General features: G+C 53.9%; 1 protein-coding gene across 1 annotated transcript; it reads left to right on the top strand.

Annotated features, from left to right (window-relative positions):
• Window positions 1-36,806: 36,806 nt before the first annotated feature.
• On the top strand, window positions 36,807-133,583 carry UBASH3B (ubiquitin associated and SH3 domain containing B). Its single transcript, XM_056115103.1, has 14 exons — window positions 36,807-37,116; window positions 106,538-106,591; window positions 107,328-107,514; window positions 108,714-108,912; window positions 111,180-111,349; window positions 114,439-114,647; window positions 116,235-116,367; window positions 117,849-117,969; window positions 119,092-119,214; window positions 120,841-120,933; window positions 122,067-122,211; window positions 128,195-128,301; window positions 130,168-130,277; window positions 131,933-133,583. The coding sequence occupies exons 1-14, from the start codon at window positions 36,989-36,991 to the stop codon at window positions 132,068-132,070; spliced, it is 1,917 nt and encodes a 638-aa protein (XP_055971078.1). The 5' UTR covers window positions 36,807-36,988; the 3' UTR covers window positions 132,071-133,583.
• The last annotated feature ends 8,282 nt before the right edge of the window (window positions 133,584-141,865 follow it).

Genomic DNA, 141,865 nt, shown 5'->3' with positions numbered 1-141,865 from the left:
AGCATTACTCATGAAACGTTTCTTAAAATAACGCAAGAAGTAACTTCTGAAACGCCTGTGAACTCTATTTGCAATCATGACGGTGTGAGGAAGTCGGGGGATTCCTTTAGGGAACAACAAGTACAATATGCTACAAAATCAGCCACTTCGTTTTCCAGAAAATAGCTGAAGGCAGGAACAACTTCAGAAGCGTTGACTCACCGGAACCGTGTCCTTCCCGCCACAGGAAGCAAGAAGAGCTTCCAGTATCCTCTCCTGGGGTCCTGGGAATATGTGAGGTTCCCCAGCACTGTAGGAAGATGGAAATCAAGGTCAGCTCTCTTCACAGCCCAAGTGCTGGAAGCACCAGAAAAGTGCGTCCTGCACTTGGGCCGGAGAGAACGGGACACTTGCTATCTGCCAGGCCATTCCGGATACCTGAATGACCCCACCCCGCAGGAGGGATGGGGGGTGGGGGTGATGAGCAGTCGCAGACCATGGAGGAGAGGCACTGGCGGTTTGAGCCTACTTTGGCAGCTTGGATTACCAATGACAACTCAAACTTAAAATCAACCCTCCTAAGAACTAGAGTCCAAAGGCACGGCTATCCAAAATCTATGATGCACAGCGTCGATATTCCAATAGCAACAAGACAGAGCAGGCAGTCAGCAAACAGGAAAGGAGGCGCCACTCCCGGGAAATAAAATCGCTGGTCAGTGGGCCAGAGAGATAGAGCGGGATTCTAGGCACAGTTTTTCCATGCGCCTGAGTTTGATCCTCAGCACTGCCTGGGCATCCCCAAGAGTGATCCCTGAGCACAGAGCCAGGAGTAGCCCCCAAAACTCTGCCAGGTGTGGCCCAAACCTTCCCCCACCCACCAATAAATCAATGGCCACTAAAAACTAATGATAGAGGAAGATTTAGCAGACAAAGCCCAGGTCGCTGTAAATATTGTTAAAATATGACAGAAAAATGTGCCCAAAGAATTAAAAAAAATGATTCTAAGGCTGAGTGAACAGATAGGAATTTTAAAAGGACCATGTGGAAGCTCTTGTGTTTAAAAAAATTGAAATTTGTGGATCTGACGCCATAGAACAGCAGGGAGGGTATTTGCCTCGCATATGGCCTACCTGGGCTCAATCCTTGGTAACCCCATATGGTCCCCGAGCCTACTAGGAGTGGTCCCTGAGAGCAGAGCCAGGAGTTATTCCTGAGCATCGCCAGGTATGGCCAGACCCCCAAAATGTAGTTTTTTGAGTTGGAAATGAATGATCTCTTGAGAAGATAGAAGATAATAGAATAGAGATCAGTAGCTTGGTACTGGGCCAGAGAACATATGCAGGCCAAAGGGTAGAGAGAAAATTGGCAAGGAATGAGCCGAGTCCTGAATCTTTGAGTCATTGGAATAAATCTCTCTGTGTTTATGGCTGAATTGCCAGCAGAACAAGAAATGGGCAGAAAAATACATGTATGGACGCAATAGTCCAAAACTTCCTGAATCAGATGAAACCTAATGATTAACTTTTCAAATTCAACCAAAATCCAAGCAGGGCTAAAAACAAACCTGAAAGACGGGGTCATCGGAGAAATACTGAAGCTGGGAAGGCGCTAGCCTTGCCTGTGGCCAGTCCAGGTTTGATTCCTGAAACTATATGTTTACCCCCAAGCCCTGCCAAGAGTCACAAACACACACATATACACACACAGAAACACACACACACACACACGCACACACGCACGTCACCTGGAAAAATACAGTAGAATGTTAAAAAAGAATCATAAAATAAAATAAAAGTCATAAAATAAAATGTGGGGCATGATGCTTTTATGTCTCATCTGTGGAACAGCATGGAAACATCTCAGACTTCAGATATTTTTAATGACCCTAATAACTGCGTGAAGTGATTTTAGACCAGTGCTTTTATTAAAAAAAATAAATAAATTTTAAAAAATTGTAAAAGCCTTGCAGACCAATGCAGAACCTTTGTCAATTTCTACATCTTCGTAAACAAGTTACAAACATAAAGAAAATGCTATTTCTATTTTTTTTCTGAGAAAACTTCCTGCTGTTATTCTTTGAAAAAGCGATATGATGGCTCATGTAGGTGCCAAATTTATACCCATAAATATTGCCAGGTAAGAGTCTGGAAGATGGTTCCCAGGCAAGGGCGGAGAAGCTGCCTGCAGGAACCAGGCTTAAACCACCACGTTTGATATATGATATATATCACTGTCACTGTCTCTGTCCTCCCGTTGTTCATCGATTTGCTTGAGCGGGCCCAGTAACGTCTCCATTGTGAGACTTGTTGTTACTGTGTTTGACATATCAAACACGCCACGGGTAGCTTGCCAGGTTTATGCTATGCGGGCGAGATACTCTCGGTAGCTTGCCGGGCTCTCCAAGAGGGGCTTTTGTTCGATTTCCAGGAGAAATCAAACCTGGGCCAACCAGGTCGGCTGCGTGCAAGGCAAACGCCCTACCCGCTGTGCTAGAAAGATAGATAGATAGATAGATAGATAGATAGATAGATAGATAGATAGATAGCAATATAGCACTGTAGCACTGTCCTCCCATTGTTCATAGATTTGCTCGAGTGGGCACCAGTAACATCTCCATTGTGAGACTTGTTATTGTTCTTGGCATACCAAATATGCCATGGGGAGCTTGCCAGACTCTGCCGTGCGGGCAAGATACTTTCAGTAGCTTGCCGGGCTCTCCGAGAAGGATGGAGGAATCCAACCTGGGTCGGCCGCATGCAAGGCAAAAGCCCTACCCACTGTGCTATTGCTCCAGCCCATATATACATGCACATATATACACATATATATACATATATATATATCACTGTCACTGTCCTCCCGTTGTTCATTGATTTGCTGGAGTGGGCCCAGTAAGGTCTCTATCGTGAGACTCGTTGTTACTGTGTTTGGCATATCAAATATGCCACGGGGAGCTTGCCAGGCTTTGCCGTGTGGGCGAGATACTCTCGGTAGCTTGCCGGGCTCTCCGAGAGGGGCGGAGGACTCGAACTCGGGTCGGCCATGTTGGCTGCGTGCAAGGCAGACGCCCTACCCGTTGTGCTATCGCTCCAGCCCATATATATATATATATATATATATATATATATATATATATAGTAAAGGCCCTCCCGTTAATCGTCGATTTGCTCGAGCAGGCCCAGTAACGTCTTCATTGGAGACTTTGTTGTTACTGTGTCTGGCATATCGAATTCGTCACGGGGAGCTTGCCAGGCTCTGCCGTGCGGGCGAGATACTCTCGGCAGCTTGCCGGGCTCTCCGAGAGGGGCGGAGGAATCGAACTCGGGTCGGCCATGTTGGCTGCGTGCAAGGCAAACGCCCTACTGCTGTGCTATCGCTCCAGCCCGTATATATATATATATATATATATATACATATATATATATATATATATATATATATATATAAAGGCCCTCCCGTTGATCGTCGATTTGCTCAAGCGGGCCCAGTAACGTCTCCATTGGAGACTTTGTTGTTACTGTGTCTGGCATATCGAATACTCTCGGTAGCTTGCTGGGCTCTCCGAGAAAAGGTAAAGGTAAAGGCCCTCCCGTTGATCGTCGATTTGCTCGAGCGGGCCCAGTAACGTCTCCATTGGAGACTTTGTTGTTACTGTGTCTGGCATATCGAATACTCTCGGTAGCTTGCCGGGCTCTCCGAGAGGGGCGGAGGAATCGAACTCGGGTCGGCCATGTTGGCCGCTTATAAGGCAAACGCCCTACCGCTGTGCTATCACTCCAGCCCATATATATATATATATATATATATATATATATGTATACACACACACACACACACACACACACACACACACACACACACACATAGGCATACAGGCTCTGGGCCAGAGAACATATGGAGGCCAAAAGGTAGAGAGAAAATTGGCAAAGAATGAGCTGAGTCCTGAATCTGAGTCACTGGAATAAGTATCTCTGTGTTTATGACTGAATATGAACATATGCATATATATACATATATATTACTTGGGAAAACGTGTCGCTGTCAATCTGACATTGGCTTTATTGATTCTGGATTTGGGGGTTTCTTCTATTGCTTTCCTGCCTCACAGTGGTCCCCTGCCCAGTTCACCGCCTGCAACTCCCACTCTGGCCACCAGATGGCAGAGCCGCCCTACGCGTGACTGTAGGATCCTGCCTCCTGCTCCCACCCCGGGTCCCAGACAAAAGCACCCACTGGGCTTTCAAAAGAGACCTTTTTTTTCCTCCTCCTAGGATTTCCCCCTAAGAAATACTGCAAGCAGAAGTAGCTCAGCCTAGAAATGAATTTCCTGTATTTGTTTTGCTTCAATTAAATTTTTTTAATTGTTTCAATTCATTAGAAATTGCTGCTGGTCAGCCAGAGATGTCTCTGAGGAATGGGACAGAGGAGAAGGAAGAAGGAGGGGACAGGGAGCTCCTCTCCCCACCAGGTCCCCTTGCTGCCCGCCACACAGGTGGACGACAGAGGCAGGGGTCAGGAAGCTTCATCCCGGAGACGCATAAAGCAAAACTGGCAGTGAAGGGGACTGTCACTCTGTCCCAGGGGTGCCTCGGGGTCTTCCTTGCTTACGCAGCTGCTGGAGGGACCCAGTCAGGACTGGGTACTGTGCCACCCTGCCCCAGGGCTGAGGGAGGGCCCAGACCAGCAGGTCAGTGGCTCTTAGATGTCACGGGCCCAGTCCTGCAAGCCCTGGACTCACCACTGGCCCCACAGCCTCCTGCTGGCCACACACTTACTCCGCCATCACCTTTCTCTTAAGTCCCCGCAAAACAAGGGTCATAGGAGGCGCCAGTTCGAGCCGCATCTCACAAGGGCCCTGGCACTGCTCAGTGGCTAAAGGAAAGGGGCAGAGCACGTGAGCGGAGCCCAAATCCCCTCCCTCCCGCCTCCCTACCTGTAATCCTCCCCTCCCTTCTTTCCTTCCTTCCTTCCTTCCTTCCTCTCTTCCTTCCCTCCTTCCTTCCCTCCCTCCTTACTCTCCTCCTTCCCTCCTTGCTTCCGACCTTCCTTCCCTCCTTCTTTCTCTCCTTCCTTCCCTCCTTCCCGCCCTCCTTCCTTCCCTCCCTCCTTCCTTCCCTCCTTCCTTCCCTCCTTCCTTCCTTCTCTCCCCCTCCCTTCCTACCTTCCCTCCTCTCTCCCTTCCTTCCCTCCTTCCTTCCTTCCCTCCTTCCTTCCCACCTTCTTTCCATCCCTCCTTCCTCCCCTCCTTCTCCCTTCCTTCCCTCCTTCCCTCCTTCCCTCCTTCCTTCCTTCCCCCTCCCTATCTCTCCCCAAACTTCTCTCTCTCACCCCCTGGACCTTCTTGGCCCTGGAGTTAGTCTCTGTGCCTTCAGTTTCATTTTCTCTAGTCTCGCCTCCCTCAGTCAAATGAGGGACGGGAACAGAAGTGCCCGGGCTATTGAGAGACTCACATAGCCTCACTGTAGGGGAGAATGCCTGGACACACCAGGAATGATGCCTTGGCCAGTCTGGGTGGTTCTGACCAGGAGCGAACTCCGGGGCAACCACAGTCATTAGTCTTCTGTTTTATTTTCCTGTATTTGCAGTGCTGGAGAGAGAGGCCTAGGTCCCTTCCACGCTAGGCACACACTTTCCTGGGACCCCCCCCTCCACAAGCTGGTGGCAGAGGTATCCGGCCACACACCCCAGCCGGTGTGGCCTGCGGCCCTCAGTTTGGTCTCTGCTGGCCACGCCAGCTCTGGGCTAGAATGTGACAGGCCTGTCAGCACGGACTTCGTGGGCTGAGTCACAGGGTGGTCATGCAGAGACAGATCTGCGTGGAAAATTTACAGCTCCCTGGAGTCCTGTAAGCATCCCCATAGGAGCTTCCGGGTGTGACACAGAAGTGTCGGGAAATGTCAGCCTCCTTTGGTGGCAGAGAACAGTGGCCTGAGGAAGAGGAGGCCTGAGGAATGGAAAAGTCTCAGATCAGGTCCCTCAAGCCTGTTCTTCCTTGGACGGTTCTGTCCCGGCATCCTGGGTGGGTCTGGCCTCAGCAGCTGGGAGCGAAGAACAGCCTCTTGGCGTGAATCCTGCAGACCCGCCCAGGACACCTAAGCCACACTCCACCTCACGCACACACGCAGAGCAACATAAATGTCCCGCGGGCTTGGCTCATTCTGCGCCTCCGAGATGTTGGTGCGTTTGGTCTCGGAGTAAGACAGCTCAGAAGCTGGTCCCAGCCTGATCTCTACACGGCTGGTTTGGGATGAGCCGTTCTATTCATCAACCGTGGACACAGGGGTCAGAAGGCAGGAACAGGGACAGGGCTGGACTTGGCAGAAAACTTCAGGAAGGGACAAAAAGCCTTAAAATAAAACAACTGTTTGGAGAGACAAGATACATTCTGAAACTGGATCCAGCTCAGAACTAACAGGGGGCCTCGTTCAGAGAACACTGGAGGGGGGGTGGCCACGATGAAGCCCAGAGAAGACCGAGGGTGCAAAAACACCCTAAGTCTAAAAGCCCCCCTTGAGAACTCCTCGCAGAGACCCTCAAGCCAAACTTAGGCAGCTAAAAAAAAAAAAAAAAAAAAAAACCTCGACAAAATCAGCTTCCCTTAGCGGCTCAGATTCTCCTTCCAGGATTCCAAGTCCCCAGTCTGGGGGAGTCAACTATTCCTCCTTCACTCCACTGTGGGGTCCCCTCCCTGAGGTTCCACGTTCCTTTAATGCAGGGTGGCTCCTCTTCTCTCTGGAATTTCCTCGGCAAAACAATCTGTCAGCTCAGCTCCGGAAATTCTTCGCTGTGAAACACCAGAGCATGAGTCCAGGTGGAAGGGACAGCTTTGACCAGTGTCCACCCACCGTTACCCTAAGGGATCGCCTGAGCTCACGGGAGGAGGTGAAGGGACGCTGCTCCTTCTGCTTCCCCTAGCAACACCCCACCCCCAGGCTTTAAGCTTCAACCCCTGTCCACGATGAATTCAGTCCCAGAGTTTCCACGGCCATTGTCCACCAGGAAGCAGGTTTTCTAGACGGAGACGAGGGGAGGATCCCATGCTGGCCAGGGGCAGAGACATGACTCACAGCTGGGCTGGAAGATTGTGCCAACTCAGGGCCCAGTCTGAGGGAGCCTCCACACCATTAAATCTCAGCCCATGGTGGCCAGAGCAATAGCATAGCGGGGAGGGCGTTTGCCTTGCATGCAGCCAACCTGGCTTTGATTCCTGACATCTCCTAGGGTCCACCAAGCCCCGTCAGGAATGATTCCTGAGTGCCAAGCCAGGAGTAGGGCTTGAGCATCACCGGGTACGATGCAAAAAGCAAAAATATAAAGAAGAAGAAAGAAAATTGTGGCCTCTGAATGCTGGTGGTCATCTTCCTTCATTTCGTGTGCCTTCGTCCTGCCGGGGACGCTGGAAGCCAGACCCCGGGTTGGTGGGGGATGGGCTCCCAGGTGAGGCGGCACGATACCTCCCCAGACCTCTCGCTTGTTGGAAGCACTCCTGAGCCTGACTCAGGAAGCAGTGCTCTGCCTGGGCTCTGGCCCCTCCCGTGGGGTCCCACAGTGCAGACCCTCCGCTGCCCTGAAAGCACTGAGTCGGTCTACACTCACTGTGGCCACACGGATGGAAAAGCTCTTCCTCAAGCCCCCAGCCTGAGGGTCTGCAGGGAACGACCTTAGACGTGCTCCATCCTGCTCACCTACCCCCCTCAATGTGCTGGCCCATCGGGTTCCTTCATCTTGGGTTAAGAAGCACATCTGTGGGTTCAGCCCCTGTGAACAAGTAGACTGTGCAAGGTGCAGGGCGGAAACCGTGCCTGGTGCCTGGCACAGAGCAGCTCTGGAACTTCTCCTTGGTTTAAACCCCCAAGTGCAGAGCAGAGCCCTGCAAAACGGGCACTAAATTCCCCCCGCACGGTTGCTCCCTACCTCTGTCCCCCTGATGATGTGCATTTGCTTCTCATTGGCTCCTGTCCTTGTCTCCATGTCTCTGTCTCTTCCCCAGTGTGCTTCCTGCACACACACACACTAACTGACACACAAACTCACACTTAACACTCACACTCGCATATACACACTCACACATACACTCACACACAAACTCACACACACTCACACACAAACTCACGCACAAACACACACACAGACTCACATACACACTCACACAACACACTCACACACAAACACACACACAAACTCACATACACATTCTCACACACACTCACACATACACTCACGTACAAACTCTCACACTCATACAAATTCACACACAAACACACACACAAACTCACATATACATACACACTCACACACACACAGAAACACACGCTCTCTTACACCCACACACACATGAACGTCGCTTTTCAAAGTTCTGGGAGATTTTTTCTGACTGGGACCCAGGAGAGACCTTGTGCAAGGGCGTTTGCATCCAATGCCCCAGTAACTTCCGTAGGGACTCCTGAGAGAGCTGGCAGCAGACTGGGAAGGGGGCTGGGGCCGCGGGGGGGAGGGAGGCCGGAAGGGCTGGAAGGAGCCTCCCATGCCTCGTGCAGGTGCTCAGCCTGGGAGGGTGCTAATTGGGTGACAGGTGGGGACTCGGCAGGGGGAGCAGCAGAGAGAAGAGGGCAGGAGCTGGCTGGATTGATGCCAAATGGAAATTTCCTTCCTTGGCTCTGGTCTGGGTCCAAAAGCTCAAGGGCGGCGGAGAAGTGTACCCGCACCACGTCATCACCACAAACAGCCCTCGTAACTGCACACTGAGGGCCGGGCCTGGTGCTGGGGCGCTGCTGGCTTCACCCCAAGACTCTGAAGCCACTCTATGGTGAGCGCTGAGCGGGGGGCTCCTGACCCAAGGGCGCTAACGTTACTCCCTCCTAGCCCGGCAGCGGGAAGGGAGCGCCTCACCATTGCCCCAAGGGGTAGGTGTACACCATGGACAAGTCCAGTCCAGAAGCCAACAGTCCAGCTCCGGAAATCCCTGCCCCCCTCCCATCGTGATTGTCCCCCGTAACCACGAGCTGCTTACGCTCCACGGCTGTCAAGCAGCTTGATCGTGAACCGGCTCCCTTGCTCCTGCAACTTGCTTCGTTCATCACAGTCCCTCACCCACAGCCTCCCCGGTCAGACTTGGATGTGGTTTTTCCCATTATAAGCTTGTCCCGGACTGTCCTCGGGGGCCCTGACTTCTTTGGGATGCGAGTCCCTTTGTGACCTGTCATCAAGATTCCTTATTTGGCCCCTCTGAGAGGTGCTCATCCGGGTCTCAGAAATGCCCTTACAACTCTGAGACCAGTTGGAGAAATCTTGATGTTAAGCCAGAAGTCAAAAGCCAGAACTCATAAGAAGAGGAGTCACTGCTCCTAGGCCCAGAACTGGCAGGAGATGGGGCTGGCCACAGCTGTGCATTAACTGGTACTAATCTCCCACTTGCTACTGCTTCCTGGGCCTCGTGGTTGGTCTCAGGCGAGTCCAGACACCATGAGATTCTGGAGGGGTCACTCTCCTCTGGAGGCCAACTCTTCAGACTTGGGGAAAAAAATCAAAAATCCATGAAGAGGGCCAGAGCCATAGTACAGCAGGTAGGGCATTTGCCTTGCACGTGGCCAACCTGGGTTCAATTCCCAGCATCCCATATGGTCCCCTGAGCAATGCCAGGAGTAATTCCTGATTGCAAAGCCAGGAGTAACCCCTGTGCATCACCGGGTGTGACCCAAAAAGCCAAAAAAAAAAAAAAAATCCATGAAGAGGGCAGGAGAGATAGTACAGTGAGTAGGGCGTTTACCTTGCATGCAGCCAACCTGTGTTCGATCCCTGGCATTCCATAGAGTCCCCCAAGCACTGCCAGGAGTAATTCCTGAGTTCAGAGCCAGGAGTAACCCCTGAGCATCTCTGGGTGTGACTCAAAAAGAAAAAAAATCCATGAAGAACCAGTCAGATCAGGAGTCAGCAAACTACCACCCAGATTCTAGCCTGCCCCTATTTTTGTGAATGAAGGTTTTTTTGGGGGGTGGGGGGAGGGACAGATCCAGGAGACCCACCAAGCCATTTCCATCCAGCTGGGCCAGTGATTTTCTTACAGGGTCCTGAAGATGCAGTATTTGTCCAGCCCTTGACATTGCTGGCCTGATTGAAACCATGGGACCCTTTCCTTGAGTTGGCAAAATGGGCCGACACTGTGAAAGATTCCTGAACAAGCCTCAAATCCACAGCCCGGCCCCAGCCAAAGATCAGTCTGGACAAGGCCACTTCTTGAGCAGAGGTATCCTGAGAGGTCAGAGAGCATCAGGAACTGTTAGGCTGTTCAAGGATTCCACCATGTGTAATTTCGGCTTTGGTTTCAAATGGTTGCAAAGTAACAAGGGAACTGGTCCACAGATACTAAGTAACAAGATACTAAGTAACAAGTCATTCCAGGTGAAGGAAAATGAACAACTTAAAGGCAACCACTCCCGGGGCAAATTCATATTCATTGAAAACTTACTACGGACCAGTTACTTTACCAAGCAGTGGAGGAATGTGAAGATAAATGAGAAAAAAAAATCCTTTCAAGAGGCCCCCATCAAATAAAGGGGTACAGAGAAGAAAAAGCAGAAAATGTCTAGACAGAGTGGCTGAGAGCAGCAGTAGAGATGATCCCCTGACGAGGTCATGAGAGGAACCTCAGGTGGACAGCTGTATGGCGATCACTCACACATACAGAGCCACGCACATGGAACGTGTCTGGTTTGGCACTCATCGGTGATACCATCAGCACCGTCAAAGCCAGAAGTGCATGCAACCGTACCCGCAGTTTCCCGGCACCCTCTCATTTTCTTGCAGTTCTCAGTTATCATGAAGACACTCCGATGATCAGATTTTCATGTGCACAATACAACAATACCAACCCCAGACACGCTATTGGACAGCAGGTTGCCTTATTGGACAGCAGGTTGGCTGAAGCTTCGCACTCATTCAACAGCACTTCCCCAAGCTGCCACCACCCCCAGCCCCTGGTGGCTACAGCTGTCGTCTCTGCCTCCGTGAATTTGAGATGATTTCCGACAGTGCCTGGAAGTGAAATCATACGGCAAGTGTCTTCCCAGAACCGATCAATTCTATTTATCACAGTGTCCTTCAATTCCATCCACGTGGCCACAAACAGAATGATTTCCTTCTTCTGTGAAGACTGGATAATATCCCCTCATCTCTACATCGACCACGTAGTCTTGAACCATTGACACTTCTGTTCTGTCTGCGCTTCCGGTGACAGAAGTCCCCTGGGGGTGACTTAAATGCTGCCTCCAGTCACGCTTGGTTTGGGCTCTCCAGAAAACAAAGTTCGGTCCATTTGGTTTTTCTTTTCCCAGTACTTTTATTTATTTATTTATTTATTTTTGCTTTTGGGATTACACCTGGTGATGCACAGGGGTTACTCCTGGCTCACGCACTCAGGAATTACTCCTGTTAGTGCTCGGGGGACCATATGGGATGGTCGCGGGTATGGGAATCGAACCTGAGTCGGCCACTTGCAAGGCAAACGCCCTAACCGCTATGCTATCGCTTTTGAAAACGTTTTCTTTATGTTTGGTTGACAGCCTTAGAATCTAGGGCTTTGGCTTCACTCCTCTGTTTTGTATTATGTTGAGGGGGCCACACCCGGGTGTACTCAGAGATTTTACGCCTGGCTCTGCACTCAGGGATCACTCCTGACTGTGCCAGGGATTAAACCTGGACCTACTGTACTCTCACTTCAGCCCCCTCTGTGAGTGTGTTTAATGCCACACACCCCATCACCAAGGTTCCAGTGCCACCCCACCTCCCCAAAAGACCCCTCTTTTGGAAAGGGTGTTGCCCCATTCGCCCTCTCCTCTCTGGAAAGAAAGATGGCAGCCACATGGGAGCCTTGTGGACAGCAGGTATGAGCCGGGAGTGTGGGGGCGACTAAAACCTCATGGGAAGGGGGGCGTTTCGCTCCGCCCTTCACGCCCTACCGAGGCCACCAGTTGCCCCCCACGAGCGGCTCTCCAGCACGGCCACGACTCCAGAACACAGAAACCAATTTCTTAACTATCTGACTTTCAGTAGAAATACTTCCAGGGTCAATAGGTAAAATAGCAGAAATCCAAAACCAACATTTAATTCTTGAACCCAGCTGTAGAAAGCAAATCACTTCACAATGCTTTTTCAGCATGTCTGATTTGGGGGGGGGGGGGAAACTCTAAATAATAGTGGTGAATCTTTTATTGAAACAATCTAATCAAAGCGGATAGAGTGTTGGCTAGAATTCATCTGCCTCACAGGGACAGGGAGGGGTGGGGGGTGGGGTTTTATTGGGGTTCTTCATGGGAAAAAATAAGTATTGGTAAAGGGAAATGTGTTTGATATTTGCATGACTGAGACATAAACCTGAAAGCTTTGTAACCTTTCCCACAGTGATTCAATAAATAAATAAAAAAAAAAAGACCCCTCTTTTAATTCCTCCCACCTGGACATCCAGCATCATTTTCTCTGCAAATTGAGTCTTGTTGTTCCTTGCAAGTTTGTTCGCTTTAGTGAGTCTTTGTCCCTCTGAGTGAAAACCCCCAGGCGCTGTCTTTCACTTCCTTGCTGATTTTACTTAGCTAAATCACCTCCAGCTCTATCCCTTTCGACCTCAAAGGCACAATCTCCTGCTTCTCTCCAGACTGGGAGAATTCCACAGAGTCAGACTAGCAGAGCATCTACGTGGAGTCCCCTGTGGGCTGGTAGGTGGGTGGGCAGGAGGACCCCGGCTTTAGGTGACAGCCAGTAACCTTTAGAACCCGAGACACAATGTGGGCAGAAGGGAGGCAAGAGCAAATGGAGCTGAGGAGGGATGGAGGCAGCACGTGGTCCTCTGGCTGCAACTCATGACTGCCCTGGGAGGGCACTGCAAGTGTCCATGGCTGTCCTTTTGCAGATGGACACTGAGAGAAGCCTGGACACATGGATGTTCCCCCCACTCCCCTCTCCCCACTTCTTTCCATGGGGAGTTCCTTTCTGATTTTTTTTTTTTTGTAGCTTGGGGGCCACACCCAGTGATGTTCAGGTCTTACTCCTGGCTCTGCACTCGGGGATCACCCCTCATGGAGCTCAGGAAACCATGTGGGATACTGAGGATGGAACCTGGGTCAGCCCTTGCAAAGCAAATGCCCCACCCACTGTCTTATCACTCCCCGACACCTTTAAGGTGCAGTAATGGAACTGAAGTGGCAGTGAAGGGCTCAGAAGAGAAGGCAGGGGGCGTACAGCACACCAGCCAGGCATCACGAAGTGCGCCATTGAGCATTGTTCTCGGAACTGTCTGCTGAGAGATTTATTTTTAAGTTCCAATCTATAACAGGCTCATCTTTTGGTAACATAAAATAAAAATGAATTAGTTGCAAACTAAAACGTCTGAAGAGAGAGAGGGAAAAAAAAAACCCTCACCCAAAGCTACGCGCTGCGTAGTACTGCCACAGAACATATGAGTCACTCTTTGCGGGGGCCAGAGGGAAGTTTTATAACCAAATAAATGTGAAAAACACTCGGCGCAGGCTGCCCCCTGCTCCCTGCAAGGAAGCCGGCTCCCTTGTTCAAGCCTTGCCCAGCAAGAGTCTCTCTGGGCGAAGAAGCTGAGGACGCTCCTGTCTCTGGCGGGTCTAATGTTTGTCTTGGAGGGATGCGACTGGCCAATGATCAATAAGGGAACTGGCTGCAAAGATTCTCACGCTGGGCAGATTGAAAGTGGGCCCGGGCCTGGGCACTCGTGCCAGTCACAGCCCCCAGATCGTCCCACGCTCCGGTTTCCTGTACCGGAGATGAAAAGTTGTCACCGGTCTGGCTGGAGCCCAGGGTGCACTGACACCACAGGCTAAGGACGGAGCCAAAAAGGAGAACAGGTCCCAAAACGGAGAACGGGTCCCAGAATGGAGAACAGGTCCCAAAATGGAGAACGGGTCCCAGAATGGAGAACGGGTCCCAAAATGGACCCTTTTGGGGGAGGGGAGGAGTTTGAGCCTCGCCTGGTGGTGCTCATGGCCTACTCCCACTTCTGTGCTTCAGACTTCCTCCAGTAGTGCTCAGGGGACCATGTAAAGTCGACATCAGAGACCATGGAAGTCGACATCGGATCTGGACCAGCCCCTGAGCTGCCGTCTGTTGGAGTATCTCTCTAACACCAAGTCTGTTAACATCCTCCCACCATGAGGCCCAGAGGAATAGCTGGTAGCCTCCAGCACCCACCTTGCCGCAGTAGATGGTGGGGGATTCCATCCCTGGTGTCCCCACATTCACCTGGCAACCCTGCTCTCTGTCATTCCCAGCAAGGCAGTAATGTCCAGCCACACACAAAATGTCCAGCTAGTAGGGGGTGGGTGTAAACACCGCACCCAAGGGTGACAAGACCCTGGGCCAACACTGATATCAAAATAAGACACGGAAGTCCAGCTGCAGCTAGCAGCAAACACAGGCGAGGCCCCGGGTTTGATCCCCAGCACCGCAAAAAAGAAGGAAAAGAAAAACAGGTGACTTAGAGACTAAAGTTTGTTTGATGAACTGTCAATACCTACTCTTAAAACTCAGTTGAGGGGGGCTGGAGTGATAGCACAGCAGGTAGGGTGTTTGCCTTGCACAAGACCAACCTGGGTTCCATTCCCAGCATCCCATATGATCTACTGAGCACTGCCAGAAGTAATTCCTGAGTGCATGAGCCAGGAGTAACCCCTGTGCATTGCCGAGTATGACCCAAAAAGAAAAAGAAACAAAAACTCAGTCGGGGCCAAAAGGAAAAGTGAGGCCTAATAAAAGTACTTTATTTTTCCTGTAAAAGTACCTTCATAAAAAAATTATCCATCTAGCACGAATATTTATTTAGACAATAAATATTCATGACGGGTTTCATCTAAGAGCTTCCAGTACTACTGAACGTTAGTCGGCCTGAGTTGATATTTACGGCCGACCTCCTCAGGGAGCAGTCCTGGAAGAAGACTCCCTGAAAACATAAGCATCATTCTAGCTTCACACCCTGACCCCAGCCAGGCTGGTCCTAGGTCGCCTTCCACTCACGTACAAAGGAGCTCTCACACCAGAGGTCCGTGGCTGCAAGCTGGCCCTTTCCAGAAGAGCCGCTTCACTGTAACTGGCACCGAGGCTGCTGCTGGGAAGGGAGGCTTGGCAGAGCCTCTGATGTTCCTCTCGGCGCAGCAGTTGTGTGGAGCTGTGTGTTTCTGCACAGACACATTCCCTGGCAAACGGGCTGTTCTTTTCTATTGCTGCTTCCAGCAGACACTGTAGGCACCGCAGGAGAGAGCAGGGGGGGTACAGTGAGGAAGCTGGGGTACAGGAGGGAGTTGGAGTACGGGGAGGGTATTGGGTGCAGAGAGGGAGCTGGGGTACAGGGAGAGAATTGGGGTACAGGAGAGAGCTGGTGTGTCTCCAGAAAACGGAATGGGAAGGGTTCAGGTAACCGCCCCTTAGCCTGCAATGCCCCGGGAAGCCCACCAGGGGTCGTATTTGTGCCCAAATGAAACCCGCTTGTGACAATTGCATGAAGGAGGGAACTGTGGAGAGGTGGGAAAGTGAAAAATATTTATTTGTTTCAAGAGAGCGGGTTGCTCCAGCCACCCACAGCACCTAGATCCTTTGTGACTGCATCACAGACACCAGTGAAGAGCAGTTGCTCCCATGCCCGACAATCTAGCTGTAAGCTTAAAATGCAAATAAGTCTCTCGTCAGAGTCATAGTACAGCGGGGAGGGCATTGGCCTTGCACACGCCAACCCACGTTCGATCCCTGCCTTCCCTTAGGGTCCCGGGAGCACGATCGAGAGTGGCTCCTGAGTACAGAGGCGGGAGTAACTCCCCAGCATCAGCAGGTAATGCTCAAAGACAAACAGGGAAAAAAAAAAAGGTGCATCTTTCACTACAGAAGTGACAGAGAAAAGAAAATGACGGGAGGGGCCAGAGTGATAGTACAGAGGGGAGGGCATTTGATTTGCACACGGTCGACTCGGGTTCGATCCCCGGCATCCCATATGGTCCCCCAAGCACTGCTAGGAGGAAGTCCTCAGTGCAGAGCCAGGAGCAACCCCTGAGCATCACTGGGTGTGAACTCTCCCCCCCCCAAAAAAAATATAAAAAGAACAAAGGAAAAGAAAATGAGTGAATGTAGAAAGGTCAGACTATAGCTGAATCTCACAAAGACAATGTTTATGAGAAACAGCCTTGTTCCTGACATCCCATTCGCTCTCAATGGAACGACCATCTCCGAATGCAACAGCTATGTGTACCTAGGTCGAGAGGTCAACATGACGAATGACCTGGCACCCGAGCTGCGCAGGAGGAAGAGAGCGGCTTGGAACGCCTTCAAGAAAGTCGAAGAAATAGCTAAGAGGACGAAGAACCTCCGGCTCTGGGCACATCTCTTTGATTCCACTGTTCTTCCTGCATTAACATACACCTCAGAGACCTGGGCCCTACGAAAACAGGTTGAGAACGCTATTCGGGTCTCCCAAAGAGGAATCGAAAGAGCTATGCTTGGAGTGTCACGCTTCACTCAAATGAGAGAAAGAATCCAGAGTTCCGACCTCCATCAACGGTCAAGAATCAGGGACGCTGTCTCGTTTGCCAAGGCGTCGAAAATCAGATAGACTGGACATGTAATGAGATTTGGAGATGACCGCTGGACTAGAGCCATTACCGACTGGATTCCACGGGACATCAAAAGAACGTGTGGCTGCCCACCTACAAGATGGCCAGACTTCTTCACCAAGACCCTGAACGATCGGTTTGAGGCTCTTCATGTTCCTAGAACGAGCAGATGCCACTGGGCTACGCTAGCATACGACAGGGACGAATGGAGACGTTACTGGTGCCCGCTTGAGCAAAATGATGAGTAACAGGATGTCAAGTGACCAAGTGAAAATGATGGGAAAGGTAGAAAGTCCCCACCAGAACTTGGATATGTGAACTCCCCCTGATCAGACAGAGCAGGCAGTGTAGATGGCCACATTTTTACCTCTGATATTTGGAGTTCTGATCCCAGCTTGTCCTTCCCTTTCTACAAGCTCGTCCTCAGCAAGGTTCAGTGGGATCTCCTGTGGCTGTAAAACTTACTTTACACATCTAGGAAGGTTGAGAGATGTCTGCAAGGAGCTGACAGGGTAAATTCCCAATAAAAATCATGAACATTTTAATTTTAATTTTCGGTTTGGGGGGCACACCTGGCAGTGCTCAGGGCTTGCTGCTGGTTTTGCATCCAGGAATCACTCCTGGCAGGGCTGGAGGGACCACATACAGTCCGAGGGATTGAACCTGGCTTAGCCATGTTCAAACAAGCGACGTAGACCTGTTATTTCTCTCCCTGGCTCCAAAAATCGTGATTATGTTTAACTAGAGAGAAGCCAGTGAAAACGGAGTGGGAAAGACCTGGGTGACAATTTAAAATTGGGTGATGAACTAAAGAGTTTTCTTTGAGAAAAGAGGTTCTGGGACTTCCAGGTGGAAGGTGGCCTAGACCTAACTTGTATTTCTCCAGTGAATAGGCTTTAGGTTAAAATAAAAGCTAGAAACATACCGTTGATTCTTATAAAGACTTTCTGAAACTGCCACCATGGGCTTCAGTATATCCTTGGATGGTCTTGCGTACACGCATGTGTGCATGCATGTGTGTGCACGTGGGTGTATGTGTGTGCATTGTGTGTGCGCGTGTTTGTGCATGTGTGCATGCATGTGTGTGTTGCATGTGTGTATATGTTTGTGCATGTGTGTACTTGCATGTGTGTGCACACCGTGTGTGTGCATATACTTGTGCATATGTGTGTGTCCACATGTGTGCATATGTGTGAGTGTGTGTGTGTGTGTGTGTGTGTGTGTGTGTGTGTGTGAAGAATTGCCCTGGCAAAGAAGGAGGGACCACAGAGCTCAGCTCTGCCTGAACTGGACCCCTGGAGGCACCTGGGCTGGGAGTAGGAATTCAAGGTCGGCTCTGTTCTATTGCCTTTCGTCAACGTTATCAAATATTTATTGATCAGCATTTGAGCATCATGGTGGGGTGAGAGGAAAGAAGAAGGAGTACAAAGAAGTAGAGACTGAAGTTCCTGTCTTTGAAAGATGTTTGGTGTCCTTAGGCAAGCAAAATACACAGTTCAGCTTAATTTAATAAATATTTCTTAGCGGGGCCTTTGTGGTTTGAGCCTCTGCTGTGTGTGTGTGTGTGTGTGGGGGGAGTTAGTAATTCCAAGAGGAACAAAGAGAGCTCCCAGGCTCCCAGAGACCCTTACACAGACCAGGGGAGAGCAAATGGACACTTCAGCATTAAATACAGGCTAGTGAGTTTTTCCATGAGTTCTGGATGCATTCATAGAAAGAAAAAAAAAACCTCTCTTTGAGCAGGAACATAATTATTTGTAAGTAGTAAGGGCTTAGGGAATACTTGAACACACCACAAATCAGCCTCAGGAAAATGTGTTTGTATTTAGACTTGAGGACTTGCTCCAAGAAGGGCGATGGGACAGAAGGGACATGTGCCAGAAGAGGAGACAGATGCCCAGCTGTCCTGCATGGTGACAGAGAAGCCCAGTAATGAGCCCAGGACCCTCCACTCCAAGACTCTCAGCAGAAATAAGACCATTGATTAATTTTTCATTTGTTTGGTTACCTTGTTATTAAGTAGTAGTGAAAGATTCCTCATCGTTTGCTATCTTCCCAGACCCTCCAGTTCTCCCCAATTTTATTTGAACTCCTTCTCAGTCAAAGAAAGAAAATTTTGGGGACAGAGTGATAATACAGCTGGGAGGGCATTTGCCTTGCACATAGCCCAGGTTTGATCCCCGGCATCCCATAGGGTCCCCCAAGCATCTCCAGGAGAAATTCCTGAGTGCAGAGCCAGGAGTAAACCCTGAGCTTTGGCAAGGATAAGCAAAAAGGAAGGAAGGAAGGAAGGAAGGAAGGAAGGAAGGAAGGAAGGAAGGAAGGAAGGAAGGAAGTAAGTCTTGGGGCCGGAGCAATAGTACAGTGGAAAGAGCATTTACTTTGCATGCAGCTGACCCAGGTTTGATCCCCAGCATCCCATAGGATCCTCCAAGCACTGTGAGGAGTAATTCCTGAGTGCAGAGCCAGGAATAAACCCTGAGCATCGTCGGGTATGACAAAGAAAGAAAGAAAGAAAGAAAGAAAGAAAGAAAGAAAGAAAGAAAGGAAGAAAGAAAGAAAGAGAGAGAGAGAGAGGAAGAAATAGAGAGAAAAAAGGGGAGAGAGAGAGAGAGAGAGCGGGTCGGAGAGATAGTACAGTGGGGAGGGCATTTGCCTTGCACACAGCTGACCTGGGTTTGATCCCCGACATCCCATAGGGTCCCCCAAGTACCACCAAGAGTAATTCCTGAGTGCAGAGCCAGGACTTAACCCCCAGAGTACCATCAGGTGTGACCCAAAGACGGGAAAAAAAAGAGAGAGAAAGAAAGAAAGTCTTGCTTAGATAAAGTTAGACAAAGAGCGTATGATGAGAAAGAAAATCTGGTTTTGAGCCTTGCAGTTAGAAACTCGAACTGTACAACCGAGCTTTCTCTGCTGTATCTTAGCCCAGAAGTTGGGCTAGGGGCTCACGTATACAGTGGTAGGAACTCAGCAGAGAACCTGCAAGAGTGGCCTGTCTGACTCCAGACATGTGGCTTGGGTCTCCCCGCACCGTCTGCAGGCGCACTGCTGTCGAGGGCACGAGGACAAGGACGTGGTGTCAAACACCATCAAACTCAATGGCAGAAGCATCTTGTCTGTTCTTCTGGCTCTAGGAACAGGAGCTAGACAGGGCTCACAGCCAGTTCCAGGGGGACCTGGGACACTACGGCACAGGTAGCCGCTTCAGAAGGAACCTCCTGGCCTGGAGCAATAGTACAGCAGGTACGGCGTTTGCCTTGCACATGGCTGACCCGGGTTCGATCCCCAGCATCCCATATGGTCCCCTGAAGCACCGCCAGGAGCAATTCCTGAGTGCAGAGCCAGGAGTAGCCCCTGAGCATCTCTGGGTGTGACCCAAAAAGCAAAAAAAATAAAAGAAGGAACCTCCTACCCACTCCTAACCAGAACGCTGTCCCGGTCACCCACATCTGCCCCAGCTGAGCCAGCTCAACATTTCATTTGTCGCAGTCACACCCAGCAGTGCCTGGGGACTTGGGGCCATGCCAGGCCCATGCTATGGGCCACTGGTGGTCTGGAGGCCACAGGACCACCCCCCACGTCCTGCCCAGTGTGCTTGGGCCTTACCCCCCAATACTGGGAGACAGATGATGCAGACACTGGCCTCAGGGTGTTGTACCGGCAAGGCATATCCTCGAGCCTTGAAAGAAACTGCCTTCCCAGCACCAGTATTTCACTGGGCGTACGCCCTGGCGGGGCTCAGGGCCTGGGTGGGCTCCCCACACACAGAGCCTCTCTCCGGTCCTCGGCGCCAACTTCTTAGATTGAGTGGATCAAAAAGCCAGCTGATGATCCCTGCAGAAACAAGATGACTCTATTAACAACATATCTGCGAGGCCCTTCCAAAGACTCTGCTGGCAGGGCAATAGCGCAGCTGGAACCGCACTGGCCTGACGTGAAGTCACGCTGGGTTCATTCCCCAGCACCACATGTGGTCCCCCAAATCTGTCCAGGAGTGATCACTGAGCACAGAGCCAAGAGTAAGCCCTGAGCATCACCGAGTGCGGCCCCACCCCCAAAAAAAAAAACCAAACTCTAGCCTTGACTTAACCAGACATGCCTTTTCATTATTGTCTCAATTTTTTTTTCTTCTTCTTTTTGGGCCACACCTGGCGATGCTCAGGGGTTCCTCCTGACTCTGCACTCAGGAATTACTCCTGGCAGTGTTCAGGGGACCCTGCGGGATGCTGGGATTCGAACCCAGGTCGGCCACGTGCAAGGTATACGTCTTACCCGCTATGCTATCTACTCCAACCCCAGTCTCTCTTTAGATTGATGATTTAACATAAAGAAGCATTATTCTAATGGGGGCGGGGAAATGAAGTAAACTACCCAAGTACCCAAGACATGTAATTTGAGTGTCAACAAGGAATCCTTCCTGTTTGCTTGTTGTTGTTGCTGTTGTTGTTGTGGCGGGCGAGGGGGAGGGCTGGGGGCCCTTCCTAGTGACCCTCAGTCTACTGGGCCAGTTGGTTCTATGCTCAGGCTCAGTGGGTCTGGGTCATCAGGGTAGGGTCACAGGTGCAGGGACTGAGCCTGCCACCCCCCTGGATCTGGGCATTCTCCAGACTAGCCCCAGAGACAGACCTACGTGCGAGCAAAGGTCGTCAAATAAGATCACCGTGCTCCCGGCTGAGCTGCGTGTGCTCGGGGCTGGGAGAGAGGGCGGAGAGGAGAAAAGAAATCCAGAGAAGACAAGGGAAGTGCAATGAGAACCAGATGGTCTCCCATTTCCAGAGCGGAAATTGCTTCCTCCTTCGGTTGGTTGTTTACCGTTTGTAATCGGAACCCAAAACAGGAGGCTGATGTGCCTCAGGGAGCCAGCATCCTCCGCCCAGTGCTCTGGAGCAGGGTTTGTGGGTGCAAGGTATGCCTCGCAGCACCGTCTAATTGAGGGCTCAGCACAGCTGGGCTGGAGTCCCACGTCCTACAGAGTTCTCCTTGCTCAGTGCTCCTGATGTGCTTCTCTTATCCAGCTCACCCCACCAGGTGCTGAGTGCAGACACTTCCAGTCCCCCATCTGGTGTTTGTGGGGCTGCAGGTGGGGTGTGAGGCGGCGGGGGAGGGGGGGTGGGTGTCTGACATCCAAGAGGGAGGAATCTCTTCCAAGCTCTATTTCTACCCTTCCAGGCCAGAGGCTGGCCCTGCTTTTCAAATGCATCGTGCCCAGCACTGATTCTGCAAATCTCTCCTTCCCCAGCCCCCAAATGAGCGTCTCTTGTCTGGCACCCGGTTTCCAAGCATCCTACTCAGCTACTCAAGTTGTTTCCAATCCTAAAAACCTTAGGATACATTCACTTCCAGAGCATCTTTGGGGTCTAGCTCTTCCGTTTCAACTGCATTGCCACGGTCAGTGTGAAACAACCTTCTGACCTGGGTTTCTGTAATCAGCCCCTTGGGGCGAGGGGTGACAGCGGGAAAGGAGCTTTTCTTATGCTCTGCCAACCTGCATCCCCCAGTCCCCACCAGGAGGGACCCCTGGGTGCAGAGCCAGGAGTAAAACCTGAGCAATGCCAGGTGTGACCCCCCCCCCCCAAACCAACTTTAAAAACAGACCAGCATCATGTACCTGAAAATAAGATTGACCACAGGTCAGGTGATTCACCAGTGCTGATGTGAGTCATCGTTACAGGCTGTCATTAAATATTAGAAAACTGGGAGGGGCTGAAGTGATAGTACAGCAGGTAGGACGTTTGCTTTGCACGCAGCGGACCCGGGTTCGATTCCCAGCATACTGTATGGTCCCCTGTGCACCGCCAGGAGTAATTCCTGAGTGCAGAGCCAGGAATAACCCCTGTGCATCGCCAGGTATGACCCAAAAAGCAAAAAAATAAATAGATAAAATGAAATAAAATCTAAAAAAATAGATAACTAGGAATGTTTTCGACCTGCAGCTCTTATAGGACAGAACGAACGCATTTTGAATTTTGAACACATTTTGACTTGGAAAACCAATGAAACTCAGATATGTGGCTGGCATATGGTCACTGCAGTGGTCGGGCCTCCCTGGGTGGTGCTCTGGGGACTACCAGGACGTGGTGGCACTGGGTTGGGGGGGGGGTGCTGTGGAGGGCGGGATGTCTAACCTACAGTGCCAAGTTGGAACCCAGGCCCCAACATGCCCGCCAGGCATGTGCTCTAGCGGGAAAGTGACTGATGTTTCCCCGAAACTGGCGTCAGAAAGATGATTTTGTTCATCTCGTGTTTCACCTGCTTTTCATGAGATCATTTCCATTCTGAGCAGGGAGGCCCCCTCGCCCAGTCCCTGTCACATGGTTTGTGGCAGAGAAAGTTCAAACTGCTACAAATGTTACTGAACCTTGAGTTACAGTGTATATTGTGCTGCCCACAACAGCAACAACAGGAATAATGTCCTCACTTGCTAATTTGCAAACTGAGATGTGCATGGTGGGCCAGAGCCATAGGGCAACGGGAAGGGTGTTTTCCTTGCACACTGCCGATCCAAGTTCAATCCTTGGTATTTCTTATGGCCCCCTGAGCACCTCCAGTCGTGATTTCTGAGTACAGAGCCAGAAGTCACCCCTGAGCATCGCTGAGTGTGACCCCCCAAAAATAAAAAGATGTACAAGGTAATTTTGAAGCAGTTCCTTAAGGCCCTGAGAACTTGAGGGAGGCGTGTGGCTTGTTCAACAGGGATTCCAAAGTCCCCTGACACGAAAGACAGCGTCTGGGTCAGGCCAGGCCCTGAGAGATGTAGCACCCTCTTCCCGATATCACACAGGTCGTTCTCGTTTTATTTTTGCCACACCCAACTGTACTCAGGGCTTACTCCAGGCCCTGCGCTCAGGAATCACTCCTGGCAGGGCTCGGGGGACCGTAGGGGGTACTGGGGATTGAGCCAGGGTCAGTCACATACAAGGCAAATACCCCTCCCTGCTGTACTATTGCTCAGCCCCTATGTAGAAAATTCTTTTCCTGTTCTGCAAAGGTGCAAACTGCATCTGACAACTGTCCCCTCCCCCTTACACCAGAAGTTCCCCAAACAGTTGACCGACTTCGCCCTGTTCGGGGGTGGGGTGGGGGAGGAATATCCCTGAGGGCTCCCCCCGGAAATCCATCTTCTAAAAGAGAACAGAAAGCATCCCCCAGTTCCACCAGAGGCCACCACTGCCCTTCCCCCCGGATCATTCCAGACCTCGGGGGCGGCCTTACCTGGGGGTGGGCAGGAAACTGCTGTGTGGATGCCCCACTTCTGTGCTGACTCAGAAGGGGGGGAAAGCGGCATGCCTGGGGGAGCCCCAGTTCTAGAAATTACAGTTTTGGTGCCCTGTGGTGCCCTCCCAGGGAAGCCTGTGTCCCCTGGGTGAGCAATGGAGTGACCTATGGGGTCAGGTGGGGTGACAGGTGTGAAACGGTGCCAAGCTGCACACGTGCCCCAACGCCCCGTATCCTCCGGGCTGCTGAAAGTCCAGGATGGCGCAGAGGAGAGGGAAGGGTATGGGGGGAGGAGGGGCTGGGGGAGCAGGGGAGTGAGAATCGAGGGAAACAGAGGAAACCCCACTGGGGTGAGCACAGAGAAAACAACCTTCCCAGTTTCCTCCCAACCCCCCTTGGCTCCCACTAACTTCCAAGAGACGCCCCATTTTCCTCTCTGTCTGCGCCTCCATCTCGGGGAGGAGAGGAAGGAGAAGCAGCGTGGTCGGGGGAACGGGGAGCATTGACGGAGAGGTTAGCGGAGACCCTGGGCTTGGTCAGGGAGGGGTTCCAGGATGCCCATGGAGCGGGGGGCGCGAGGGCAACTGGTGGCAGAGGGAGCGTCCACACTGGGGTCCATACTGGGGTCGTGTGTGCACCCCAGGGGGCTTGCACCCCAGCCCGGCCTTTGCCGGGACTCCTCCCACCACCAGGGATGTTCCTAAGACACTTGCACGTGTGTGGACATGCGTGGGCACACATGTCTACACGTGTGCGCACCGTTTCCAGCTAGCAGAGAGTTCTGTGGCTGCACCACACGGGAGAACCAGGCCTGAGAGTAAGTAACTGGGGGAGTGGGGAGCACTGCGGGGAGCAGCCATGTGCACTCCCACCTCCGGCCGCTCCCCCCCCCCCCCCCCGGGAATGAACCCAGCCACGCACCAGGAATGGCCAACTCCTGGGTGGGGGGAGCTGGGAGCTGGTGTCACTTAGCCTGGGCCCCCCACTGCCTCTCTCCAGAGGCCCCCTTGCCCGCCCACGCCATCCCTGGGGGACGGTGATTCTTCTGAGACCACAACACACTTCCCCCTTCACATCCTGCCACAGACCTAGAAGGGCCAAGGCCACCACAACAAAAGGCAGCAGTTGAAAGACCGCATTTTGCCTCTCTGCTGGCTCCTCCCCAGACCCTCCTCCTCCTCCCTCTCCTCCCACGCAGCACTCACACGTGGACCGACCACCTCCTCCGCCATCGGCCCTGGGCTTCTGGGTCCAGTTTCCGCCCAGGCTTTCTCTTGAATCTCGTCCTGCAACGTGGACTCCAGCTCTGGTTTGGGGTGGTCGCGGAGGGCTCCGTTCCAAACCCAGACCACCCCCTACCCAGAGGTGCCAGCTTTCCTGCAAGTGTTCCTGAGCCGGAGACACACCCAAAGGCCTTCACTGTTTGAAACACTTTGCAGCAACTTCGAAATTTGGTTTTTTGTTTTTTGAATTGAACTTTTTCAGGTGCTGGGAATGTGGTCCAGCAGGAGGACGCATGCGTGACGGCCAAGGTTGGGTCCCTCAGCACCCTGAATGGCCCACATTTTCACCAGCCTGGAAAGCAGAAGACTTAGCTTAGAGAGCCGCCATTTACCCCATCACCTGGATGCACAGCCTGCTCCAATGCACCACTCCTCACCACACCCACCTCCCTTCACGCTCTGCTTATTTGTGTTTGTCCCTTTAGCTCATTGATGCAAAAGGAGACTTCCCAAATGGAACTCCAATCTGCACCTGAATGACAGGAACCGATGCGCACATAACCACAACACTTCAGAAAGTCAACTTGGCTCCAACTGTACCCAGTACTGAGTCCGTCCTCATTTCATATACTGTCCCACAAATATTTTGTTTTCATATTTTTTGGAAGGAAAAGAACTGGCAAAATGTGCTCTTGGTTTAGTCCCATCCCTGTCCTCCCACTGCCATTGTCTTTATTATATTGATTTTACTGAATCGCCGCGAAGTTGTTCAGTTGGGTTTCAGTCATGTAATGCTCCAACACCCATCCCTTCATGAACAGCATATGTTTCCCACCAGCAATGTCCCCAGTTTCTTCCTGCCACTATTCCACCCCTAGTCTGCCTCTATGGCAGGCACTTTCTCTCTCTCCCTCCCTCTCTGTCTCTGTTTCTGTCTCTCTCACTCGCTCGTTATTGTGGTTTGCAATACAGGTACTGAAAGGTTATCATGTTTGTGTTTTTACCTACTTTCTTGTTGAGTGATCATTTCTAAGGACGCTTTGGGTTCTTGACCTAATCGAGATCTGAGTGCTGCATTTGTCTCTTCTCTCTCTCTGTCTCTCTGTCTCTGTCTCTGTCTCTCTCTGTCTCTCTCTCTCTGTCTCTCTCTCTCTCTCTTTCTCTCTGTTTTGCATACCCCAATGTAGCACACTTCTCCTCAAATGTCTGTGGAGGGACTGCCTCTTTGGATGAATCTAGGCGTGTCCTCCAGAATGTTCCATGGTCAAGATGAACGTCTGCTTCAGGTAATGTCTCTTATAAGAACCCCCTGCAGGCATACGGCCCTTCTTTCTCTTCTCCACTGTCACAAGTCATCCCTCCCCAGTGGCTGGCAGGCTAGGATGGAGCCCTTGATTAAGGTGGAAACCACAGATTCCCCCCGTGCACCTGTACTTTCCCCTCTGCTCTGAGTCAGCAGCCTGCCCACTGGTACTTGGACACAGGGTGAACACCAGCCTTTGCCCAAGACTTTACTGAAGATCCGAGGTGCTTGTTGCCCTCACAAAATGCACAATGGAGGGGCTGGGGTGATAGTACAGCGTGCTATACAGTTTGCCTTGCATGCGGCTGACCCGGGTTCGATTCCCAACATCCCATATGGTCCCCTGAGCACCACCAGGAGTAATTCCTGAGTGCAAACCCAGGAGTAACCTGTGCATTGTTGGATGTGACCCAAAAAGCAAAAAAATAAAAAATAAATAAAAGAACAAAATGCACAATCGACTTTCTAGCATTGTTTCTACAAGTATTGATTATTATTGCTTTATAAAGCAATTGTTATTGCTTTATAAAGAATGCCCCTCCTCTCCATCTTCTACAAATATTGTTATTGCTTTCTAAAGAATGCCCCCTCCTCTTCACCTTCTACAAGTATTGATTGTTATTGCTGTATAAAGAATGCACCCCCCCACCCCCACCCCCCCACCACCTTTCTTGTTTGTTGGCTTTGGCTTCTGGTGTGTCTTCTTCCTCCTTTCCCCTCTCTTTGTTGTTGGCTTATGAAGCTTGGGGCAGTCTGGGTGTGAGGTGTGGACAGTGCTGGGGTGAGATGTAAGAGAGGTGGGTGGGGGAACTTGCCCATGCCCACAAGGCAGGCCTGCTGCACCTGGACCCCCTCTACAGCTCTCAAAATCTGGCAGATCTACAGAATTAATTGTCTCACTCTGTGCACCCAGGGGCCTCATTAGTGGTGATGGAAGAGTGTTCAAATTGGACGTGGTCCTGGGGGCTCCTTCGAGCTCATTCCTGTTTCCTGTACATATAATCCCTTCATCTCAGATAACCGGGACTTGGCAGAGGTGAATCATACCCACTCAAGTAACTGAGAGTTAATTTCCTAAGGCCCCACACCCTGGCCATCTGCTGAACACCATCAAGGTCGTCTCCTGCTGGCCTTTGCTTATGGCCCAGATCTCGCAGGTATGTATTTGTTAGAGAATAAAAAGGAGAAAGGAAGAACTTCAATTGTGTTTCATCACCTTGCAATGATATGAAGACCATGACTGTTCAGCACCCATGACATGGCGAGTTTAGGAACCATAATGCCAGATCCGCTACACCCGTTTTCACTCACCAGTCTTTTTTTTTTCTTTTTTGGGTCACATCAGCTGATGCACAGGGGTTATTCTTGGCTCTGCACTTAGGAATTACTCCTGGAGGTGCTTGGGGGACCATATGGGATGCTGGGAATCGAACTCGGGCCAGCCTCATGCAAGGCAAATGTCCTCCCCGCTGTGCTATTGCTTCAGCCCCTCACTCACCAGTCTCGACCCATGGGTCCAAGCAGTCCTGTGTTTCATTTAATAGCATGACTAAGTAAATCATTTCATGGCTTGCTAAAATATTTTCACTGATGTTTTCATTGACTTTGCTAAGGTTTAATCAGAATGTGCCTGGAAGTTAGATTCAGAAGTCTTAATTTTCAGTGCCCGTTCAGTGCCAGAGCAGCCGTAAACCTGGGCATGGTTCATTTCATGCTCTCTGAACCTCCACAGGTGTGTCAGTCAAGTGTCCTTGTAGATGTCTACCTGACCGTGTTGCGGATGGTAGAAAATCACCATGATGAGACTACGGGCCTCGAGTGCCTTCTCATTGTGTTTGTTTTTGTCCCTCCAGGGACCATGGGGAACAAATTGTTGGATTGGAGGGAGCTATAGACTGGAACAGATAAGTAAATGCCTGCCACATTTCCTTTGATTTTTTAAAATTCTTTTTGTAAATACCTGGAGATGCACAGGGGTTACTCCTGTCTTTACACTCAGGAATTACTCCTGGAGGTGTTCAGGGGACCATACGGGACACTGGGAATCGAACCCGGGTCGGCTGCATGCAAGGCAAACGCCCTACCCACTGTGCTATCGCTCCAGCTCCATTCCCTGCTTTCTAGCTACCTACCCCACCCCCCTCTTCAACTGGTAATGTTCGTCCAGAGACCAAATGGCAGCCAACTGATGAAACAGCAATATCCCCAGAAACAAAGATCTTTCTGCTCTTCTGGTGCAGAAAATAGGATTTATGGCCTATCCCAAGCCTGCACCCTCCCCCCCAGGCGAGATCCCCGTGCTTACCAAGCCCACAAGCCTTTGTTACCTTTCCCACCCAAGACAACTCAAAACCCTCCTTAGTCCCTCTCAGGGCGCGGCTCCAGCCTTGCCAGAGGTTCGTAGGGTCCCCAATAAACTTCTCCTAATTCTTCACTTACCCTGTCTCTGTCCCTATATCTGCACCTGGGAAGAACTGTGACCTTTCATGCCCCTTCTGGAGGCTCTTTGAGATTAGGCTCCCGGTGGGCCACTAACTTCCCTCTCTAGTCAAGTGCGTATGTTCACTACCTTGCTCCTCTAGCCATCCTATCCCAGCCCCCAAGTCCCCTGCCCTGAGGAATAAATCCCTGAGGAGGCATCACCAATGTCTGTCCAGGAATCGGGGCTTTATCCCGGTGGTTTCTGTCCCCAGAACTGAGAGGATGCTCCGTGAACAATTGTGGAATGAATGCAAGTGATACTCAAGGTCACACAGCTAATAAGCAAGAAAGCAGACGGCAGGCGTGGTGCCCTTATTTGCCAACTCTCTGCTACCTTGTCTTGAGGTTGATTAGGCAGGCAGATAGACAGGGAAGGGTCCCAGGGCAAGAAAACTTCTAGGGAAGAAAGCCACCAGAATTTACAATGAAATTCCTGGGAAGTAAAGTCCTAAGATCGAACAAGATCCAAGGTAAGACCTTCAGCAGAAGACCCTGAGATCAGATCCCTCCTCATGAAGGAAATTCCTCAGATACTCTTGGACCCCTCCCTTAATCCAATTAACATTAACGATGCAGCCCAGAGAAGACTTAAAAACATTCCAGACCAAGACATCCCCGGAGAAGATACCTTATAAAAGCCACCTTGAACAAACGAAGGGTGTTTGCATAAGCTGCCCGAGCCCATGTGTTGCTTGTGCCCACGTGGCTGAGAACATGTGTCACCCACATCTCCCTTCTTGAGACGTATACTTTGATGCTTTCCTGTCTAATGCTGGGATGTGTGTTAGAGGCTCTCTTCGTCCGTGGAGAAGCTCAGGTTCTCTCTTGAGTGCGTTACTCTCCACTCTCTCCCGCTTACTCTCCCTTGTTCCCTTCAAAACCTCCAAACAAAATTTGTTTTACTTCACTGCTTGTCTACTCCTGAAATTCGTTTCTGTGAGGGAAGACAAGAACCCAGTAACCCTGGGTCCCAGGTAGTAGAGGTGGATGGGGAGAAAATATCCGTCTTTCTCCTCCCCACTTCACATAAGTCACCAGTGGGGCCCATGGCATCAAAATGACTTGTAGCCCTGTCTGTAGACCATCAAGCAAAAGAGATCTCTCATGTGCTCGTGTTGAAATATTAAGTTGGTGCAACCGCTCTGGAAAACCACCTGTGCTATGTTCTAGATTAAAGATGATCTAGAAGTTCTACATCTAGGGATAGATCCCTGAGAAATTCTCACGTACACAGTTGTAAGAATGCAGAGAATGTTCATAGCAGCAGCTATCTTAAGAGCCAAAACTTAGAAATAACCCACACGTGACTTAATAAGAGGGAGCTCAAACTGAAACCCTCAAACCAATGAATATCCACTGGTCAGCAGTGTAAGTCCTTAATCAGATGCTACCCAAGAGCGCAAATCTCCTGCCCCACCACAAGCTATAAACAGCATTATGCCCTTTTATGTTGTAAAATCCTTGTTTGTTTGTTTGGGGGCCACACCCAGCAGAACTCAGGGCTTACTCCTGGCTCTATGCTCAGGGATCACTCCTGGCGTGCTCAGGAAACTAAATGGATATTGAACTTGGGTTGGCGATGTGCAAGGCAAGTGCCTTCCCCACTGTACTATCCCTCTGGTCCCAAAATCATCTTTAAAAAAGAGTTAAGCAGGGGCCAATAGTACAGTGGGTTGGATGCTTGCCCTGCATGTGGCCAACACCCTACCCACTGTACTATTAGGGTTTGATCCCCACAAACACATAAGGTTCGATCCCCGGCATCCCATATGGTCCCCCAAACACCACCAGGAGTAATTCCTGAGTGCAGAGCCAGGAGTAATCTTTGAAAAACGCTGGGTGTGACCCAAAAAGTCACTCCCACCCCCCAAAACAAAAAGAGTTAAGCAGACTGTTTAGGAGCCCTTGCAAATTCAATGCAACTGCATGGGAGAGAAAACTTAGCTCTGGGAAGGAAGCCTGGGTCAGAGGGCGGGGTGGGGGTGCCTGGGCTATGGGGAGGGGATTCGGCAATTGGCATCATGCAGGGTATTGACAACTTCCTGAGTTTTGATTTAGGGGAAGGGCTGGAAATGTTTATTGTTCCATTAAAGATGAATTGATTAGCTAAAATTGAGCTGCAGATGCACCATGGTTGTGATTCATCTACCTCTAATTTCTAAGGTCTAATTTGACACCAAGAAGCTGCAGCGGTGTCACGAGAACAGGAAGGGGGAGCAGAGAGGAGGGAAAGCAGAAGCCCTCAGCAGGCACGGAGCACTGTGCTTGGTGCTCTTGGTCACGGAATTCCTAGGAGCACACATCACTCTTTTTCCATTTTATTTTTATTTTGTTTGGGGGCCACCCTCAGCAATGTTCAGGGGCTACTCCTGAATCTGCACGCAGGAATCACTCCTGGCAGGCTCAGGGCACCACAGGGGGTGTGATGGATGGAACTTGGATTGATCGTATGCAAAGCAACTTCCCTACCAGCTGTCCTATCGCTCGAACTTGCTCTCTCCAGTGAGGAGATGAGAAATTGTGGTCAGTGCTTTTGTTTATTTTCCTGAACCTGGATTCTAAGCCTTGTGTGCGATGTGTTCTGAAATGTGGCAAAAACACTACTTCTGGGGTTGTGTGTGTGTGTGGTGGGGCCTGAAAGTAGAAGATGAGCTGACCATGATGGCCACTTATTACCTATATTGCAAACCATAACACCCCAAAGGATAGTAAAAGGGAATGTGCCTGCCACAGAGGAGGGGGGTGGGGTGGGGACATGGGGGGGTGGCAGGAGGGATACTGGGAACATTGGTGGTGGAGAATGGGCACTGGTGGAGGCATGGGTATTCGATCATTGTATGACTGAAACGTAATCACAAAAGTCTGTAAGTCTGTAACTGTATCTCACGGTGACTCATTAAAAAAGTATTTAAAAAAATCTTAAGAAAAAAAGATGAATTGATTTGGATGGACTGAAGGCGGTGAAGGGGAGACACTATTGGTGCTTTTAATATTTAAATTTCCAGAATAAAGTTGGGGGAAATACACTGTCCAGCATGTTATTCCTCTCATGGCTGGGCAGGATGGAGTGTTCCCTATATGTATTCTTGTTTCCTTTGTATATGATTCAGGAACTGGGGAGAGAGATCCGACAACCATGGACACTATTCCACACAGTTCACTAAAATGCAGTGTGCAGCATTCTTCTAAAATTTATTTATCTTTCCAGTTTTCCCCTTACACTTCATATAAACACTGTGGTTTACAAAGTTGTTCATGATGATTTGTTACAGGCATTCAATATTTCAACACCAATCCCACCACCATTCCACCTTCCCTCCATCATTGTCTCCAATTTTTCTAACTTCCCATCAAGACTACGCCCATAGCAGGCCCTCAATAATTTATTTAATATTGCTTGTTGTCAATAATTTGCTAACAGAATAATCAACAAATGTTTCCTTAGAAGAAAGTTAGTGAAGATTGTTGCATCTCACCACGGAGCCATTAAGTCCTTGGAGAAGAGATTACTAAACTATTGTCAGAGGTTAAGGTACTGTATTTATATTTTGTTAATCGAGATCGGTTGCCTTCTATTACAACCCCTTCAGTCTGGAATTGTGCCAAATTTCAAAGTCAACTTCACATCGTTTCAAAAATTGCAGCTTGCACCTCTGGCCATAACTCTGAATTTTCAAATGATGAGATTGTCCACAGCCTCTGTCTCCTGAATACTGAATCCGCTTTTTGAAATCAAACCATTTTCTGGTTCACACCTGAGTTTAGACAAGCTTTTCTTCAGCTTCTTAGAAGTCAAGTTTCTCCTCTGGCTGAGTACGTTTCCTCTTGTAGTTACAAAAAGGAAGTTTTGTAAGAAGAGAAGGGGGGTTAAAAAAAAAAAGCTTTGTTTCTTAAGCTGATACTGTTTATTTCACAACACTTCTATTGTTGGGTGGGAAATCAGAAGGTGGACCAGGAGCAGGGACGTGTGGGCTGAGTCCTGAGGAGGAAACACAGACAATGGGGGGCCCCTGGGTGGGAGGGGGGGGCTGTCCCGAGTGGAAGTGCTGGGAGCTTTGTTTGGAGACCAGCATGGGAGACTAGCAACACACAGACGCCTCCCGCTTAATTTCTTCAGTGTGGAGCAGAACTGAAGCTGTTCATTGCTTTGAAGTGATGCTCCAGGCTCTCTTCCCTGGTCTTGGTGTTTTCTCTGTTATGACGCAGCAGGAAACAACCCCTCAGCCGTGGCACAAAAGTCAGTGCAGACTCTCCCTGAGACATCAGCCCTGACAGGGCTTTCTGGGTTCTCCCAGTGAGACGGGCCCCTTTCTCCAGCAAGCTCTCCCCCGTGACGCCCCTAAGTGAGATACGACAGCCTCGCAGAACCGAACTGCACCCGCAAGATCCTCGAATGTGATGTTTTCCCAAATGCTCCCCACAAAAAGCTTCACTTAGATGCAGGAAGCTGAGGAGATGGCCCGGCTCTGAGAAGAAGAGGACGCGTTGTCCCTCACTTCACGGTGGTCCTGAAAGGCCTTTAGCCAAGTGCCTGGGAGTCCCTGTCTCAGCCCCCGTCCCGCTTCCTGGACAGACAGGGAGGCGCAGAGAGGGACAGACTCCTCCAAGGCACAGTCCACTCCTAGGTTACCTCAGGCCCGAGTCTAGAACCTTCCCCTGCTGCTGCTTCTCTTTCCTTATCTCGCTCAAGAGCAGCCCCGCCCAAGCCTAGGGCCTAAAGGCATCCCAGGGGCTTGAAAACATCAAGGGGATGAGAGGGGATCACTGCTGCCCTGCTCAAGCCTCTCCTCGAGGACACGGAGGACAGAGCAAAGGAGAAGCAGGATCCCAGGGCACATCTCAGAACCTCAGAACCTTGAATACACAGTAGAGCCGCTTGTTCTAGAAGGGATCTCATGGGGCTGGGGTCAGAGCGGGCGGAGCCACACACCCTTGGCTCCGTTTGTGGGGGAGGAGGATGCTGATAAGACCGGCAGCTGGAGGTGGTGGGGCGCAGGGGGGTGGAGGGTGGGGATGGCAACTTGCTTTCACTTCCGAGGATCCGCTCACTTCACCTGTACCTAGACGCTGCAGAGGGCCTAGCACAGGCCTTTCTCCAGCCATGGCTATAACACTGTGCACCCTTCCAAAGTATCCCCTGGCTTTTCAAAGTCACAATTCAAGCACCAGGCATCTTTTTTTTTTCTTTTTGGGTCACACCCGGCGATGCTCAGGGGTTACTCCTGGCTCATGCACTCAGGAATTACTCCTGGCGGTGCTCGGGGGACCATATGGGATGCTGGGAATCGAACCAGGGTTGGCCATGTTGGCTGCGTGCAAGGCAAACGCCCTACCCGCTGTGCTATCGCTCCAGCCCCAAGCACCAGGCATCTTAATTGCAATGGCGCCCTCCTCCTTGGCAGGACAGATAACCCAGGTCCTGACTAAGACACAGGTTCGGCCCCCCACCTGAAGGGAGGAAAGAAGCCAGCTGGTGTTTCTGTCCTAATGCCCCAGACCAGCGTTCCCAGAAAGGTGTCTGCTTTCCTGTGGTATTCCTCCCCCAGGTTACCCGAAGCTATTTTTACATCCATCTTTTCCTCTCACAATTGGCCTAGAGGCACGAAGAAAGATAGTCCGATTTTTTTTTTCTGGAGAAACAGGGTTCCAAGAGTTCTGGGTCGGAGTGTGTGATCCAAAAGGTGCCCACAAGTGGTCATAAGCTACAATGTGCATCACTGTGTCCCCAGTTGTGTAAGGAATGAGGGAGAGCACAGACTCTCCGGGGTAGAGCAGAGGAAGTGGCCAGCTGCCCCAAGGGCTGCTTCTCTAGGGCATTAGGTGAGCGAGCAGTGGACAGACCGAGACACTGACCCACTGGGGGAAGGAGGCTGGATCAGACCCAATGCTCTGAGTTTCTTCCAAATGCCTGGGCTGAAAATCGAAAGACATGAAGGCCAGCCAAGAGATGATGGTGTCCGTGAAGCATGTTACAGACCTCAAGCCCTGCACCCGAGCAGAACTCGGCTCATATTGGACACTTAACCAGAAGCACATGATCCAAAAGGTGCCCATGAGAGGGCTGGGGGTTGTGGGAAAGCTTTGTCCTTGGCACCAGCACACAAACAGATACACATGCATACACAGACGCACGCACACAAGCACACACTCATGATCATGATACTTTAACAGTTGACATCTAGACCTTGCCTACTGCTCGGACACTTAACAATGGTAATAAGTAGTTGACCACATATCAAACGTTCAAATCCTGGTTCTACCACCTTCCACCCCTGACACTGGACATGGCCCCAGACAATACAATTGACTTCTCCAACATTACCCTGTGCCACATGGCTCAGGGTCATCTGAGAGTCCCCACTTTCCACTCTTGTCTAGGAGGTAAATGAGTCGGGGAGATAAGAAGCAAACAAGACCCCAACTTCTGGTAAGTATCCAGTGGGAGCCGAGTTCTGCTTGGGTACAGAGCTTGAAGTCCATAATGTGCTTCACAGACGCCATCATCTTTTGGCTGGCCTTCACGTCTTTGGACTTTAAGCATAGGCATTTGGAAGAAACTCAGAACGTTGGGTCTGATCCAGCCTCCTTCTCCAAGTGCCTCCCAAGGAGGCTAGCAGGCCAGTGGCTCGGTTCGTCCACTCGTGCCCTAGAGAAGCAGCCCTCGGGGCAGCAGGCCACTTCCTCTGCTCTGATAGAAGCTCCCACCCGGGAAGTCTGCACTTTCCCTCATCCCTTACACAACGGGGGACACAGCGATGCATGTTGTTGCTTGAGGCCCGGTGGTCCTTATCTGACCAATGCCAGCCTCCACCGGATGGAGTGTCTTTAGAAACCCTGCGGGAAGGGGAATCGAGCTGTGTCATGCCCTGGGAAAGCCTTTAGATGCTTTCTAAAGCCCTCGCAGAAATGTGTTCCATGAGGGTTGGCTATCCACCTGGGCGCAGCCTGGGAGAGGAGCCGGGTCCTGGAGAATTCAGCCAGTCCCTCAAGGCGAGGTGACAAGGATGCAGAGATGAGGTCATGGGCTAAATGGTCCAGGCGCACACAGTGGCGCCTTCCTGATGTCAAACAGGAGCACCAGAGACATCCTGAAGTGTCCTTCTAATGCCTAACCAGCTCTTTCCTTAACTACAGTAGCATGTGGCTGCCAGGCCCACGGCCCCAGCAGTGTTAGGGTTTATCTGTGTGTAGCAGCATCCGCGGAAGAAGGGGGGAAGGGTGTCCGGATGCTGGGCCCTGGTCCCCTCCCCACCTCACACACGCCCTCCTGGGGCTGACAATGGCTCTGTTTCCTGGTGAAAAGGGGTGCAGGTCCAGTGAGGGTGCAGAGCAAGGAGGGGGTGGCTGGGACCCCAGTTCCACATCTCTGAGCACAGCGCGGAGGGAGAGAACCCCTTTGGGACTTAGCACCTAGCATCAGAAGGCTCCAAAGGCGTCCCCTCTCTTCCTTCTCTCCTTTCTCAACAGCCTGAGAACTTAAGGTCCCAGCTTGGCCTTCCAGGTCCCTCTTGAGAACCAGAGAAGTGGTCCCTACCTCCCTATAGCCTCTGAGTAAGCCTCTGGACGTTGCAGTCTTTTTTCCCCTCCCTCTTTTTTTGGGTCCCACCCGGCGATGCTCAGGGGTTACTCTGCACTCAGGAATAACTTCTGGTGGTGCTGGGGGTCGGGTGTGTGTGTGTGTGGGGGGGTTGTACGGGATGCTGGTGATGGAACCTGGGGCAGCTGCGTGCAGGGCAAACGCCCTCCCTGCTGTGCTACGGCTCTGACCCTTGTCTGGGGGCCAATGGGGGGTGGTCTGGTGGCACCCCCGACCATGCACTCGCCCCTAAGGCTCCCTGACACTCGCAACCCGGTTCCCGGAGACCCCGCGGGCCCTTACCAGCCAGGCTGGAGCGCGCCGCTCGCTCGCTCGGGACGCGTCCGGGTTCCAGAAGCCTCCTCCCGCCCCTCCCCGGCGCGCCCGGCCGCTTTAAGAGAGGGGCGGGGCGGCGCGGGGCGGGCGCGGCCGGGCCGGCCCCCCGGGCTGCCTTTTCCTTTTTGATCCATTCAAAAATTACTCATTGCCCGTCCCCGGAGCGCCCGAGCCCGGCCGGCGGGGGCAGCTCGGAGCGCGGCCTCCCCTCCCGGCGGGCCATGGCAGCGCGCTGAGCCCGGCCGCGCCCGCACCCCTGGCCATGGCCGCGCGCGAGGAGCTGTACAGCAGAGTGACCCCGCGGCGGGCCCGCCAGCAGCGCCCCGGCACCCTCCGGCACGGCTCGGCGCTGGACGTGCTGCTGTCCATGGGCTTCCCCCGAGCCCGCGCGTAAGTGGACCCCCGCCCGCCGCGCCCTCGGCTTCGCTCCGGCTCGCCGGGCCCGCGGCGGCGGCGCCCCCCGGGTGCCCCCCTGGGTGCCCACGGGGCGGGCCGGGGCGCGGGGGCGGCGCGCTGCGGGCGGGGGTGCGCGTCCCCGGCTTCCCGCTGTGTCGTCGTCCCCCCCTCCCTCTACCCCCGAGGTCTCCGGGGCCGCTCCGGGCTGCAGGGTGGCAGGGGAGGGGGCTCGGGACCCCGCCGCGCACCGCCCGGCCCGGGGTGGGGGGTGGATCTTCGGGGTGTCCGGGGGCTCCGGGGTGTCGCCCGCGCGCTCCGAGGAGGCGGCGCGGGGGTGTCGCCGCGCGCGCGCTGCTGGGGACGAGGGAAGGAGAAGGAGAAGCGCTTCCTGCCCGGAGGAGGCGGGCGGGCGGCGTCTGCGATGATCCCGCGGCCGCCTCCCCCCACGGGTAGGGGGGTCTTGGGCCGAGAGGCCCGGGCCCCGCGGGGGCGCTGCTCCCGGCCAGCACCTGAGCTTGAGAGTTGGGCAAACTTGAGCAGGAAGAGCCGCCTTCCCCAGGGGGGTTTCCGCCCCCTTTTTTCCGTCCGGAGATCCTGTTTCCCCCCACCCCAACACCCCCTCCATCCCAGTGGGCTCTTTGCTCACCAGCCTGGAAACTCGCGCACACAGAATCTACCCCCTCCCCCGCCCCACCTCCGCGCGGGGGACCCACCGGAGTGGCCTTGGGGGTCCCGGAGAGGGACTGGTTGGTGTTTCTGTCTGGGGGCTGTTCCCGGGAGGAGGTATCCCTTGTCCTCACCCGGAGCCTCAGAGAGGGGCGTGCACACTCAGCGCCGGGCTAGGGGTCCACGGGCCAGCCTGCAGGTTTAGCGCCATGCCCTACTCCTGCTTCTTCTGAGCGTGATCAGCATGGGGATCACGGTTGCTTTCCAGGCAGGTGATGCTTAAGCGAAGGAGAACTCCTACCGGCTCCAAAGGAACTACTTTTCACCTAGAGCAGGTGTCCTTGGGCCGGTGGTAACAGGTGGGGTGGTCTGCTTCCCAATCCAGCACCCCCGCCACATCCCCCCCACCCTGCACTTCCAGTCTATACTGTCCCCAGCACCTTGCCTGCACCGAAGGTCTCATCCTTTTGCAGCCATTGAGAAAGGTTGGCCCTCTTTGACCCAGCTGGAGAAAGGACTGGAGAAGGGGGCATGGCTGGTTGGGGGTCAGTTAGGACAGGAAGTTGAGCCTGTGGGACTCAAACCCTGGACAATGGGTGAGCTCCATGGGCATCGTGCCCGGGCTCTGGGAGTGGGGGGCTCTGTGGACAAAATGCTGGGAGCAACTCTCTGTGGCCTGTTCACAGGCACGGGCGCTGCTCTGGTTCCTTGTTTCTGTTTATTCTGTCCTAATTCTGGGGCCAGGGGTCATATCGGCGTCTCTGGGCTGAAGTCCAGGGGTGGGCAGGGTTAGGTTCCTTAGGAGAGATCCGTTCCTCGCCTCCTGCCTCCTCCTGCTGCACCACCCCGATCTCCATCTCCCTAGCCCCCCGCCACCTTTCCTGGGGTGATGCCCCCTCGGCCTCTCTTCGGGAAGGACACACCTGAGCTTGCCTTCAGGGGCCCAGCAGGTCCCCAAGGGTCCATCTTGGGGGACACATCTGTGCTTGTGTTCAGAGTCTACGCATCCTCCAGATGGTACCCTTGGCGGGTTCCAGAGCTCAGGGCCTGGCCAGATTTGGGCCGATGGCTGGTTCTGACCCGGCATCCTGGGACTTTCCTCCTCCCGCTCTCTCAGTGTCTATCTGATCGGTGGAAACGCAGGCTGTCTCTGATCTGGTCCCCATCTGGCTTCTACTTCTCTCCCTCACCCTGGAGAGGGAGAGGCCACCAGCCTTCCCCTGGGTGGGGCCGGGCAGGTCAGAGGAAGGGAGGCTTGTCTACTGTCCTCTTCATCATGGAGGTTTGACTAGAAAGACCCTGAGGACATTGGGCGTGGTCCTGGGATGTTGCTTCTTCTGGCTGTAAACCTGGAGGGAGATTTTGGAGCAGGTAGGGGTAGTGATGGCTTCTGGGATGGGAGGAGGATTGAGCAGGAAGGATAGCAGCCAGACCTCTGGTTTCTACCCTGCACTGACCTCGGTCTGTTAAGGCACTAGAAGAAGCCTTGGCTGGGCCCCAGGAGCGGTCCCAGCCCGGCCACGCCCTGCCAAGCCTGGGACAAATGGCCATGCCCCCAGGGCTCCCCACCTGCCTTAGGGATGATGCTGCTGTTTGTCAGTGACTGACAGCTGTGCAGCGGGACCTGGGCCTGGGAGGTGAGCTGAGGGTCTGCTTTCTGTCTTGCTGCTTCTAGAACAGTGCTCCGTTTTCCCCTCCTGTTCTGTGAACTGGGGTGCAGCTGAGACCTGCTGGGGTGTGTGTGTGTGTGTGGCCGGGCCTGCCACGCGACAGACTGAGAAGCGGTACCTTTTACAGGCTGTTTGGCTTGAGTCGGTGTGTTGGGAGCTGGAATAAGGGGGTAGGAGGGAGACAACAGGTAGAAAATTTGCAGAAGCTCAAAATTTCCCTCCATCCCCCCCTCCCACCGCTCCCCTGTGCACTGTTTTCTTTGCATATCTACGAGTTCCTTCCTGGCCCCAAAATTCTAAACATAAGAGTCTACCTTCATCCAGACTGGTCGGGAGGTCGGTGGGAAGGGGGAGGGAGAATGTGTGCACGGACCCCTGGAGATGGTGCCGGGCCCGGAGCGAGGCTACAGGATGGCGGCAGAAACAGGCCGAAGCTGTGCTGGGGCCTGGACTCCGACCACCGCCGCCCTCAGTCTCTCCACTGGCCTGTGGTTTCTGGGGCGAGGTGCTTATCTCTGGGTAGCTTCGGGCCAGCTGAACAAATCGAATGTGAGACATCCGTGGCGATACACACCCTGGCCTTCCGCTTTGTTTTGGTGCGTTGGTGGAGGCCACCTGTGGCCAGAACTTTGTCAGCAGCAAAAGACCTCGCAGTATTTCTGAGGCCTGAGAGAGGGGCTGGCTAGGACACTGGGGCAGGCGTAGACGCTCAGCTCCTGACCACAGCAGAACCTACTTAGAGCCTTCCTTCAGCCCCTGCCTCAGTTTCCGTCAGATTTTCAACAGGGCTGCACCTGGCCTGTATGGCCCTGTCCCGCGTGATACCTGTTCTTTATAGCATCTGCCCCTTATCATACCTGAGTGTGAACATACAGGCGTGTAATACCTGCCCCGTGTAATACTTAGGCTTTATAGTATCTCCTGCTATGATACCTGTCCCATGGGATACCTGTGCCTTACAGTATCCCCTGCTGTAATACCTGTCCCATGGAATATTTGTCCTGTATAGTATCTGTCCTCTATAATAACTGTCTCGTGTAATACTTGTCCTTTATAGTATCTGCCCTTTATAATTCTGTCCCATGGTATTCTCGTGCTTTAGAGTATCTGCTCTTTATAATTCTTGCCCCTTGTGAAACCTGTCCTTTATAATACCTACCCCATGTAATATCCGTCCTTTACAATACTTACATGCCCTGTATAATACCTACCCCTGTATTGCACCTGTCCTGTGAAATACCTGTCCCATCATTACCTGTCCTATATAATACCTATCCCAAGTCATCCTTGCCGCATCTGTTGCCTGCCCTGCCTCAGTCTTGCTTCAGCCCTGCCCTCTCTCCCTGGCCCTGGCCTCTCCTCACAGAGCCTTACTGACACTCATGCTTTTCTCTCCCAAACATGAAGGGTGGGGGATTGAAGCCACCCACTTCTAAGACCCCTGTCATTCCTGGAGACTCGGGGTGGGAGGCACAAGTGCCCTTGGCACCAAGACGCTCTCCCTGCTTCCTGAGTGAATTTCCATCCTAGAATACTTGGCTTTTCTTGTATTGTTCTCTCAGAGCTTTATTGTCCAATACCTCTCTACTGCCGTGAGAGAAAACTCTTTGTGACTGTTGGTTTTCTGGAGAGCAAATAAAGGGAATAAATGGAGGCGTCACAGTGTGAGAGACTGAGGGCCAGTGGGATGAGTTTCATTTTCCACTGGGAACCTGATCACCTTTTCTTTTTAAATTTTTTTTTTATTATTGGATCACTGTGAGCTACATAGTTACAAAGCTGTTCATGATGGGGTTTCAGTCATACAGTGTTCCAACAGCTGTCCCTCCACCAGTGGACATTTCCCATCACCAATGTCCCCATTTTCCCTCCTGCCACTCCCCAACCCCAACCTGTCTCTATGGCAGGCACTTTTCTTCTTTCTCTCTTTCTGTCTACTTTTGGGCGTTGTGTTTGCAATACAGACACTGAGAGGCCATTGTGTTGGTTCCTTTAGCCACTTCCAGCATGCTTCTGCCATCCAGAGCCATCCCTCCCAACCGTCATTGTCCTAGAGGTCCCTTTGGGATAGAGAAGGGACCACTGATCACCTCCTTGCATGTTGCAAGCACAGGGCGAATTCAGGAGAGGATCTCCCTGTCTGGAGCAAGGCTGAGACCCTAATCGGGTCTGGCTCCCCTCTCGACAGCCCCCCATTTATTGAGGTAACTATTCCTGGGGAAGCATAAACTTTACTGTAATCAGGACCCAGGACCCCTGGCTATGAACTCTGCCCGGTCGAGGCTCCTGCCGCACACAGGGCTGTGTGGGGGGGGGAGGGGCTTGAGGAAGGGGCAGCAGCTGAAGGACCCACCCCGTTTGGAAATTTCCAGGGAGGCCGGAGCACAAAGGAAGTGATGGCTCAGTTGTCCCTCACCTGATCAGGCTGTCTGATAAAGCATCTCTGTGAATCAGATCAGGTGGCTCTGACCCGTTCAGGAAGATCCATGGTGCTTTCTTTCTCTAAATGTTTATACTTTCATTTGGGGGTTTTTGTTTGTTTGTTTGGGGCCATACCTGGCGATGCTCAGGAATCGTTCCTGAAAGTGCATAGGGGATCCTGTGGAATGCTGGGGGTTGAACCCAGGTCAGCTGCCTGCAAGGCCAGTGCCCTCCCCACTGTACTGTCTCCAGACTCAAAGTTTATACTTTCGTGTTGGGTAGAAGAGCAGAGAAACTTGCTTTTATAAACAGTTCATTTACTTGCACGTGTATGTGCGCACACACACACACACACACACACACACATCCACATGTATAAGCACACGTGCATATTACTATCCACCCAGACACACATCATGAATGTATTCATATTGCCAGTATACACAGACATCCACGCATGTGCCCACCGATGTACATGTTCACACACACATATACACACACGTCCACATGTATACGCACACATGCATATGAATATCTGCCCAGACACGCATCATGAATGTGTTCATGTTGCCAGTATACACAGACATCCACACATGTGCCCACATATATGATGTACATATTCTCTCTCTCTCTCTCTCTCTCTCTCTCTCACACACACACACACACACACACACACGCTGCTGGAGTTCTGAGCTTGTTGGTGTCCGCTGTCTTGTTCTGTCAGCCATTCTCAGATGTTTCTCCTGTGCAGTTTCCTTTTTGACTTCATCAGGTTTTACCTGTGCTGAAAGCTCTCTCAGTCCGAAGACATTTGACTTCCTTGGCTTTGCTTCTCTTCCTGGCTCTCTCCCCTCCCTTTCTTCTCTCTTCTCTCTCTTCTTCCTTAAGCCTTAGGAAACACCATCTTTTGAAGCCAGCAGGGTCATTCCTGCATCCCTCCATGGAATCAGGGTTTCGCTCTGCCATGGGCAACCGTCTTCATTTGAGGGCCTCCTGTAACCTGGTTTGAAAACTCCGGTCCTTGAAGAACATGATAAGGAAAATCCTGCCTTGGGTGACGCCAATTGTAGAAAATGTATTAAACCCTTCCCCAGTTCTTTCCGGGCAACTCTGCGAGTTTATGATAATGGGAGTTGGGAGTACAGTGATAATTAGATTATATCTCCACCCTCGGGGGACCAACTACGGGGTGCGCAAGATGGAAACTCTGATACAGCTTGGTGAATGTTCTGCATGAGTTAGAGGAGTTAGAGGTGGTATCTGTGTGAGAGGACGGGAGGAAATCCTGTGCAGACAGCGCCCCTGATGTGAATCCTCTCCTCAAGGGGAGAGCAGAAGTTCAGATGATGTCTGGTTGCAGCCGTACATTCAGATGACGACAGAGAGGCAGTCTGGCCATTCCGGCCTGAGGTTCTCGAATCATCCTGTTCATCAACCCCACTTCTCACGCCAGCCCCCGCCCCAGCTCCCACCCCAGCTTAACGCCCTATTACTCTCAGCCCCGAGAAAAAGGGGAAAATTCCGGCCACTGAGAGAAGAAGCTGAGCCCGTAGCTGGACCTCACTTCGGAGTGGACATGAGTGTATTCCTTCTTCCACTGGGCATTTCCAAGGAAAGATATAGGGCTGGTGAGAGAGCACAGTGGACTGGGTTCCATCCCTGGCACTGCATGGTCCCCTCGAGCACCACCAGGGGAGATCCCCCTAAGTATGGAGCCAGGATTGGTCCATGCGCACTGCTGGGTGTGGCCCCAAGCTACTCCCTGCCACCACCACAAATAAAGGAAAGACATAAACCATAAGTATGATGGATACACAGAACAGTTATATTAGTAGCATTACTGATGCTCATTAGTACCATAGTAGAGGTTTGGAAAAATAACTCTAGGACCATGGGAGAAAGGATGGTGCCCCTGGAGGGCTGGGCATAGCAGAAGAGGTGGCCAGTGGGCTGGTCTTCAGTGGTGACCAGAGGCTTTGTAGAGCCAGGAGAGGGAAGGGAAGAGCCACAGGGGAGGAGGTTTGGGAGGTGAGAGCAGGGGCCACCTCATGCCCTGGGGGGCTGAAGGACAGCAGGGGGCCGGTGGGGGGACAGAGAATCAGGTGTGGAAGCTACCCAGAGGTGGGCGTCCAGGCATGGACTCAGGAAGAGCCGTCGATGGGATTTATGGGCTGTCCAAGTTATAACTCAAGTCGGGGAGCAGACGGGTGGGCCAGGGGCTCCAGCCTGGAAGGCTCGAGAGCTGAGGACAATACTAACCAAGGAGGGGGGGGGGGCGAGAGGAAGGGGTGATGAGTTTGGTCCGAGACATGTTTTAGGGGTTCCCAAATGGTACAGGTGTCATTCTAGAGCTCGGAGGAGGGTTCGGCTAGAGTGAGAGACTTGGGGATGGATGTGGGCAGAGGCCTGGGAGTGGGGGCCACGTGGAGGAAAGGGAGAGACCCAGCCCCCCCCCCCCCCTGGGAAGAAGCTGGGGAGGTCAGCAGGTCACCAAGGCAAAGAGGTGGCTGAAGGAGACAGATGGCCCAGAAGGAAACTGGGACCAAGGATTCCTACAAACAATTCCAGTCAACCAAGTTTCTCTCCTTTGCAGTTTCAAAGTGGGTAAAATCCTTGAATGTGACCGTTCCCCAAAGGGAAATTCCAGAGCTCTCTGAGGCTTCTGGTAAATCCTCTTTGACTCCCTAGCCCAGGGGACCTCCTGGGGACCTGGACCCCTGATGCTGTTTTGACTGCAGCTTCCGCTGAGGGCTGGAACTGTGGAGCTCCATCCTCACTGGAAACTGCCGAGGTCCCCTGCACCCTGGCTAGAGCTCCTTCCCCGTTTCTCCTGATTCCCCAGATCTTCTCTGCTCGTCACTGCGTGCCACTCAGTGCCGGAAGCTGGGGTCGCCCATCCCCGGGCTGTGCTGTGGCACACAGAACTCCCAGTCTGGCCCTCCCTCTCTCCTTCTCTGTCCACAAGGCCTGGAGAGTCACACAGTGTCCCCCAGCGGGGCCTAGAAGGATTCTCTGTTCCTGAGAAAAGCTTTTCCCCAGGTTTCTAAGTGCCACGGGGGACTTGTACACTGGGGTATGTCACTTCCACGATGACCCCCGAGACCAGTGCAGGTATGGAGGGGAAAGGATGGGGGGGGGGGTTATGGTGCCCCAGAAGAAATAGGGAGGAGGGAATAAGTGGAAGACCTAATCAAGGTATTTGAAATGGTCATCTAGTGAGTGATGGCACTGCCCAGCCCTGCTTGCCAGGGATCAAAGACAGACAATGTCTGCGGGTAAGAGTGCGTCAGAGCCGAAGCACACAGTTAGTTCAGGTGGCTGTAGGCCTTCCGCTGCCACAGACCTGGCCCCGGGGATGATTCATCCCCTGCAAAGTCGCTGATAACCCACCACACCATCGACATCACGTGCCTCTGCTTTGAGAGTCACGCACAAGGCAGGACGGATTTTTATTTTATTTTTTTAAATTTTAGTTTTCATAAAGTAGTTCACAATAACTGATTACATTCAATATTGGACACCAATCCCACAACCATTACAACCTTCCCACCACCATTATTTCAAATTTTCCCACCACCATCAAGCCTACCCCTCAGGCAGATGCTAGATAATTTATTTTGTATTGCCTGTTATGGGGCTAGAGCGATAGCACAGTGGGTAGGGCATTTGCCTTGCACGTGGCCGACCCGGGTTCGATTCCTCCACCCCTCTCAAAGAGCCTGGCAAGTGACCAAGAGTATCCTGTCACCATGGCAAAATCCTGGCAGGCTACCTGTGGTGTATTCGATATGCCAAAAACAGTAACAGCAAGTCTCACAATGGAGATGTTTCTAGTGCCTGCTCTAGCAAATCGATGAACAACAGGAGGACAGTGCTATAGTGCTTATTATGAATAGCATGAGATGTCGCACGGCCGCGTGAAAGTGGCCGTGTGCTTCTGGAATCCTAAAATTTTGAATAATTAGAGTCCGGAGACCTCTCTGCAGCAAAACTGCTCTGTTCTGAGATTCATTTGTTAGTCTCTGGACCCTGGCAGGACGGAGTTTTAGCTTCCTTCTGCTAGCCCTGTTGAAATCAAGTAGTTCGACATGGGGCTGGGAGGGAGCCCCACAGAGCTAGAACCTCAGAAACACTAGAAGAAGACTTGGTCTCGGGACGTGGCTCTCCCCGATGTGAGCAGAGTCACTCCTCTGGGTCGACGGAGCCTCAGACCCGCACTCTGAACTGTCCCCCAGCCCAGACCAGGGCTCTGAGAAGCGGATTGTGTGCCGTCGGGGTGGGGACTGTGGTTGAGGAGCGGCAGAGACCACTCAGCATCTGGACGAGACTCATCCTGCTTCCTCGAACTCAGTGGCAGAGGAGAATCGTGGTCTCCTGGCAGAGGGCCCTGCTGGAGTGGCCACCCCTGAGAATGGACTAGGGTGCAGGGTGGGGGGGGGTGTCATGCTGGGGGGAGGAGCAGGTGTTAAGACGGCCCTAGCATCAGGGTCCCCCCTCACCCACACAGGGGCTGTGCTCTGCCGTGGTGGGGAGGAGACGGCCGTCGGGGTGAGGGGGGGTTCAGGTTCTGGATCTGTGGCTTTCAGAGGATGTGGTTTTCAACACGCCATTTCTAAGGGCTGGATGGATCTAAAGGAGGCCAGCACGTAAGAGTGATGCGAATCACAACGGGCGACACTAGAACTCGGCCGCTCGGGCCTGGTGATACCGGGGCCCAGCGCCTCGGAGGCCCATGGGGCAGCCTGCGAGCTGGTGGTCTGGCGGGGCATCTGGGGGTTAGTGGGGCGCACCCCAGCCGGGTGCCGATCCCACGAGAGCCAGCCATGGAGGAACCGGCCTAGAGGCGGTTCTGTCACAGCGGACACTTCCCCCAGGAAGCTCCCGTTTCCACTTCATCTCCTTGGAGATTCGGGGATGTGAGTCATCCTAAGTGAGCAAGTAGTTTTTGTGAAATACGAGAGGTTTTGTGAAATCCAGCACGTGGCCAGAGAGGCATGCCTAATAGTTCGCTCTGCGCGCCCGAACACACTGGAAAGTTCCGTGGCCGGAATCGGCACATGCCATGTGGCTGTGAAGGTCAGAGGTCGGAAGTGCATCGGGCATTGTTGCTCAGGTCCAGGTGATGTAGTGCCCAGTGCTTCAGGGGGGTGGGGGTGGGGCTGTTTCCTGGCCTCTGGCTCTCCGTAGCCCCCCGTGTCCCGTGGCTAGTTGACCTTCTGCCATCCTGAGGGTGTCGCTCTCCAGCTCCCCTTTCCTAACTCTGTGCCTCAGTTTCTCCATAATAAGGGCCTCCCTCCAGTGCAAGAAAGGTCCGTGGCTCTATCGTATCGGCAAAGAGCCTCTTATTTCACCTGAAAAGTAACATACTCACAGGTTGTGGGGACCAGGATGGTGGTGCTGGTCTTTCTACCCTGGCAGGTGCCTGGATAGGCTCTCCTCTTCCGTTCTGCTTTCTCGCAGAACCAAGGCCCATTATCTTCTCATTTGCCCTTCCTGTTGCTGATTGCCTCGTGTCTCTCCCCCTCACCTTCTTCCTTCCCGTCACTGCCATCCCGGCAGCAAATCTCCCCAGCTAAGCTTCACCCAGTGCTATGGTGCCACATCCCCACTTCACAAACATTTCAGGTGTATCCATTGTTTCATTTATGTTTCACAACAACTCTCTCAGATGGGAGTGCTTATTGCCCCCATTTTACAGATGAGAAAATGGAGTCAATGAGTTTTTTTTCTTGTAAGGAAGAACAGACTTTATTTGGAGTTTTTGAGAAAGGGGAAGGAGGGAGCGAAAAGAGAGTAATGCGTTCAAGAGATAACCCGGTCTTCTCCCAGGATGGAGAAAGCCCCAGTACACATCTCAAGAGGGGAGATGCAGGCAGCACACGAGTTCAGCCATATGAGCACAAGCAGCACTTGGACTTAGGCTGCACATGCGCCGAGACGATGAATTTTTTAATTGGCCCAAGACCACGCAGCTAGTGAGCTGTGGAACTGGAATAGGAACCCCCAGGCTTGCGGGTCTGATCTTGGAACCAGCCCCCACCAAGCCGAGAGGAGGCTGGCACTGAATAAAGTCTAGTGGAGGAAAGCAGGAGGAAAGAAGCTTGAGGCCTCAAGAAAAAAAAAATAATAAAGTGTCATTTCCTGGTCTCATGCTTGGCTTCCGCCATCCGCTGGCATCTGGGAGCCTGTGTGTCCCCACACCTCCCCCGCCCCTCGGGGTCCCCCACCATGTAGCGTCATCCCCCTTGAGAGCACCCCCGCCCCTTGTGCCCCTGCCCTCCAGATCATGTGCCCGTGAACCATTGGCATGTGCATCTTCTCACTTTTCCTGGTGCTTAAGATCATCTCCTTTGTTAATGTGTCATTCATTCGATCACCCCTGGGTCCTGGTTAGACTCATCCCTGCGCTTCCTTGGGCTGAGGGCAGAGGGGCTCGACCTGCAGCTGTCTGCCATGGTCACTGACCCAAGGGCTACACAGCCCTGGCAGCCACCACTGTTTTGGAAGCTGAAGGCCTACATCATGGTCCAGTGGGGCAGAGCTGTGAGGAGGAGCCCGGGCCAGGCTTGTGGCTTGGTGGCTTTCTTCCCTGGCGGTGAGAGGAGAGGGTGGGACAGGGGAGGGAGATCTCATGCCTCTCTCCTAAGGATGCGCGGCCTGTGGGACCATGCAGTGACCCCATCGCTGCCTCCAAGACTGACTTCCCCAGAGCCCCGTCTCCCAGTTCCCTCGGGATATTCGGGGATGGGGGAGAGAGAGCTGTAGCCTGAGCCTGGGAGGGCACCCCAGGGAGGCCATGTAGTGGCCTGTGAGTTCAGCACAGGAGCGGGCTGATATGCTGTCCGGGCAGGTGGGCGCTTGGCCACACTGTGAATGTCCTGTTCACGCTCTCCCCTCTTCTGCCACCTCTGTCCTGCCCGGCTCTCCCGGTGGCTGGGCCTACTGAGGGTCAAGCTGCACCCTGTTTTTTTTTTTTTTTTTTGTGGTCTCTGCCGAGGTCAGGCTGGCCGGCCCACATTCCTCCGGGTCCAGGTGACTAATAAACAAGCCACAGAAGATAGAGGGACAAATGACGCGCCTGCCTGCGGCCGACCTCTCCCTGGGGTCCCCTCACAACTCCCCTGCTGGCCCGTCTTCCTGGTCAGCCCCTGGGTACAGCTCTCTATGCCGTGGGCCCTCACCCTGCTCCCCGAGTTCCCCAGCGTGGGAAGGGGCTGGCGTCTTAGCTCTTCGTGTGCTGGGTGGTCCTGGGTGATTTATTTGGCCTTCAGTGGGGTGCGAAAGGCAAAAGTTGGACCGTTGGGTGTGTGGCAGGGGTGTGGGGTGGAGGTGATGTTTTAAGCAAGGAGGCGAGTTGTGTGTAGCATGTGGCAGTGGAGGGGAGAGGGGGGCCCGAGGGGCACGTGTGTTCCCCAGAGCGTGTGTTCTGGGCACTCATGCCACTCAGCGGTGCTGCTGGAGCAGGAAGGATGGGTTTGGCCCCCCAGTGGAGTCCTGTTCCTTTTGAGAACTCTGCTGAGATGCCTCGGGGCCTGAGCAAGGTGGTGGCGTGGACGGATGGTCCCGAGAGGCCAGACTTGCCGCCCGTGCTGTGGTCCCCCACCCGGCGGCTGAAGCTGCAAGCCAGGAGCCCTGGCGAGATGCACAGCCCCAACCTAGGTCTCTACGAAATTAGCAGCTCCCTTTCCACGCGCTCCCAGAGCCGGGCAGGCTGTGTTAGCGTCGGGGGCACCCCGAGCCAGAGCCAGTGGTCAGCGAGCTCTGGAACGAACCCAAGAATAAATATTTCAGGTTCTGGCCTCTCCACGGTCGCCGTGGCAACTGCTTAACTTTTGCTTTTGCAAAAGCAGATGGAAGATGTCTGAGCAAGTGAGGCGGTCTGGTTCCAGGGAGTTTGTCCACGGGCCCTGTGGTTTGAATTTCTTACCTGCCACAAAATTTTCCTTCCTCCCTCCCTCTCTCCCTCCCTCCCTCCCTACCTCCCTCCCTCTCTCCCTTCCTCCTTCCTTCTCTCCCTTCCTCCCTTCCTCCCTTCTTCCCTTCCTTCCTTCTTTTCTTTTTCTTTTTTGAATATCACGTGAAACTAAAAGCATAAAGACAGTCTTCTCTGGGAGCTTGTGCAGAGCCAGGAGCTGTCGTTTGCTGGACCCCAGACTTTAGGAGACTTGTCCCCTGCCTTCCATCAGTAACCTCCCAGCCTGCAGGCTTTCTTGGAAAGACAAAATGACAGCTGACACCCAGACCTGGCCTCCAGCAAAGGGCCCCCCGTGGGAGAGAGTCACAGTCACAGCAGCTTCCTGGGCGGCATGTCATTGTGCACCCATGCATAGACGTGCTCACACACATACACATTTGTTCAGCTGTGTGGTGCACACATCCTTAGAAATGCTGACAGTGCTCACATGCTCACACATGCTTATACATGTGCAGTCCACACGTGTGTCTACTCTCACGTGCAGTGCTCATGTGTGAGCATGCACATACATACACATGCCCACAGGTTCATACATATTTACACATCAACATATGCTCACGCGTACACAGTGCATATGATCACACACAGGGTGTGCACACATCCTGATACATGCATCGCATGCTCATGTTCATGCAGCACACACATGCACTCACTCACACGCATCTGATACTTGTATGCACACACATGCACACAGTGCTCTTCCCTCTTGCTAGCTCGATCTCCGCAGAACTGGGGGACCTCACACTGCCCTGCAGAGTCTGGAGGGGGCCTGGCAGGTTGCCAAGCACTTTCGGGAGGGGCACAGAGACAGCCCCGGTGCCACCACACCAGCTTTCCCTCCGGGCAGCCTCCAGGCCGCCTCCGGGCCCTGCAAAGGCTCTGGAGCCTGGTGCTCTGAGTGCGGCGGCGGCAGCAGCGTCTGACTCATCATTGCCACCCGGGGTGGCCCAGCTGTCAGGCAGAGCGGGCCCATCTCCTCCTCTCCCTTTCTCCCAACTGTCCAAAAAGCCGCCGGCTGTGACTCAGCTGCCGAGACCAAGCCGGGAGGGTAGCCCTGAGCGAGTGGATGGCCGAGCGCACACCCTCCTCGGGGCCTGTGGACTCACGCTGAGGCTCCGGCAAATTGCTTTTCTTTAAATAATTAATCGTGGTGGTTTTGATTTCTTCAGTCCTGATCTGCGGCTGGTACAGTGGAGCCTCTGTCCGCTGGCTCTGACCCGCCTCTGATCCGCTGCCGCCACCCCCCCAGTCGTCGGCTGTAGAGGGTCGGGAGGGTCCCCCATGACAGGGAGAATGTCCAGGCACTGAGGGGTCCACGGGAGCCACTTTTGGGCACCGCAGTGAGCACCAGCCGATCTCAGCCCCCCTGTTCTTACCAGTCGGCCTTTTCTGAGCTTCTGTTTCCCATGAGGAGGGTTGAGAAGCATCTTTCTCTTGCTGTGGGGTCCAGAAACTTGCCCCAGCCAGAGCCTTTTCTGTGGGGGTATCGTTCAGACACCAGGCCTGGGGAGTGGGGTTAGTTCTCCCCCCTGCCATGTCCAGGCGGGCTGTCCAGCCCATTGACACCCTGGAACTAGGTTTTAAGAAAAGATTCAGGCTTGAGGGAGAAGCACTGTGTCCAAAACACAAAGGCCCAAAGGCCCACACCTCAGAGGTGACCCGGCCCGGGGCTACACACCGACAGCCTCTCGCTCTCTGCTCACAGGTGAGCACGAGGTTAGCCGCCAGCCCTCCTGCTTCCCCTGAACAGGAAAGCGGCAAGGTGCAAGGCCAGGTGGACATGTGGGAGGTGGGCCCCGCTCTCCAGCATCCCACAGCCACCCTCATCCTATCAGCTGGAGGCGTCTGCCTGCACGCTGCTCCAGGATGGAGCCCTGGGATGCCCAGGTCCATCTTTGTCCACCCTTTTCTTCTCGCTGGCCTGTCGGGAGACATGGACTTAGCCCCATGTGTGATCTTCTTGTGCATTTCCAATATGCCATTAGAGGAACATACATTTTAATCAATGACCTATTTTTGGAAATCTGGGTCATTTGGAGGTGATGAACACACACACACACACACACACACACACACCACACGTACGTTTAGGTCTCCCAGATAGCAGCGGGAGGAGAGGAAAAAGCCTTGCTTGGATCTTTTGTGGAGTGGAGATAATAATGCCCCCTTCAAAGCTTTCCCAGGGGGCTTCTATTAAGCATCCAGCCCAGGACAGACTCAGGCCCGTGCCAGGGGCACGATGAGCTCTGCACAGGGGAGCTTTATGGTCTGCCTACTGTCTGGCTGGTTCGTTTCCTGCATTCGAAGCTAAGATGTGGAATTGTGTTCTCAATTTTGGAGTGGTATGTGGCTTCACTGCAGGCCAGGAGGAAGCAGGTCGGGTGAAAAGCGGAAGCGCAGAGGCCCCTCAGATGAGATATTGCTCAAGCCAGTCAGTTATGGGGCCATCAACCCGCAGATGGGACCGTGGTTGATAGAGAGCCGCTGACCTATGCATCCCTGAACAAGACCTTCTGGGTTCCCAGTTCCACTGATTTCCTATGTGACCCACTCAAGCACTGTGGCTGTCAAGGACTGAGCCCTCTCGGGTTGCAAAACTCATTTTTGTCCTTGTATTTTACACTTGTGTGTCTTGGGGGTGGAGCTATAGTATAGCAGGTAGGGCGTTTGCCTTGCACACGACTGGCCCTGGTTCTATCCCCAGCATCCCATTTGGTCCCCCAAGCACCGCCAGGAGTAATTCCTGAGCACAGAGCCAGGAGCAACCCTGTGTATCGCCGGGTGTGACCCAAAAAGCAAAACAAACAACAACAACATAAAGAAACCAAAAATACAGTTGTGTGCCTTAATGAATAAGGGCTGGGCCACACAGTTATCGTAGCTGCTGGGCAAGCATTTGCCAAGAGAGTGGCACTCTTAGATGGGGCAGGCCCGTCATGTCACTCGGCGTGGTGCTTTGTCTCCTAGGGGCCTTTGGAAATGACAGGAGATTGTGCTGCTTGGGTCCAAGTCACTCACATTTGAGAGTGCAAAGCGCTGAAAACCTAAACGTTTGGAGGTTCAATAACGTTTGGAGGTTCAATAACAGGTTCCAGGTCCTAGAACCCATGTGTGGCAAAGCCTTCGGGATCCCTCCCCCATCTGGGATTTTTCTCCCTAGACAAAGATGATTTCCAGCAAATAAAAAGGGAGTCGGTGTGAGAGGATGCAGTTCACTTACTCCCCAGACAGGCCGACCTCTCTTTCCAGAGTGGAGCCTGGGTCCCGCGGGAGGCCCTGGAATGGCCAACTTACATGGCTACGTCTTCTGGCCGAGACGGGTTCTGTGTGCCTTATGCACCTTATCTGGCAGGGGAAGGAACTTTCCTGAAGTGACTCTCCCTGCTCTCCCCCTCCTTCATCTCGGGCGAATGTTCAAAGCTGGGTTTTTGTAGGATAAAGCCACTGCTTTTAGGATTTAAATGTCTGCGGCTAAGTCCGCTTTCCCTCTCTCCCTGGTTGGGCACGAGAAACTGGTTCTCTATTATCCGGCAGTTGTCTTGCTGTTCAGAACCCAGGGGCAATATCAGCACTGAGAAAAAATGGTCTAAGACAGGGCTTCCTCCCTCTGGGGCGTGGCTGGACTCCCCTCAGCTTTAAAATGTTTATTTATTTATTTATTTGGGCTGGAGCGGTAGTACAGCGGTAGGGCGTTTGCCTTGCGCACAGCCAGCCCCGCGGAGCCGGGTTCGATTCCTCCACCCCTCTCGGAGAGCCCGGCAAACTACCGAGAGTATCTTGCCTGCACGGCAAAGCCTGGCAAGCTACCTGTGATGTATTCAGTATGCCAAACACAGTAACAATGACTCTCACAATGGAGACGTTACTGGGTCCGCTCGAGCAAATCGATGAACAACAGGAGGATAGTGTTTGTTTGTTTGTTTGTTTATTTATTTGCTTTTTTTGGGGTCACACCCGATGATGCTCAGAGGTTACTCCTGGCTCTGCATTCAGGAATTATTTCGTGGTGCTCGGGGGACCCTATGGGATGCTGGGAATCGAATCCGGGTGGGCCATGTGCAAGGCAAATGCCCTGCCCGCTGTGCTATTGCTCCAGCCCTGAGCTTTAAAATCTTAAATCAATTTTTAAAATATTTATTATTATTATTATTATTGTTTTGGGGGTCACACTTGGTAGTGCTCAAGCTATCCCCTGGCCTTGTGCTCAAAGATTGTTCAGGGCTCCTTGGAGCTCGTAAGACCGTATGTGATGCTGAGGATCAAACCCTGGGCTGGCTGCTACTGTCTTTTTTAAAGTGGGGCATTTTGTTTATTTCAGATATTGCAGTGCCAGAGCTGGAACCCCGGGCACTTACACATGCCAGGCATGAGCTGTCCTTAGCCACACTCCCTGACCCTAAGAGTGTGTTTTCATTGAGTTCATCTGTTTCGAAGTTGCTTTTGCCCCTTGCAGGAAGATTCCCCATCATCCAAATGCCAAGTGATGGGCTTTCCGCTTTGGGCCTATCTGGGGGCTCACGCATGCAGTCAGAGGCCCCCCCCCCCCAGTGGGCTCCTGACCATGGAGGAGGACCATAGGGTCAGACAAGGTGCAGAAAGACAGTCAAGAGTATCCATCTGACCTTAGGACTTCTCAGGTCTGGCTCCTTTTTCTGGCTTTTCCACTTACCAGACCTTTGTACCAGTGACTGCACCTCCCTAAGCCCAGATTTCCTCATCTGCAAATTGGCATGAATGTGCGCACCTGACTCCTGACGTGGTGGGGGTAATTAAAGAAGAGAGGGTGGTGGAGAGTTAAACGCCTTTATAGGTCAGCGATCAAGTTAACGTGCTTCATGTTTGGGTTGACCTGGACTCCAGGTACTTTGGCAATTGATATGAGCCAAGAAATACGAATTAGAAAATAATTTCCAGCCAGACATTCCTTTCCTCCCACAGAAAATATTGAGTAATTACACCCTAGAGGCCAAGCTGGTGGTGGGGGCGGAGAGGACACAAAAACCAGAGTTTAAGGCAGCTGAATCTGAGTTCTAGAAATCTGGATGCCAAGGCAGGAAAGCGCCCCCCCCCCCCCCGCCCCAGTCAAAGACACATAGGAAGCTTGGCCGCCAGGGCCCTGGGTGCCAGTGGGAAGTGTGTTGTGTGGGCTTGCAGACCCCACCTCCCAGCTTAGAGCTCGGCACTTAGCATTTGCTCGGTTCGCCAGTGAGCACCTTTAACATCAAACACTGGCCTGTCGCCCTTCTGTTCTGTTCACTCTCACCATCACTCAGTTGATGGTGCCTCCAAGGAGCCCGGAAACTCTTGCCCTGCCTGCGTGGAGTCTGTAAGCGCCGTCCCCGGCTCTGTCGCGGGTCCCTGGCAGTAGCTCAGTCCGTCACTCTGAGGCGCTGCGCACTTTCTTCTGTTCCTTCAATGTTTCTTCTGTCCTGATGTTCCTCAAGTGTCTGCAGATCCCGAGCGATGCCTGAGGGTCTTCTGTGAGCCTGGAATGCATCGCTTGGACTCTCATTCATCCCAATCCACCCCTCAGAACAGAACCGCTTTGAAGCATTTCTCTCTGTGCCTGGTGCCCAGGTCCCCGTCAAGCCAAAGGTGGGGGTTCAGATGCGTCATTCAGAGCTTCATAGAGTGTCAGCTGGGGGATGGGGCGAGATCAGGACAGACAAACACTGAGAACGTGCTCCCAGAGGCTTTAGGTCCCTCCGCTCTGAGGCAGGACCTTCATGCTTTCTGCATTCCGCCACCCGAGGCCTCTTTTAGGGGCTGGAGTGGTAGTACAGTGGGTAGGATGTTTTGCTTTGCACACGGCCAACCTGGGTTCGATCCCTGGCATTCCATAGGGTCCCCTGAGCACTGCCAGGAGTAATTCCTGAGGGCAGAGCTAGAAGTCACCCCTGAGCATTGCCAGGTGAGATCCCTCACTACCCCCCCCCCCCAAAAAAAAACCTCTTTTAAGTATTTTTGGTTATCTCCCTGTCTAGGGGTTGAACCCTGGACCTCCTACATGCAAGACACGTGCTCCACCACGGAGCTACACGCGCTGCAGCTAACGGCCAGCTTGGGCACATCGCCTGGGCCCTGTCGTCTGGGTTTGCTCACTTCTGAGTCCAGGCAGCCATGCAGGTGACTGGCCTGGCTTCCCGTCTCTGTCGACTCCACAGAGGCCAGGGCTGTTGACAGATGTTTCTGCTTATCTTGTTTTCACATCAGTTGCAACAGGGTTGTCAGTTCTCCACTGCGTGGGCGGGGCTTCCTCCTGCTGGCCTGCCCTGGCTGTTCCAATAACAGGGTGGTTGATGGTATTGTTTTTCACCCAAAGACCAGGCCACAGGGCCTAGGCGACTCTGCTGGGTCAGCTGGAGGGAGAGTTGTTGATTGCAGAGGAAAAAAGTCCCGCTCTTTGCAGAAAGAATGTCAGCACCCCCGTCATGTAATTAGCCCCCGACTTTGAAGATGAAGGTTTGGGGGACCGCTGAGGTTTTTGTCCGAGTGCCAAATGGCACCCGGGAGCACTTAAAATGTTTGCACTCCAATAATCGGGCTATTTTCCCAATCACTGGCCAGGAATCAGAGCCTGTTGTTGTCCCAGGAATATTCCAGTAACAGCTTTCCAACCTGCCCTGCCCCTGCCAACACCTTTTGTTCTTCTTTTTTCTTGCTGGCAGTTCTGGGGATCGATGCAGGGCCTTAGGGGTTCCTAGTGTATTATCTCCCTGTGAACAAACTCCCCTACTCAATGTCAAGGACCAGTCCCCCAGAACAGATGGGCCTGGAACCCAGAGAATCTGAGTGAATTTGAACTCAAGCCTTTTTTTTTTTTTTTTTTTTTTTTGCTTTTTGGATCATACCCAGGCAATGCACAGGGGTTAATCCTGGCTCAGGAATTATTCCTGGAGGTGCTCAGGGGACCATATGGGATTCTGGGAATCAAACCCAGGTCGGCCGCGTGCAAGGCAAACGCCATTCTCCCCCCCGCACCCCCCCCCCCCCCATGCTATTGCTTCAGCTCCTTGGACCAAAGTCTTAAGCCCTCTGGATAGTGTCCGAGGGTGGCAGAGCCCAGAGCACATCCACACCTCCACCAGCCCCACCTCACATTGGTTCTCATTCAGCTGTTCGGAACGACCATCCACTTCTGCTTCTGTTTTTTGATGGCTGAGGCATCGGGCGGGTGCGGTGCCGTGTAAGATGATCACAGGGGATAAGGCGTTGCACCTCAGAGACGGAACCAAGAGGAGATGGCCGTCACTGAGAACACGGTTTCAGTGCAGGGTGAAAAGTGTTTCTGGGCCCCATGCTCTGCACGCCCCCCCCCCCCCCCCCCCCGCCGCCAGTGGCTTCCGGGCAGGGTGCCCTCCCCTCCCACCTGGCAGGTGACAACCCAGATCCTCAGACACCAGAGCTGGGCCCCGGCTGCGTGTGCGACAGGAACGTGGTGAGGCCTGCCACGGAACAGGTCTGCCTGCTGCCAAGCCAGCCCGGCCGGCCCTGGGGCTCCGCAACCAGGACAGAATCTGAAATGACAGCTCAGCTACCACAGCACCCGTGCCCTCTCCCACCACATCTGCGGGCCAAGGGCTGCGGGCACGGGCACACTGGCCCTCCTCAGGAACCTTGTGTTGTAATTCACACGGGTTGTTGAGTTCTACCTCCGAGGCTCCCCACTGTCCAGAATATTCCATGCCCCCTGTTGAAACTCTCACACTGAAGTTTCTGAGTATCTGCCTTTGCATCACTGGTCAAGGGAAGGAAGGGCTCGTGCCTCAGAGAGTCGGTGTGACACCGCAAAGGCTGGAGAGGGGGTGAGAGTCCGGGTCCATGGGGGGTGGGGAGGGGCACATCAGCCAGTAAGGAGGCCCAGTGCTGGGAGCTCTGTGTGCTGCTGCTCACAGCTGGCATCTAACCCAGCACCTCAACAGCAGGCGTCCTGAATTTCCACCTGTAAAGAGAGTTGTGGGAGGTGTGGGAGGTCAGAAGTGTGTGAGATGTGGGAATGTAGGAGGCATGAGAGGTGTGTGAAGTGTGTGAGGTCTGGGAGATGTGGGAGGCATTGAAGTGTGGGGTATGTGAGATGTGTGAGGTGTGTGAGATGTGGGGGGGTATGTGAGGTGAGATGTGGAAGATGTGTGTGTGGGGTGTGGAGTGTGAGGTATGTGAAGTGTGGGAGGTATGTGAGATCGGGGAAGTGTGTTGGGGTATGAGGAATGTGAGGGATACAGGTGTTTGAGGTATGTAAAATATGTCAAGTGTGTGAGATGTGTGGGTGTGGGAGGTGTGGGAAGTGTGTGTGGAGTGAGAGGTGTGGGTGGTATATGAAGTGTGGGAGGTATGTTAAGTGTGGGAGGTGTGGGAAGTGTGTGTGGAATGTGAAACGTATGACATATGTAAAGTACGGGAAGTGTGTAAGATGTGAAGTGTGTGAGATGTGGGAAGTGTGTGAAGTGTGTATGGAGTGTGAGGTATGTGAGGTGTGGGAATTACGTGTGGAGTGTGAGGTGTGGGAGGTGTGTGAAGTGTGAGGTATGTAAAGTGTGGTAAGTGGGGAGTGTGAGATATGTGAGGTGTGGGAGGTGTGGGAGGTGTGTGAGATGTTGGAATGTAGGAGGCGTGAGAGGTGTGTGAAGTGTGTGAGGTCTGGGAGGTCTGGGAGATGTGGGAGGCATTAAAGTGTGGGGTATGCAAGGTGTGTGAGATGTGGGAGATGTGGAGGGTTTGTGAGGTGAGATGTGGGAGATGTGGAGGGCATGTGAGGTGAGATGGGGAAGATGTGTGTGTGGGGTGTGAAGTGTGAGATATGGGAAGTGTATGAGGTCTGTGAGATCGGGGAAGTGTGTTGGGGTATGAGGAATGTGAGGTATATAGGTGTTTGAGGTATGTGAAATATGTCAAGTGTGTGAGATGTGGGGGTGTGGGAAGTGTGTGTGGAGTGGAAAGTGCGGGAGGTATATGAAGTGTGGGAGGTATGTCAAGTGTGGGAGGTGTGGGAATTGTGTGAAGTGTGGGAAGTATGTATGGAGTGTGAGGTATGTGAGGTATGGGAATTATGTGTGGAGTGTGAGGTGTGGGAGATGTATGACATGTGTGAAACGTGAAGTGTGGGAGGTGTGGGAAGTGTGTAGAGTGAGGTGTGGGAAGTGTGTGAGGTATGTAAAGGGTGAGGTGTGGGAAGCATATGAAGTGTGAGATATGTGAGGTTGTGTGAGTGTGTGGAGCATGAGGTGTGGGAAGTATGTGTGGAGTGGGAGGTGTGTGAATTGTGTGCGGTATGTAAAGCGTGTGAGGTGTGGGAGGTATATGAAGTGTGAGATATGTGAGGTGTGTGAGTGTGTGGAGCATGAGGGGTGGGAGGTATATGAAGTGTGAGATGTGTGGAGTGTGTGGAGTGTGAGGTGTGAGAGGTAGATACAGTGTGAGATGTGAAGTGTGGGAGGTGTGGGAGGTTATGTGTGGGGTAAGAGGTGTGAGAGGTGTGTGAAGTGCGGGAGTTATGTGAGATGTGGAGGTGTGTGAGGTATGGAAGGTGTGTGTTTTGGGAGACGTGAGATGTGGGAAGGGGCCCAGGAGAACTCATGAACCGTCTGAACCAGGACGTGGCAGTGACTCTGGAAGTTGCTTTCCGTTGGGCTCTGCCCTTCCCTCCCCTCCCTGGGTTCACCTCTTCTGTGACCTGCCTGGAAATAGGAGCCATCATCCCAAATTCTCACAAGAGGAGAGGCCTGTGCGTTGCAGATCGACTATGCCCTCTCTCAGCAGCATCATTTCATGTAGAAAACCCAGGGGACTGGCTGGGGTGCACACAGGCTGATAAAGAGGGGGCTGTATGTGGGTGTATGTATCCACGTGTGACTGCAGGTGTGCGGAGTGTGGGCCTGGATGTGGGGACGCGCTCAGGAATATAGCTGGAGGCCACAAGAAGTCCCAGCTGCCGCTTCTGTCTGTGTTTTCCACCCCGAATAAACTAAACTAAAATTTAGTTTATTCAGCCAACAGTATGTATTCTGAGGTATCATCACAATTTTTCTTTCTTTTTTTTTTTTTTAGTGAAACACCATGAGGTAAGTTGTAGACTTACAGACTTTCATGCTTGGGTTTCAGTTATACAATGATCGAGTACCCATCCATCCACCAGTGCCCATTCTCCACCACCAATGATCCCTCCCACCTTCCCCCCAGCATCTCCTCCTGCCCCACCCCGCCTCTGTGGCAGGGCATTCCTTTTTTTTTTTTCCTTTTGGGTGACACCCAGCAATGCACAGGGGTTACTCCTAGCTCTGCACTCAGGGGTTACTCCTGGTGGTGCTCAGGGGACCATATGGGAATCAAACCCGGGTCGGCTGCGTGCAAGCAAACACCCTACCTGCTGTGCTATCTCTCCAACCCAGGCTATTCCCTTTCGCTCTCTCTTTCCTTTAGGGAATCATCACGATTTTATGTATGATCCCAGGTTTTTGAAGTTCCCACGAGTAAAGTTATAGGCAGTATTAATGAGAAGTCTGTATTAACTCTTCTGAGAAAAACGACATAAAATCAGATAATGTAATTCTGATCTTACTCTCCAAAGGATCTCAGCCATCCATTTTGGGAGAGAGTTTGGGCTACATCTGGTGGTGCTCAGGGACTATTCCTGGCTCTGTGCTCAGGGGTCACCCCCGGCAGTGCTCAGATGGTCAGATGTGGTGATGGGCACTGAACCAGGGGGCCGTATGCAAGGCAGGCACCTCACCACCCCCCCACTGCAGTTATTAACTATAGTTGACATTTTTCATAATGTTCCTATTATTCTCCGATTGCTCTGAGGGTATCATCCCATATGTCGTGCAGAACAGAAGAAACTAGGGCAGTGCTCAGTCGTCTGAATGTTTATGAAGCTGGAACAGAGCCAAATGGATACCTTCCCTTGCTCTTGACCGGAAGCAAAGCTCAAACCCAGACCAGGTCGGATGACCTGCAGATAGTCAGATGGCTGAGAGACCCTTGTCATGGGGAGCTCCAGGTCCTCTCAGGTCAGGCCCCTGAGGGAGGGGTCAACCTGGCTAGGAAGTTACGAGATTTGGTTCGAGATCCCGTTTCTCCAGGTTATATTTTATTTCACCTTTTGGTTTTTGTGTCAGACCCACGGTGCTGGGAATCGAACCCCAGGCCTCCTGCAGGCAAAGCATGTGCTCAGCCCATTGAGCCATCTTCCCGCCCCCCCTCTACATTGAAAACCAGCTGAACCCAAAGCTCCCTCTGCCTCCGTTTGGGTTCTGACCGGAAATACAGATCTCAGTGGTTGGTTTCTTTTTCCTCTCTTGGTGGGCTGGAGCGATAGCACAGCAGGTAGGGCGTTTGCCTTGCACGCGGCCAACATGGCCGACCTGAGTTCGATTCCTCCATCCCTCTCGGAGAGCCCGGCAAGCTACCGAGAGTGTCTCATCTGCAAGGCAAAGCCCGGCAAGCTACCCGTGGTGTATTTGATATGCCAAACACAGTAAAAAAAGTCTCACAATGTTACTGGGCCCGCTCGAGCAAATTGATGAACAACAGGACAGTGACAGTGACTCTCGGTGTCTTGGATTACTTTTTGTTGTAGTTGAGTAGATAAATACCAAACGTCGTCTGCTTTTTCATTTTCTACGTTCAATATTCAAAGGTGTATACTTGCTTTCCTCTTTTACCTTCGAAGTTGACGGTATTGGTTGGGGGTGGGGGGGTTGTTGGGGGTTGGCATTGCCGTTGCTGCCAGATGGAGGTGAGCCTGCCCAGGCCGTGAGCCAGGAGGGACTGTCCCGGAGTGTCTGCACTCCACCTGCAACAAGAATGAATCATCTGAGAAAGGACACTGGCGCCAGTACCTGAAAATTTCCAGTGCCCGCCCCTGTGAGTCCATCTCACCGAGGGCCCATGGTCATTTGCATGGTCCTGTGACTGCCGCATCCGGTTTAACTTTCTCAGCTTTTTGGAGGGTCTTGGGACACGCTCAAATGATTGCGGGATCCCGCAGAAGCAGGGGGACAGCAGGAAAATGGTCTACTGGTCTCTGATGGTGCCCTTTGGCCTGAAGGGTTTCCCGAGATGCTTAGAGTTGGGATGCAGACGGTACCGTGTGTCATGTTCCAGTCAGGCGCAAAGGTCACGGAAATGATCTCATCACCTGTCTCAGTCTTACTCCTGTGAGTGACATTCACAGGCCGGCCACTCAGAGGGGCACGACCCTTTTAGATTTAACTGTTCTACTGACCTTCACTGCTCTTCGGTTAATAGTCACAGTTTCCGGCCTCTGCGGGTGGGTAAAAGGAGTCTGTTTTTTCTCTAACTTGCCTCCGAAGGCCCTGGGGACAGGACAAGCCTCTCCCCATAAAGCACAGGGTGGAACAGTCAGACACTCCACAGCACCCACATGTAACCCCGTGCCTCCCCAGGGGCTCAGGATGGAGAGGAGGGAAGCTGAGATCAGGACCCCTCTGCCCTTGAACTTGCCCTACTCCTCTTGACGGCTCTTGCTCACTGTGGACTTTATCCTTCCTCAGAGGGCCTGGGGCCTGTGTGGGTCTCTTAAGCCTGAACCACCATCATGCAGTTGTGTCCAGGCTTGAATCTCACTCCCGGTGGAGACAGCGTCTGCAGAGTGTTTCTCACCTCCCGTCCCCCTGGGTCCTCCTGATGGGTGGCTAGCAGATGCTGTAATGGATGTCCGGCTAAGTGTGCAGGCTTGTATGTGTGTGGGGGTGGGGGATGAGGTGGGCATTGTCAGCTAGTACCCATGAGAAGTGACATTTATTCCTTGGATAACTAAACCATTATTAGCGTTAGCGCAAATCCAAGTCTAGCATGGGTATGTGCAAAGAAAGATTTCATCCCGAGCAGTAAGGACAGAGTGAGGATGGCAGCGAATCGTGGAGTACTTTTGGGAGGGCCGACTACAGGCACGTCTGATCAGGCTCAGTCTCTAAAAGACAGGAAAACCTTTTGCCTTTGCCATGTACGGTCCGTGTGGGGACTTCAGGGAACCCCCATTTGCAAGCTGTTCTAGCTCTTGCCCTGCAGCTCTTGCTTGGCACGCCTGGGGCTCTGCATTCCATCCCTGGCATCATCAAGAGTACGTTTTAGAGCTTGGGGGTGGGGGAAGATGCATGACATCATCAGAACATCACTTTGAAGTTCGGGGTGGGGAGGAACAAGCATTCTCGACCTCCTCTTGGAACTAGTGAGTGCTGTCAAGGGAGGAAGTGATGTGAAATGTGCTCCCATTCCCGGGCTGAGCATCACCGATTCAGGCACCATTTTGGAAACACGCCACGCTCTCCCTGAAGACGGGGGCTGTGTGGTTCGGGGACTTGGATGATCTCTTTCTTTCCCCCAGCCTGACACACACGCGCACGCACACACACACACACACACACACACACACACACATGAACACACAAATACACACACACAGCTTCACAGGCCTTGGTTTCTGAAGTGGGGAGACTGTAGCCCTCCTCCTTACCCCAGCAGTCCTTGGGGGACCCCAGTTTGGTGTGAATCATTTTCAGCAAATGCAGAAATGAATGTCTCTGCTTCTCTCGTGTGATTTTCTGAGCACTGTATCTTGCTTCATTCTGATACGCAGCATTTAGTATGTCTATAATGTGTCCTGGGTAAGGCTTCTGGCCACTGCGGGATATTAATTAGGAGTTAATTTGGGGGAAGGGGGTGGTCAGTTATATGTGTGTGGGAGTCTGGCACCCCTAAAGCCTGCTTTAGTGATCAGGACCTTCCGTCTGCTCTGCCCTCTCCATCGTGAGGAGAAACATTTGGACCCTGACACTCGCTGGGGTCTGGCTGAGGCACCAAGGCTCGGACATAAATGTGAAATCTTGGGGTTTTTATTTATTTATTTAGTTAGTTAGTTAGCTTTTGGGCATATACCCTTCGATGCTCAGAAATGACTCCTGGATGTGCACAGAGGGACCAAATGGGATGCCGGGGATTGACCCCTCCCGGCTGTACTATCACTCCGGCCCTGTAAAGTCGTGTTTTATTGTGCTTTTGAGGCCTTCATTGTGAGAGAGCCTCCATCCTGCCATGCAGGACGCAGGAACTGGCTTCAGTTCTACAGTTCGGCAGGAAAGCGCATTTTCCGAGGTGGGGAGAGGGGCTGGCTGGGACCCCAGGAGGGCCCCTGGAGTGCTAGGATATGTGTGGTCCTTGGTTCTCCCCATCTCGGGGAGCGTAGGGGTCTCTGGGCTTCCGGCTCTCGTGACCTCAGCAATGACTCCCCTAAGTTTCCTGTAGTCCTCCAGATCCTGGGGAGACCGCGTGCCATCAAAGGCCCTCCAGGACATGCATGGACCCTGGGAACCCAAAGCGGGGAGATCTGGAGCTGGACAGGCTGAGTCCTTGGCCGTGGGTGCCCGACGCCTGCCAGGACCCCATCTCATTGGCCACAAAGAGGTGGATTCTCTTGAGTCCCATGTCTCAGAGTCCTCCCATTCTTGAAAAGACAATCAGAGGATCCTGGTCACCGTTTCCAGCCTCGGGGGGTATCTGTCACTCTTCAACTCGATTCTTTCGCCCTGTGAAAGGCCATGGGAGATGTACCTGTGAGGTGACGAGTCCCAGGGCAGCAAAGATGGGGTGGGTGGACACCAGGCTCTAAGGCCAATGCAGTTCCGGGGGAGGCTGGTTTCAGGCCTCTGCAAACAGTGTTTCAAATTGTGGTTTTGGAAAATAGAGAACTTGGTTCATGGTTTCTTCTGGGGCTGCACTTTCTAGAGGAGGCTGTGGAGGGTCCAGGAGAGTGTATAGGGTGGGGTTCAAGGAGAGGCAGACTGTGGTCAGCGGGTGTGCAGGATGGTGCCAGGCCCTGTGGTGATGGTGGGGAGGCAGGTGCTGACTGGTGAGAATCGGGTCACAGCCGGCCGGCTCCTGCTCAGAGACCTCCCCGGGACCCAGGCTGACCGCCCAGGTGCCAGCTAGATCTTTGAGGTGGTTCCAGAGGGAAGCAGCTCTGTGGCCATGGCTGGACCGGAAATCCTCCTGCTGTGGTCCCCAGCCTGCAGCCTGGGCCTGGGACCAGTGACCGCCCTGGCCTCACACTGGGCACTTTCTCAGAAAAAAACTACACAAGCAAGGCAGCTGTCTCGCCCTTTCCACCGAGCCTGGTTCCCAAGACACACATTCTGGTGTATGCACGCGGCCCTTGGGTGTCCCCGAGACCATCCTGGATCTCTCCGGCTCTCAGGGCACCCCACTCATGAGCTGGGACGTGGAGAGGCCTTGGGGGCAGGGCCTGGGTGTGGGGCACAGCAGCCTAGTGGGGCTTTTGAGAGCTTCTTACCTGCTCTCCTGCCACAGAAGGCTGAGGGCCTTTCAGTCTTTTGTTGTGTTGTCAGGGATCGAACCCGGGGCCTCATGTAAGATGAGCACCTGCCACAGAGCCACCCGCCCACAACCCTGACTGGATCCTGGGTCTGCCCAAGTTCCCCCGAGACATGGGTTCCTCCTGCAGGGACTGCATCGCATGTCCTGATGGCGAGTGGTCAGGAGTCCAAAGGTTCTTCAACAAGAAGGACCATCGAGGGGCCAGAGTCATAGCACAGTGGGTAGTGCGATTGCCTTGCAAAGGCGGACCTGGGTTCAATCCCCAGCACCAGTGTGTCCCCTCAAGCACTACCAAAAGTGATCCCTGCACACAAAGCCTTGAGCAATATCAGATGTGGCCCTAACACCAAAAAGTAGAATGAAAATAGTTTTAAAAACTGCTTCCTGGGGGGCGGGGGGAGGGCTGGAGCGATAGCACAGCTGGTAGGGCGTTTGCCTTGCACGCAGCCGACCCGGGTTCAATACCCAGCATTCCATAGGATTTCCCAAGCACCGCCAGGGGTAATTCCTGAGTGCAGAGCCAGGAGGAGGAGGAACCCCTGAGCATCGCTGGGTGTGGACCAAAAAGCAAAAAGAAAAAAACAAAAACAAAAACAAAACCTGTTTCCTCAGGCACTCAGCGGGCTGGAGCACATGTTCGCTTGCAGAAGACGCTTGGGCTCAATTCCTGGCCCTGTAGGGGCTCCTGAGCACTGCCGGGGGTGACCCCCCCGCAAATGCCCCCCACACCCGCCCCCAAACACACACACACACACACACACACACACACACACACACACACACAGAAGAAAACCAACCAAGCATTCCTTCCCGAACTCCCAGAGCTCTAGTTGCCAACGCCATCCTCAGATCGCAGACTTGGCACTTCAGGAGTTGGGGGGGCCACACAAAGGGGCGAGCGATCACGGCGCCTCTGTGTGTGCCTTGGCGTCTTCCCTCGCCCCACTCTCAAAGGCCCTTGTTTGTGATCGGGCCCGCGGGGACATGCCTTCGGGAAGGCCTGGAGATCTGGGTCGTACTGTGGTGTACACTTGGCATTTTCCTTGGTCCCCTGGCTACCGGAGCTCTCTCTACTGGGGGCCCCAAGGGCCGGCTGGCTGGGGGCAGCCTGTAGAACATATCAGGCCGGCTTCCGGCTGTGTGCGTGGGCACTGTGGAAATCGTTTGCTGGGAGGTACCGAGCCCTCTCGCAGGGGCTGCCCTCTCGTGGGTACCTTGGTGCCGACAGAGGGCAGAGCTGGGGACTGTGCCACCAGCGTGGGGGCATGGCCCTGTTCCATATGCCACACAGAAGGGGTCTGTTTGCCTCCCTCTGAATCTCCCCATTTCCAGCAGGGCCAAGAGAGCATATTCCTCACTCGGGACTCTGCCCTCCAGACACCCCCTGCATTGTGTCAGCCCCCGGTGGGTTGAGTGGTTCAGGTTTGGGGGTGCGGGGGCAGCCAGCTCTTGGTTCTGGCCTGTGCTCGCTGTCTTTGGGCCGGTAAAGCCCGATTCTTTATTCTTCCTGATCACAAACTAACTGTGATCGCTGGTAGTGGGATTTTAGATTTTAACTGATTCCCAAGTGGAGAAAAGAAAACGCTGACAACATCATGTGACCCCCTTCTGCCCCTGTCTCTGAAGAGCTCCTGTCTCTGAAGCCCTTTGACCCACAAATATGCAAATTCTCGGGGTTGCGCTGAGGTCCGACTTCTCACCCAGTAAGTCACCGGACAGATAAGACTTTCTGTTCCCTGTCCTCAGGCCACAGCCTCTAGGGAAGGGTAACTAGACTGCACCTTCTCTGCCCAAATCCTCCTTCCTTGGAACCTTCTAGAAGATCAGAGCTTCCCTTCCCAGACCCCAAGGGTCTGCCATCCCGTATCCTGTAAAATCTCTGAGTCTCCCTGGAAATCTTCCTTTTTTAAGAGAACAGATAGGGGCCAGAGCAATAGTGCAGCAGGGAGGGCGTTTGCCTTGCACGTGGCCGACCTGGGTTCAATCCCCAGCATCCCATAGGGTCCCCCACCGCTGGGAGTGATTCCTGAATGTAGAGTCAGGAGTATCCCCTGAGCATCGCCGGGTATGACCCAAAAAGCAAAAGCAAAAGGTAAGAGAACAAATAGAAGCTCTCTCCAACTGACCCCCTGAATCATTCCAGTGCCCCCCACAACTGTGTCCAAGATTACTTCTGCCCGTCCCCCTCCCCCATGGTCTCAGCATCCTTGGGGCAGCGCTGCCACTGGGGATACCCTTCTTCCGGCACCACTGGCCATTTGCTTTCAGGCTGCCCAACAGTGGTTTGGGTCCAGTACCCACTTGTTGAAGGAAAACACCCCGTGAGTTTCAGATAGAAGCGCATGTCCCGTGTCCCTCCAAATGACACAGGTCATCTCCCTTATGGGCACTGCCCAGGGAGGAACCGCTTGAGCAGCCCAAATTCAGGCTCCCCTGCTGATCCTGCTTGAGGCCCCTCATCCTTGCGGGACCCTGTGCTCATTCTCCAAAGGGAGGGGCTTGGGGAGATCCTCTGAGCGGCTCCCACGCCTTATTCCTCTGAGGGTGGATGTCCACTCCAGGAGCTTCTCGGCCAGTGAGATTCCTTTTCGCCAAGGGGGTTCAACGAGGTCCTTCCGAGCCTGGTCGCAGCTTGAGGATGAGCATTTCCGGATCGCGTAGCATCAACTCAGAGTGTCGACTTTGAGGCGTGGCCCAGGACCAAGGCGAGGCTCCCGCTCTGGGCCTGGGTTTTTTTCTCCTGGGCAGAAAGCGTGATAACGCCCTGTCATCACCCAGAGGGGGAACGGAGATGGAAGCCATGTGTCCGGTGGCACTGAGCCCCTGCTCTCTGTCTTGGTCACTGCCCAGCTCCCTGCCCAACGGGACCCTGACCTGTGTCCTCAACTGTCTGCCCTGCCCAGCCCAGCAGCATCTCCTGTGTACCAGGACAGCTGGACCCTGGGGGTTTGATGGGGCAGATTTGCGTGACGGAAGAACTGAGATCTCCTCAGCGCCCAGCTGAGAAGTGACCGTGGACTTGAGTGACTCAGGAGGGCACTGTGAGGGTGTCTGAGGGCCCAGGGACGGGCTTTGCACAGCGCTGCTATGGTCCCTCTTGGCAGATAGTGACACCCCCCTTCCGAGCACGGGCACGTTGGGTTTCCGCCAGTGCCTCGACATCTCTGGTGGATTTCTGGTCTCTGCTGGGCTTGCCAGACTGGGGACACGGCCATACCTAGGGGTGAGCTTCACCAGTTCTCCCCCTCACTGGCTCCCTGTTGACCCTTGGGTTCTGGTCTTCTCCATAATCCCAGCTAAACATGTTATGGAACTCTCAGGAACGCCTCGGGACCCTCCTGGACCCCCTGGGACTTCCAGCTCAGATGCAGTTGAGAGGCATTTGGGAATTTGGACAGAGAATGTGATGCCAGGACGATGCGTGGGCCGGAGCGCAGCCCTGGCTCTGGACCCTGGTTATCAGTTCCCGTGACCCCGTTTTGTCATCGGGGGATACCGGCAATGCTGGGAGCTCAGCTTCACCTGCCTCCAGCCCCGGCCCTGCACCAGTGGCGAACCCCAGTCTGCCGAATCCCCATTTGGAGAGGGGACTAGCACATCCCCAGACCATTCGGAAGTCACAAAAGTCCAAGTCTTGGCGTGTAAATAGCACCCGGCAAAGTCCCCTCTGGGGGTGATTGACTGGCAGTGGAAGCGGGTGTGGGGGGGTCATGCTCAGTCTCCCCTCCTCTCCCACCCACCCAGGGCTCTCCCAACTCCCCAGGTTGAACAGGAATGAAGCGGGCAGAGGCGGCTTTGTGTGTTGCCGCTTGTGTGTCGGGTTGACACAACTTCTGCCCAGCTCTTGCTCTTTTCCATGCAGACCACTCCAGACAGGTCCAGGGTGCCTGGCTGAGGAGTTGGGGCTTGGGGGCACACAGTGGCAGGCCTGAACCTCCCCGCATGCCCGCTCCCTATGTGCCGTCTCCCTGGCACTTGCCCAGGAGAACAGCGGCGGAGAGTCTCCGTGTCAGTTCCCTGCGCTGAATTAGGAGGAATCGTGGGGTCTGGTCCCAGACCCCGAAGGGACAGACGTGAGTGTGTCTCTCCACCTGCCCGCGGCCCATCTGCTTGTCTTGTGGGGTCCGAGAATGGTGTTTTTCGGATCCAAATGGTTCTTACTTGGAGAGACATTGAGCCCATGCATGGCTGTAGCACTGTAGCACTGTCCTCCCGTTGTTCATCGATTTGCTCAAGTGGGCCCAGTAACGTCTCCATTGTGAGACTTGTTACTGTGTTTGGCATATCGACTACATCACGGGTAGCTTGCCAGGCTTTGTTGTGCGGGTGAAGTATTCTCGGTAGCTTGCCGGGCTCTCTGAGACGGGTGGAGGAATTGAACCCGACTCGGCCAGGCCGGCAGCTTGCAAGGCAAACGTCCTACTGCTGTGCTATCGCAGGACCACCCATGCAAGGCTAGGGAAAACAAACAAAAAACAACCGTAGGTATTATGGAGAAAAGTTCGTAGTCACAGTTAGCCCCTCCCTCTTGACACTCCCCGTGTCTGTCTGTCCCTTGTCCACAGGAAGCAGGACCATGGGCCAGCTCTGCCTCCTCTCCCCTGCCCCCTCCAACATTTCTCTCCCATTCTCTTGTTCTCCCCCACTCCCCTCCCCTCCCCTCCCCTCCTCTCCTCTCTTCCTCCTCCTCCCTCTCTTTCCCTTCTCCCCCTCCCTATCCCTCTCCCTCTCCTCCACACACACACCTAGGGCTCCCCCTCCCTCTCTCTTCTCTCTCCAAACAAGGAATCATTAAAAAACCCAGATCCAAACACCCAGCCGAAGTTTATGCTCGAGTCTCAGAACACAACATATGGCTTCCAGGCTCTGCCAGGTTCCGCAGCCCGCCAGGCAAGCCCAGCCCGCAGCCTCCACCACGGTGGCCCCCGACTCGGGGAGGACCGGCTCGGGGAGGACTGTGTGGCCTACAGCTGCCCTCTTTCAAAGGCCGGGTGCCACCGTATAGAGGTCCAGGGTGCCTGGCTGGTCCTAGGGATTCTACTCGGGATGACACGCTTGTCTTTGGCAGAGGCACCAAGAACAGAGGAGTTCCCAGTGGGTCTCCCTTGAGTGCCCAGCACCCGTGAAGGAGAAGAGGCGACTTTCTGGTCCTTTGAGGCTGCCCTTGAAGAGAAGGGGACCTTGGGACGTGAAGAGCACCTTGGGTGGGTCGCTCTGGGCACCCTGCAACCTGGTTCTCCCGGGAAGCCTTGCTCCAAGCTGCCAGGTTTTCACCGTCTCTGCTGTGCAGGGCACACTGCCATCGCCGCTGAGGTCTGGAGTCTGTCTGCTTGTGCGAACCCAGACATCAGGTGGCAGAGGGGCGCTCCGGAAAGGTGTGTGGGATTGGAGCAGGGAGGCACAGGTGAGGATGCAGTGGGTCTGGGGGAGATGGGCTGGGGTCACCGCTCAGGATTGGAGGTCCATCCCCTCCACATGGCAGCCCACCCCCTTGGTGCTACCATGACCACCCCACACAGACCACCCTGGAGCTGAGTTTGTGAGCAAGGCCGGGGACACAGATCCACCCCTGCCTGCCTGCTGTTCCCCAGCTGCTCATGGAAAAGACCCCCAGCCTCCCAGCACAGAGGTAAGAGTCTTCAGGACCCAGAGAAGTGATGGGGGGTGGGCATAAGGGGGTTCCTGTCTGGTCCCTGGGGCTCCCCTCCATATACAGGTGGGTGGGGCTGGGGGTAGGGGTGGCCATACAAGGTAGAGGTTGATGCAAAGGGAAGGCCAGACCAATAGCATAGTGGGGAGGGCATTTGCCTTGAACACAGCCAATCTGGGTTGGATCCTGCACCCCCTCTGGTCGCCTGAGCAAAGCCAGGAGTGATCTCTGAGCCAGAGTCAGGAGTCAGCCCTGAGCACAGCCGGGTGTGGCCCAAAATCAAACAAGAAACGGTGGCACACCACGGGGCCCCAGTGCAGATTGCCCTCAGTAGGGGCAGGAGGTAGAGGCTATAATTAGCTCCTATAGTATTCTGTGCCCAGAGGGGAAACACCCCCCCTCCCACTATATTTTCCATTGCTGCACACCCCGTGATGACACCACAGGTGCCTCGAGGCTGACCCCCAGGAACCGCTGTGACTGTTAGTGACAGTTCTGTGACTCTGCCAAGTGACAGGAGGCTTGGTCAACCACCAGCAGATGACTTCCTGTCCCCTCCCCTCTGCACCCTAGCAGCCTCTCTGCTCCCAGGGGGAGGAGGAGCTCAGCTCTCAAGCATTTCCGGGGTGCACCTCTCACCCCACCTACCTGGTCAGAGGTGGCCTGTGCACTCACGAAGCTGCTTATCTTGTTCCAGTCACCTGATGCCAAGCAGTAGGTTAAACTAGGCTCACCGAGGTCAGTGGTCAGTGAAGGCAGTGCGGGGGTGAAACTGAATTCAGGGTTCTCGTGGAAACTTGGCCACTTTCAGGCCAAGCTGCAATGATCAGTCCCTGGAACTCTACGGAGCTATAAACCAGCAAACCCGAGAGTGGACCTGAACACATGGCTTAGGCACGAGCACAGGTGTCCACCTCAAGGGCAGCGTGAGCTGAGGGAGGGTACTCAGGCTGGCTAGGGGTTGATTCCCAGCACTGCTGCAGCCGTTGACGTATGACCTGGGCCAACTCCTCTGACCTTGGAATCCCTGGCAGGAGAACCATGAACCTCCCACTCAATAGAGGTCAGGGTGAGATGTGTAAGTGCAGATAACGTAGCAGACTCCCAAGAACCGTATTTCCCTTTATCCTGCGTCCTACCATGATTCTTGGTTCTCTTTTGTGGTGTGGGGGGCCACGCCTGTGGTGTTCAGGGTTTACTCCTGCCTCCGTGCTCAGGAATCACTCCTTTCTGTGACTTTTGGGGGGGCCACACCCAGCAATCCTCAAGGGGGTTCCTCCTGGCTCAGTGCTCAGGAATTATTCCCGGTGGTGCTCGGGGAACTGTCTGGGATGCCAGGGATCGAACCCAGGTCTACCGAGTAGACAGCAAATGGCCTCTGTGCTGTCCTATCACTCTGGCATGAGGGATTATTTCTGTGGTGTTGGGGATCCAACCAGGGCTGGCTACATGCAAGCCCGTCACCTCACCCTCATCTCATTCCTCTGGCCCAGGATAAGCTCTCGCGATGGGTGCAGCAGAGGGGTGAATGGTGGGGTGGTCTTTTTGGAGGCACAGAGAGGGCTTGGGTCAGGATCTGGGTTAGATGCGAGTCGGCAGAGTTTGACCCACGTGACTCAGCGTCGTGGATGGGCCGGGCCACCGGGAGCGGGAAACTGAGGAAACTGCTCCTTCTGAGCCCAGCCCAGAGGCTGACCTGCCCGGAATGAGCTGCGTCCTCCTCACAGCCCGCGATGGTGGCTGCCCACAGGCCTGGTTCCAAGCAAGTCCAGTCAGTCCTCTCTTTGGACAGGAGCTCCCTGTGCTCCCGCAGCTCTTGGTCTCTCTCCTGGCACCCTCACCCCCACGTCTGTGCTAAGTGGGCCCAGGAAGCTTTCCTGGAGTCTGGGGGGGACTGGAGGGAGGGGGAGGGGCTCAGCAACCACACCAGAGAGCTGCCGATGGCCAGACTATTCCAGAAGCTCTTCAGACACTTCCGTTACCTTATCTTTCCTCTCCCCGGTGGGACATGCGTGTGTCTGCATCATGAACACGTCCAGAGCGTCTCTGTAGTCACAGTGTCTGGGGGGAGGAAGCGGGAGGCGCTGGTCAGGGGGGGCCATAGCCAGAGGTCCTAGGAGCGTTTTCTATTCTTGCAAAACCTAAAGCGGGTGGAGCCAATTCCTGGGGCGTGGAGCGACTATCCGGGCTGTCCCCACTCCCGCCCTCTGCTTCTCTTCTAGCTCATTCCACCTGGGGCTTTGTGTCCTGCCCTTTGCCATGATGGGTCTCACCAAGGTCAACTACTTCCGGGTCAGGTGTCCATGCAGGATGCCCCTGTCCACCCATGGCCTTTAGCAAGGTTAGACCTCGTTCCTTGCTGGACACGGTGCCCGTTCCTTCTGCCCCACTTGCTGCTCTTGTGCCCAGGTTCGGGCTGGCTAAGGCTAGAGCTGGCCTTTCTCCCCACGCCCCGCCCCTGCTCCTGGCTTCAGCTCCTCATGGCCAACCTGCTGTCCATGGGCCCCTGCCTGGCCCCCTCTCTGGTCAGGACACTCTAGATGCCATATGCCCATCTCCATGGCGGCCTCTCCCTCCCTTCCCGGACAATTTCTCATGTCCCAAGGCAGCAGCTTCTCCCAGCTCAATATCCTGTGATATTTGTCCTCAGCAGCGATGTAGCCCCTTGCGAGCCCCCACCCCTGCACTCCTTTTTCTTTCCAACAGGCCTTCCCCATAGACAGTGCCAGAGAGCTCCAATGCAGTGCCTGGGACATGATGATAAAGCATGTGCCTGGCAGGCTTGAAACCCGATTCAAGCCCCAGCACCACACAGTGAAACTCAAAATAACGATAACGTGTAATATGGGTGTGGGGAGTATAGGCCCAGCACACGGAGTCGCTGGGTTCAGTTCCTGACTCTGTAGTGGCCCCCATGACCAATGTCAGGGGTGGCTCTGGTGGTCCTGAGCACTGCTGGGTATAGCCCCAACTAAAAAAAAAAAAAGGTTTTTTTAATTGAAATAAATTTTTGTTGTTGTTATGGGACCACTCCCAGCGATGCTTAGGGGTTACTCAGGAATCACTCCTGGTGGTGTTCAGGGGGACCATATGGGGTGCTGGGGACCAAACCCCAGTCAGCCGTGTACAAAGCAAACGCCCTACCCCCTGTGCGATAGCTCCAGCCCCTAATTTATTATTATTTTTTTAATGTCAGGACAGATTCACTGTACCCATCAATGGATGCAGCCCTGTCACTTTCTGCATCACGGTGGCAGTTGGGTCCAAAGCGAGTCCCAGGATGCTGCCTCCTAGCCTCTGAGCCTCTTCTCTCATCTGCTCCTTTTCCTGCTCGCTCAGCTGAAGCCACGAGGTCGTGGGACATGGCTGGGGTGTCCCTGAATAACCCAGCAGCTCCGCCTCAGGCCTTCTGCCCTGCTGGGGCTGCTGCCACGCGGGGTCCCCCGACACCCCTTGCCCGTGGCTGCTCACGTGGTGGCTGCCCACTGAGCTGCCTCCTCCCTCTGACCTTTACCAACGTCACTTTTCCCCCAGGACACTCAGGACACTGCTGGGGGGTGAGCATGCCCACCTTTCATTTTTCTTGTCTATCTGCCCACCCCCCCCACTCCCCACCCCAAGAAGATAAGCTGCCAGAAGGCAAAGATGCCACGTGTTTGATGGAGGGCAGCCTCCCTGGGGCCAGAACAGTGCCTAGTGAAGCTGGTCATTGTCACAAAGAGCTCTGGAGGGTCCCCATTCCTTGGAGGAAGTGCAGCTCCTTCAGCACGGGAAGGGAAGGAGGGAGGCGTCTAGAAGGGACCCGGGTCTCCCTCAGCCGTTGCTCCCTTTTCACGGGATAGAGTTTACTACCCCAGAATTTCCGCGCTCACACCAAGCTTGCCTGCGGGTGGACGTGCCCGGGAATTCCGGGAATCTCGGACGGCTTCCTGCGAGGATGTCCCTTTAAAAGCCCGTAATCCAGACTGCCTGTTCCGCAGACAGTCTCAGATGCATTATTTAAAGTTATTTCCAGGGGTGTGTGGGAGGGAGGTGGGAGCTACATTTGTTACTTGGTGGTTTTGAAACAGCCTTCCAGGATCTCCTTCCTGCCCCCCACCCTGGCGGGTCTGCTCACTTTTAACCCTTCCCGCCCGCGTCACCTCACATGACCTCAGTTGCAACTGCCCCTCCAGACCCCGCCTGCGTCCCATCTGGGGTCCGGTCTCTTCCTGGGTGAAATTTAGAAATGCGGCACCCCCATCTCTGGGGGCTTCTGTTAGGAGAGCAAGACTTCATTTTATTTATTTATTTACTTATTTATTTATGTTGCTTTTTTTGATCACACCCAGCGATGCACAGGAGTTACTCCTGGTTCACGCACTCAGAAATCTCTCCTGGCAGTGCTTGGGGGACCATATGGGATGCTGGGAATCGAACCTGGGTCTGCCGCGTGCAAGGCAAACACCCTACCCGCTGTGCTATTGCTCCAGCCCCCAAGGCTTCATTTTAGGGGGACAGCAACTGATCTTCAGCGGGGGGGGGGGGGTCCGTATTGGTTACCGACACGGGCTTCCAGACTTTTCATTCTCTGGAGAGTGTCCCATGTTGGTGGTCATGCCTACGGTCACTGTGTGTGTCCGCATGGCGCGGAGGGCTGGGGGCAAGGGGCTGCTCTGAGCCCTTCGAGTCTGTGGCTGTTTGACTTTCCTGGCATTCCCAGGGACAAGTGTGTGTGGGGGGGCTCAGTAGACATGGAGGCTTGGTGCAGGCTGCCCAGCGGGGGCTCTGGGGCCAGGTTTTCCTGCGTCCCCTGAAAAGGTGCGGGTTCCCGGGTTCCTGCCCCCCTGTGCACCCCACCCCTGATCTTTGAAGATGGCCTTGCCTGAAGGAACCAACCTCTGTGGCCTGGATCCAGCTCTGTGCTCACTGCTAGGGACTGAGTGTGTGTGTGTGTGTGTGTGTGTGTGTGTGTGTGTGTGTGTGTGTGAGAGAGAGAGAGAGAGAGAGAGAGAGAGAGCGTGTCCGTGTGTGAGTGTGAGAGAATGTGTGAGAGTGTGTGTGTAAATTTGTGAGACAGTGTATTGTGAATGTGTGTGTGTGAGAGCATCAGAGAGACAGTGTATGTGTGTGTGAGTGTGTGTGAGTGTGAGAGAGACAGTGTGAGAGAGTGTTGAATGTGAGTGTGAGTATGTGTGAATGTGTGTGCGAGACAGTATATGTGAGTGTGTGAGACAGTGTATGTGAGGGAGTGAGTGTGTGTGTGAGTGAGAGTATGTGTGTATAAGAATGGTCATCCCCACCCCCGCCCCCCAACCAGGGGAGTGCTTAAAGACTCATCTCTCTCTCCACTGAGATCTGTTCTGCCCCACCCTTTCTCCCTGGGTTGACAGGGAGTGAGCTGCAAGTCTTCCCTAGAAACCATCCCTTCGTAGGGGACCCAGTAAGCACTGCTCTCAGACCTGTATTTCCGATGCCACAGAACACAAGTGATGCCAGCCGTCTGAGAGAAACACAGAGCTCGCCTCTGGAGAGTCTAATTCAATAGGTTTGAAAAGGATCCAGAAATCTGTGATTTAAAAAAAAAAAATTCCTTGGCAGTTCTGACAATTAACCAGACTTGGAAACCACTGTTTAGCTCACAAAGCCCTTTTGTACGCAGGATTTCATTTGTTCCTCAGACACATGAGGAAGCTGTTAACCTCTTTTGCAGATGTGGCTCAAATACCGGAGCTCACTTCTTCCGGGTGAGTTTGGAGTTGGTCACCAGGCCTGAGGCCCGAAGCCTCTGTCCCCAGGCCTGATTCTCGGTGCAGCGTGGCCTCCCTTTCCTGCTGTGTGTGAGCGTCTCCTAGTCTGTCACTCCACCACACCCCCTACCCAACTCCCTACTCCGGGACGGGGGTGCTGCTGTGGCCTTCCTCAGGTGGCAGCCCCCTGGATGGTCCCCTCCTGGATCCCAAGTCCTTGTGGGTCCATCCATCCACTCACTTCCCAGAAGGAGCCATGAAGCACCCGGATGGAAGCCACAGCCCCTGACGCGGTGTTCCCTCATCCACGGGCATCTTGGCTGCTGAGTCCCCCGAGAGAAACTGCAGAGTCTCTGGCTTCCTTGCAGCGGGCAGGCAGGGGAGAGGGGAAGAGATGGACAGGGAGAGCAGGACTGTGCAAGGCTCCCTGTGTTGACCAGAGGCGTCCCCCCACCCCCTGCAGCCCAGCTCCCGCTGTTGGGAAGTGGGGCACTGTGTGCAGTGTGGGGCGAGCGTGCCTTGGGTTTCAGGGACCAGCATCCCCCTCCTTTGTCCCGGCTTGAAGTGTAGCGATAGCTTGAATGCAGCTGGGAGCTCTGGAGGCAGGAGACCCGGGCCTGGCTTCACCGTCTGGCCCTGCACTGCCCTGGGTGCATTCACTAGCTCCCCACCTCAGATTCACACGGAAGAACTGAACGCAAGTGTTTAAGTGTTTGAGCCACAGGGTTTGCGTGGGAGGCAGGAGCAGAGGCCTGGGGAAGGCTGAGCAGGGGAGCACCCACACACAGAGCCTGTGCTGTGTCCACTGCGCCCCCCTCCCCCCTCCCGTCTACAGGGAAGCAGCCACCAGCAGCTCCCCTGGCCAGGCCCAGCTGCAGGGAGATACACACAGACAGACAGCGCTGCTGGGCCTCACCGAGTCTGGGCTTGGGCCTGAGCTGCTGTCATGTGGGTGGGGGACATGCAGTACTGGGGCTGCGTCCCCACCACTGTGCCCTGCCCCTTGAGCCCCCCGCCCACCAAAACAGTTCCATAGAGCCACCTTTGCTCTTTCTCTTCCTTTGGTTTCCCTCTGACATCTTCTAGGCCTCACTGGCCTCCCCGGCCTCTACCAGGGCCATGTGCATCAGGTTGTCCTTGCATCCTGCCACGTTCCCCACCACTGCGCGCGCGCGCGCGCGCGCGCGCACACACACACACACACACACACATACACACATATATAAAGGCATACAAACACATACACGCTTACACACGCCCACACATATGCACACACACAGGTGCGTGCCCACACACGTGCATCCACACACACATACATAAACACACATAGAAACGCACACTCACACACACACTCATACACACACATATGCACATACAGATGCACCCACACACGTGCCGACATACACACATACATAAATACAAATGTATACATATGCACACATGCACATACACACCCGCACACACACACATATACACACGTCCCTTTTTCTCCTCCCTAGCCTAGGGGCTGAGCCACATGGTAGCCTGAGGCATGGACATTGTAGCTCCATGTGTGGAAAGATGTCCAGAGAGAATTTCCTGCTTCGAAAAAAGGCTGGGAGGAGAGTGGGGGATGGGAGAGCCCCTTTTCAGTTCCCTTCTGTCCTAGAGTCACACTCTCCTGACACATGGGGAGCGGACCCCCACGGACCATCCCTGTCTGTCGCCTCCGAGGGGCAGTGGCGGCCTCTGGGCCTTGGTTTCCCTGGGATGCAGTGGGCGCCAGGCGTGAGTCGGTGTGCAGGCAGGGGGCCAGGCCTCTGGCTCAGACCTTCCGGCTTGGCTGTGGGGAGCTGGGTTCCGCTGCTTGAGTCCAAATCCAGTTAGCACCACCTTTGTAAGTGCCTGGACCCTCAGCCCGCCGTGGCCCAGGGGGACTGGGAAGGGCTCACGGAGGCTCATGGAGCGGGGCTGGACGGGACACCTGCTGGGGGGCACATGCCCTGGACGATGACCACGTGGGGGAGCCTTTTCCTGCCCAGTCTGGACACCAGGGTTGTCCTGGGCAGATCTGTCACAGCCTTTGGAACTGTGGGGGGGGAGACAGAGGGTTCCTTTCTGGAAAGTTCTCGTGGGCAGCCTCCCTTTGGGAGCACCGACCCTGGGAGGCCTTGAGGAGCCACCTGGGCGAGTCTCTCCCATGCAGAACGGCTCAGATAGCCTTTGTGCCCGATGCAGTGTCCTGTCAGAGTCGGGTGGGCTCATCTTCACGCCGGTGACCTTGTCTGGGCCCTGCCCGCTCCGTCTGAGCATCCTGAGCCGTTCGGATCTTCGAGGGGTGCTGTTTCCTAGCCAGTGTTCCCCTATACAGCACAGCCCCCTGGGTCTCCCTGGGCTCCCGTGATGCTTGTTTTGGAGGGGCTGAGGGTGGACCAGACACCGAGCTAGTCCCTAGACCAGGCTTGGCTCTTTCCCCAAAGCTTTGAGGGACGCTTCGGTATGTGCCTGACAACCAGAACAGCCCCGGGAATGGGGTTGTAGGGGCAGTGAGAAGGGACCCTCGTCCCTTCAGAAAGGGGGCGAAAGACGCGAGTTCCAGGTCCCCTGTCAGTGGAGCATGGAGAAGCTGGCGCATGAGCCCTGCTGGCTCTGAGCTTGCTCCAGCCACCCCCGCAGCTCGCTCGGAGCCTGGAACTGCAAAGATCAAACCCTGGAAAGCAGCGCCAGTCCCCGAGAGGGCAGTGCCCCACTGTGATGGGGCGCCTCCTGCGGCCTGGCCAGTTCCCACTCAGGTTCCGGGAGCTTCTCCAAGGCCCCCAGCTGCCTGCAGCTTCCAGTTCCCTGGGACCTCCTCCCCAAGGGTCCCCACCCCCAGGTCACCAGTGCAGGCACGGTGGCTCTGTTCGGCTGAGGGTTGGATTTAGTTAATCAGCGTGGAGGAGAGATCCTGTGTTTTGACCGGTTTATCTGCCACTTTGAAACACACAGACTGGGGTACAGCGGCTTCCCTGCTCGCCCCTGGGTCTCGTCTCGGTCCTGTGCCTTTCAGCCCCTGGCTCCTAACTGCAGCTCAGGAATTTCTCTCCCTCCTCCCGCCTCCTCTTGCCTCCAGGTAGGCTTATGTTCTCTCCAAGGATTTCCTGCGGCTTGTAAAATGCAACTTGTAAAGTGCCCGGGTAGCTGCACTCATTTCCTGTGTTTACAGGAGGTGGGACCCGCCTGTCTCACCACCATCTCTCTTCCCAGACCCGATGTGCCTCACCCACCCACTCCAACCAGCTCTTAAAATAAGCCTGCGAGGCGGGCCCCTCCCCCCTCTCATGTGCGCTAGAGACCTGTGTGTGTGTTGGTGGTGTGGTGTCCTTAGGCCCCTCCCCCCTCTCATGTGCGCTAGAGACCTGTGTGTGTGTGTGTGTGTGTGTGTGTGTGTGTGTGTGTGTGTGTGTGTGTTGGTGGTGGTGTGGTGTCCTTAGGCCCCTTCCCCAAGACGGGCGGTGTCCTGGCTCAAGTCTAAGGCCAGGAGACGGCCCTACCCAACCCCATCCCCCCCACCCCACCATGAGCTCTGTTTCACAAACTACAGTTTCCAAAACGGACATTCTCCCCTCTTCTGCCTCCTTTCCGTCCCTCCACCCCTCAAAGTGTCTTTCCCTTACTCCCGGCCTGTTCCCTAGAAATTCCTGATATACTGGTCATCTCACTGGCCCTACCACTTCACCCCACGGAAACTGAGGTGAAGGCCTTTGGGGTTAGGGTATTGGTCACACCTTCGGCCTTCTTCTCTCTTTCTAAATAGGAAATGACCAGGGCCTTGGAACAGGGGACTGGGGGACAGAAGTGGCTTCACACCCTTAGCAGATGCACTAGAGGGCTCCTCTTAGCCTCCTCCCACCCACTCCTCTCAAACCCCAATTAAATTTTAAATCAAAACCAGTGCAAAGTGATTTCTTCGGGTGCCATTATTTCTGGGACTCCCTGGAGCCCAGTGTAATCCGTGGCTTGGGGAAAGTGGTCTGGCAGGGGCTGGGGGGAAGGTATTGATTCAGAAAGCGCCGTCTTCACATCCATCCACAGGCTAGGAGGCAGATGTCCCAGGAACTGGACCTTCACATCTGCTTTACCCAAGTTCATGCAGCTTCATATTCCAATCCAACGTCCACATTCCTGCTGTCCAACACGCTGGGCTCTTGTTTCCTCGTCAGTGCTGTCCAACAAGGTCAGCGTTCTACCACTGTCCTCTTCGCTCCCCCTGTGTTCATTCAGACCTGGAGTCCACAGACACCCGCTTCGGTGGGAGGGAGGCACTTTACAATGCAACGCCCGCAGGCCAGTGAGCCTGTCCTCAGAGCAGTGAGGCTGTTCTGACATGGTACCGAGTTATGGGCTGGTTTTCTGTCCACAGATTGGGGGACAGGACTCCCAGCGGGTAGAGAGTGAACCCTGGAGCTCCACCAGTTGTTCTCGGCCAGTCAGGCTTGAGGTTCTGTACAGGGGTCCAAGGATTCGGAGCAGGGCCACACCCAGAGGTGCTTAGGGCCTTCAGGTGATGTTCAGGGAACCACGTGAGACCAGGGACTGACTCCATCCAGGTGCACCTAGCACTGTGCTCGCTGCTATACTAACTTCCTGGTCCTCAGGAAGACGCTTGGAAGCACACGGGGTGTTTCTGAAGGATGTGGCAGGATGTCACATAAACAGACATCGTGGGGGGGGGGGGGCTGCACTGAGATTTATGCTGTTGCCAGGAGAACGGGATAAAGTGTCCCTGGAAGTGACATTTTTGACGTGACTCTTAAATTTGAAGGGACAGCTCGATAGGGCAGTTGACGTCTAATTTTTCCTCCCTGGAGAGTTAAACTTCCGAAGCTTTTTATTTCCATGAGCACGGAGGGGGCACCAGAGGCCGAATGCCAAGGATGGGGACTTCCGGTGAGGAGGCAGCAGAGCGGGGTGGGGTGGGGGTGGGGCTGGCTCAGGAGAAGGGAGGGGCCCATCCTGGTGCAGGCCTGGGTTCCCAGATTTTGTACTTGTTGGGGCTTCCAGGGAGCCACGGGGCTGGACCCATCCATCCAAGAGACGGGGAAGCAGTGGTCAGTGCCCTGGTCCGTCCAGCCTCCTGAAGACACTGCATACTTCCCGGGCACTGCCTGAGCGCACGTCTTGAAATAACTCCTCATCACCGGGGGAGTATTTTCGGATGCAGCTTTCATCAAGAAACTTTCATGAAAGCAATTCCACTGGAGTGAATAATCATTTCCCCCCTCTCATCAGACGCGCTTGTCTTGGAGAATAATGATGAGTTTGAGTCTTAACGCCTCTGGTCCTATCTGGGGGCGGTGGGGGGGGGGGTGGGGAACCCTGGAGAAATGATCCTCCATCTGTGTCAAAAAGTCTCCCTCTGCGTTTTCAGATCCCTCTTTTCTGGGTCAGCATTTCTCTTTAGGGCTTTCCTTATCAGTGGGGTGGGTTTTTTTTTTTGAACTTCCTGTTTCCTATCACCAGGCTTTTGAGTATATTCATTCTGTCCTTCCTCAAGCCATTTAAGAGGTTATTTTTCGCCTTTCTTAGAGAACACTACTTTTCTTCTGCCTCTTCGTATTCATAAAAAGTCAAGGCTGGCTGAGTGTTTTCACAGTCTACGATGATTTGCACTGAAGAGGTCAGAGGGTGGAAGCGGAAGGGGAACTTGCATTGTCGGCAAAATGACCTCAGAGCCATTCCACAGATAATGCTCACACGGTATAGAGTGCTTTTTGCCTTGTCCTTGGAATATCCTTAGGACATTGCTTCTGGCTCACTAAATTGCTTTCATTTGCAACTCCCTATGTAAGTCTGAACAGCTAGGATTACAGTGGCTAACTCGGCAACTGCGAGAGAAAGCTAGTGCCTGGTTCCTCTCCCTACAGAACAAAGCCCAGAGCAAATACGCGACCTCATTGTTCAGCTAAGACATAGAAGGTTGGACAGGAAGGTCCTATTGCACCAGACAAAGATCTAGACTTTTATGCAGTATTTATGGGGCACCTAACATTGGACAGAGGCCAGAGATACCAAGAAGCAATGCACATCACCCTGTCTGTCTTCTTTGGGTTCCCCAAAAGGAAAACACAGCCTGATAGGCTGGAGCAGTAAAACTAACCCCCCCCCCCCCCAGCCCTCTGTACTGTACAGGGACATGTTTGACCTGGAGATGAAAAAGTATGTGGAAGACAGACATATGTGGTAGTGGGGGCTCAGGATTTGGGCCCAAGGTCCAGCATCTGCCTAGGATAAGCACAGAAGCAGGTATGGAGAGAGAGTTCAAGGATGGGGTGTTGAGGTGTGTGTGTGTGTGTGTGTGTGTGTGTGTGTGTGTGTGTGTGTGTTGGGGTGGGGGGTGGAGAGCAATGGTCGAGATGGTGCAGCAAGGTAGAACTGGGCTTTGGCATGGATTCTGTGGCTACCATATGGCGGAGGCATTTAGCTGGAGACTCCAAAGTCTCGGGCTGGAGTGCTCGGGTCAAGTCTAAGTTCTAGAGTAATAACTGTGACGTCAAAGCCGTACCAGAGAAGAAACACTAGGGACTCTGGGACAGATTGGCCAGGTGAGATGAAGCTATTTGGAGCCGAGAGGAAACAGGTGCAGAGGTAGCCAGGCAGATCTGGGCCGCCCTGTTTGGGGTCCTCTGGGAGCTGAGTGAGGAATGGCCGTGGGGAAGATGGGGTGGTCTCCAGGATAGATTCCCTCAATGATGGGACTCATTACAGAGGGACACACATTGATTCCCAGAGCTCCTGCATTTCCTTTCAGAAACGGGAAACTCACCCCAAGAGTTTCGGGGCGGGGAGGGGTGTTGGCACAGTTTCGTCTACGTTTCCAGCTCTTCTGGTCTGAAGATTCGTGCAAGGTTCAGGCTCTTAGGTTGAGTCTTGCTGGCCTGGGAGACCTGCTCTCTCTCTCTCTCTCTCTCTCTCTCTCTCTCTCTCTCTCTCTCTCTCTCTCTCTCTCCCACCCCCACTGCCCTGCGTGTGGAGGGGAAGGAGAAGGAGCTGGGAAATGCTAAATCCTAACAAAGCAGCGTAAAAGCAAGAGGACTAACCAGTGAAGTCAGGTTCTCCTACCCAAGTAGGCGTCAGAACAAGGCTGTTCACCAGCTTTGCACCCTGTACTTGACTCAGGCTGAGACGAGCCAGACAAAGATGCTGGAAGGAGGTGCCCATTCCCAATATGTGCCCAGCAGTGAAAAGAATATTCAGAAAGAGCAGTCAGGGTGTGCTGAGGGTAAGTGGCTGTGCGCCAAGTCTCGGCCTTCAGAACAGCAAATTTCAGTTGGGTCAGAAAAGAGGCCGAAAGCTGCGCAGTGACTCATTTTGTTCGGAACCTCACCTGTCGATGACGGGGAATGCCCTGTGTTCAGATGAGGGCCTGAAGGCCCCGGTGTGTGTTAGTCATTTGTTTTCCACATTCTTATTGATGTGGAAAAAACTATGGGGGGCGGAGGGGCCCAGACAAAAATAAATCAAGTGGCAGAGCACAGACCTGACATGTGGGAGACCCCGAGTTCCATCCTCAGCATGACGGCAGCATGCGTCACCCCCCCGCCCCAGCTGTGGCCCCGAAAACTCAAAAAGAGAAAACCCAAAGAAGCCGCGGCCTTTCATCAGAAGGAAACTGAGGCAGAGGGTCTGGGGCCGTTGCTTAGACTGAGGGAGGAATCGAAGCTACGGGAGGAAGAAGAACTAGCTTAGGAGGAACAAAAGTCCCAGGCGAGTTACCCAAGAAGGACTGTGGGATTAAGTCACACGTGGTGTTGGGAAGGGTTAGGTGTTTAAATTTTATTCCGTGACTTGGGGGTGGGGGGCCAGTCTGTTTTTGCATTTCTTTCCTTCTTGATCTCTCACTGGCTTGCAGCCTGATTGAATTCAAGGGGTTCAGAGTCATACCTCCAAACTGACCCTTCAACCCATTCCTGCCACCCCAACACCTGTCCCCCCTCTGCCAACCACCTTAGCCTTGGCCAAGTGAAGGAGTCGGGGAGAATTGTCGTTATTTTGCCAGTCTGTTTGCTTTCGTCATTTCTGTCTCACAGAGGATTGAAACTACCCTGGAATCATCGTTCTCTTCCTCACCTATGTCACTGAGCACACCTCACCTGTCCTACTGGGTACCATTTCATCTTTTCAACAGCCGAGTCCCATGGAGCTCCCTTATCCACTCATCTGTTGATGGACATTTAGTCCATGTGTTGGCAACTCTGAGTAATGCTGCTCTGAACAAAGGGGTGCAAAATTCTTCCCAGTTCATATTCTCACGCCCTTTGTACAAATGCCTGAGTGGTATTGCTGAACTATATGGACTTTTGATTTCTTTCCCTACCTACTCTTCTTCCCAGCACACAGCACATCTGTTGGTCTGGGGCCTTGCTTGGTTGGTGCCTGGGGGTAACTACTGGCTCAGTTCCTGGGGGCTTGATCCCAGAGGTGGTCAGGGGAACCATGGGTGCTGAAGGTTGAGTCTAGGCCCCCTGCATATAAAGCATGTGTTCAGTCCACTGGCCATCTCCCTGATACTTTTTTTTTTCTTTTTGGGTCATATGTGGCAATGCACAGGGGTTACTCCTAACTTTGCACTCAGGAATTACTCCTGGCAGTGCTCAGGGGACCATATGGGATGCTGGGAATTGAATCTGGATTGGCCGAATGCAAGGCAAACTCCCTACCCGTTGTGTTATCGCTCCGACCCCACGCACATTTATAGATAGATAGATAGATAGATAGCTTTTTGCTTTTTGGGTCATACCTGGCAATCACAGGGGTTACTTCTAGCCTTGCACTCAGGAATTATTCCTGGCAGTGCTCGGGGGACCATAGGGGATGCTGGGAATCGAACCCGGATTGGCCACATACACGGCAAACGCCCTCCCCACTGTGCTATCACTCCAGACCCACATTTTTCTATTTTTTAAGGGACACTCCAGACCTTTATTTTCCATGAAAGTTGCAGCCACTGACATTACTCCCAACCACGCACCAGTGAGTTTTTTCATCTCTCCACATTCCCACCACCATTGCCTCCAACCCGCTTGCCACAGGTGGTTGTTATGGGTGTGAGCAGACTTCTGTTGTCTCTCCCTAGTGAAAAATGGCAGGAACCCATCTCTGGGCCTTCATCGCAGAAGTGTCGATTCAGATCCTTTGGCTGTTTTAAATTGGGTTGTTTCCTTTTTGTTGCTGAGTTGTGTGAGTTCTTTATGTCTGTGGGTGGTTGTTTTTTTTTTTTTTAATAACCGTTTCACGCCTATAGACCAACACCTGAAAACCACAGCTTTTTATATTTTGAATACTAACCCCTTGTCAGATGTATGATGTAAACATCTCCGAGTAGCTGGGTGGCATCTTGGTGCCATATAGTTTATATGCTGTGTAAAAGCCTTTCAACTTGACCTGGTCCCATTTTTTCTCACTCTGGAGCTGGATCTCCAGATATATTTGATGTTGGGGTTCTGTCACGTATCACCTGTTTTTTTCCTGTGTAGTCTCTGAGTTTAGGTCTGATATTGAAGTCTTTAATTGACTTCTTACAGGGTGATTCTCAGGCCCACTGTTGAGAACTAATGTTCTGTGTTCATCAGGGATCAAACCCAGGGCATTCTGCATGTGTGGTCTGTGCATTTCATTGTTGCTCTGGCCCCTTGCATCCATCTTGGGTTTTTGTTTGTTTGTTTTATGTTGGTGCCACACCAACAGTGCTCAGGGCTTACTTCTGGCTCTGAGCTCAGGGATCACCCTTGGCGGGGCTCAGGAGACCATCCCGGGTGCTTGGATTGATTGAACCGGGGTTGGTTGCTAGGATTCATTTGTGTGTGTGGTGTTAAGTGGTGATCGAGTTTCTTTTCTCCATTATATGTTTCTTGCTCCTTTTTTGTAAGAGCCATGTCTGTCTGTGGCCTTATGCTGGCTCTCTCTTCTCTTCCTGGGGCCACTAACTACTGGTAAAGGAGTGGAAGGCTTAACTCAAATTAGTGGAGTTTTGGGGGATTTTTTTGGGAAAATTATTCCTAACAATAGGACTCTCGTGAGAGAGATTTAGATACGACCTTTCCGCCCTGTGGTCACCGGTGGAAGTTTTTTAAATACAGAGCAGAAAACCACTTGTGAGCCCTTGACTAGCTCACTTAGCCTCGAAACTCAGTTTTCCTGAGGGCGAAAGGGGGATGATGGCATTTCTCCTGACCACTTGGGAGAGCTTTGTGCCAAGTGCCCAGCGCTTGGCATCAGTGAACACCACAATCTAATAGTTCTCATCATCACCACCTCGCCCCTGCCTCCCCCTCCTAGTCATGGACCTCGTGGTTCTGTTCTCTCCGAGTCTCCAGGAGACATAACTTTGTGTTCTTTCTTTTTTGGGTGTATGGAAATGAAGCATAAATCTTGCCCTGTAGGAAGTTACCTTTCAAGAGTAGAGTGGATAGGAGACTAGGAGGGAAAGGGAGAAGGGTGGGGGGAGATGGAGAGAGAGGGGAGAAGGGGAAGAGGGAGAGGGAGGGAGAGGGAAAGAGAGAGAGAGAGAGAGGGGAAGATAGAGGGAGAGAGGAAAGAGGGAGAGGGAGAGAAAGGGAGAGTAGGAGGGAGAGGGAGAGAAAGTGGAAGAGAAGGAAAGAGGGAGAGAAAGGGAGAGGAGGAGAGAGAGGGAGAGGAGAAGGAGAGGGAGAGAGGGAGAGGGAAAGAAGGAGATGGAGGGGGAGGGAGGGAGAGGGAGAGACAGGCGGACAGGGCTTCATGCTTTGCCAGGCACTGCATTACACACCGAGCGCTGAGCTGGGAGTAGCTCTCAGCAGTGCCTATCTGATAAGAAACAAAAACCGTGGGGCAGAATTGTCTGCGCTGACTCCCTGACTCGGCAAATCAACCCTAACTTCCTTCCTTTCCACCAAACTCTCCCGGAGCTTGTGGGTTTGGGGCTGGGCCGTGGGCTCAGCGCTGCCCTTACCCTTTAAGCTCTGAGAAGGCTGTCCGGTTCTCTGCCCAGATGCGCAGCCCTGAGACTGGCATCGGCCTGGTCCATGGCATCTGGTGGGGCTCCGGCCGCATTCCCGTCAGGAAGCGGCTGGTTTCGGGGAAGCCAGGCCACAGTCTGGTTCTCCCAAGCCACGTGCTCCATGCAGCCGCCTGAGCTGCCTCTGCCTGTTTTGTTGTTTCAGCCAACGCATGCTCGTGGGGGTCTACCCGGCGCCCATCAGCAGCAGAGAGGACCCGAGCGCCCGGGCTGGGTGGGAACTCCTGGCAGTCTGGGGCCCTTTCTGTGTGTGTGTGTGTGTGTGTGTGTGTGTGTGTGTGTGTGTGTGTGTAGGGGGGAGCTTTCAGCATCAGATGTGAGTCTCAGGATGTGTGGGGGGGTCCCAAGTGAAGAGAGAGGCTGGGCTGTCCCGAAGACTTCCCCAGACCCTTGGGACGACAGGAGAGAAACCGGCGCGAGCGGGGGAAGGGTTCGGCTGTGGCATCTCTGGAGTTATTTGGCTTTTCTCATTGGCCGAATGCCCACAGGAGGCAGCATATATGTGTGATGTATGACATGTGGTGTGTGTAGCGTGTGTATATGTGTATATATGTGTGTAGTGTGTGCGCATGTGTATATGTTCTATATGTGTGGTGTATGACGTGTGGTGTGTGTAATGTGTGTGCTTATGTGTATATATGTGTGTGGTGTGTGCGCATGTGTATATGTTCTATATGTGTGGTGTATGACGTGTGGTGTGTGTAATGTGTGTGCTTATGTGTATATATGTGTGTGGTGTATCTGTATTGTGTATGTGTCTATATATGTGTGGTGTATGACGTGTGGTGTGTTTGTATATGTGTATACCTGTATGTGTGTATGTGTGTATGTATGTGTGATGTATGATGTGTGGTGTGTGTGTGTATGTGTGGTGTATGATATGTGGTGTGTGAAATGTGTGTGCTTATGTGTATATATGTGTGTGGTGTATCTATATTGTGTATGTGTCTATATATGTGTGCGGTGTATGATGTGTGGTGTGTGTAATGTATCTATATGTGTATTTGTGTGTGGTATATCTGTATATGTTGATGTGTGTGTAGTGTGTATATGTATGTGTGTATTGAGGAGTCACACAGGCTAGCCAGCAACTCTAGGCCCCTTGTCACTGAAGTGGCCCCTGAGCACTGCTTGGGAGTCCCTGTCCCTTCACATCCATTGAGGGGGCAGAGAATAGCCCAGTGGTTGGAGCATGTGCTTTGCATATGGAGGCCCCGAGTTCTCTCCCGGACACGACATGACCCCCCAGTGTCCCTGCGGCCCCCAGAATGCAGGGCCCACACAGTGACTGTCAGCCCCACACAGCTGGTCCTGGGCTCCACGAGTGACCTTTTGCCCTTTGACCTTTGTTCCAGTCCCCCCACCCCACTGACCACCACCACCACCACAGCAAAATTAACTTGAGAAATTCAGACTGCCTTTCACCTGCCAGTGAGTTGGTGGGCAGGAGTCGAGACGTAATTCCGATTTCTGTAGGAGTTTGCGCAGGAGAAAGAAAACTCCAGCAAGTTTGCTTTCAGTTCCGTGAACAACACGAGTTCTGTTTTGTTTTGTTTAATGGTGACTTTTGAATACTGTGAACTTGGTCTCCATGCAAATACATCGACAAAGGGTTTTACAAAGCAAAATATAAAAAAAAAATTGAAGTCTGTCACCAAAACCTCCTACTTGTTTGTTTTTTTTTAATTAATTTTTTCAAAACCTCCCACCTTTTTTAAAATTTATTTTAAACCTCTCCCTTGTGTGGGCTGCGCAGAGCTCACGTGCATGGTGGTGATGGAAGGTGATGGGACTCGCCGGAGCCCTTCGCCCTTTGCGTTAGAGCTGTCTGCCCCTGGGGGGCTTCCCAGTCAGTGTGCCCGGGACCTTGCAGACCATCCCCTTGGAGACTGCGCAGCTCCCATGGCAGAGCTGACCTTTTGGATGGGGACTGCGATGCTGCTGGACAAGCACCGGCTCGGGCAAGACAGCTGCTCCCACTCCCGCCCACAGCGTCCCCCGACGTGAACTTTCCTGGGTGGCCTGGCTGCTGGGGTGAGCAGCCCGGCGGTTCCGCCCCACCCCACCCCGCCCCACTTCCTGGACCCTTTTGCTGACCAGTGAAACTGGCTTGAGCAATTCCTTGGTCCTGGCAGCCAGCAAGCCTCCTGTTCTGGGGCGCTTCCAGAAGGTTCTTTTCTGGAACCTGGGCCGCATGCACCATCGCACACAGGTGGGAGTGGGGTGTCTCCAGCCTCCCCCCCCCCCAGGCAGAAGCCCAGAGCCCCTCTCCTTGCCCCCACAGAAGCAGATGGGGCGAGGGGCACTCCAGGGCTGGGTCGGGCCAAGTCATCTCAGCGTCCGCTTCCTTGTCAGTCAGGAGCCTCCTGGGATGGCCTCCGCCTCCCCAGGGAGCAGAAGGCCCGAAGGCTGAGGAGAACTTTCAGGAGAGGAGCGTGGAGGGAGACTCCGCGGGGACAGCTGTCCTGGGGAAGGCCCCCGGGGGCAGCCCGCGCGCAGGGGTGTCTCGCCGTGACAGACCAGCCACCTCCTCGTGTCTCAGGGCTGCAAGGCTGCAGGGAGGCCACACTGGCCTCGTTTCTCTGCCCCTGCGTCCCCCTCCAGTGCCATGCTAGATGTTCTTTGTTGGTTTGGGGGATGGTCGGCTGACTCCCTCCCCCAGTGCTCCCTTCTCAGCTTCAGAGAAGTTTCCTCTGTGAGGTGATTACTGAGGGGAAAATGGTTTTCATCACTTTTCTCTGCTCAGGAGAAAGTGAAGTTTGGAAAATGTCGGTCACCCCTAGAAACGGATCTCAGGAGACTCCCCTTCTTCTTGTTAAGCTGTGGAGATAGGCCCAGTCATGCGGGCTCTGGCAGCCTATGAGACACCTGTCCCTCCTCGTGGTCTAGCTCTGTGTGTGTGTGTGTGTGTTTGTGTGTGTGTGCGCACGTGCGCGCTCTGGAACCTACTGTGTTATATGTGGTGTGTGCCATGTGGTGTGATATCAATGTGATATGGTATGCATGTGGTGTGTCTGTGGTCTGGTGTGTGTAGTATGGAGTAGTAGTGTGTGGTATGGTGGTGTTGTATGTGTTTGTATGTGGCATGTGTAAAGTGATGTGTGTTGCAGCATGTGGTGTGTGGATAGTGTGATGTGTATGGTGTGTGTAGTATGGTGCTTGTGGTATGCATGTTGTGTGTGGCATGCTATGAGTGTGGTATGTGTGTTGTGTGTACGTTATGAGTGTAATACACGTGTTTGTGGCATGCTATGTGTGGTATGTATTATGTATAAATGTTTTGTGTGTGGTATGTGTGTTGTGTGGCATGTGTGGTATGCATGTTGTGTGTACATGTTATGCATGTGGTATGTGTGTTGTGTGTGGCATGCTATGCATGTGGTATGTGTGTTGTCTGTAGTGTGCTGTGCAATGTGGTATGTGTGTTGTTTGGTCTGCTGTGCATGTGGTATGCCTGTTCTGTGTGTGGCATGCTGTGTGTGTGGCATGGTGCTTATATGTGGAGGTGCCGTGTGCGTGTGTGTGGGAGCGGGACAGGGTGGGAGCCATGAACATCCCTGTGAGCCCATGAGCAGCTCTGACCCTCCCTCCTTCAGTCCCTCCCTCCGGCTTGCTTCCTGTCAGACTTGGCTGTGGCCACCGCAGCTGGCCGCCCTGGCCCCGCCTCCTGCAGAACCCGCTGGGAGACCCAGGAGATCTTGAAACTGGACAGTGGGGACCCCTGGTCTGCTGCTAGGGTTTCGGCCCGCCCTCTGAGACGCGCGTGCTGTGCCTGCCGCCCGGAGAGCTGCTGTGAAGGTGGACGGAGGGGCTGGTCCTGGCCCCCGAGACCCGGTCAGCTTCAGGGTCATGCCCCAGCACAATCCAATGCAGAGCAGCCCAGGGGGGGCCTGGGCAGGGGCCTGGGCGGGCCCAGAGAGTTTCCAGAGCGCGGGGCCCCATCTGGGCAGCCCTGAGGGCTACGGGGTTCCCTTCCTCGCGCCCACAGCTTGGCCCAGGGAGCCCTGCATGTCTGTGTGGCGGTGAGGGGCACAGAGAAGTGGCCTGGGGAGGAAAGAGCATAGGCTCATGGCCCCTCAGTGCTGCCACTGCACCTGGGCCCTCAGCCCTGGCCTCCCCGCCTCCCCTCCCCGCCAGGCTTCCTGTTTGCTAACCACCGAGAAGGAAATGTGAGCGCTGCCATGCCAGCGCCTCCTACTGGGCACGGGGGAACGTGCACGTGCACGCCGTGAGTGTCCGGGTACGTTGCTAGTGATGCTTGGGATCACGCGTGTCCACATATGTGTGAGCGTGTTGGCCGGGGAGTGTGGTGAGAAGCTGTGGCCTGCATGTGTACTGAGCGTGGGTTCGTGTGACTGTGTGTAGACAGATGTTCCCATCGGGTCTGGAAATATACGCCAAGGCTGGGACCCTGCGGAGGAGCCATGATGTGTGCATGGAAGGGGGGGGGGGACCTGGCTTTTCCCTGAGGCAGAAACTCTTGGGGAGCAGAGAGTCTAGCAAGGAAAGGAAGGCACTTGTCTATGCGCAGCTGACCCAGGTTCGCTCCATATGTTCCCCTGAGTCAGGACTGAGCCTTGAGCACCGCCAGGTATGGCCCACCCGCCAAGAAGAGGCAGAAGCTCTTGCTTCCCATTCTCTGGGCCTGGCCTGGAAGGCGGCTATGTGTCTGGGCCATGTGTCTGTCTGCAGCGTCTCCCTCAGCTGCTGGCAGGCCAGCAGAATCCGGCCAGTTCACTGGGCAGGCGTTGACGGGCGCGTGCAACCCAGCAGGGGTCTCTGTGGTGCATGGTCTTTGGGACCTGGGGGGGAGGGGACCAGAGTTGCCATGCCAGCAGCCGTTAGGGCTGGTAGCCGCTATGAAGGAGCACATTTCGTCCAGCTCCACCTTGATGGTGTTCCAAGCCAGACTCTGGCTTTTTCAGGCTGCCTGCTGAAAAAAAGGAAATTTCTTCATCTTCTAGGTTGTCTTTGCACAATAATAGCAAACCACACACAGCCTCTTGGCAGTGAAGATGCTCTTCCAGTGAGAAGTCTAAACCCCTAAGGTTTCTCCCGCCATGGGAAGGGACACAGCGGGATGTTATTGGCCACTGCTGAGCCTCCTGCGCTTGCTCTCCTTCCTTTATGTCCCCTGCTGTTCCTCCTCCCGTCTTGCCTGCAAACATCCATCAAGGCCCCCCTCACACCCTATCCCTTCCCTTCCTGAAAGCCCCCAGCCCACTTTTTAAGTGATACTGTGATTTCTGGGTCGGGGTTGGTCTCCTGTCGCTGATGAGCTCTGTGAGGTCAGGAACGAGGTTTGGTCCATCCCCGAGTCCCCCAAAGCCTGGCTCTGGGCCTCATCCCTCTCAAATGCTCAGTGCGATGGACAGGTGGAGGAGTGGATGGGGGAGGGGTGGCGGATGGAAAGAGTGGATCGATGGATGCGGTGGATGGTAGATGGCTGCGTGGGTGCATGAATGTATAGGGGGGATGGATGGATGGGTGCATGGATGGACAAATGGACAAGAGGGAAGCTGGCTGGCTAGCCAGAGAGGTGGTTAGATGCACATTCTCTGGCCTATCTTTATGCAACAAGACCCAGAAGAGAAGTGAACTCAGGACCCGGTGGCTAAGGTCCAGACCGGAGATGGTTTTCCCCGTGACCTCAGCTGAGTGTGACTTGCATTCTTTGCAGACACCCAGTGAAAATCCCCGATCTTCAGGAGATTGGGGTCATTCTGAAAGAACGGTGCCACCAAACTGTAGGCATCCCCATAGTCCAGGCTGCCTGGGTTCCGGTTCTGAGGGCACGTCTGGGCCAAGGACTGGTGGGCAGCTTCTGTGTTTAAAAGAACACGGTTTGCGTGTGTTTAGCAGAACCAGGAGCTGATGGGGGCCAGGACCTGCCCGGCACAGTGATGACCGATCATGGGAGGACATGAGGTATAATGCAGACCAAGAGACCGTCTGGGTGCCCTCGACCCCAGCAGTTTGTGGCTTCCCAGACTGCAGGACACATGTCAGGCAAATAAGCAGAGTAGGCGTCGCTTCGGCAACTATGGGAGTAGGTGGGACTCATCCCTCCCACAGAAAGCAGGTGGTGGTGGGCTAGAGGTTAGGTGCCAGCCCTGCATGGGGGGAGCCCCAACACTTAGGGGGGTTTGCCCCCGACAGGCAAACAAGTGTCTGGACTGTGCGTGAGGGACCAGCAGGTGGAAGGAAGGGAGGGGTCCTCCTCCCCTGGAAAAGGACTTCTCTGCAAGCTGCCTGGCTGGCGGCGTGTGCTTTCATGCCCAGCATGGCCACGGCCTGCACCTGCCCACCCCCAACGCTGGTGCCCGGAGTGGGGTTGGGTGTCCCCGAGAGAGGAAATATCATGTGCGGACGTGTCGGAAGTGCTGGCGGCAGGGTGGTGGGCTCCCTTGTGTTGGCACCACCAGCCACACCCTCCCCACAGACACGGCTGGACCAGGCCCAGTGTCTTCCCTGGGTCTAACTGAAGGCTCTGGCGGCTGGGAAGGTGTAGCTCTCACACGTGACCCTGATCTTGAGTCCCAGCGAGGAGCCTCCAGTGGCCGCCTCCATCTTCTGGAGCAGAGGTGGAACCTGTGTGTCTGTGTGTGCGCCCGTGTTTGGGCAGTCGGCAGCCCTGCCTCGTGCCGGGTGCAGAAACTCTTTGCATTTGTGTGGTGCTGTCCAGCCTGGCTGTCCCATTCACCGGGAAAGGGCAGCGGCACCCCAGACAACACCACAGTGTGTGTCTGAGTGTGGGAAGGCCAGTGTGTGTGTTGGTACCCCCCAGTTCGTCACTAACAGGTTAAGATGGGGTCCAGGGACAGCCCCCTCCACCATCGAGTCTGGGCCTCTAACCACGTATTCCTCAGTCAGGAGGCATTGGTGGGCAGGATGTCGCCCGCGTCACGGGCACTGTGGATGCAGGTACACTCTGGCACATGTCTGTGACCCTTCCCTACGCCCCGCAGTATCAAAGACGGCCCCCACTCAGCCAGTACCTGAGGACCCCCGATGGCAGTGACCCCACTGCCCCGACCCATCTGCCCTCGGGTAACCCAGGAAACCCAATAAGCGGATCCCCAAGGCACGGATGATGGGGTTGGAGGCCGAGTTGGGGGGAGCTGCAGGGATCAGGAGCGGTTTGAAGGGGTGGAAGCGGGGGGCAGAGCAGGGCCCCATGTGTACGAGGCATCCTCTCCGGCCCACATCAGATGGGGCTGTCTGAGCAGCTAGCTTGTGCAATGGGACCAGCGTTTCCAGAATGTTCACATCTCGGTTTCCATCCTTCCCTCTGCCCGCCCGCCCCCCCCCCCCCCCCCCCCCCCCGTCGCTGGGCACACAGGCGCCCTCCACAGGCAGGAACAGGAATCCTGTGAGGTTTCATTTCTTTATTTGGTTTTTTGGGGTGCCACACCTGGTGGCGCTCAGGGCTCACTCTTGGTGGTGCTCGGGGGAACCATCTGGGCCACTGGGGGCTGAGTCCAGGTGGGCTGTGTGCAGGGAAAGCGTCCTCCCCACTGTGCCGTGGCTCCAGCCCGTCGGATGGGGGTTTAGCAGGCGGGACCTGGGGGGTCTGAAGGGGGCTTGAAGTGATGCCAGTCCGTGGGAGCCATTGGAGAGACAGAATATCCCGGAGGATCACGGAGGCGCAAGTGCCCCTGGAGGGTCGGACCGAGTGGGGCCACCGAGGTTCTATCTGGCAGCACCCTGTGCTCGACCATGGCTGTCAGGAGGTTTGTCTTTCCCTCTGAGAATGGGGAAGTTGGACTATGTGATTGATTTTTCCCCGTCACAGTCCACCGGCAAGATCTTTGCATGGGCTTCAGGGAAGCCCGTGAGCTGGGCGCCACGTGGGATGAGTGAGATGAGGTTGGCCAGTGGTAGCCCGACCCTGTTCTGTTCGGCTGGTCCTGGAGTAGCCCTTCTGCCCAGCACCTCCATTCCTGCCCAGTCATCAAACAGGACTCAGAAACAATGGGTTTGGTCCCTCATGGTAGCCCTGTGGCAGGACGCTGAGGGGTTTGTGCCCTTCGGTTTGTTTCAGGAGGGTTTTTTTTTTGTTTGGGAAACACACCTGGCAGTGCTTGGGGCTTACTCCTGGCTCTGTGCTCAGGGATCACTCCTGGTGGGCCTCAGGGGGTCGGGGGATCAAACCCAGGTCACAGTGTGCATAGCAAGTGCCCTGCCTGCTCTATGGCATTTGTTTTTTTTTTTTTTTTAAGGAAAGTGAGGGTTGGGCTCTTTCTGGAAGTCGAGGGCTGGAGAGTGGGAACCCCTCACTTTATCTCACCGCCAAAGCCTGGGCTGCCAGGGAAAATGGTTCTTGGGGTTGTGCAGATAGGTTCTCCACCCCCAAGAGGAAGGAGCCTTATCAGCGCAGGGGAAGCAGGCAGGGGGAAGTGACTCATTTAGGGTCCTACTTGGAGGTGGGGGACACCAGTCAACTTGGTCTCTGTTTGGGCTCAAGGTCCTGTTATTTGAAGACTGGATTTAAATATAGATCAAAGAGAAACAGTAAATCTCATGACTCGGCGCCACCTGGGCTGAAGGGGGGGGGGGTGTCATCCACTTGACCCTGGTTATTCTCTCCACTTCCTGGGCTTTGGGGGCTAATTATGGAAGCTGCGTGTCCCCATCACATGTCCACTCCCCTGGTACCGGGTGAACACTGGCCACCGGGTGTTTGGGACAGGCCTTTGGGACAGTTCCCGGGCTGGGTACGGGCGAGGCTCAGTTCCTGTGGCCTGCCTGGAGGCATAAGCACCTCCATGTGTTGACCCGTGAGGACTCCAGGCCAACCTGCGCCAGAGGAGCTGCGGGGGAAAGAGAGGGAGGCTTGAATCCCAGCTCAGTCAGACCAAGAGCCCAGAAACATGTATCAGGAGCCAGTGGGAACGGGGGTTTAGAACCCCTGCGATTTTGAGTCACGCGGGCCAGGTAGTTCCGTGTGCGGGTACAAGGGTGTGGTGTGCTCGGACCCTGCACCCGTGCCAGGCTCACAACTTAGCCCCACTGTGCTCTCCAGTGCCCTCCATGGAGCCTTAAGTGCACACCTTTGTCAGCACCCCCCCCCCCCCCCAAACTGCCTCCCTCTCTCCAGCCCATTTCCTCATGGTCAAGGAAACATCTCCAGGCCCAGGAGAACTTTTTTTTTTTTTATTGAATCACCGTGAGCTACAGTTACAAACTTTCATGATTGAGTTTCAGTCATATAATGATCAAGCACCTATCCCTCCATCAGTGAACATTCCCCACCACCAATGTCCCCAGTATCCCTCCCGCCATCCCCACTCCATCCTACTGCCTGCCTCTGTGACAGGCACCTTCCTTCTTTCTCTCTCTACTTTTGGGCTTCATGGTTTGCAATACAGACACTAAGAGGCCATCATGTTTGGTCCTTAGTCTACTTTCAGCGCACATCTCCCATCCCGAGCGATTCCTCCAACCATCATTGACTTAGTGGTCCCTTCTCCATCCCAACTGCCTATCCCCCAACACATGAGGCGGGCTTCCAACTATGGAGCGATCCTTCTGGGCCAGGAAAATTCTTTAACAGGCCAGAGTGCAAGAGTGCAGATTGTTTCGGCACTTCAGAGTTTTCTGAGCACCCCTGAAAGGGAGCTGAGCACTGAGCCAGGAGGCATCCCCGAGCACCAACACCCGCCACACCCCTTTGACCTCCCAAATTCTTTTACTTCTGTGGTTTCTGCCTGTAGTGATCTCCTCTCTGTTTTCACACCCTCCTCGTGTTTGACTGGTGGTCCATCCCGTGCTCCCGTGGGGGAGCACTCCCCGTGGCTGAGCACCTGTGTGAGGTCCTGAGTTCAGTCCCCAGCACCGTGTGGCCCACCCCCACCCCAAGCACTGCTAGACACAGCCCCTCTGTATAACCAAGAGAAGCGACCTCCCAGCCTGACCCGGGAGTGGCGAAGACGCTGTTGCATGAGCAGGACGCCTGCCAGACCCCGGGCAGTACTTCTCCCTGCCCCCCCTCTTACTGCTTTTCCTGCTAGTCCGCCCCCCCCCCACACCCCTGTGTCCAAGGGCTCAATCCTCCCGGTGTCCCTGTGACCAACTGGCCCCCATCCTGGCACATCCGGCTATTCTCAAGCTGAGGGAGAGAAGGGGGCATCACCTGTGTGGGGGTGCTCAGAGAAAGAAGTGCTCTGCAGACCAGAGCCACAGTTGCACCATGGGGACAACCACAGGCGAGGTGAGGGGCGCTCTCCCCAGGAAGTGGGTCCTCAAGGCCTTTTGGCCAGTGAGCACCCATCCACGGCGCCCGGGAGGAGCCACGCCAAGGACACAGAGCCGAGGCTCAGGTGGCCAGGGGCAGAGAGCAGGGGGGGCAGAGTCAAGCCCCGTCTGGCTTCAGTCTTTGCCCAGCCACGTGGACCCGGATCTCAGCAGTAGCCGAGGGCTTTGGAGGAAACGTTCTCCCTCTGGAGAGCCAGGGCCCTGCGAGGTCCTGATGGGTCCGGGATGGATCCACATAGGGAGGGCACCCACCCATGCTGGCACCAGGGTACACGTGACAGGTGCTGCAGGCGCAGACCACTGCAGGATCCTCGGGGACCCTCACCCTTCATGTATGGTGCTCTGTCCTTCTGTCCCCGGGCAGTGAGCACTCAGAGCTGTCATAATCTAGCAGGAAGACAGAGCTAGCTCTGTTCTCTCTGTCTCTCTCTCTCTCTCTCTCTGTTCTCTCTCTCTCTGTTCTCTCTCTCTGTCTCTCTCTGTTCTCTCTGTCTCTCTCTGTTCTCTCTGTCTCTCTCTGTCTCTCTGTTTTTCTTTGTCTCTGTCTCCACCCCCCCCCCCCAACACTCCCGTCACATGCAGCGATGCTCAGGACTAACTCCTGGCTCTGCACTCAGGAATCACTCCAGATGGTGCTCGGGGGACCCTATGGGATGCTCAGAAATGAAGCCGAGTCAGACACGTCCAAGGCAAACGCCCTCCAGCAGACCTATTGCTCTGGCCCTGAATTATTCTCTTTTTGGGGCAGGGGGGAGGGGATCTCTCCCAGTGGTCCTGGGCGTGGGATCTGGGGATCCCTCGTGTGCTCCAGCACTTTGAGCTAGCTCTCCGTGCTCCCAAACCTTATGAATGAACCAGCCACAGTTTTGGAGTAAGGTTTTCCGCGGGGGTGGGGGCGGAGTACTTCCTGCTTCCCAAGCATGGAGCCTCATCCTCAGGTGCAGGGTAGCTGAGACCCTCGGGTCGGGGGATGGGGAACAGGGACCACGTGGCAAGGAGACCATGGTCCGAGGGACGCAGATGGCCAGACAGTGTGGGGCTGGCAGACATCCCAGAGCGCGCGCAAAGCTGTTTGTCGGATGGGAAGTGTCCCCGGGAAAGCGGAAGCAGAAAGTGGTTTCAGGAAACGCAGCCGCGGGGGTGGGGGCGCGTTGTCTGGGATTCCAGCTGCGCTCAGGTCCCCCGAGCCTCCGCCATGAGCTCTTCCCGCGCCATCCTCTCCAGGAGAACCCCAAGTCTCAGCTGAAGCCGGCAGAGCGGGGGTGGAGGAGAGGCAGACTCTGGGCTGAGGGTTCAGGGCACAGTCACCAGCACAGGTTACCTGGGCAGGCCCTGGGCGTTGAGGGTGTGGGGTCCCCCCTTTAGAGGGGTAGGTATGAATTCCATCCCTACTCTGCTCAGCACCAAAGTCTGTATCCTGGCCACTTCCTTCTCCCCTGTCCCCCTGGTAGCACTGTAGCACTGTCCTCCTGTTGTTCATAGATTTCCTCGAGCGGGCACCAGTAACGTCTCCATTGTGAGACTTATTACTGTTTTTGTCATATCAAATACACCACGGGGAGCTTACCAGGCTTTGGTGTGAGAGCGTGATACTCTCGGTAGCTTGCCGGGCTCTCAGAGAGGGGCAGAGGAATCGAACCGGTGTCAGCTCGGGTCAGCTGTGTGCAGGGCAAGCACCCTACCCGTTGTGCTATCGCTCCAGCCCGTTCCACTGGTACCAAGCTAGAACTGACAGGGACGTGAAGGGTCTCGATTGTGTGTGACAGGGTGGTGAACACGTCTGGGAAGCAGCTGGGAGCTGCCCTTTGATGAGAAGCTGCTGTCCCACCCCCCCACCCCAGGACCCTACAAGGCGCCCACCCGCTCCCGCGGCCCTGCGTGGCTGCATTTCCTCATCTCTCACGGAATGCAGACACTGACCTCCCTGCCTAATTCGAGTCATCTGTCAACGCAGAGAACACTACAAAGGCCAGTAGGAAGGCAGCGCTGAGCTCCACCATGCAAGATAAAACGGAAGTGGCAGCTCTGAGGACCCAACCAGTCCTAACCGATGCTATGACCGCCCAGGGAGGGACCTCGGGAAGGGTCAATGGGATGGACAGCCAGTAAAACACGAGGAGGGTGTGAGAACAGAGAGGAGATCGCTACAGGCAGAAACCACAGAAGTAAAAGAATTTGGGAGGTCAAAGGGGTGTGGTGGATGTTGGTTCTGCGTTGGGAGTCCCAAGGCAGTGCGGGAGTCCCATCACCGGTTTCACTGGGTTCTGGTCCCTTTGTTGGACCTGTGGGTGGCTCACAGTGCCCTGCAGAGTTCTTGTAGTTAGTGCCAAGGAGATGAGCCTAAGGACCCCCCTCCTCTGCCCACCCCACCATCACCACCAGTCCAGTCCCCAGAAGCCTCTTGGGCTGGGGGTCCCCCTTTTTCTCACCTGTGGTGGAGATTCTGTGATGGCGCTTCTGTGATGGGGGTTCTGCCTGCTTTGTGGGGGGCTGGTAGGAAGCTCCCGGATGAGTGCAGGGAAGTGAAGAGAAAAGCTGAGGCCACCCCAGGCAGCCCCCCCCAAGTGCTGCCTCCCACATGCAGTACCCCATGTCCCTTTGCCCCCCACTCCTGTTCCTCACATCCACGCTGGGTTTCTCCAGGCTTTGATCAGCCTGTGCCCTCCCCCACAGCCGCTTTGGCTCCAAGGGGCCTCAGTGCCTGCACCAGCTGGACTTGACCCTGTGGGGACAGACAGACTCTGTGCCCCAAACCAGCCCCTCCAAGGGAGCCTGGCTCCCAGGGCTTCTGGAAGCCAGCCCCTGGCCACAAGGAGGTTGGCACCCTAGACCCTGACCTGTCCCCTGCCTTCTGGGCTGTCCCCAGGGTACGGCACGTGCACAGAGATGGCCAGAACCCAGAGAGGACGTTATCCTCAAAGCAGAAAATGCGACCCCAGGGACAGAGACCCAGGATACCCCAGGGACAGAGACCCAGGATAGGCGGGACCACCTGAGTGCGCCCCCACCCCCCGCCTCTTCCTCTCCTCCCCCGCCCCCCCCAGTGTTACATGGTTCGAGGTCACTGTCCTCACGGCCTGTGCATTCTTGGGCCAAACAGGCGGCTCCCTGTCTGCCATTTGCAGGTTTCGTGGCAAAATGTGGGGACTCGTCTCTTGGCAACCCCCTCAGGCGGGGGGTGGGAGGGGGCATCTGACTGCAGACGTCTGGTCCTTGTAGAAACTGGGTCTTAGGCTGTCCGGTCTATTACTGGGGAATGGGGTGCTCGGGGGGCGGGGAACATACGGGTTCCATGGAAGGGCCTGGTGGTGCTACGTTGGCTCAGTAGTGCGGGGGCACCAGGACCACCCTGGTCATCTCAAGGGAGTCGGGGACTATCCCTGCATTCTTGAGTGCAAAAGGCAGGGGGGGAGGAGGGGGCGCTCTGCAGTGTCAGGGATCAAACTTGGGGCTTTCTGCCCCGAACTGTCATTTCCCAGCCCCGCACGGATGCCTGGTCTTAAACATAAGTTCTTGTTAGCCTGGAACATAGCCATTTGTTGCAGGAAAAAAAAACAGTCGCGCCAGGGTTGTGAGCTAATAAGCATGGGTGTGTGTGCGGGCGTTATTTCTGTTAAGCACCTCTCTCTCTGCCAGACGCTGTTTTGAGCTCTGCAGCTCCGTGCTCTGTCATTCTCCCCTGCAGGGCAGGCACTGCGGCGTCCAGTCAGGCCTCCAGGGAAAGAAGGGAAGCGGGGGACTGCCCACAGCCCCACAGCCAGTGAGAGAGCCAGACTCTGGAGAAATTCCGTCCCACTGGTTCCTTAGGTGCAAAGGCACGTTGTTTGGGGGTGGCATGGGGATGGGGCGGGGGGGGGGGGCAACGTACTGTCTTGATCCAAAGGAGGCAGCTGGCAGCGCAAAGAAAAATGTGTTTTATTACATCCTGCCCAGGGTCTAATGGTTGGTTTCCCAATTACACACCGCTGCCTCCATCCCTCCAGCACGGGCCTCTTAGAGCCCCAGCCAGCCGCTTCTTCCAGCCCCTTCTTCCGCCAGAACAAAACAAGATCTGCGTCTGCACTGCCCGGCTCGCCTGGCACAGAAAAACATCGGGAACCAAAGCAGCGTTTTCTCTGCTAACCACCCCCCAAGGGGAGCTGCTTAATAGACTCTTTATGGGTTGGAAAATAGTCCTGTGGAGGGAAGAGCGAGGGGGGTGGGGAGACAGCAGGCTTGAGTTCTGGCAGCCCCAGAATAACTCAGTGACTTTTTTTTTTCCTTCTCCCTTCTCTGATTATCTTTATTATAAAAGCCCTATGGCATTTTACTTCTTGTTGGCCGGCCTTGGCTGTAGGGTGCCTGCCCCCCCCCCCCGCCCCCATACTCCGCAGGCTGGCCGGCCCATCGATCGCCAGGGCCCCCCTCCAGCAGGCCTCTAGGGCAGCTGAAAAGCACGGTCCATTAGCCCAGGTCATTGAAAGGGGGCACCGCCGCGAGGCTGACCCCGAAACAGGGTCTTGAGGATCAATAGTGTCTTCTCCATTAAGCCCATTTCCTCGGAAGGAAACCGGTGGGCCATTAGGGTTCTGCTTATTGATGGTCCCTCCACGGCCCTCCTCAGGGACCAGGAGGCCCGAGGGCACGGAGGCACTGCCGGGTTACCCTGCAAGCCTCACGGCGCTGGCTGGGGGGACCAGACAGAACCCAAATCAAGGGATGGGGAATAAATCGTCCTCTGAGGAACAAGAGACCCAGGCAACTAGGTGCAGCAAAGGAGAGCGTGCCTTGGGGCCCGCTCAGAGGGCAGCATCTCTGCCCATGCTGGCTGCAGAGTCCGCCCCATGCAGCAGCTCTGCCCCATTGATTTCCTTGACCATTTTTTTTCTCCTCTGAAACACACAAGTAGGACAGCTCCTGTGGCCACATCCTTCGAAGGCTTGGCCCGAGTCGGCAGTGGGGAGGTGGTGGGAGGCCCAGGAAAGCTTCTGATAAGGGCCGGAGAAATAGAACAGCTAGGAGGGTGTTTGCCTTGCATGCGATTCACTCAGGTTCGATCCCTGGCATGCCATACGGTCCCCCGAGCACCCCTAGGCGTAATTACTGAGTGCAGAGCCGGGAGTAACCCCTGAACATGGCTGGGTGTGGCCCAACAAGAAAAATAAAGTTTCTGTTCATTCTAGCGAGAGCCTCAGGCTGTTTTTCAGCCTAACCCTGAGGAATCCCTTCTAGGTGTGCATGGGGTTCTGGTCCCCTTTTCTCTGTGGTGGACTCTTGGACCAGTCGAGGCAGGAATTGGGGCCCTTCACAGCTGGCCTCTCCCCAGTCTCCTGCATATCATTACAATTTTGAAGGAAGAGAAATGAGAGGGCTGATTAATTAGGTCATCTTTTAATTGAATTCAGAGTTGTTAGGTGTGGAAAAATCTAAGATCTGATGTCCTACAGTCTGAGAATTCATTTAAACTCTGCAGTTGGTGTGAGGTTTCTGGTTGCTCAGACTGCCTCAGAAATGTGTAAGGGAAACAGAACTTGGTTACGGTTTCCCAAGGGCCGCGTCCCCTCACAGGGGGTCACACTTGGCTCCTTGTCATCTTGTCTTTGGCGCAAGGCAGCCTTTGAACCGTGACACAAAGCATGTGGGATCCTGAAGCCGGCTAGATTTCCCGGGTCGACCAGCGGCCCCAAACTAGGACAGAACAGCCTCAAGTGATGGGGAAACTCAAGGTCTTGCTATTTGGAAGAAATCCATCTCTTTTCTGTGTTGTGTCTGCCGGTAGCCCTTCCTCCATGTGTCAGCTGGTGGAGGGCAGGTAAACTGGCCCCATCAGCTCAGGGGCCAGTGCTTGGGCCAACCCTGAGGCCAGGACAGCTGGCGTGTGTGTTCAGCAACTCCTGAGTGAGACACACAGGAAATTGGAACCCGGTGGGAGACATCTAGCTTACCTGCCAAGAGAGATCCAGATGCAAAGTGCCACTCTCAGGGAAAGCTTGGGGACCACCGCCCCCACCTGGACCTGGTGTCTGTTGATGGTACTTGGTCTTGCTGGTATGCTTACCTTGGAGCTGCGCCATGCCTTCTTGATTTATCGACAATCCCGACCTTCCTGCATTCCCATAATTGTCCTGCCTCTCTGCATCCCTCTGACCCACCCCCCACCCCATGCGCCCTCCTGAAAGTCCCCACGGGTGGTTTCATCTCCCAGAACCCAGCCCTCGTGATGAGACTGCTTCTCACACGTAGTGTGCTGTGTTCCTTGTCCCCACCTGTCACCACACTCTCCACGGGGGCCCGTGTCCTTCCTCTGGGACCACCCCCTGCCCCTTCGTGTACTGTGCCCTCTGCCCTTCCTGCCCAGCATCGCACTCCTGCTCCTTCATGCCCCAGCCACCTCTTTCTCTGCCTTTGAGACCCAGCATCATCTCGGGTGAATTTCCAAACACCCACCAGACCCCTGGCCCCGGCTGTTCTGTGGGCAGAGTTAAGGGACCAAGCACAGCCTTGTGGGCACAGGGAGGGACAGCACAGAGGAGCCTGAGGTGCGTGACCCCAGGACGGGGTCTGACCCTGCCAGCAGCATTGTGCACCTTGGTGGCCGGCAGGCGGGACTTTCTAGAAACTTCCCCCACCTGTGGTTCCCTGAGCCCTGCATCAGGGCATCAGCACCAGGGGTCCTGCCCACCCAAGGCTGATTTTCTTGCTCTTCCCTTGCTCTTCCTCTGCCTCGGGCCCTCCATAAGCTGATCGCCCAACTTGCTTCCAAATGGATGGGGCTTCCCTCATTCTTTCCTCAGGGCCAATCCTTCATCATCTTCCTCAGTCCAGTTCCAAACTCTCTCAAGAAGCCAGTGTTGGAGTTCCTGGGACCAGGGCTGACTTGGGGCTTTCTTCTTCAGAGGATGCATACTGGGCTTCTGGGGAAATGCACTTCACTGGGACATCTTTGATGGGGAACGGGGCCTGGGAGGGGGGAAAGACGGGGATCCCTGGTGTCAAAGAAACTCCCCGGGGCTGGAGCCGCAGCACAGCGGGGAGGGTGCTGGCCTTGCACGTGACTGACCTGGTTCAATCCCTGGCACCCACTGTGGTTCCCTAAGCCCTGCAAGGAGTGATCTCTGAGCATGGCCGGGTGTGGCCCCCAAACCAAGCACCACACACTTGGCTCCGTCATGTTTGAAGCAGCAGATCTCGTTCTGGCGGGTTGGATTCCTGGGCTTGGGAGCAGTTCTAGCCTGGAAGGTCAGGGCTTACATCCTGTAGTGGAGGGGCTGTGAGCATCAGCAGGGAGGGACTGCAGGGGAGGGGTCTGCGAACAGCTGGGCTGGGACTCTGGTTTCTACCCTTTTGCATCCCCGGCGTCAGAGGGTCTGTATGGATTTCCATGACTTGCTTTTTCCTGCTTCCGTTGCCTTATGTCTGCTGGGACGGCTGCCCTCCTGGCAGCACCAGTGTTGCTAGCCTGAGGCTGCTGCTTGTGCTCAGGACTTGGGGGGTGAGCAGATGGACAGATGGCCTTCCTCAGTACCCCCCTCCACCGGGTGCCTGGGTCCTGGGACCCCTGGAGCAGTTTTCCCAATGTCACGTGCAGGCAGTTGTGCCCACAGGTGGTCAAGGTCCCTTCCCACTGGAACCCCTGGTTGTGTAGTTGCTCCCAGAGGGCACAGCTGTTGGGGGCGATACTTGGAGTGGCAGGTGCACTAACGGGAAGTCCCGCCCCCCATCTCTCCTCTCAAACAGAGCTGGACTCGGGCGGAATAAAGGAGCAGCAACGTGGGCCGGGCACCGTTCGGATGCACCCAGATGTTTTAGCACCATTCCGAGAGGGCCCCTTCTCGGTGTGACCGTCCCTGAATCCTCAGCCCCGACCAGTTCCCTCTCGACATTCAGGGTCCCCTGACCTTTGCCTGCGTTGCACTTATCAGGGTGTCATTATCTAAGTGTCTGCACAACAAATGCGTTCACCCCTGCCCCACTGAGGCTTGGGTATGTGTGTGACCCTTGAATGTGGCCCCAGAACCTGGCACGGGGCTGCTGAGCACCGGCAGCTTCTCCGTGGTTGCTGTGGTGAGCAGCGAACTGCCCGGAGAAGCCAGGAACTGGGGCAGCTTTCCTGGGGTCTGCCTCTTGCGTGCCCTCTGGGGCCGCCCACCCCGCAGACCTTGCTCCAGAGCCACTGTCTTGGAAGGCATTCCGCCCTCCTTCCTTATGCACTTTGCCAAGGCGCCATGAAGTTGGGTGTGTGTGTGTGTGTGTGTGTGTGTGTGTGTGTGTGTGTGTGTGTGTTTTCATACCACTCCAGAGGGGATCTGGGTCAGGAAGCAGGAGTGGGCGAAAAGGAAGGAGGAAAGAAAGAAAGAAAAAAAAAACCCAAGACATGACAACCTTTAGGGAAGCAAAAAAATAAAACTCGAATCTGGAAAAGGGCTGAAAATAGACTGCAGGGGTTGCAGGCGAAGCCGCTGCTCAGTGCATGGAAATCACACGCATTCCGTGCTGCTGGGACCTGATTTGACCCCAGGGTGGGGGGATCCTGCCACAGCCCGCACCCCCAACACACACACACACGCATGCACACAGCCCTGAAGGTTCAGCCTCACCCCCGGTGCTGTCTGCTTCACGCTCTGCTCCTCCCTGCTGCGAATGGAACGGCTAAGAGGCTAAAAATACTAACAATAGAAATCTGATTTTTTTTTCCCCTTCCAGACAAAAAGCCCTGGCATCCACAGGAGGAAGGAGCGTTCAGGCAGCATGTGACTGGTTGGTATGAAATAACCGAGACGCTGGGCTAGCATCCGACCGGGAACGGGAGCCTGTGGATAGGCACAACGTGGGCTGCTAGGTGCACATGAGTCTCCAGACCTCACAACAAGTTTATTATTTATGAAGCTGGTGGCTTCCTCCCTCCACCCTGGCCCAGACGTGCCTCCTTGCAGCTGCTTAAAGAGTTCATGGCAGGGGCCCAGAGCCAGAGTCCGGTGGGTGGGCGCTTGCCTGGCACGCGGCTGAGCCGGGTTCGATCCCCGGCATCCCATAGGATCCCCCTGCACCTCACCAGGAGTGACACCTGAGTGCAGAGCCAGGAGTGAGCCCTGAGCAGCGCTGTGTGTGCCCCAAACACAAACAAAGAAATGCAGGACAGGGCTAGAGAGGCTCTTGGCCTGCATGCAGCCATCGGAGTCTCACTGTGGGTGCTGGGCGGGAGCCTCTGAAGGAGTCTCTGCTCCCCACTGCCCAGGGAGACGTGGGGTTAGTGGTGGCTGGAAGGGCCGGGCCAGGGACACCTTTCAGGATGCCTGGGAAAGGAAGCCCAGTGGATGGATGGAGAGACCCCCAGGGCGGTCTCGGGCTCTGTAGGAAGTTGGTGGGGGGGAACACAGGAAGTTGGTGCGAGAGAGAGTTGGGGGTGCAGCGGGGATGGGGAGTTCTTGCAGCCACAGGCATTGGTGCCCGGGAGCGGCTCCGTCTCCTCCACTGTCCCCTCTGGTCCCCGCAGGCTCTTCTCCCACGTGGGTGACCCCTTCTTGGATGACCCTCTGCCCCGCGAGTATGTGCTCTACCTCCGGCCCAACGGCCCCCTGGGCCAGAAGCTGTCGGATTTCTGGCTGCAGTCGAAGCAGATGTGTGGGAAGAACAAGGCACACAACATCTTCCCGCACATCACGCTCTGCCAGTTCTTCATGGTGAGAACCCCCACCCCCACCCAGGGGCCTGGGCAGGGAGGAAGGGTGTGTGTGTGTGTGGGGGGGGGGGGGGTTGGCGGTCTGGTCACTCGCCCCAGCTCTCCACACTCCTCCGAGGCCCAGCAGGACTTGCTCAGGTTCGTGACCTCCTGAGGGACAGAGCTGGTAAACCCCTCACTGGGCTGGTACCCGCCTTCCTGCTCAGACAAGGGCAGCCAGGACCAGATGGAGGCCCCGCCTCCCGCGTCCACCTCACACCTGTGTCCCTGCCTGGCCCTAGGTGATCTCATCACAGCGTCGTGCAAATCCACCACTTCTCTTGAGTTTTCCTTGTGTCAGGACCACGCAGTACAGCGGCCCTTGTATTTCAAAACTATTTCCTGGGTTTTTCCCCCCACCCCAGATTTCTAACTTCTCTTTCGTTCTCTTCCACACCTCCTCACTCACCATTGCCCTGAGAACGTGCTGAGTCTTATTCCTTAAGTCACCAGGAGTTTTCTTGAAAGCACTCAGAGCTCGCCTGATGCGGGGGGAGGGGTGGGGGGTGTCAACCACGGCTCTCTGCGCACCTGCCCTGTCCTCCACTCATCCTGGGGTGACCAACTCAGATCTGAGGGGGTGAGGGGCTGTTGGGGGGAGGGTCTTCCTCACAGTGCTCAGGGAGCCCTGGATGCCTGGCAATTCTCAGCCAACCATTACCATGCCTCGATGCAAGGTCTGCAGAGCGGCGGAGGGCCCTCAGGTCACGGGGCAGTGTTTGGGGGCCTTGGGGATCACCTCCCACGATGCCCAGGTTGGCCGCGCAGCTCCAGGGGTTGAAGCCAGTCGAGCCCGTGCTAGGGACATGCCCTTATCACTGTGGCATCTCCAGTGCCAACAGTCAGTGTAAAAAAGGCCCAAGGATGCTCATGGCCAGCAGGAGACCCCCACCCCCAACCCTCTGCATGCTGCCTTGTTCCCCCACTTGTGGCTTTTGCCGACCGGCTCAGGGGGTGCACATCAGCGCAGGGAGAGGTTGAACCATTTGATGGACAGGATGAACAGCCGATCTGTTTCTGGATCATTCAGCATCTTGTCTGCCGAAATGATGGTTCGGTGTCTGCAGCGCCGGATGGGCTGGGCCAAGCCGGTGTGACGGGACACGGGCCCCTCTGCCCCGTCCCTCACGCAGCTCTTGTCCCTCCCCCCCCCCCCCCCAGTGTGAGGACAGCAAGGTGGACGCCCTGGGGGAGGCCCTGCAAGCCACTGTCAGCCGCTGGAAGTGCAAGTTCTCGGCCCCACTGCCGCTGGAGCTCTACACCTCCTCCAACTTCATCGGCCTCTTTGTGAAGGAGGACAGCGCCGAGATCCTCAAGAAATTCGCCGCTGACTTCGCCGCAGAGGCTGCATCGAAGACAGGTGAAGGTGGACGGAGGCCAGGGAGGCAGAGGTGGCCAGGCCGGGAGAAGGACAGGATGAGGAGCCCACTGTGACCCACCGTGCCCGCCCTCTCCGCCCGCTTTTGCACCCTATCAGCTGAGTCGGTGGGGCCTCAGCCCCTCCTGGACCTGGGTGGTCTCTCCCTCAGGTCTGCAGCTTCCTTTCTGTGCCCAGTGCCGCCCCCTGGTGGTGGTGTGCGGCATTCACGGACCCCGTCCCTCTGCCTATGCAGGCCCCACCCTCGGCTCTGTCCAGGATGGCCTGCTTCCCTGTGTCCTGTGGCTCTGAGCAGACTCACACGTCTGTGTCTATCCACCGAGATGCGTGTGTGCCTGTGTATTATCCCTCCCGCCAGATTCGAATGCCTGCAGGCCTGAGCCGGGGGAATAGATCCCAGACCTGCAGGACTTAGATCAAGGCCACGGTAGAGGAGAACAGAGCCCGAGGGACTAAGGACCGCCTCCCCCCGTCTCTACAGGCAGGCTCACCCTGCTGCTCCCAGCTCACTCCATACCTTCTCGCTGCTCTTGCCCCAGCCCATAACCAGGACGCTTCCTGCTGAGTCATGTCCAGAGAGATGGGGGCTATCACCTCGTCAAGGAAGGTTGGGGAGTGCTCCCGGGCATCTCTGAGTAATAGTCTGCGTACTGGAAGCCAGTGGTTTTCAACCAGGAAAGATTTTAATCCCATAGGGACCTCACTCTAAGGAGTGACTCTTTGGATGTCCCCAAACAGCAATCATTTGACCCCAAGTGCTACTGAGAAAACTCTGTTTCCAACTTTGGGAATATCCCATCTTCCCCCTCATGTGTATTCTCCCTCCAGCCAGATCCGAATGCTTGCAGGCCTGAGGCCCTCCCGGCAAGAGCCCCCACCCCACCCCTCCCAGGACAGCGCTGTATGGAACAAAGGCAGAAGAGTTTTAGAATAGGCACGGAGTCTTGATACTTTATTTTGTTCTTTTTTTTTTATTTTTTAAATCACCATGAGATATACAGTTACAAAGCTGTTCATGGTTGGGTTTGGTCATAGAATGTTCCGACACCCATCCCTCCACCAGTGCAGACTTCCCACCACCAATGTCTTCAGGTTCCCTCCCACCCACCCCCCAGCCTGCCTCTACGGTAGACACTTTCCTTCTCTCTCTCTCTCTCTCTCTCTCTCTCCCCCCTCTCCCTCTCCCATTCTCTCTCCCTCTTTCCTCCCTCTCCTCTTTCCCTCTCCTTCTGTCTCCCTCCCTTCCTCCCTCTCTCTTCCTCCCACTCTCCTCTCTCCCTCTCTCTCCCTCCCTCTCTCTATCTATATCTCTCTCCTCCCTCCCTCTCTTTCTTCTCTCTCTCTTCCTCTCCTTCCCCCACCCCCTTGTTCTCCTTCCCTCCTCTCTCTCCCCTTTTGGAATTTTCAATACAGATGCGAGAGGTTATCATGTGCATTCCTTTACCTGTTTTCAGCACATACTTCTTACTCAGAGTGATCACTTCCAACCATCTTTTCCATAGTGGTCCCCTCCCCCCCAGTGCTTGAGGCAGCTTCCAACCATGGACCAATCCTCCTGACCCTTGTTTCTGCTGTCCTTGGGTGGTATTAGTCTCATATTATGGGTGTGTGTATATATATATATGTATATATATATATATATGCACTAATAATCATTCTATGTTCACCCCTCTCCTTCTGACTCATTTCACTCAGCATGATACTCTCCATGTCCATCCAATTATAAAAATGAATTTTTTTTTTTTTTTGCTTTTTGGATCACACCCGGCGATGCACAGGGGTTGCTCCTGCCTCATGCACTCAGGAATTACTCCTGGCAGTACTCAGGGGACCATGTGGGATGTTGGGAATCGAACCCGGGTCGGCCGCGTGCAAGGCAAATGCCCTACCCACTGTGCTATCACTCCAGCCCCTAAAAGTGAATTTCTTAGCTACAGAAAGCTTTATTGCCCCTTAAATGGGCCCCTCTACAGCGGGACCAGGCTGACCACGTGCTAGCCCAAACGGTTCCCTCTCGATGGACACAGGGCACTCACTGGGGTTCCCAGATGGTCCTGAGTCCCCACACGTCTGCTTCAGCAGCTCTGCGGGAGAGAGACAGCCTTGTCCGGAGTCAGTGCCCATCCTTGGGTGCCCGGAAGCAGGATTTGCCAGGCCGCTCGGTGCTCTGCACTGCTCACCTCTCTCTCTCTCTCTCTCTCTCTCTCTCTCTCTCTCTCTCTCTCTCTCTCTCTCCTCTCTCCTCCCAGAAGTCCATGTGGAGCCTCATAAGAAGCAGCTGCACGTGACCCTGGCTTACCACTTCCAGGCCAGCCACCTCCCCACCCTGGAGAAACTGGCCCAGAACATCGACGTGAAGCTGGGCTGTGACTGGGCAGCTACCATCTTCTCCCGGGATATCCGCTTTGCGAACCATGAGGTGAGGGCTCCCCCGCCCCTCTCCGGCACGGGCCGTCTGCCAGCTCCCGGGGTTCCTGGGGGGTCTCTGGGTGCTGGGCAGGCCCTGCCCTGCTCCCCGGGAATCTCACCTTCCAGTCGGCCCTGCACCTGTATCCTCCCTTCCTCACGCTGTCCCCGTCCCCTGGGGACTGTCAGGGGCAGGACACAGCCCTGGAAAGGCGTGTTGGGAACAGTTTCTGTGTTCTGTCATTCGTCGGCATGAGTGACAGGTGACAGGAGCCTGGGGTACAAAAGCTCTGCAGATGTGTTGAAGGGCATGTGGCAGGGGCTGGGGGCTGTGGGTGGGGGGGTCATGGAAAATGGGGTTTGGTCTCGCGGGAGCCCAGTGGACTGCTATGTCACGGCGGGCAGGTGCCAGGGAGACCCCAGATCAAGCACCTCTGCAGAGGCACCGGGCACTTCCTTCCCAGAGCTGAGACACACAGGGTAGGTGACAGAGTGAGAACTCGGCAGAAGCTTCAGCCATGGCAGAAGCCAGAGCCCCGGGAGACTCTGACCTTAAAAACGGGGCCATCCGATCCATCTCCAAAGAAAAGCAGGGCCCGAAGCGATAGTCCAGACAGTCGGACATTTGCTTGGCACGCAGCCGACCCGGGTTCGGTCCTTGGCATCCCATAGGGTCCCCTGAGCACCGCCAGGACTAATTCCTGAGTGCAGAGCCAGCAGTCACCCCCAAGCATCGCCGGGTGTGAGCCAAAACTAAAGAAAGAAAAGAAAAAGAAAAACAGACGGGAACATAAGAGACCACCCAGCTGGCTGCAGGCTTTGTCACCCCGTTGAACTGTACGTCTTAGGCAATGCTTCTGTCACTGGCCGACTTGGCGAAAGCAAGGAGAACTGGGATTTCTGTTGGTGGACAATGGCCTCCTTTAGGTCTCTTTTAGGCATTTTTTTTTTAGTATGAGACCCAGAATCTTGGGGTCTGCAGCACGGCCCCAACGGTGGGAGCTGGCCCGTGACCCCTAAGGCCAGGGCCGGGGGGCTGTTGGGGACCGGGAGGTAGGGTTCTGACCCCGCAGAGTCCTGCCCTCTGCTGGATCCTGCTCGGGATTCAAACCCGTCGGGACTGCTTGGGTGCGGCTCACGTCCAAGAAGGGGCAATGTGCTGGCCGCCTTCCAGAGGCCGATGGGAGGAGGCGCCGTGGAAACAGTGGGCACGGCCCCGCCACGCTGCCCTCCCATCGGCCCAGAGTGTAAAATTGCTTTTCTGCCTGACCCACATTCGGCTTGGCTGGCACTGAGGGAGAGAGGCAGCCCGCGCCCACGGCGAATTGTTTTCTAAAATTAACTTGGCCTCTTTCACCGTCTCGGAGAGCGTTCATTTACGGCCGCTCCTATTAATGCTCTCCTTTCCCCTCGACCTGTCCCTTGGAGGTCACCTGGCTGTCCCCCAGTCCTTGTCTGTCTTCATCTTCCCTTGGGAGGCGGCTCTGACTCCCAGAAGGTGCCTCTGTGCCCTGCAGGTGGATTAGGCCTGGACACTGAGATCGTCCCCCGAGTCCTGGCCTTCTGCGCCTGCAAGTCTTGTTTGACGGGACGCGGCTCTGTTCGTTCCAGACCAGGGTGGCATGGGGCCATGCCTGACCTAGGTGCAGAGAGGAAAGGGCACACGTTTGAGGCTGGGGGCAGGAGCTTCTCCCCAGAACCGTGGCACATTCTCACGGACACACTCTCCAGGTTTCATTCATCCCTGGGGACTCAAACCCCAGAGATTTGGGACCCCCACGTTCCTGTCGGTGCTTCTCCACTACCAGCAGTGCTGCCCTGAGACTTTCCCACCAGGACCGTTTTCCTTTCCGCGACTCTGATGCCCCAGGAGGGTGTGCGTCCAAAGCAGGGAGGACGGAGGGAGAGTCACATCCGGCGGGCTATCAGGTTTCCTGTCTAAATAGGGGTTCCCAGATTAGGCAATCTCCCAGCCCCTTTTTCAGTAAAAAATATTAGCTCTCCCACCCCCTGTCCCCTGCTGAAATCTTCCTTCTGTAAGGGAACAGAAACATGCCCCAGTTGTCCAGAAGACACAGCCACTCTCTGGGTAGGTCCAGCTCCCCCAGGAGGTGGATTCCCCTCTGTGGGAAAAACGTGGAGAAGGTGTTTTGAGAGGCTTCAAGGACAGCAGGGAGCTGCTGGCTCCCGTCCAGGGAAGGTGCCCGGTGCAGTGGCGACTGCCTGGCCCCTGGGGCAGACTCTGTGCCGGGTGCATTCTCACTGGCCCATCCGGGAGTCGCTGACCGCTGAGACCCAGGCCTACATTCAGGCCTCTGGGAGAACCTGAATGTAGGAACTAAAGTGCTTAGATGACCTCGGGAACAAGCAGTGCCTCCTGCTTTAGGGCCTCTGAAATGAACCCAGTGAAATAAACCCCAGGACAGGAGAGGAAATGGTTTTCTGATGTTGAGGTTTCCTACAAAGTAGTTGAGAGACGGGGAGGGGGAAGGGAGGGAGAGGAGGGGAAGGAAGAGAGATGAAATGTTTCCCCAAATCTCTTAGGCTGAGCAAACGAAAGGCTATGTGCCTGGGATGGACAGAGACAGACGGAAACAGAAGCTGTCAGCCCCAGGGCTGGTTGACCGGGTGGGTCTTCGGGACTCCTTCTAAGTCCAGTACGAAGAGACTCCCAGAGCCTGCCAGGAGGACAGGCCACCCCCACTGGGAGCACATCTGTCAGGCAGTTTACTAAAGAGCATGTAGGTTGGCCACTGCATATTTTTTCTTTTTGGGTCATTCCTGGCGATGTGCAGGAGTGACTCCTGGCTGTGCACTCAGGAATTACTCCTGGCGGTGCTCAGGGGACCCTATGGGATGGCGATCAAACCCGGTCAGCTGCATGCAAGGCAAACGCCCTACCCGTTGTACTGTTACTCCTGTCCCTCCACTACAGCTTTGGAAGTCACGTCTGGGGCTGTGCAGCCACACCCCTGCCACACATCCCCAAGGGCGGGCATGCTCTGTACACCAAGTTTGGGCGGGCCCCTTTCGCTGCCGTGCATGACCACCTAGGAGGGCTCGGCCATGGGTCTCACTCGCACTCCCGCTTTCCTCCCCCAGACGCTGCAGGTGATCTACCCCTACACGCCGCAGAATGACGATGAGCTGGAGCTGGTCCCCGGAGACTTCATCTTCATGTCTCCCATGGAGCAGACCAGCACCAGCGAGGGCTGGGTCTATGGCACGTCCCTGGCCACGGGCTGCTCGGGCCTCCTGCCCGAGAATTACATCACCAAGGCGGACGAGTGCAGCACGTGGATATTTCACGGGTGAGCTGGCCCTGATAGCCCTAGCATCTTAGTTTGTCCTGAGCATCCCAAGAGCTGGAGATGGAAAAGGTCCGCTTGTCCTTGGAACAGGGTGCCAGGCCCCTCCTTCCAGGTCCACACCCAGGCTGGCACCTCCTGGGTACTGCAGAGGGATTTTAGGGAATGGTTCAGGCTGCTCCCCACATCATATTGGAGCCAGACTGCTCCCTGATGCCGGAAGGGAGGGTGGCTGCATTCTCCACGCCCAACGAGCTACAGGGGAGAGGGGGTGGGTCTCTCTGGCCATGACCAAGACCTGCAGGAGCATTTGCAAATACACATAGTGTCAGGCTGGAGCGCTGATGTTTTGGTGTTTGGGGTCACTCCAAGCAGTGACGAGACAGATGTGAGGGAAGTGCTTTATGCCCTGCCCTCTAGAGGACTGGTCAGTGGCAGGGAGCTTGTCACAAGAGTGTGGGAGGAGCGGGGCAGTTGAGGATAGAGCAGGCACCAGTATGATGATAATAGTTGCAAATGATCATTTTGGACAGGAACTGAGTGTTGAAAGTAGGTAAAGGGATATACTTGATAACCTTTCAGTATCTGTACTGCAAACCATAAGGCCCAAAAGGAGGGAGAGAGAGAGACAGAGAGAGAACTGGTTCCCAGTTTCCCTGCCATGGGGGGAGGGAAACTGGGAACCGGGGACCTTTGTGGTGGGAAATGGACCCTGGTGAGGGGACAGGTGTTAGAACTCAAACCTGGTCATGAACGACTTTGTAACTGTTCATCTCATTGTGACTCAATCTAAAAAAAAATTAAATTTAAGTAATAATAATAACCCCTGTACTCACTCTCTCTCCAACCTGAGAGGTTTCCCCCAAAGATTATTACTATAAACCCCCCCAGAATTAGATGCCCAAGGAGCAGGTGGTCAGACACAAACTCAGCCTTTCAGCTGCATCATGATCACAGGCCAACCCACCCCCAGGATCCTCATAAGTGACCCTGGCCCAGGAAACGCTGACCGGCCCAGCCTGAGCAGCACACAGTGCTCACATGCATTAGATAAAGCCTGAAAAGTGGAGGGGGGTGATCTCTGGCTGGGTTTGCCCGCTGCGCCATGCAGGACCCCCGAAGGAGTGGGGGGGGGCATCTCTAGCATCCAGGAGGAGTGAGACAGTCTCATCCCTGGTCGTCCTGCACGTCAGGGCCCAGACTGATGGGGTTGGAGTGGGGATAAGGCAGCCCCACAGCATCCTGGGGACCTACAGGCAGAGTTGGGGGATCGGGAAGGACCCAGAAGGGCAGATGGTGCCATCACCCCCCTCCGCCACTGCAGAGCCGAATCAGAAAGACGGAGGGCAGCAGAATCCATGTGTTGTTTCTGCACCAGCTTCAGGGAGCGAGGCTGAGCTGCTTTAGCCTCTGGAAGACAGAGCAAGGAGCTCTGCTTTCCTCCTCTGTGGCCACCTCAGAAGTGCGTGTTTCCAGGGCCCTTGGGGTGTGTGTCCACAGAGCCTGATTTATTACCTGCAGGAGGACTAAAGGTCAAGCCAGCGCTTCCGGTCTCGGTGCTGACCCTCCCTCCTTCCCCTCTCTCTGCAGCTCCTACTCCATCCTGAACACGGCGTCTTCCGGGGCCCTCTCCTTTGGGGACGGGGTATTGGAGAGACGGTCATATGAGGACCAGGCTCTGGGGGAGACCACCCCCCTGACGATCGTCTGCCAACCCACACAGGTAAGGCCAGCCTTGGGCCACTTTGCTAATAGAAGGTCCTGCCCATACTGACCCCCCAAGAACCTGTACCTGCACTGGACTCACACAGGTCCGGGTCAGCAGAGGCAGGCCAACAGCCATGAGCAGCCTCGGGGTTCTTGGCCATACTCTGCAGAGGGCTGGAATAGTACAGTGGGTAGGGAGTTTGCCTTGCATGTGGCCAACCCGGGTTCAATTCCTCTGTCCCTCTCGGAGAGCCCAGCAAGCTACCGAGAGTATCCCGCCTGCACAGCAGAGCCTGGCAAGCTCCCTGTGGCGTATTCGATATGCCAAAAACAGTAACAACAAGTTTCACAATGGAGACCTTACTGGTACCCACTCGAGCAAATCGATGAATAATGGGAGGACAGTGCTACAGCTACAGTGCTCTGTAGAGGGGAGGGCGGGTTCTCTCTCAAGTCGGGGGTTCAGGCCAGTCTTGGGGGCCCCAAGATGTGGAGATGGGAGGGCATGAGAAGAGTAATGTATCAGGAGGATGCAGAATGGGGACGTCACGGCAGCCGCTGTTAGATGGTGCAGACACAGACACCTGGTGGATGAGAGGGGTCCCTGAGAAGAAGAAATCTGGAGAAACTAGATTGTCCTGGCGAGAGCCAGGAGACAGCGCTGACCCTCAGACCACTGGGGTTTTTGTCTTTGGCCCACACCCAGCACTGCTCAGGGCACCATACAGGGTTCTCGGGATGGAACCCAGGTCGGCTTCATGCAAAGCAAGCGCCCTGCCCGCTGGGCTCTCTCCAGCCCCTGAATAACTTGGATTGAACCTGGACAGCACCCTTGCCTGTGGATCTTTGTCAGTACATACAGTCCGTGCTCCGGGGTCCCGGGCTCTGCAGAGATGAATCCCAATGGTCATCCCGGTGGTGAAGGAACATGGGCATCTCTGGGGAGTCCCGCGGGCTCTGAATCAGCGGAGCGTGTCAAAGTCACAGTGAAGGGCAATCGGTACCCCTCAGCCCCACATTGCCCAAGGGTCAGTGGCAGATCAGCACCCCCAGAAGTGATGCAAAATGTAGGACCCCACTAAGGAAGCTGGAAAGAGCTGATTATCAAATAGGCTTTTGTCTGTAAGGCTCCACCAGCAGGTACAGAACCAGGCAACTTTGTTGAGACTTGCCCGGTTCATCACAGGGAGCCCCGTCCTCCCTGAGTCACCTCAGGGACCAGTGAGACGGAAGGGAGCCATTGCCCATGTGTTCTAAGCAGCAAAGGTTAGGAACCTGGTGGAGAAGTGTGTGCCCGCAAAGCTCCCTGCACCCCAGGCAGGGGTGACTCTCGCCCCGCAGATGACTGGCTGTAAGGGACTCGCTTTCCAAACTCTGAGTTGTAGTTACGGGCCACACGCTGCTTCACGCACCCAGATAATCCCCTCATCACCCCCTCTCAGCTGGCAAAGCCCCTGTGGCTTCCCGTCTCCACTGAAAGCCTGCCTTTCTCTGCAGCCCCTGAGGGTCAGCAGCCAAGTGGGCCCCCAGAAGCGATACCTGTTTGTGTGCCGGCATGGGGAGAGGATGGACGTCGTGTTCGGGAAGTACTGGCTGTCCCAGTGCTTCGACGCCAAAGGTGAGTGAGTGTGGGCCGGCTACAGCCGTCTGGGCCTCCCCGGGCGCTGACAGGCCACCTCGTCTCCAGGAGACGTCTGCATGCTCATCTTGAGTTGGAGGGAAAAGACAAGTATTATTCACCCCACCCGCCTCCGACCCTGTTGCATAAATTAAGGTCAAGGCAGCAGATGACTCCCTCGTCCATGATGTGTGGCAAAGCACAGTGTCCTCACTCCACTGTTTTTTTTTCATGCAGTCGGGCTGGGTCATTGGCATCCACTGCCTCTTGAATGGCATGTTTAAAATAGGGAGGGCTAGGGGGAACTGGGGTACAGATCATGTCTCATGTCAGGCCCTGGGTTCATTCCCACCAGCCTGCCTAGCAGGTTGAGGCCTGGGTTAGGGCATCTGGATGTTACTTATAACTGTTTAGAAGCCAGGGAAGTCCCAGAAGAAATGTTAAAAAGATTTTGCAATGAGGAAGAGGGGGAAAAAATCAGGTCAAAAGTTGTGAACTGAAGCTTAAACCAACACAGAGGGTAATTTCTAGCATGAAATGTTTGACTTTCCAGAAGAACCCAAAGTCATCACACGTCAGCAATTGTAAGTGTGAAGAAGCAAAAAATAAATAAATAAATAAAAGACCAAATTAGATCCAAAGCAGACAACAGGAAATAATAGAACACCACACGCTATATTTATAGGGTATGAGAGGGTATAAATGAAAAGCAATGGAATGTGGAGTTTGTTTCAGATTATTCACTGCATTCGAAAATGCAGATTTTCTTTAGACTGATCACCAGTGAAAGTACTGAGAACAATGTGGAACAGACAATATGTACAAGGAAACTTAACTGTCCAATAAATGGGGCTTTCTAATGTTCCTTCTTCCCTGGGAGAATAGTTTATTTTAACTACTGCTTCATCAACTAGCTGTGTAACATTTAAAGCCGCTCACTTCCTCTGGGAAGTTACGTCTTCCAGACACTTTCCAGAAGACAAATTCTTGCCCCTTCTGTTGGCGGAACGGGAGAGTGGATTTTCCCCCGGGAGGATGTGGTGGCGGGGGGCTTCCGTGGCAGATCTGCCCCAGAGCCCAAGGAAACAGACACTCATGTGGTCCCTCTCTGCCCCTTCCCAGGCCGCTACATCCGCACCAACCTGAACATGCCCCTCAGCTTACCTCAGCGGAGTGGCGGCTTCCGGGACTACGAGAAGGATGCGCCCATCACTGTGTTTGGCTGCATGCAAGCGAGGCTCGTGGGTGAGTAGCCAGGAGCACGTGCCCAGCTTTTCCCAGATGTCAGTATTCCAAGAGTGCGGCCAGGCAGCATGATTATCACACTTCCCCCACGCAGGAGGGATTATGACTGGTGGCTTTATTCGAAGGGTCACCTGTAGTCCTCAAGCTTATATGATGGGGCCAGGCTGCGTTGGTGGGGCACACAGACTGACTCCTGGTAAGGCAGGCAGGAGATCAGATCAGGGCAGCTGAATATGGCTGAATCCTTTTTTTTTTTTTTTTTGGCTTTTTTGGGTTACACGCAGTGATGCTTAGGGGTTCCTCCTGGCTCTTCACTCAGGAATTACTCCTGGCAGTGCTCGGGGGACCCAGTGGGATGCCAGGAATTGAACCCAGGTCGGCCACGTGCAAGGCAAGCACTCTCCCTGCTGTAATAATCACTCTGGCCCCTGAATCTGTTCTTTACAGAACCTGATTCAAGCCTATGATAGACGGAGAGTAGGTCAGTTCTGGTCCATCCTTCATCACATGGGGGTCGGTCCCTTCGTACCAGGTACCCAGCTGGGTGTTTAGAACTCAAAACCCTACCCCAGGGACACTCACATACACGTGGCTGATGATCATATGGTGCCACACATGCAGGAAGAGAGCTCTGCAGAGCACCACAGACAAGAAGAGCTGCCCCGAGGTAGGAGCCAGCGGCAGAGAAGAGCAGGAGGGCGGGAAGAAACCGCCGAGTCAGAGCAGGAGCCCAGGGTGAGCAGTAGGGCAGGTTTCCCCCAAGAATCTGGCACCCCTGCTATGGGACTGGAGCTTCTGCAGCGGATCTCACGGGCACGTCCCGCCAGGTTGCCCCCGGTGCCTGCCAGTGGCAGCGGAGATTGTATTTACCACAGAAAAAAGATGGCCCCCAGGCACAGATCTCCCCCCACTTTCATCAGAGTGAAATCTCGACACTTGGACATCTTGGAAAGAGCAGAGAAGGAGACAGAAAGACAGGAAGGTTGGGGCAGGAGGGATAGGACAGCTTGGAGGGCATTTGCCTTACACATGGCGGACCCAGGTTTGATCCCTGGCATCCTATAGGGACCCAGAGCACTGCGAGATGTGATTCTTGAGTGCAGAGCCAGGAGGAACCTCCTGAGCATCACCCAAAAGCAAAATAAAAAAAGAAAAAGAGAAGAAAATGGAAAGAAGGAGCTGGAAAAATAGTACAGAGGTCGTGGCGTTTGCCTTGCACACATATGGTCCCCAAGCACCCCGAAAGTGGAAGAGAAAGAGAAAGACAGGACCGCCCCTGGGCAGTGGTTGAAAGAGTCACATACTTTAAGCTTCCACCAGAAAGCGGGGATGGGTTTGGTTCAGGGACCCCACCAGGTAGCGCTTGACCACCCAGCCAGTGGTTCGAAGGCCCCGGGATGCAGTTATTGCTTGGACCGTGCATTGCCTGAGAGACCCGGGCCACACTGCCAGTTCTGGGAGTCTCCATGGTGGCCCCCAGAGATGCTTAGGGCATCGTGAGGTGCTGGGACTTGAGCCCAGGTCGGGTGTGTGTCAGGTGTGCGCCCTCACCGCTGTCCTACGGAAGAGGTTTGCCGCGCGGCCTGGAGCCGAGCCATCTGGCTGAGTTCTGGCTCTGTCTTGCAGGTGAAGCCTTGCTGGAGAGCAACACCGTCATCGACCACGTCTACTGCTCCCCATCCCTGCGCTGCGTGCAAACAGCCAACAACATCCTGAAAGGTCAGAGGAACCCCGGGCCGGCACAGCGTCCCCCTCAGACAACCCCCCCTCAGCCAATGCAGAGCCCCTCATACAAGGGATGTTTATTTCACAAAGGTTCTTTGGGACAATGATGTCACCAGGGGGTCCCACGTGATCCCCCCAGCACTGGGAGGGAGACCATGAGCACGACTCAGCATTTCCCTGGGATGTGGCTATTCAGAGCATCACAGAGAGGAAAGTCATTTCCTCCTGCTCGGCACCTGGGTGTCCGATCGTGAGCTGGCCTACTTTCTCGGGATTCCTGGCAGCGGCCGGCTTCTTAAGACTCTCAGCCTTCCCCCTGAAACCCTGTGGGGGCTTGAGCTATGGGGATCTGCATTCTCACTTCCTTGGGAACTAGAAGCAGGTGTGGACTGTTTGCTGGACCACAGAGAGAGCTGAGTCACACCCCTTTGTTAACCTTGAGTCACATTGCGTGGATGCATGGACACGCATTTGACAGTACCTTCACCCGGGATTACCTTGGGCTGACGGGAGATTCTCTCCTCTAAGGGGCTGACGCAGTGATCCAGCGTCAGGCCTAGGGCATCGGTGCTTGTAAATATTCAGCATTTCCTGAAAGGGAAAATGAATCATTTACTTGCTGTTCCAATACTATGAAGGGCGGTGGAGGGGTAGTACAGCGGGTAGAGCGCTTGCCTTGCACGTCTCTGGCTCCCCCAAGCCCCAGCAGGAATGATCCCCGAGTACGGCCAGGTGTGGCCCCCAGACAAAATAAATGTGGAGGTGGAGGACAGTGTTATGTAGGTTAAGAGAATTTCCGACGTTCCTTTGTTAAATGGCCTTGGTTGGTTTAGGAGTTTAGAAAGAGGAATTCTAGGTGTCACGGACTATAGAAATGACATATGTGATGGCTTGTGGCTTTGCCCCTTATATCAGTTACCAGTTTAAGCCCACATAGATCCTAGCGGCCTGGCACCAGCAGTGACCTCTTATGCTCAGCCCACAAAACTGACAAACTCTTGTCCAAACCCACCTGCTTCTGTTGTCTTTGAGCCATTTCTACCGTCTGGCAGAGAGACTAAGACAAGAGCCGGGGATTTTGGTAACCACGGGGCCTTTCCTCATCCTCCATCTCTTCCACCTCTAAGGTTTACAACAAGAAAATCACTTGAAGATCAGAGTAGAGCCCGGCTTGTTTGAGTGGACAAAATGGGTGGCAGGGAACACGTTGCCGGCGTGGATACCTCCGTCAGAGTTAGCAGCGGCCAACCTAAGTGTGGACACAACCTACAGGTAAGCCACAGGGCCCAGGGGTACATGCTGTCAGGTGGGCAGAGAGCTGCAGTGTTCACGGAAACCCCTTGCCCCACCACCCCGTTTCTCACGTTCTCTTTTTTTTTTTTTTTTATTTTTTATTAGTGAGACACCATGAGGTACAGTTGTAGACTTAAAAATTTTTTGTGCTTGGGTTTCAATTATACAACGATCAAATACCGATCCCTCCACCAGTGTCCATTTCCCACCACCACGGATCCCAGTATCACGTTCTCTATTGCCTGGGTCAGTGAAACCACTTTGCACTCGCCTGTGCTCAGAGGTTCCTCAGGAGATGAGGGGAAGGTCTGGCACCTTCCCTCACCAGAGCCCTGTCCTTCACCTGGGGACTGGCCAGGTCTTCAGAAAGCAGCATTCAATAGGCCTGCCTCCAAGGGGGATAGAGGCGACCATCTTCTATGCACCGACAGTGAGCAATCTGCAGACCATCTATATGCCAACAGTAGAGAACTAACCAGCGATCCTTAATCACCCCAAATCCACCACAGCCAGGGAGATAGCTCAGAGGTGCTTGTGTAGGGGCCAATACTGAGCTGTGGCACTATGTGCCCCTTCCATACCCCCCCCAAATAAAACCATACACCCCGGTATCTGTAAAATGCATTTGAAGAGGGCACGGCGGTGAGGAATGATGTTCCAGTCTTTTTTATTGTTTTGCTTTTTGGGTCACATCCGACGATGCTTAGGGCTTACTCCAGGTTGTACTCAGGAGTCTCTCCTGGGGGTGCTCAGGGGACCATATGGCAGGCTGGGGATTGAACCCAGGTCAGCCGCATGCAAGGCAAACACCCTACCTGTTATACTATCAGTCTGGCCCCCATGTTCCAGTCTTTTCAGGGCAGAGTTTGGGACCAGTGATGAATGAAAGCATCACTTCCTGGTGATAACTATTCACCGTTCACTGCTGTGACCTGCCCAAACTTGAGGTGCGGGGGAAGGTCATTGTGAATGGCTAACATGGGAGGGAAGATCTTTGTCCCCGACTCATTTTCCTACTCTCCAACCAAGATTGTTGGTTAACCCCGTAAATTCATGTGTATTAAATTAATGTCTTGTCACTCCAGAGAAGAAGCATTCCTCAGAAATAAAGTGAAACCAATCAGTTCCTCTGTTGACACTGTACCTTTATGGAGGGGGAGAAAGGGGCTTTCCAAGGGGTGCTCAGAGGTTTCCTCCTCTGAAGCTTTCCAAAGGTTTCCTTGGAGCCTCACTTGTTTTTCCCTCCTCTCCCTTTCTTGGGAGATCGAAGTGTGGATTGGGGACTGGAGGGCACTGGCCTTGCATGCGGCTGACCCAGGTTTGATTTCTAGTACCCCACAGGGCCCCTTGAGCCCTGCCAGAATTGAACCCTGAACGCAGAGCCTGCAGAGAGCGTGGCCCCCAAAGGAAGCCCTGGAGAGCAGCATTTCTCAAAGGCTCAGCCCCGCCCTCTTGGGGGCAGGACCTGTTCTGAAACTCCACCCCATGTGATTCTCAGCATGCTGGGGGGTGGGAATGGGGAGTGGGTACTGGGACCATCCATTGATGCAAGGGGCAACTTCAGTGCCTGGAGCAAACTGGAGTCACTTTCATGCAAGGCATATACCTTAACCCCTGAACTACCTCTCTGCACCCCCCCCACCCCCCACACACTATTGTCCCATCCATGCCAGGGCCCCTGTTCTGTTCTTTGGGAAGAAACGCCACCCATAGACTGTCTCCATGACAACAGCCATTATATCTCTGGCCTGGAAAAGAGACCAAGTCTCTGTTGTCAGTGGGGAAACTGCCCAGCCCAGCCCGGGCCACGAGGTCTCCAGTTTCCTCCTGAGCAGGGCCTGCAGTTCTTCTCAAGTTGAATGACAGAGGTCACTGTAAGGGGCTCTCAGAGCCTTGCCATCCGCAGGCCAGCAGCAGTGCAAACCGGAAAAGAGATGCTGGGGACGTGGGGGTTTAGGACACAGTCCAGATTTCCTCAGCAGAAGATAAAAATTACAATTCAACCACTTTGTGTGTGAGAAGGAAAACAAGAGTAAACCCTTAATCCCTGACATCAGCACAACGGTAGAGCCGATGCCAGCTACGACCAATGGAGTTACAGACCCTCCAACCCAAGTGATGCCCAAAGAACAGGCATCTGGAAGCGAGGGGAAGTGCCCAGGGAGAGAAGGAGCACTGACAGGCTAGGATTCTCAGCAGCCAAGCCCGCCCTTGTCACCTTCCACAGCATGGAGGCAGGCCTGGAGCCAGTGCAGGGGGTCACAGGATCAGTGACTGATGTCCTGGGACAGCCCCGGGCCTTGCGAAGAAGTGCCCCCCCCCCCCCCCCCCCCCCCCCCCCCCCCCGCCCCACGCTGTTCAGAGCAAGGACGAGAAGACACATTCCTGTAGGACGGGGCTTCAGATCAGGCTCCGCCCCATGTGGGCGGGGCCAAGCCCTTGGAAATGCTGCTGTCCAGGGCTTCCTTTGGGGAAGGAAGGCTGACACCCACTGCAGGCTCTGCACTCAGGGTTCAATCCTGGCAGGGCTCAAGGGACCCTGTGGGGTGCTGGAAATCAAACCTGGGTCAGCTGCGTGCAAGGCCAGTGCCTTCCAGTCCCCAGTCCACACTTTGGTCTCCCGTGAAAGGGACAGGAGGGAAAAACGAGTGAGGCTGCAAGGAAACCTTTGGAAACAGTTTTGTCCTGTCTCAGAGATGTTGGTATAGCGCCAGAGTGAGAGGACAGTGGGTAGGGTGTTTGCCTGGCATGTGGCCCACCCAAGTTCGGTCCCTGGCATCCTATCTGGTCCCCTGAGCCCCACCAGGAGTAATTCCTGGGTGCAGAGCCAGGAGTAACCTCTGAACATTGCCAAGTGTAGCCCCAAAACCAAAAAGAAAAAAGGTGTTAAGAAAATTTATGCAGCAGTAAAGGGTAGGTGTTTGGCTTTCACTCCTTAGGGGGCTGTGGATTTCCTTAAGGTCAGTGAAGAAAAGAGAGGGACGTTCTCAGAGAAGCAAGCATTTAATAGAATACCTGGGAAACGCAAGGTGCAGAGCTTTGTGGGGTCATCTGCTATAAGAAATGGGTGTGGCCTCTAGGACGACCCCACTGATCAGGAACAACAGCTCTTGGCAGGAAGTGGACATAGATTGTGACCCAAAAACTGTAAAAATGAAAGAAAAAATAAAAAGCAACAACACACAGGGGCTGAAACAATAGTAGGAACAAAAGGTAGGGCGTGTGCCTTGCATACAATTGACCCAGATTCGATCCTTGGCATCCTGTATAGACCCCAAGCTCCCCCCGGAGTAATTCCTGAGTGCAGAGCCAGGAGTAAGCCCTGAGCACCGCCGGATGCGGCCCCCAAAGCAAATAAACCCATTCAGAGCTGACATGTTTAGGCATGGATATTGTTCCCACATGCTAAGAACGAAACAATCTTGGCATAAATCCTCAGAGTGAATCTTATACTGTGACCACTGCCAGGACTGAGCCCTGAGCACAGAGCCATGACTAAGCCCTGAGTACTGCTGGGTGTGCCCTCCTCCCCCACCAAAAAAAAAAAAAAAAGCAACAACACACCATAAAAAGCAAAAATTATTCAATAGGACACTGTAGCACTGTCCTCCCATTGTTCATCGATTTACTCGAGCGGGCCCAGTAACGTCTCCATCGTGAGACTTGTTGTTACTGTGTTTGACATGTTGAATACATCACGGGTAGCTTGCCAGGCTTTGCTCTGCGGGCGAGATATTCTCAGTAGCTTGCCGGGCTCTCTGAGAGTGGCGGAGGAATCGAACTCGGGTCAGTTGCGTGCAAGGCAAACGCCCTACCCGTGGTGCTATCGCTCCAGCCCTAACGAGTATATTTCTCCCCACGGGGACCCATAGGAGAAGATGGGGAGGCAGCTTGCCCTCAGTCCTTGCCAGTAGTCTTCTCTCAAGCAGATCTAACGGGAGATGGCAGTGCCCCGAGAGATTTCCTGGGGGAAGGGCAGTCAGCAGCGGCTGTGTGCCGGCAAGTGGTTGGCCAGACAGGTGTCAGCATGGTCCATGTCCAGGCTGTTACTTCTAGGAAGCACCTGGGAGGGCTGGGGTGGTGGGGGGCAGAACAGTGGGAAAGGGGGTTCCTAGGCTCACACAGGATGATCCTACACCTACTCCTACACCTACTCCATCACTTGCCTGTCTGCAAAGAGAAGGTTCTAGTCCAGTTCATACATCCCACAAGATGAGAGCAGGAAGACACCCACACACAGGCTGAGGGACAGACCAGACTCCTGTGCTGCTGCCCAAAAGTTCTCACGCCCCACTGGTACACAGCACACTGAGCCTGGAGACCCATCTAAAAATCCTCTGCCTATCAGAAGAAACAACTGCTAGATGAAGATTGCCTCTCTCAAACTAAGGAATAGATAAAAGGATTTGCAAAATCATATCTTATAAGGGGTTAATATCCCCAAACTACAACTATTTGGTGGTGAAAATGAGCAGAGGAAGTGGGGGGGGGGGGGTTCTGATCCTGGTGCTAAGGCCTCGCAGGGGAGCCGTCACCCTGAATCTGACCTCAGCATCCCCCAAATGTGGCCCTTCGGGTTTCCCACCAGGCCTCTATAAGACATGGGCCAAGTCGGTAATTTTCCAGGAGACAGCGCCACGCAAAGGTACTGGATGTCCCTTGCAGAGAAATTTCTCCTCAAAATCACCATGAGATTCTCACCTAAGACCTACTCTAATCAGAAAGATCAGATAGATGCTGGTGAGGTCTCAGTCCCTAAACCTCCACACGGTGGTAAACTAATAACAAATCTATGAAAAATAAAGCTGTAAGTGTTGTATGGGCTGGAGCAAAAGCACAGCGGTAGGGCGTTTGCCTTGCACGCAGCCAACATGGCCGACCCAAGTTCGATTCCTCTGCCCCTCCCAGAGACCCCAGCAAGCCACCGAGAGTATCTCGCCCGCACGGCAGAGCCTGGCAAGCTACCCGGGATGTATTCGATATGCCAAACACAGTTAACAACAAAGTCTCCAATGGAGACGTTACTGGACCTGCTTGAGCAAATTGATGAACAACGGGAGAACCGTGACCGTGACCGTGAAGTGTTGTATGAATATGGGAAGGAAACAAACAAACAAAACTAGAACTTCATCTAGTTCAGCAATTTTGCTTCCTGGTGTAGATGGCAAAAGAAATGGAAATGGGTCCCAAGAGTTGGATACACGTGATCTCACCTCTGTGTGGACTTTAAGGCATCTGAATCCTAGAAATGGTTGAAGGTGGTTCCCCGGGGCCAGGGATGGGGAAATATAACTATTGGTCAGAGGGTTAGTGAATCTCCAGTTAGAAAATCACTCAGTTCTGGGAACCCAGCAGGGTGGGTATAGTTCATTCTTCTATCTTTCCTACTCACTCTTGAATGTTTGTACCAAAAATGGAACCTCTGTGGCTTAAAGGAGGCACTCACTAGCATTATGGTGGTAATGTTTTACAGTATGTAAATCAAATCAGTGAGTTGGACACCTTAAAGATGAACAATGTTTTATATCGTTGATATCCCAATATAACAAAACATGTTGAAAAAACCTACCATTACTGCTTCCTTACTCTGTGTAAGACCTAGGAAATCACTGATCATCCAAGTAGGTCAGTGGTTTCCATCTCTGTTTTGCTTTCCAATGGCCATGATCCAGAACTGATGATCAGTAAGACTACGAATAAGTTCTTCTGCAGGTGAAAGATGCTCCAAGTGTTTTATTTTTCACCTGGTCACTTTGACACCATGCAGACACAAGTTTTCATTTCTATACATTTCAACTCTGCTTCTCCATGGAAGTACTTGGTCCTGTCCTTGCTGGGAATATGAATAAATAGAAATATAATAATATTAAGACATGTCTAAAAATTCAGTTTGAGTAATATCAATGGCTTTGTTTGGGAATCAAAATGGTTTTCATTTTTTTTCTTCATTTTTCTATTCCAGACCTCACATCCCAGTCAGTAAATTAGTGGTTTCAGAATCCTATGACACTTACATCAATAGAAGTTTCCAAGTAACGAAGGAAATAATAAGTGAATGTAAGAGTAAAGGTAGGTGTCTTGCTAGGGATTTCATATTTCAAGATGTGATTATTTCTACAAGATGGTAATTGGCTATCGAAGATGTCCCATTGGCCTTGGCAGACTTAACAGAAAGGTATATTTCCAGGGGCCAGAGCGATAGTATTGCGGGTAGATAGTTTGCCTTGTATGTGACCGACCTGGTTTGATCCCCAGCATCCCATATGGCCCCCACAAAATCTGACATGAATGATTTTTGAGTGCAGATCCAAAAGTGACCCTTGAGCACCAGTGGGTATGACTCCAAACCAACCAAACAAAAAAGTATTCCTAGGCTCTCTTTTAGAAACTTTTCTATTAAGTTAAAAGTAATATTCTCTGAGTACCTAAAATGCTGCAGATTCCATGGATATACACCAGACTTAGTTGACACACTCTGTCATTTCAGATTCTGCATTGCAACTCTTCATCTTCAGCTCTGTAAAGGAGGTTCCCTAGCAAAAGTTCCTGAAGTTCTTTAGCATAACAGTGTTTTGCCTATAATTTGCCTCAGGAACAAGTACACCAACATATGCTATTATTGCGAGCACTAACCTCCTTTCAGGTCTGTTTGCTCTAAGTGTAACAAAAATTGAACTCAAATACTTGTTGGTGTGTAGGAATGACTAAGATGTTTGGTGAAAAGGGCAGATTACAAGAGTATCCACAGGCCAATCCCCCTTTGGTCATTTCAAAAGCAATTCTAAGTAGCTTCACAAAGCAAAGACTGAAATTAAGTAACCAGTGTCTACAGTGGCTAGCATTGGTCAGCAGCTTTAAGGATGAGTTCCATCTTTCACCTGTCACTCATAAGCCATCTGCTTCATCACAACTCCCATACTTCCGGAAGGGCTAGCAGCCAGGAAGTCCCCAGTTCTCACAGTTCCTCTTGGAAACACTGAAAACTATATTTGGCTGAGTCGATAGACAGTTTTGCTTCTTGATAGTGGTGGTGCTTACAGAAAGCTCACACTGGGTAAACCTGCTGAAGTGTGAGTTGGCCGTGAGGCTGGTACCCAAGGTCATATTAAAACAGGAACTTACCTTTCTTTGCAAAAGGTTGGTTGAAGTGTGCTTGGGACCTCCCCTGTGTGTGTATGGTATACACATATGTCGACACAGAATGAATATTTATTTCCATACATCCATATTGTACAGCTTGTATATATAGACTAGTCCCCTTTCCACAGGGAAGATGTTCCACCGATGAATGCGTGAAGCCACAGATGGTACTGCAACCAATATAGCGTATACCTGCAGACCTCTAACAGTTGTTTATAAACCAGGTTCAGTAGGGGACTGACAGTAACATCTAATCACAAGAGAATATAATTGGAGTCACAATACACAACAATAAAAAATGAACATGGCCTTTCTCAGACTATCTCGTTGTACATTGTTTTGTTTTGTAGTTTGGAGCCATCCCCGGTGATACTCAGAGCTTACTCCTGGCTCTATTCTCAGGGATCTCTCCTGGCGTTGTTCAGGGGACCATAAGGAATGCAGAAATCAAAGCTGGGTCTAGATGCTGCGTGCAAGGGAAGTGTTCTATCGCTCTGGTCCCTCTTGTACATTTTTTAAAGTACTGTTGGCCACAACTTAGCGGAGTAAACTAAACTCAGATCAAACGGGACTGCTGTATACAGTATAGGTCTGTATCTGTTACCTGCTGCAAAACTCATGATTTTAGGATTAGAGGGTTGGGGAGTTGTTTTCAAAACAAAGCATTTATTACTTGGCTGAATTGCCTCCCTGCAAACACTCGCTCTCCCACAAAGCCGGGCTTTTCGTGCTTTCAGCGTACGTGTGACCTTTAGAGAAGGGTCTGCCCATCATCGCTCTCTCGGTCCCTTCCAGGAAGCAACATCCTGATTGTGGCTCACGCCTCTTCTCTGGAAGCCTGTACCTGCCAACTCCAGGGCCTCTCGCCTCAGAACTCCAAGGACTTTGTTCAGATGGTCCGAAAGGTAACTGGGACCCGCATTTTAGGGGCCTGGGAGGGGGTGGGGGAAGGGATGGGGGTGCTGGTGGTTTGGGGATGTTGGGTGACTGCCTGGGGGCTGGGTCCCGTTTGAAGGAGTGTTTCCTCGGAGCTGGGAAGATGCGTTTATCAACTGGCTCTGCTCAGACCTGGTGAGCGGTCTGGTTTGAAGGGCCCTTGATTCAGCCTGGGTGAGGAAAGAAGGTGGGAGCTAGTCTTGCTTTTTAAGAGCTAACATGGAGAGAGTCACTGTCCTCCCATTGTTCATCAGTTTGCTCGAGCGGGCCCAGTAACGTCTCCATTGGAGACTTTGTTGTTACTGTGTTTGGCATATTAAATACATCCCGGGTAGCTTGCCAGGCTCTGCCGTGTGGGCAAGATACTCTCGGTAGCTTGCCAAGCTCCCCGAGAGGGGCGGAGGAATCGAACTCGGGTCGGCCATGTTGGCTGCGTGCAAGGCAAATGCCCTACCGCTGTACTATCGCTCCAGCCCATGGAGAGAGTCACTGTAAGCAAACGGAGAGTGACAAGAGTCAGCAAATTGTCCCGGTCTTCCTGCAGGACCAGGGTCAGATAAAGAATGGGCTGAATCTCTGCCTCTGACAAATGCTCAGGCAGATGTTCAGTCATGGCGGAAGGAAGGAGGGGTTACACCGAGGCAGGGAGGCAGAGCCGTGAGTCAGGCTGAACCCCCAGGAGGCTGATGGACACATCTGGAGGGGTCTTCCTCCCTTCCTGTAGGGGGGCGCAGCCTGCGGGAGCCCTCCCTCCCACAGCTCCCTCCCACACACTTCCCTCCAGGCCCAGCTCTCAGCTTCCTCTGTCTGCCCCCAGGGAAGCCGGTACAAGCCAGTTGCAGTTCTTTCTCAATTTCTCAAAAGCTTTCTTATGAATGGTCCTTCCCCTTGCCAATAATTCCCACCCCAATGGGTAAACCACTGGAAGGCACAGATTTTTTGTTGATAGACACAATTCTGGACACATTCCATCCCCCCGACCCCCACCTCTCCCCACAAACACACACACACACACACACACACACACACACACACACACTACAGTTACTTGGAACTATCCTGATTACAGTTAATCTGAAACTATCTTCGCTACAGAAATTAGGGAGGTACAACTTCCCTTTAAGTGATAAACATGAACAAAGTAATAATAAAAAAAAAAGCAAGTAAGGTGAACCTTTTTCCCCCCCTTAACAGAATCCTCTTTCCCATGGCCCAGATAAAATTTCAGAAACGGCTGGGCTGCATTTTCTAACTTGCAGTTAGAACTACCTCTTAGCAACTTGGCCTTGGGTGCTATTTGTCCTCATTTCTCCCGCAATTCAGAAACCATCTATAAACAATGACTTAATTGCATTAGTGAACTCACCACTTTGGGAACCCTTCTGACAATTCTTTGGCCATGTAAATCCTCTTTCCTCTAAGCGGGCTTATTGGAGCCACTTTCACTTCCTTAGGGATGTCAGCCACGCCCCTATTCGGTTCCGAATATGACTGGTTCTCAGCGCACCTGATGGGGTTTTGTGTGCAGGGTACAGCACTCGACATTCACGTTAGAAAGCATTTGGGTTAAGCATTCCAGTTCAAGTTCAAGCATTCAAGTTCTCTCTCCTGTGTAAATCCGTAGATCCCCTACCTGGGATTTTGCTCCTGTGAAGAACGCGCAGAAAGTGGATTGTGGCAGCTGACAGACCCACCTATCCTTCCTCTTACCCACGGCCCGACGGGGGGCTTCAACTGGAGAGAGACTCTGCTCCAGGAGTAACGGTGCACGCGCCAGGAGACGGGTTGCCCGAAGCTGGCAGAGGAACAGTCTGAGCGTTTGTTTAGTAACAGCGGAAAAACTGGCACCACTTTTTAGCAGACAGCTCGGGATCATTTAGCATATTCCTACCTTGCTTTCAAGTGCTTATGAGGAGGAGCGTGCAGGAGAGGAGGACTCGGGGCAGGTGTAAGATTCATTCTGTAGGGGCTCTTGCCTGGCTGATGAGACTGGGGAGATCCATCGTCCTCCACAGCGTGCGCGCCCATCACGGAGGAGGTGACACCTTCCTTCTGTCGAGAGAGTCTGCCCGAAAGGAGCTTCTGAAAGAAAAGCTTCTCTCTAGAATCCAGCCAGGGTGGTACTGAGCCGGCCAGCTCGTGGCTGGGCTTCCTTTCACACGCCACGACGTTCTAATTAGGCCGAGGGAAACTGAGGGTTCCGGAAAGGCAGCTGGGAAGCAGGTCCTGCAGCGAACAGATGTGAGGTTCCGCCTGAAGGCCCACCCTCTCTGTCACCCCGCATCCCCGGGACTGTGGCCCCAAACCCTTTACCCTGGATCCACCACCTTTTCTCAGCCCATAGCTTTTGACTATAGCCCCCACCCCCACCCCCTTGCTTTTATCTGTGAAATGGGGAGACAAAGCACTTTTGCTTTCCAAGGCACTTTTAGATACTCAGGAGGAGACGAATTCAAATCTAGGAGCAAAGAATTTGCAGAACGCAAAAAGACTTGCAGCACTTGGAAACTGCCATGGTTTGTTGGTCTTTGCCCCACCCCTACCCTCTCCATCCCCGCCCGCATGGAGTCCAGACTGTTCCTCTGTGTGGAGATGGGACAGAGAAAAGGGGCTTGTGTTCAGATAGAATCCCGGTCAGCCAGAAGCTCAATTCTTGTGCAATATGGACATCTTCCAAGGGCCGGGTCATCATCCATGGCCATCCACCTCCACCACAGAGAACCTTCCCTGGCTCGCCAGGGAGTGTCAGAGAGGACGGTGACTTCAGGTACAGGTTTAAGTGATGACCCATCACGGCCGCACTGCTTACATTTTTACTGGTTTGCTTTTTCTATCATAATTTAAACTCGGGGAAATTTGAGAGTACCGCCTCCCAGGGCTTCTCATGGCACCTGCCTCTTGGATTTCGAGGGAGTCTATTTAAGGGGGTGGGGGGGGAAATAAATGACAATCAAACCCAAACATCCAGCGATCAATGTCTAATTTCATGGTGGGATTTGCCGTGCTGACCGCAGGCAGTGCCTGGAATGGCCCGGCTCCCTACACAGGCTGCGTGAGCAGAGCAAAACTCCAGCCCTCCCGCCCCTACACACCCTTCCAGGGGTCAGCACTGTAAGACGAAGCAGGGTACAGCCTCACAGCCTCACCCCCAGTCAGCTTCCAAGCCCAGATGCCTCAGCCATACGGCGGATAAAAATAGCTCTGTGCTCCGACTTGAAATTGGAATTTGATGATCCCTGAAAAGAGGAGGAAGTGAAAGGAAGTGGCTGTGTATGTTACTCCACTGATGAGGATGATGGCTAAAGGTTCTGCTTTTCCTTTAGTCACTTAGAGAAATATGTCATGAACAAATCCTGAATCTCTCCCGCCACTGCGCAGGGAAGGACCCGCCTTCGGGGTCTAGAAATAATGCTGTGCCGACATCTGGTGCAATGGCTCAAGGAGGCCGTGAACAGCCTTAAGAGTCACATCGGAACTGAGGTCCTGAATGTCCCCGCTGTTCATTCTTTTGTCTGTGATGAGGTGACTCCCCTCTTTGATTCGGTCTCTGGTGTTCAGCAGACACCACATACCTTTTCATGGGCTCTCAGTGCTTAAAACAATGGTGGGGCCTCACAACAGACATCCTGGGAAATTGGAGCACTGTGTTGTGGGCTTTTCTGTATAGAACAGGGCTCCGAAGACTTTGCTTCCCCCTCTCTGTTGCCTGAGTCCCACGATGGCTGAGATAGGTTCGATTTCTGGGCTCAGAGCCAGGCAGCCTTAGTCTATTGTTTACATGAGTCAAAGGAGGCAGAAATGAGAAATAAGGGTTTTTTGTTTTTAAATAATCCAGGTGAAACCCTCGAGTAAAAGGTATTTCTCTACTTTAGATATCCAGATCGATAACCTGATCTGATTTCACATTAAGGTCTCCTATCACATGAGCCTTTCAAGAAGTTAAACCTGGACTCCAGCTGAGAAACCCCTCTTTGGAAATCAGGTTTAGTTCATGTGGAATAAAAGAAATGACCGCATGACATGAGTCCCTATTTTCCCAAATGCAGGGCGGTGTTAGAATTTGAACTTGAGATTGATTCTTATTTATTTGAGGCTAATGTTCCATTAAGAACGAAAGTCTGAGGGAAGGAAGGAAGGAGGCAGGCAGGAAATGCCAGATGAGAAGAATTCACTGTGTCTTCTAGAGAGGATATTTTTTTCATCAAGAAGATTATCAGAAATAAACATGAAATTTACTCCAGGATTTTATCTGGACGGGAGGAAGCAGTTTGCTGCTTACACAACCATGCCATGTCCATCCGTTATCACCCTGGTATTATTCACAGATAGAACTTTGTTTTCGGTGATTTGAAAATGCCACATCTATCCCTCTGCGGATTGGAATAATTGATGCATTTTAATGCACACGCTGGAGGTCTCATTTGCTCAGGCTCTCTTTCTCCATCACTCCATTGGTAGCTAGGAGCTTATTGCTTTAGCCCAGTATGGAGTTCAGAAAACAGTGTTTTCCATTACATTTAGATTCATAGAATCTGAATGGCTGATTAAAAGGCCATCTGATGGCTGAAAGGAAGGGGGGGGCGACGGGGTGATTATTTTTCACGTAGCAAAAGGCCTGGCGGAGTTTCTACTTTTATTTGAATTATACTTTAACCAAAGAATTATTTGAAAGTAACCTTATATTTGAAAGATGATTTTGCAAAAAATAAAAAATAAAAACAAATGAAAAACCTCTCCTGGAGTGATGTCAGTTTTGATAAATCATTGTTAACCATGTTCTCGGGTTGGGGGTCCGTCCGATAGAGTAGCCCCTTCCCTGTCCGTGGTATTTGGAATGCATGTACGTGGTCATCCAGCTGTGTCCAGCATCCGTCATAACTGTATCCTCCCCCGCCCCCCAACTAGCTGTGTTCCAATTAAAAGAAAGTCTCTTCTTCTGATTGCCTAGTGTCATTGGGAACTAACGGAAGTGTTCCAGGAGCAGCAGGTCCTAGGGGTTTGCAGAAAGGGACCCTGTCGGCTGCAAAAGGAGGCGTCTCTGCAGAACCTAGGGTGCTTGTGCCAGCCCGCGCCAGCGTTGAATGGGAAGGCGCGGATGCACTGCCCTTTGAATCTTCACAGAGCGATGCACACGCTAGAATACAGATGAGGCTCCTTTAATTCCACGGCACAGTGTCCCTACCGGCTTCCCAGAGCTGAAGGGTGATTTGAATTTCAATTGTCGTGCTGCACACTAGTGAGAACTGGAGGGGACCAGCTGGTATGGGCGGCAGAGGAGGGGGGTGCAGAGGGAGCGCCCCTGAACATCTGTTTCTGCTGACGCCCCCTTGACAAAAGGCGAGGGAGATCTTTGGCAGGGCCTGGTATGGCTCTTCACGCTTCGCATCTAAGTTGGATTTGTTTCTCCATTTAGTGCTTCCTTCAACACTGAATTTTCCTAGGAAAGGGACTCGCTAGGATGGAAAATTCAAGGGCAGGTCCGTTCCGCGCTTGGGGTTTTGAAGTAAATGAAGCACCCAGTAGCGAAAGTCAATAAACCGTTTTCAGTGATGTCCCCTCGCCCCAAGCTGTCGGGACTAGACTTGGGAAACGTGGCATCTTGCAGCTGTTCCACAGTTCTTAGATTCACACAGGAACTAGATGTGGACCAGGAAGTGCCCTGGGTTCTGGTTCTTTTCTTGACATACACCCAAGACGAAGACACTGTCCAGAGCACTTCTTCATGCAGACAGTTCTCAACCTGCTCTTTGAAGAAATCTTTCTGACCATGAAGCCGTTGTGTCACTTCTTTTTTTTTTTCTTTTGTGATCTGGGAGTTGTATGTTTTTTTTTTCTTTTTGGGTCACACCCCAGCGATGCTCAGGGGTTACTCCTGTCTCTGTACTCAGGAATTACTCCTGGTGGTGCTCAGGGGACCACATGGGATTCAGGGGATTGAACCCATGTTGGCCGCGTGCAAGGCAAATGCCCTACCCTCTATACTATCACTCCGGCCCCATGATTCAGGAATTTTTATTTGAAGAAAGGGTCTAATGATTAAAGAGGGAGGAGGAGGAGGTCACAGCTGCTCTCCATATACTCTGGCCAAACCTCACCCCTGAGTGAAAGTTTTTCTGGACTACGCGGCTGCGAATGCGGTCATGGACACACCCTACCCATATTCCAAGAGTATCACACCACTTTTGATGGGATTCAAAGTAGGATGCCACCAACCTTAAATGGAAATATATTGTTTTGGTTCTGCTTTGGGGCAGGGATTGGGGTATGGGATAAAAAAACACCTGAGATACGGTTTTGGGAAGGTGTATGGTGGTGGGATTGGTGTTTGAATATTAAATGTAATCAAATATTGTGAAGTACTTTATAAAATAAAAATATTTTTTAAAAAGGAAGAGGAGGAGGAAGATAAAGAGGAATAAGTAGGAGAAAGAAGAAGGAGGAGGAGGTAGAGGAGAAAGAGGAGGAGGAGGAAGGAAGAAAGAAAAACTAAAACCCAGTCCTAAATTTCTTGGCATATTTCTCATCAAGGGCCTATGACATGGCCTGTGGGCACTTTCCTGGCATCTCTCCTGGCACGGCTCTGCCCAGAGAACAGAGTCCACTGGGTGCCGGCAGCATCTCCATGAAAGAGGCCAGAGAGGCGTCCACTGAGAGAAATTGTCATTGGTCCACAGCAATATTAACCCCCACGTGGACTCTGGTGGGTTTTCAGAGGAGCCTGTGGGCATCGTGACTCTGAGGCTTCTTACTCGGAGCACCTAGGGAGGTGGAGGGGCTGCTGCCGGTGGTTGGGGGTGGGGGTGCTCTGGGTTGCTCTGGGTGTTTCTAGTTCTCATGGTGAGAGGTATTTCCGGGCCAAGGGTAGTGCTTCCCAAACAGTCCTCAGGGGTCCAGGGGCCCTACCCAGCAGTACTCTGCCAAGCAGGACAGACAGTTCAGTGCTCAGGCCCCACCAGGTGGGAGGCATTAGGCCCGGGGGTCCTCCAGGGTCCCTAGTGCTCTGCCTGAGTTGGGAATCAACGAGGGATGTCTCATGCCCTCCCCCACAGCGGCCCTCCCAGCCCCCGCATCACTCAAAAGCAAGGGGGAAGTCACCCAGAAATGAGGCCCCAAGCCTGGAAACACTTCTGCAGCCTTCGGGTCAGCCGTGGTCATCACCCCCACTCAGCCTGAGGAGGCCCCCTGCAAACCGTTACCAAGAATTTGACGGAGGGCACAGATCCAACCCAAAGCACATCTTCAACGCCACAGTTCCCATTTCTGAACTAATGAGAGGTTGGGCGAATCGATTTTTAAAAATACACCGCACGTGCAGATGCGAGCACAGCTCGTGAATGCCAATTGCCTCCCCTCCCCCGAGTCCACTGGCAAGGCGCGCCTGCAGGGAAAACGCAACAGCTAATGCTCATTTCTCACCAAAGCTCTGCTCTGTTCGGCCGCGTCCTGGTCCTCAGCTGTTCCCTGCTGACTGCGTCCCAAGCTCCCTGTGCCCATTTGTGCTGGGTGTGAGGGCCGCCCGCACACCCAGAGCCAGCAAAGCCCATGTGCTCTGGGCTGCTTTACGCTGACACCAGCAAAACACTTTTTATTTTTAAGCTGAGAACCCCCACCCCAAAGTCAATCTTTCTTCTGAAGGAACAAAATACTTCGCTTCTTCCCAGATGAGCATGTGAAGCCCAGATGATAAGAGCTGGGCCCCCCAAAAAGATGTTCAAGGGTCTTCAGCCTGCAGGTTGCCATTGGGGTGGGGGGATCCCCAAAGTGCATGCATGGGGGACTGGAGAGAGAGTGAAGCCGGTAAGGGGCTTGCCTTGCACAAGGCTCACCCAGGTTGGATCCCCGCCATTCCATATGGTTCCATGAGCACTACCAGGAGTGATTCCTGAGCACAGAATCAGGAATAACCCCAGGTGTGGCCCTATCACTGTCACTGTCCTCCCGTTGTTCATCGATTTGCTTGAGTGGGCCCAGTAACATTGTGAGACTTGTTACTGTGCTTGGCATATCAAATACATCACGGGTAGCTTGCCAGGCTTTGCCGTGCGGGCGAGATACTCTTGGTAGCTTGCCGGGCTCTCCGAGAGGGGCGGAGAAATCAAACTCGGGTCGGTATGGCCCTAAAAACCAAAAAAAAAAATTTTTTTAATTAAGTGTATGTGTTCCTGGGGAAGAACCCCTCTACCTGAGAAGAAGCCCCAATTCCAAATCAGAGAGGGAGGTGAGGAGCAGGGAAGGGAGGGGGGGGAGGGGGAGGACCTTGACCCAGAGTCATACTCTAGGAAGTATTAGAACTGAGATTCAAGCCTGGTTCCAGGGGCTGGAGTGATAGCACAGCGGATAGGGCATTTGCCTTGCATGCAGACAACCTGGGTTCGATTCCCAGCATCCCATATGGTCCCCCGAGCGCCGCCAGGAGTAATTCCTGAGTTCAGAGCCAGGAGTAACCCCTGTGCATAGCCGGGTGTGACCCAAAAAGAAAAAAGAAGTCTGATTGCAGAACCAAACCAAGTGGGTGATAAAACAATTATAAGGAAAATATTGCCAACGCTGATGGGGGGAGGAGGAGGGAGGATGTAGGGGTGTGGGGTAGGGGTGTTGAGAAGGCTTAGATCCTTATAGGATCTCAGGACACAGCCCGACCCCAGCCCTGTCCTTCCGCTCTGCTCTGCACATGGAGACACCCAGGAGATGATGCTGGCCCTGCCCAGCCCCTCAGAAACAGGCTCTGCCTCTCCTTCGTGACTCCCAGCTGCCCTGGGCTGTGTCATCCACCCATTTTACAGCCAGAGAAATCCACACCTGAAGCTGACTCAGGCGGCTAGCAACAGGCTCAAGGCCTGGGGCCTACGTGGTCTCCACCTCCCCCCGAGGTGGCCGGCTTGGCCTGGCCACCCTGGGAACTCTTTCCCCTTCATCAGGACAAGGCCTCGTGCAGGCTAACCGTGAGCTCAGAGAAGCCAGGTCAGGTCTGAGACAGCCCTGCTGGGAAAGGCCACCCAGGCCGCCCCACCAGCTCTAAGCTTAGTCGCTGAGAAAGGTCAGGAGAAAGTGGAGGAAGGCCCTGTGGCGTGGTGACAAAACCCCAGGGCCAGGTCAGGGGCCGGAAACCCCCTCTCGTCTCTCTACCCAGCGTCACTGCGTCACTCTCTGTTGTGTCCCTTTTCACTGCACTTTCCTCCCTGCCAGCCTGGCTGGAGGTGATAGAGGAAGGTCAAGAGGAGGCTTATTTACCTCCACACCTCCTCAACTCCAGAGGCGGGGTGCTGCTGCACACCCACTTCACAGATGTGGAAACTGAGACTCTGGCTCCTGAGAGACGGGTCCAGAGCCCTCATTCCTGCTCCTGCCTCTTTGACTGGGGACCTGAGAGGGCCATCAGGAGTCTCCTCAGAGGGCAGGGGCCAGTGCAGACTGTCACTTGTGCTCTCGGTTTGAAAGGTGAACCAGACTTTTCCACAGAAAGAGCTGGAGGGGGCGAGAGGGGGCACGACCATGGCCGACGGGCCCCAGGCAGGAACAGCCTTGTACATGATGAGGAGTCTGGCCTGTGGCATCAAGGCAGGATGCTTTTGAACGGGAGCATATCTCGTGTGTGTGTGTGTGGGGGGGTGTATGTGTGTTGTGTATGGTGTGTGAGGTGTGTGGGGGTGTGTGGGGGGGAGTGTGGGGGGGTGTGGTGTATGGACTGTGAGGGGGCTATGGGGGGTGGATGTGTGTGTAGGGTGCGTGTCGTGTGTGTATGTTATGTGTGAGTGTGTGTGGAGGGTGTGGTTGTATGTGTGGTGCGTGTGTAGGGTGTGGGATGTGTGTATTTTGTGTGTGGGGTGTGTGCGTGTATAGTGTGTGTGCATGGTGTGTGGTTGTGTGTGTGGTCTGTGTGTGTGAGGTGTGGATGTATATGTGTGTTGTATGGATGTGTGTGGTGTGTGTGGCGTGTGTGTGATGTGTTTGTATGCTGTTTGTACATGTAATGTGTGTGGTATGTTGTCATATGTGTGTGGTGTGTGTATATGTGATGTGTGTATGGGGTGTGTGCATGTGGCATGTGTGGTCTGTGTGTGATGTGTGTATATGTGATGTGTGTGGTGTGTGTTGTATGTGTGTATATGTGATGTGTGTGGTGTGTGTTGTATGTGTGGTGTGTGTATATGTGATGTGTGTCGGGATGGGGGCGTAGTTGTGTGTGTGGTTGTATGTGGTGTGTGTAGTGTGGAGGGTGTAGGATGTGTGTTTTGTGTGTGGGGTGTGTGTATTTGTGATGTGTGTAGTGTGTGTGTATGTGATGTGTGTGTGGTATGCAGTGTGTGTGGTGTATGTGTATATGTGGGGGGTAAGGGGTGTGGTTGTGTGTGTGGTGTGTGTGTGATGTGTGTGGGATGTAGGATGTGTGTGTTTTGTGTGGGGTGTGTGTGTGTGTGGTATATGTGCATATATGTGTACTATGTGTGCATGGTGTGTGTGTGTGTGTGTGTTTAAGGGGGGTCACACCTAGCAATGCTCAGGGATTCCTCCTGGCTCTGCACTCAGGGGTCACCCCTAGTGAACTCGGGGGACCGTATGGGATGGCGAGGATCATGCCAGGCAAACGCCCTCCCTGCTGACCTCTTGCTCCAGCCCCTCGTGTGTTCCAGAAAAGCTGGAAAGGAGGAGTGGTCCGCATCTACACTCCACGACGCTCCCTCGAGGTCCCCCAGGAGCCACAGGAGAACAGCGTCCTGGGCCGTGCTCCTCTGCAGAGCTCAGGGGGTGCCGTTGGCCTGAGCCTTGCCACCTGCCCATGGCGGGGGCAAAGGACAAGGGTGGGGCCTTCTCCAGGCCCGGGCTGCTTTGGTGCAGAGCTGGGTGAGTTTTGTTTCAAACTGGTCTAACGTGAGAAGTCCCGTCACTGCAATCTCACTTGCTGCTTTTGCTTCTCTTGGGGGGAGGGGGGGAGGAGCGGGTAGGTTCTCCCAAGCAGTGCTCAGGGACCCGGGAGGTCACTCCTGGCAATACTCGGCCAGCCAGGCCAGAGGACTCAGTGCTCAGGCCTGGGAAAGCTGAGCTGGGGTCAAGCAAGCTCCTAGTGGTGCCCAGGGGACCATGGACAGAACTCGGGGCTTTATCCATACAGAGTCGTAATGCTCATGTCAGTCAGAATAAGTGCAGCTTCTTTCCTTTATAATTTTCCAAACACTGCACATTCACTTAAGTTTCCTACGCACATCTATTGGTATTTTGTTCTCTCCCTGGGAAAATGAAATAAAGATGTCTCAATTTTGCCAAGTATGAAAGAAAATTAAACATCAAAAGCATTTATCTGCACCCCCCCACACACACCACACACATACACAGTAGCTCGTGTTCTAAAAACAAGGAATTTGTTCTTCCAATCTGACCATTGGAATTTGTCTTTTCAATCTTAACAATGAAAGCAGCACATACTTTAGATATGAATAAAAGTGGAGATGAAAGACTGGGAGAAAGGAAGGAAGGTTGGTTGGTTTGTTAGGTGACTAGGTGGGTGGGTGGACAGACAAAGAGATGGACAGATGGGTAGTTTGGATGGGTGGGTGGGTGG

Source organism: Sorex fumeus, unplaced genomic scaffold (genome assembly GCF_029834395.1).
Source record: "Sorex fumeus unplaced genomic scaffold, SorFum_2.1 ptg000028l, whole genome shotgun sequence".
Taxonomy (NCBI): domain Eukaryota; kingdom Metazoa; phylum Chordata; class Mammalia; order Eulipotyphla; family Soricidae; genus Sorex; species Sorex fumeus.
This window is presented reverse-complemented; position numbering and strand designations above follow the sequence as displayed.

Coding starts and splice junctions, on each gene's coding strand:
- UBASH3B (XM_056115103.1), top strand. CDS start 36,989: ATGGCCGCGCGCGAGGAGCTGTACAGCAGAGTGACCCCGCGGCGGGCC. Junction 114,648..116,234: donor AGCACGTGGATATTTCACGG/GTGAGCTGGCCC, acceptor CTCTCTCTGCAG/CTCCTACTCCATCCTGAACA. Junction 130,278..131,932: donor TTGTTCAGATGGTCCGAAAG/GTAACTGGGACC, acceptor GTAAATCCGTAG/ATCCCCTACCTGGGATTTTG.